We start from the raw sequence: 124165 nt of genomic DNA on the forward strand, positions 1-124165 counted from the left end.
TTCACAACAGCATTATTGATAATAGCCAAAAAGTAGAAACAAATATCCAACAGATGAATAAGGGGTTAAGTAAAATATGATATATTCACACAATAGAATATTATCTGGCAATAAAAAGTACTGATGATACATATATTCTACAGCATCTTATGTGCCTTTCAATTCTGTAGTTAATCCAAATACACTGCAATGCAGAGTGAAGCTGGATAGACTTGGACTCTCTTTCTTGCCCTGCCACTTATTCCATGAGTGACCAGCTAATCAACGAAGTCTCTCGGACTATACTACATACTGTGAAGGTGCAGTGCAGTAAGTGTTAAGCACATAAAGGCACTCAAATCATAGGTCTCTGTTACCTTTTTTCCTTAGAAGTTTCAGTGAAGAGAGGGGAGCATGATAGAGAACATTCTGAGTAATTTTTCTCTTTGCAAAGGAATTTATGATCTTGTAGCTTCTTCCATGAGCACAAGCTTAAGAAATAGGTAGGTGTGTATAATGTGTGTCAAATTGTGCAAGTCTGCTCCATATTTATCTCAACATTTGAGGGCACTTTTAAGTTACCCTTTAAGTGTGAAATTTGGGGGATGGAGTGTAAAAAGTAACCACAAGCACAAATATAAAACTAAAACATCAAGCAATTAAAGTGACCGTACAGTGCTCAATCATATTACAACTGCACGTGTAAAAAAGTCAAAATAATGGAAAAAATGTGGGAAGAGTTGGAAGGGAATAAGTCCAAGTAATCAGTAGGGTATAAGCTATACGAAGGTAAAGACTTGTATTTTAATCACTGTTCAATGTCTAGCACAGTGAAATGTACAAAGTAGATACACAACATTTTCTGGATTAATGAATGGGATAGGAGTTCCAAAATGAAAGCCCTAGAAAGAGAGAAATTTGAAAAAGAAAAAAAAAAGACCTACTTAATGGCACACTTTGACTACTGCTAATAAAGAGCAAAAAAAAAGTTGACAGAGGAAAAAATCAGATTGGCTTAAGAATTCTCACCTATTGTATAGCATCTAGGAGGCAGCAAAGCAATATTGTTAAGAAGAGGAGTTTGATGAGATATCACTTCACCTGTCAGAATGGCTGCATAAATCAAACAAGTGTTGGCAAGATTGTGGAGAAACGGGAGCCCTTGTGCACTGTTGCTGGGAATGTAAATTGGTGCAGTCACTATGGAAAACAGTCTGAAGATTCCTCAAAACATTAAAAACAAACCTAACATATAACCCAACAATGCTACTTCCGGGAATTTATCTGAAGAAATCCAAAATACTAATTTAAAAAGACATTTGCACTCCTCTGTTCATTGCAGCAGCATTTACAATAACCAAGATACAGAAACAACCTAAGTATGCTTCAATAGGTGATTGGATAAAGAAGATGTGATACAGATATACAATGGAATATTACTCGGCTATAAAAAAAATGCAGTCTTGCCATTTGCGACTACATAGACCTAGAGGGTATTATGCTAAGTGAAATCATACAGAGAAAGATAAATACCATATGATCTCATATGTGGAATCTAGTAAAAAAATAAAATAGAAACAAAACTCAGATACAGAGAAGAAATTGATGGTTGCCAGATGGGAGAGATGTTGAAGGGGGTGGTGAAAAAGGGGAAAGGATTAAGATGTACAAATTGCCAATTATAAAAAAGTCATGGGGATGTAAAATTCAGCATATGGAATATAGTTAATAATATTGTAATAACTATGTATGGTGCCAGATGGATACTAGACTTTATAAGGGGATCACTTCTTAAGTTAAATGTCTAACCACTATGCTGTACACCTAATATAATACTAATATGATATTGAATGTCAACTGTAATTGAAAAAAATTAATGAAAAGGAAAGAGTTCAGATGCTATGTGATGGGATTCTCTGAAAGTTTGTCATTTTCTTGGAAAATATTAAGGATATACTAGAGCAAAGAGAAAGATAGGATTTAAACAGGAAGACATGAGATAAAAGATAGGTGAGCACAAGTTTGTGAAATATACAAATTTAAATATTTGCTGACAAATAATTATACATGTTGTAATTTTTTAAGTATTTTGGAATAAAATAAATAAATATGAAAAAGGGATTCAGGGGAACCTGCTAGTAAAGCATACTAGCAGTGTTATCTACTTGGGTAAAGTCATAGGTACTGATTCTTGACATTGATTGTAATTTTAAGTATCGGTAACCCTTGCTACGCTGACTTGCACTATGTGACCTTAGTAGCTAAATAAATTAAAATTTCATGCAAACTCATTACAAGCAGTCCAGAACTTAGAAACCAAATAGGTTGAGATAATGTGGTATCCCTTGCTATCCAAACCTTGGAACTAAGTAGCTGCTTGTATATTTGTTGAAATATTTAGAACAGAAGAATACAGGTGGGACAAAAGTAGGTTTACAGTTTTGAGTACTCGAAACAGTTTATTCTTGTATTATTTAAATTTTTAAAAAATTTATTGATTTTAGAGAGAGAAACATCGATTTGTTGTTCCACTTATTTATGCATTCCTTGATTGATTCTTTTAAGATTTTTATTTTTTTTTTTTTTTAGTTTTAAATATATTTTTATTGATTTCAGAGAGAGGAAAGGAGAGGGAGGGAGAGATAGAAACATCAATGATGAGAGAGTCATTGATCGGCTGCCTAGCCCGCAACCCGGGCACATGCCCTGACCGGGAATCGAACCCCGATCGCCTGGATCCTAGGTCGAAACTCAACCCTTGAGCCTGGCCAGGCTTTTTTAAGATTTTTAAAAATTGATTTCTAGAGAGAGAGAGGAAGGGAGAGGGAAGAGAGAGAAACACTGATATGAGAGAACATCGATCTGCTGCCTCCTGCATGCCCCCCACCAGGGATCAAGCTCACAACCGGAGCCTGGGCCTGGGCCCTGATGGGGAATCGAACCGGAAACCTTTTGGTGCATGAGATGATGCACAACCAACTGAGCCACACTGGCCAGGGCTGTTGGTTGATTCTTGTATGTGCTCTGACCAGGGATCAAACCCACAACCTTGGTGCATCAGGACAACACTAACCAACTGAGCTACCTGTCCAGGGTGTATTATTATTTGTTAATTATTGTATTACTTTTCATATGAACAACTGTAAACCTACTTTTGCCAACCCCTGTATAAAAAACAACATACAACTTCTAGACAATGAAAGAAAGAGTCTGGGGGAGGAGAGGGGAAGTCTAAAAAATAATAATCCACTGAAGAGAGAAGCAAAAAGTTAACAAGGAGAGCCAGATTCCTTTCTTTTCGTTCATTCACAATGTAAGCCAAAAGCCTTTAGTCGAAACATCTGGGTAGGCCTCAGATCGCTGTGCAGCAGTGACCTGGCAAGCGGTGTCAAAGAAGCAAGGTGAGGCTGGGGCCTGCGTGGTGCGATGGGGTGGGCTTTGGGTGGCAGCAACAGATGAGTTACATGCATGATCAAGTAAGGAAACCTTGAGCATAAGGGGACACTGACACTGTAACAGGATGAGTGCACCTACCTGCCAGAGCTTTGTTGCTAAATACTGTTCTCCTAAAGCGAACCAGGGCTCTAGAGAAATGGCTGACGGCAGGACTTGGGCAGGGGTGGTACAGGGTGAGCCTGGAAGATCTTGCTGTGCCCAAAAGTAAGGAAGTCCTGAAAGAATGATGGAGACATGCCAAACGGGTGCAGAGAACATGCTGAAGACAATTTGTGCATCAAAAATAGCATTATAATCCATTGAATAAAGTAGGCATTCATGGGTCCACCCAGATTAAAATAAAAGAATAAGTAAGTGGGGGAAAGAGAAAACTCTAGGAGAGTACCAGCTGATGAATGTGGTCGGAACAATGGCATTAGAAAGTCATCACGTAGCAACGGGTGTGTGAAAGTTTGATCAGGAACAGGCTGTTTGCATGGTCTCAGCATCCTCCCTACAAAATGCTGACTACAAAAGGGAAAGGTCACTGCAATGCAGGAGCTGGGCTGAACCCGCTTTATTTTAGTGATTACAATTAGCATCACCATGGTAGGGACAGATCAAAATTGTGTAGCACCTAACACAATCCAGTATGAAAACACAGGGCACATCACACAAATCCAAATTGAGGTATATTCTTTGAAATAACTGGCCAGTAATCTTCAAACGTGTCAAGTCCTTGAAAGTCTAGGAGATACGTAGAACTGTTTCAGGTTGAAGGGCACTATGGAGACGTGACAACTAAGTGCAACATGTGATCCCAGGTAAGCCGCACCTGGACTCTGACCTACAAAAACTATTAGGTAATAAATGTGTGTTGTTTTAAACCACTAAGTGTGTGGTAATGTGTTACACAGTTCAGAGCATTAATACTTAGGTCATCTGACTCATGGTCATATATATGAAAATCCTAAACAAAAGATTAACATATAGAATCCAGCAATTCTTGAAAACCTACATCGTAAACAAGAGAGGTTTATCCGAGGAATTGAAGACTGGTTTAATATATGGCCATCATCAGTAATTAAGAATAAAGAAGAAAAAATCTCATGGTTATCTCAAAAGACAGAAAAACCTGATCACACTTGAGATCCACTCATGATTACAACTCTCAAAAAACAAAACTGTCTTTAGCAAGCTTTCTACTTGGTGGTGAATTATTCAAAACATTTCCTCTTCTTCCAGGAATGTGCCAAGGATACCTACCACCCCACTCCTATTCATTTTTTTTCTGAAGATGCTAGCTGGTTCAAAAGGGAAGAAATAATTCACACGGATTGGAAAGGAAAAATAAGACTGATATTTTTGTAGCTGATTTAAATGTGTTTGTAGAAAATTTAAAAACTATATAAAAATTAGACAAGTTTAGGAAGTTTTCTAGACACAAGATAAATACATGAATTGTGTTTTTACCTACTAGTATCAAACCTAAAATGAAATTTTAACAAGTTTCCATTGATTAGGAGAAACTGAAGGCCTTGGGAGAACTTCACTGACAGAAGGAGCAGGATGAGTCTGGCCGGGCGTGGCTCAGCAGTTCGATTCCCAGTCGGCACATGCCCCGGTTGGGGCTCTATCCCCTCGGGCGTGCAGGAGGCAGCCAATCAATAGCGACTCTCTCATCATTGATGTTTCTCTCTCTCTCTCCCCCTTTCCCTTCCTCTCAAAAAAAAAAAAAAAAAGGCAGGATGATAGGATTCAAGTCCTGCAGAACCACCCCTGAGGTGACTCCAAAAAACACCTTTGTAAACAGCTGCAAGAGTCAGCACCTCTAGTTGCCAGGACCCCTTGTCCAGGTGTCAAAGAATGACTGTTCTTAATGTCTGTGTAGCCTGAGCGTACATGTGTGTTTTAAAACCATTTGGACATAAATGGAGTGCACACTACAGGCAAACTCTCCAGCACCTTGATTTTTGGACTTACCAGTAATGTAGTCAGAGGTAAATCCATATTAACAAGTATGTCAACTACATTCTTGTTTTTTTAAGTTTTTTGTTTGAGATCATTTCAAACTGACCGAATAGTACAAAGAGCTCCAATATACCTTCACCCAGGTTCACCAACTGCTAACGTGGCTGTATTTGCTTCATACTTGTTTATCACTCCCCATTCCCTCCTTTCCTTAGGTGTGTCTGTGTCTGTCTCTGAGGATCCTGAACCATTTGAGAGCAGGCTGCATATATCATGACTCTAAATCCATCAGTGTGAATTTCCTAAGAACAAGGACATTCTCTTTCTTAAACAGTACAATTTTATAAAATTTATAAGATTCACTATTGGTATAAAACTATTCATATGTAATCCATATTCAGATTTCATCAATTGTATCAATAATGTCCTTTTATAGTATATTTTTTCCTGATCCAGAATCCCATCCAGGATTGGGTATTTGTCTTGTTTCTCTAGTTCTATTTGATCTGGAATAGTTATCAGCCTTCTTTATCTTTCCTGACACTGATATTTTTGAAGTCTTTTTTTTATTACCTCCTTCATTTTACTTGCTTCAGAGTTGAGAAAAGACAAATTGGATTGGCCTTAAAGCCAGTTTCTTTATCTACTCCCTACAGCAAGGATTTTTAACCAGTGTGCCACAAGAATTTTTTTTTTTTTTTAATGTATCTTTATTGATTTCAGGGAGAGGAAAGGAGGGGGAGAGAGAGAGATAGAAACATCAATGATGAGAGTCATTGATCGAGCCCGCAACCTGGGGCGTGTGTCCCGACCGGGAATCGAACCCCTATCGCCTGGATCCTAGGCTGATGCTCAACCGCTGAGCCATGCCCGGCCGGGCCACAAGAATTTTTAAAACATGCAATACCTGACTATTTTAGTCAGGGGCACTGACCTCTTTTCCCTTAGACTGTCAAATAAAAAAATGATAACAGCCAACAATAGTCATTCAGTGGGAAGGATCAAAATTATACCTATTCTTTTGTCAGATCGGCAAAAAATATATTATTTAATGTGTCGCAGAATTTTAGTAATTAGTGTGTGTGCCATGAGATGACAAAGGTTGAAAACTGCTGCCGTACAGGTTCTGAGTTAGTGGGAAGGAAGAACAGGGTGGAATCAGTTATGGAGCTTCGGAGGCTCCCTGTTCTAACAAGACCACTTCCTCGCCCAGGCTGCTTTCGTGCCACAGGGCTGCATACGTCCTCTGACCCCTTGCCACCTGCACAGAGCATTGGAGCGGGCGTGGGGGGTCCCTCTCTACTGAAGCGCTTTCTTGAGCAGTTCTCTATGAAGAAACTGAGCACTCAGGAGATCGTTGTGTACTGTGCTGTTTTTCAGCTTATAAATTCTATTATGATAAACCCTTTATATTTTCCCTTTGTGGCACTCATGGGATTATGTGTGTGTGTGCGCGCGTGTGTTTGTGCAGCCCCTCTGCACTATAATTGATGACCCAATCTATCCCAATGCTATTCATTTTTGGAAGCAGCAAAATCCAACTGCCTCCCTCCCCAGGGCAAGAAACAGTCCCTCCCGGTGGAGTGTGAGTCATGGGGAGGGTGGATGAATGGCCCTAGCGGGCAGCGCCACCATGGTGCCCACAACTCAGTGAGGGTAAATCTTCTCTGTGCGTATAATTTAACAAAAATACACAGGAGAAACTGAGTGATAGAGGAAGAGATGTTATATATTTAGTTCATTCTTTGAAACCTAATCTGCTAAAAGTTTTTAAGCAACTAAGTACCAGTATCTCATGGCAACGTACTAGAATACTGAAGATGAATGTAAAGGATTATGATGCGTAGAAAATCCAAGTTGGAATGTACCTGAAGTACAGATAAAAATCAGTTTGCAGCTACTGAAAGGTGGGGGAGGAACCTATAGATTGTTTATTACAGACAAAAAGAGCCAGGGTAGCAAGCTCGGAGAAATGAAGTTGAAAGGATTAGGTGTGGCTCCTGAATGGAAGTGAGAAGTCCAAGGTGGTTTCACTAAAATGACTTCACAGCGGCCCTATTCCACAGATGACTTCGGCATATACTATGTTCTGTGAGCCTCTGTCTACTACAGCTTTCTAGATTAGCTGAATGGGGGTGGGCGGGAAGGGGGAGGCCATGCGAAAGCAGTTACGGTATGTGCCACCTTTAGAAGGGTTTCCCCAGGCTTGACCCATTGGAGGTCCCCAAGAAGGAAGGGAAGATCTACTTAATATTTAGGCAATTGATATCCCTAAGGGTGACTGTCCAGAGCCTCCCACGACATCGGTAAATAAAAGTGAGAACGACCCTCCACATAACAGTGAGCCCTTTTCAGACTGGCAGCAGTGTAAGCAGAGGAACTGAAGCGAGGTAGCCATCTCACAGACACCCAGGTTTAAGTACCGTAGATGGAAAAGACAAACCAAAGAGGACAAAGATGCCGGGCTGCCTGGCACAACAGGCAAATTACAGAAGGAAGCTGTGTGGAGGGAGGAGGGCTCCTTTGAGCCCACAGATACCCTCCCCTGTGCAGGTCTGGCCGCTTAACATGGACGCTTTAATTCTATGGCTTGTTGTTAAGGATAGTCCAGATCAGTCTCTTCTTTAAAAATACCTTAGGTTACCACTTATTAACTATGTAGTCTGTGCCACATGCCTGCAATCATTTAATCTAATCCTCACAACAAACCTATAAGGTGAGTAGCAGGGCTCCTATTTCATAGATGAGGAACCCACATGAGAGTCCCAGACTGTGTAAGTAGTAAGTAGCAGATCAGGATGTAAAGTTAGCTCTATTTCTTACAGAGTCTATACCCTAACTCCCTTTCCCTCTGTGTATACATATGTGTGTTTTGATATGTATGTATATATATATAATATGCACATACATATGTGCTTTTAATATATGTATATAATATGCTCTCAATATGTATATATGTCATATATATGTATGTGTGTACACACATCCACTCTTAATATATGACATATAAATCCAAATAACTCTCTTTTTTAATTTATCTTTATTGTTGAAAGTATTTCAGATGTCCCATTTTTCCCCCCATTGATCCCCGCCACCTCACTCCCACCCCCTCCCAAGGCCTTCACCCCATTATTGTCTGTGTCTATGGGTTATGCATACGTACATATAACTTCTTTGGTTAATCTCTTCCCACCCTCCACCCTCCTACCCTCTTCCCTCTGAAATATGAAATTCTGTTGCATGCTTCAGTGTTTCCGGATCTATTTAACTTGTCAGATTCTTTTGTTCATTAGCTTCTTCTTAAAGGAGACTCTTCTACATTTCCTGTAGTGCTGGTCTGGTGGTGATGAACTCCTTTAGCTTTTTCTTATCTGTGAAGCTCTTTATCTGACCTTCAGTTCTAAATGATAGCTTTGCTGGGTAGAGCAATCTTGGTTGTAGTTCCATGTTTTTCATCACTTTAAATATTTCTTGCCACTCCCTTCTGGCCTGCAAAGTTTCTGTTGAGAAATCAGCTGACAGTCATATGGGTGCTCCCTTGTAGGTAACTAACTGCTTTCCTCTTGCTGCTTTTAAGATTCTCTCTTTGTCTTTAACCTTTGGCATTTTAATTAGGATGTCTTGGTGTGGATCTCTTTGGGTTTCTCTTGTTTGTGACTCTAAATGATTGGAATTGTAAGTCTATTTCTTTCCCCAGGTAGGGGAACTTTTCTGTCATTATTTTTTCAAATAGGTTTTCAATTTCTTACTCTTTTTCCTCTCCTTCTGGCACCCCAATAATAAGAATGTTGGGCCTCTCGAAGTTGTCCCAGAGGCTCCTTATGTTATCTTCATATTTCTGGATTCTTTTTTCTTATGTTCCAAATTGCTGATTTGATTCTCAGCGTCCTCTACTGTTGATTCCCTGTAAATTATTCTTTTTTTTTTTTTTTTAATATATCTTTATTGATTTCAGAGAGAGGAAAGGAGAGGGAGAGAGAGAGACAGGAACATCAATGATGAGAGAGTCATTGATTGGCTGCAGCCAGCAACCCGGGCATGTGCCCCGACTGGGAATCGAACCACAATCGCCTGGATCCTAGGTCGACGCTCAACCGCCGAGCCACGCCCGGCCGGGCAAATTATTCTTCATTTCAGTTTGTGTAGCCTTCATTTCAAATTGGTACTTTATTACGTCATCAATGATCTCACTAGTTTCCTTAACAGTCTTACTAAGATCCTTGAGCATCCTTATAACCATTATTCTGAACTCTGTGTCTAGCAGCTTGCTTGGTTCTATTTCATTTAGTTCCTTTTCTGGAGATTTCTTTTGTTTTTTCCTTTTTGACATGTTTCTTTGCCTCCACACTTTGGCTGCTTCCAGGTGTTTGTTTCAATGTATTAGGTAGAGCTGCTATGTCTCCTGGAATTTGTATGAGTGGCTTTGTGTAGTAGGTGTCCTGTAGGGTCCAGTGGCTCAGCCTCCCCAGTCACCTGAGCTGGGCCTTCTAAATGCTTCCCTGTGTGGGCTGTGTGCACTGTCCTGTTGTAGCTGAGCCTTGGTTGCTGTTGGCGTCCCTGGGAGGAACTGACCCCCAGGCCAATCAGCTGTGAGGACTAGCTGCAACTACAGCCAAAGAGCTGCTGTGCTGGAGACACCCCTATGGAGCAGGATTTACTTCAGTGGAGCTTTGTGTTCACCAAGTGTGCCCCTTGAGTGTGTCACTCGTGGATGTGGTAGGGTTGTAATCCATCGTGGTCGAGTCTGACCACCAGGTGCACTGTCTCTGGGGCCTCCCGGGAGGTGCAAAGGCCTGTGCCAGTGCCTTGCCCAGGGCCACCCAGCATGAGCTACACAGCAAACCTTAGTTGGCTGCTACTTGTGCTGGGCCTGGAGGTGTCCAGGAGAGGCCAAGCTATGAGCCAATGCAGGCTGCCGCTAGTGCCAGGCCTGGGGCCGCTTATCAAGCCGTATGGGGCCCACTGCTGCTTGTTTGAGAGATTTTAGGAAAGTCCTAAGCGTGAAGCTCGAGAGGCTATTTGCATAGAAAAGCCCCTGGAAATGGCCTGGATGAGCTGCAGGTGGGGAGGGGCGGGGCCTCCGGGAATCACGGGGCGGGGCCAAAGGTGAGAGTCAGGCGCTGGCGATTCAGGTGCTGGCTGTGTGCCGGGAGGACTCGCCAAAGGAGCCATGGCCTCCGCCAGCCCTTCTGCCTGGGAGGAAGCTGCCCCTCCAGCTCTCGCCCGGATCTCAGGCAGGTTAGTTCCTCCCCGAGTGTCCCAGGTCCTTTCAGGCCGCTGCCCGGCGCTGGGCTCAGAGGGAGCGTCCGAGTGAGTCCATGCGCGGGCCCTTTAGAGGAGCTGCTGGGGCTCCCACAGCCTCCCCGACCCTCAGGGACAGTCCCGTTGGTTTCACAGCCCGGAGTTGTGGGGCCGTCTCTTCCTGGCCCTGGAGCCCTGGGCTGGGGGCCTGCTGTGGGGCTGGGACCCCTCCCTCCTCCGGGAAACCTCCACCACCAAGATTCCCACCTGGGTTTCACTGCGGCACCGGGTGTGGGCCTGTGGCCGTGGCTCTGGGATTTAGCCCCCATTTGCCCGCGTCTGCGCCCCTCCTACCGGTCTTGGTGCTTCTTCAGTTCCCTGGTTGTGGGGCTTCTGTTCAGCCAGATTTCAGGGGGCTCTGAGTGACGGTGGTTCTGTATTTTAGTTGTGATTTTGATGTGGTTGCGGGAGGCGGCGGGTGCAGCTGTTACCTACGCCGCCGCCTTGTCCAACTCCAAATAACTCTTGGTAGACACATGGTAGGTAGGTAGGTAGGTAGGTAAGCGTCCCTTCTCTCTACATATCACTGCACATCCCTCAATATACTGCCATGGGCAAATGACTAAGCCCCTTAAACATGATACCTCATCTATAACACAGAATTTTAAAATAACTGTGCCTACTCTATAGAAATGTTGAAAGAATTAAATGGGAAAATACGTGTTGAGTACTTAACATAGTGCCAGGCTCAATTCATGATAGCTATTGCTATTATTAAATACTATATTATATCACTACTAATAATAAATTACTTGCCCCACAAAAAAGGGCAACATTTTGATATTTAGAGGGATAATTTTCATTTTTAGCCAAGCAATTCTAGGATTCTGAAAGGACAATATGTTCTGTCCTCCTGCTTTGGTTATAGGGAGACATTTTTGTCTGCTTATTTATCTGCAGGCACTGTTCAAAGAGTTCTGGACTAAGCAATGCAATTTTAGACTCCAAGTTTGAATACTTCTGTCCTTGTGAGGGAATTTATTTGACAGAAGCTTTTTTAAGATCTCTTCTTGCCCTGGCCGGGTGTCTCAGCTGGTTGGAGCATCAGCCTGTACACCAAAAGGCTGCAGGTTCAATTCCTGGTCTGGGCATACAGGAGGCAACCGGCCGATGTTTCTCTCTCACATTGATGTTTTTCCCTCACTCCCTCTCTCTCCAGAGGGAGTGACTTACCCTTATTGAGAGTAAGTCAATAAACTTACCTCAGGTGAGGATTAAAAAATAGGAGTTCATCTTTGAGTCATGAGGTCGAGAGAGACTTATTGTCATTTGTACGTATTTTGTTTCTTTCCACGTGGCACCAACAGTGCCGAGTGTGCAGATCACTGTGGCGCCTGTCCGGTTAACAGGGCTGACGAGAACCAGCCCCATTTTCAGGGTGTGACTGGCCTGCGGAACCTGGGCAACACGTGCTACATGAATGCCATCTTACAGTGTCTCTGCAGCATCTCGCCGCTGGTGGAATACTTTCTCTCCGGAAAGTACATCACCGCTCTTCAAAAGTAAGACTGTTTGTGTTCCCTGCAGTCCAGTCCCTTCTCCCTGCTCCCCCCAAGGCGAAGTTAGGGAAGGAACCTTCTGGAATCCCTACTAAGGGCTAAACAAGTCAGGAGAGGCTGCAGCGCCCCACATACCATTTCTAGGGTGAGTAAAGTGGGAAGGTCAACCAAGAAATTAATGAGGCTTCGTTTGTGGTCTAGTGGCCACATGCTTGAGTGTTTAGGTGCCCTCTTTCATTAAAGCAGCCAGAAACATTCCCCTTCCTTCTTCCCAGGGACTGCAGTAAGGTGGCCACCGCTTTTGCCTACGTGATGACAGACATGTGGCTTGGAGACTCAGACTGTGTGTCACCAGAAATATTTCGGTCAGCTCTTGGCAACCTCTACCCAGCGTTTATGAAAAAGACACAACAGGATGCTCAGGAATTCTTGATTTATGTCCTGAATGAACTTCATGAATCTCTGAAAAAGGTAAGTAGAATGAACAGCCTTGAAATAGGATAGACCTTCAGCCCCATCAGGAACTTTCATTTTTCATTTCTTTGTCCAGTCAATATTGCCTACTCTGTGCCAAGCACAGGTGCTAGCAGAACATTCAAATTAGTATTAGAATATGTCTGTATTTACCAAACTTAGCCAATCATCAGAATCACCTAGGAAGATTTTTTTCTTAGTACTATATTGATAATGTTTTATATTCTTTTGCTGATTAATACATTTAGTTGTAAGGCAAGAATTCCTGAGTTCTAACTTCTCTTTCTACATTTTTAAAAATTTATCTTTATTGTCGAAAGTATTACAGATGTCCCCTTTATTGACCCCCTTCACCCCGCTCAGCTCCCCCCCAGGCCTTCTCCACACTATTGTCTGTGTCCATGGGTTATGCATATATGCATATAAGTTCTTTGATTAATCTCTCCCCTCCACTTCTCACCCTATCCCCACCCCTGCCTTCTCTCTCAGATTCATCAGTCTGTTACATGCTTCTGTTTCTCTGGATCTCTTTTGTTCATCAGTTTATTTTATTCATTATATACCTAGGAAGATTTTCATGACAGCAATTCCAAGGCCCCCACTCCAGTGTTATTGAGTTAGAATGTCTGGAGCTGTCTTCTGGGAAAGACCAGTTGGTATTTCTAGTGATCAGAACATGTGGGAACCACTAAAATAGTTTCCTTTTCAAATTACATCTGCATGGACTATTTTTTAAAAGTGAAAATCACATTTTTTATGAAAATATATTATTCCTCATGAGATATATTGAACTTTACAACTTACAAACCCAAGAAACGATTAAGTTCAGTATTAGATTACAGGACAGGTCTATATACTGCAAAATTTCATCTTCATACCAAATGTGCCTAACCTGAGTTCTTCATTCAGTTAGGACATGCATGTAATAAAACATGAAATCACCACTTACTAAGAGTTTTTGCCTTTATTACAAGACTCACTGTCTTCGGCCTTGATCGGAAACCCACAATCCCCAAAGATATGTCCTTGACTTTAGGCGATGTCCTTGTGATGCCAGCTTATCTCATGGCTAACATCCAAGAAATACTTAGCATAAAAGATCACACTATAGCCATTGACCATTCTCATCTGCAGTCATCGGTTCCATTTTTCATTTTTACTCCTAATAATGTTGCTGAACAGCCCCCTGAGTCAGAGGGGGAGAACTCTCCCCTCCTCGGTTCTTGCCAGTCTCACAAGAAAGATTTCAGACAGCAGGGTTGAAGCAAAGCAAGTGAATTTATTAATGAAGCAAGGCAAACAAATTTATTAAAAACACACTTGGCATGTAGGACAAGCGGGCACCCAGCTAGTCTGAGCATGTGCCTGGTGGGGATTCAAGGGGTTTTATACCCTTCCCCCTATGGGTTTCAAAGCTCCCCTGTGGGATATCTTGGGTAACAGACTAGATTTCAAAGTCCCCTGCTACAATGTTGTGGCTTATCTTGGGATGTTTGTACATACATCTGGTCATCTTGTTTGGCAAGTCCTAAGACAGCTGACTTCTTTGTTTATTGGGTGAGATAAACTTTCCTGTTTTTCTCCCCCTTTCCCCATTCCTGCCTTAGCAGTTCCAGGGTAATTTAAGCTATGTATTCTCTGGTTAGGGAGGAGAGATATTAACCATTTTCTCTCAAGTGTCCTTTGTTGGGGACGACAAAGTTTTGTGATTCACAAGCTGGCTACAAGCTGCCTAAATTGTTTGGCCTTGTTTAATTTTTTTTCTCAGTTCCTCTATTCCATTTCCCCAGGAATTTTCCTAGCTTCTTATTATCCAACAACAATAAAATATTCATGGTAGGACTTTTTTAGCCAGAGGGGAGGGTAGTGGTCTGTAAAATCATGTAGGTCCTCACTGTCAGCCAGTCTGAAATAAAGAACGTTCTGGTTTCCAAGACCAAACTTGGAATTAGGGGCATTAAATTCCTGTCAGGGTAGCAGACCTGAGAAGCAGGGTATGATGAAAGAAGGAAGCCAAGGTGGAGTGGTGTGCACAGCTGCAAAGTGGAGCTCACTGGAGCTAATGCATCTTCCAAGTGTGTAAAGTCCCTGGCAAGTCAGGGCGTGCTCCCAGCCATGCTGCTCCTGAGTATGAGCTAGGTTCAAGTCAGGCTCGAGGCCAGTTAAATCAGGCTGCCTTAGAGATTTAAGATTTGCTCTTTTTAGGAAGTGTTTTCTCTGAATAGACACTTTTCCAAAGCGGATATACGGATGGCCAATAGACATATGAAAAGATGCTCAATGTCACTAATTATCAGAGAGATGCAAATGAAAACCACAATGAGATATCACCTCGCACCTGTCGCTTCATCAACAAGTCAACAAACGACATGTGCTGACAAGGGTGTGGAGAATAGCGAACCCTAGTGCACTGTTGGTGGGAATGCAGATCGGTGCAGCCACTATGGAAAACAGTATGAAGTTATCTCAAAAAATCAAAAATGGAGCTGCCTTATGACCCAGAAATTCCACTCCTAGGTTTATATCTGAAAGAAACCAAAACACTAATTCAAAAGAATATATGCACCCCTATGTTTATTGCAGCATTATTTACAGTAGCCAAGCTGTGGGACCAACCCAAATGCCCATCGATAAACAAGTGTATGAGAAAGCTGTGGCACATATATACAATGGAATATTACTCAGCTATAAAAAAGAGTGAAATCTTCCCATTTGCACAGCATGGATGAGCCTAGAGTGTATTATGCTAAGTGAAATAAGTAAGTCAGAGAAGGACAGACACCATGTAATTTCACTTATCTGTAGAATCTAAAGAACAAGATAAATGAACAAGCAAAATAGATAGACTCATAGATACAGAGAACAGACTAACGGTTGCCAGAGGAAAGGGGGGGTTGGAGGACAGGGTGAAAAAGGTGAAGAAACTGAGAAGTACAGACTGGCAGTTACAAAGTAGTCACGGGGGTATAAAGTCCAGCCTAGGGAATACAGTCAGTAATATTGTAATAATTATGTAAGGTGCCAGGTGGGTACTGGAAATATCAGGGGGAATACTTTGTGAAGTATATGATTGTCTAATCATTATTCTGTACACCTGAAACTAACACAAAATAATATTGAATGAATACTGTAATTTTTAAAAGTTTTTAAATTAAGAAATAAAAATAATTTAAAAAATAAAAATAAAAAGTGTTTTTGAACAAAAGGAGAAGTAGCTAGGAGCATAACCTGAAGGTACTGGCAGAGAGATAACTTCCTTGGTTTTACCTCTAGATGGGCCGGCATGGCTGAAAGCTTGTTGGACAGCTAAACTAGGAACTCTTCCCAGGGAAATTGCCTCCGGGACCCAAGGTCACATTAGCATTAGGCTGTCAACTTATGGAGCCATGGCTGTGTGTTTTACCAGGTCAGGGTATTGCCTTTCCTCAGCTTCACTGAAGGAGGGAAATAACTGAATTATCAGAAGTCACACATGCCCTGGCTGGGTAGCTCAGTTGGTTGGAGTGTGGTCCCCATGTGCCAAGGTTGCAGGTTCAATCTCTGGTCAGGGCATATGCAAGAAACAGCCAATGCTGCATAAATAAGTGAAACAGCAAACTGATGTCTCTCTCTCGCTCTCTCCCCCCCTTCATTTCTCTCTCTTGTATCAATACATTTAGAAAAAAGTTACAAATAATATATGCTTTTAAGAAGATTGCACTCTATTTATTGACTGAATCCACCATATGGTTTCTGGCAGCAATGTCTCATTCTGATAGAAAAAAAATCAAGTCATTCTATTTAAAAACTATGATAGCCACTAGCTGATTTCGGGCCAATTTGTTCCTTGATTTAGTGCCACCGAAGAAGATCCTGTGAGAAACGGCCTATCCCCAGATGCTGCAGGAAGACAGTTGCCAGTGAGTCCTCCATTGTCACCCGGCTGTTTGAGGGGCAGCTCAATTACAGCATCATGTGTTTGAAGTGTGAGAACTGCACCTACAGGAATGAAGTCTTCACGGTCCTCCCCCTCCCCATCCCATCAGAATGCAAGTGCTCTCTCCAGGTAGGGACTCTTACTCCTGCATTATCTGGTTCTCTCCCAGCCCTGGATTTTCTTAGGGCGGTTTCCTATATTTTCTAATCTGAAAGGGGCTGAGTTATAACTTTTAAAAGTTTGGAAGCCATGATGACAATATTTTATAAAAAAGCGACAGCCAGCCCGGCTGGGTGTGGCTCAGCAGTTGAGCGTCGACCTAGGATCCAGGCGATTGGGGTTCAATTCCCGGTCAGGGCACATGCCCAGGTTGCAGGCTCGATCAATGACTCTCTCATCATTGATGTTCTGTCTCTCTCTCCCTCTCCCTTCCTCTCTCTGGTATCAATAAAGATATATATTTAAAAAAAAAAAAAAAAGAAAGAAAAGCGACAGGCAGCCAAAAGTTACTGTAAATTCAGTTGTATTTCTATGTACTCAATAAAGCAGTCTTGTTGTAAAATTGAAAAGATAAATGAGGCTTATTTGAGCTATTATCATAGTTTGGTGCATATAAGGAATTTATACTTTCTTACAAAAATTTTATGGCCCTTTTCTACCTCAGAGGTCTGTAGGTCCATTTTGGGAACCAGATGAGCTCTTGTATTTTAGACAAAAGCTGGGGAATGTGCTGGGAAAATAGAATGGAATCTAGTGCCTTAGTTTACCTCTTGAATTTTCTTCACCATGATACCAAGAGTTAATGTGTAAACAGAGGGGGCTGGTGGTAGAAGGCAGGGAACAGTTTGGAGGCAGGGAGCAATGCGTGTCCTTGCAGAATGATACACATTAACCAGAATTGGAGAAAAGAATCTTACTACTTATTCAGAACTGGATCAAACTGCTAAAGATTGCTGGAAACGAATTCCAAAGACTCGGTGTGAGGTGCTTTCATTTCTACTGAAAACAGAATCTGTGCTCCTCCCCTTCTTGAGGTTAACTGTTTGCAGAGCTGGGGTACCTGGCTACACTGAGGAGTCTCCTGTGGGCGTGGGATCTCATCCCTCGGTTCTATTGGCTTTATTATGGGCCACCTTGAAACACTGAGATGTGGTCATTGTCCAGCCAGCCCCTCAAAACACTGAGACCTGGTCATTGTCCAATCACCAGGCCACTTTTGTGATAAGACAAACAATATAAAACAGCTGCCTGACCGGTTAGAGGAACCTTCACAGTCAATATTATTCTGAAGTAAATCAGAAACATTAACATGCTGATTAAGAGATTAGAAGGGAGGTGAGGACTTGGATCCTTTTCAGTGACTGAAGTGAGAAGGAAGCACCTGCTTTGCAGGTAGATTTTGCACCTCTCCAGGCTGCAGCTTGTGACACTGGCGTTTCCTGAGCCTGCTGACACTAAGAAGGGAAGCCAGAGTTACAGTTACGAAGCCCTTCCCAAGTTCTAGTGGAAACGGTCTGGGTTGCAGTTGACCCAGTTTGGTCACCCAAAGCTTTTTATCTCGACAGGACTGTCTCCAGTGTTTTTTCCAACAAGACACACTGACCTGGAACAACCAGATTCACTGTTCCTTCTGTGAAACTAAGCAAGAAGCGGCTGTGAGGGCCAGTATTTCCAAAGCACCCAAAATAATGATCTTTCACTTAAAAAGGTATGGATTTTGACATTTTGTGGGCAGATTTTTTTTGAAGAGCTTTATCAAGCAAGATATAATTCAATACCATGCAATATACCCATGTACAGGGTACAATTCAATGGTATCCAATATATTACATTATTATTATTATTTTTTAATTTGTGGTAAAATATATGTAACACAAAATTTGCCATTTTAACCATTTTAAGTGTTGGCATTAATTACATTCACAATGTTGTGATTGTTGCATCACCGCTATTTCCAAACCCTTTCATCACTTCAAAAACTGTGTACCCATTAAGCAATAACTCACCGTTCCTCATCCCCCTAGCCCCAGGTAACCTCTACTTTCTGTGTCTATAAACTTGCTTCTTTTAGGTACTTTGTGTAGGTAGAATCACACAGTGTTTATTCTTTCTGCTGGCCTATTTCACTTAGCATAATGTTTTCAAGGTTCATCCATGGGTAGCAGAAGTTCGTTCTTTTTTATGGCTGAATAATATTCCACTGCATGTATATCATATTTTGTTTACCTGTTCATCTGTTGATGTACACTTGGCATTCACTTTAAGTGCTTTTAAAAAATAAATTCCCTGACCCCACCATCGTGGATTCTGATTCCACAGGTCTGAGGTGAAGTCTAAGCATTCCTATTTTAATTTTAATATCCCCTACCAATTTTTATTATTTATGATTTATCTTTATTGTTGAAAGTATTACAGATATCCCCAGCTCATCTTCAGTTGCAGTTGATTATTCAGGATGGTTTTTGTATATTTTAGTTATAATTCCAGTTTGGTCCCAGGAGAGTGTCAGTGTAGTTTCCACTCAGTCCGCTACCATCTTTAATGTCTCCCCAATTTTTATTTTAAAACTTCCAAATCTACAATGAAGTTGAAAACTATATAATGAATACCCATATACCCTAAAATCTTCATTAGTTGGTGGAACTTTGCCACATTTTCTTTCTTTTCTCTGTCTCTCCTCCCTCCCCCCTTCCCTCCAAGATGCAAACACCGTGGCGTTTCATGCTCAAATACTCCACCACGTACCACCTGAGAACAGGCTCATTGTCCTACATAATCACAGCACCATTATCACTCCTAAGAAATTTGACAACAATTTTATATCACCCAAGATACAGTCCCTACCTAAATTCCCCCATCCCAAAAATGTCTTTTATAAGTTTTATCTAATTTAGGATCCAGTCAAGGGTCATACATTGCATTTGGTTATTTCTTTAAATCTAGAACAATCTTTCCCCTTTTTTATATATTTAACCATTTTTTCCTCATATTGAGCCTTTGCGGAGTCCATTGTTTAGATTATATCCTATTCTGGATTTAGCTCATTGGTGTTTCTCCATGGTTAGATTCAAGCTAAACTTTTTTTTTTTTTAAGCAAGAATCTCTCATAGGGGACGTGTGTACTTGTCATCACGTTGCCTCAGGAGGCACATCATACAGTTTATCCCACTATTGATGATGTCAGGTTTGATCCCTTAGGTAAGGTGGTGACTGCAAGCTCTCACCATTTCAAGGGGTAGTTTCTTGCTATAATTAGTATCACTCTGGACCTAGGGATACTTAAACCTAATGTGTTTCATATCCATTGCTGTTATCATTTTTCTTGATGTTCAAATTGTTTAAAATTGGCCAGTGGGAGCTGGTTCAAGCTCCTGTTACCTCATTAGTTAGTTTAGATTTAGTAAAGAATATTTACATGTACAACATTCATCCTTTGTAGATGCACAGTTCTATGAGTGTTTAAAGATGCACACAGCTACCCTAGCCAGTTTCACTCAATGGTTAGAGTGTCGGTCTGTGGACCAAAGGGTCCCAGGTCTGATTCTGGTCGGGGGCACATTCCTCAGTTGCAGGCTTGATTCCCAGGCCCGGTCAGGGCGAGTGCGGGAGGCAACCAATCCATGTGTCTCTCTCACATCAGTGTTTCTCTCTCTGTCTCTCTCTCTCTCTCTCCCCCCCTCTCTCTCCCTTCCACTCTCTCTGAAAAGCAATGAAAAAAATATTCTCCAATGAGGATTAAAAAACAAATTTAAAAAATTTTTTAAAAATGCACAGTCATGTAGCTATCACAGCCAACATATAGACTATTTCCATCACCCCAAAAAGCTTTCTCATGCTTCTTTGTAATCGATCCCTTCTCCACCCTTAGCCTCTGAGAACTTCTGGTCTTATTTCCATCCTTATGTATACCATATGCATCCTTTTGAGTTTCGCTTCTTTTACTTAGCCTGGTGTTTCTGAGATTAATTGATGTTGTGGTGTGTTGTAGGTTCCTTCCTTTTTGTTGCTGTGTAGTATTCACTTTTATGAATGTACCGCATTATTTATCCATTCACCAGATGATGAACATTTGGGTTGTTTCCAGTTTGAGGCAGGTGTGAATACAGCTGCTATAAACATTAGCATATAGATTTTATGTGGATACAAGTTTTCATTTCTTCTGGGTCATATGATAGTCCCTTAGTTTTTGCAAACAAGATTTCTTGCTTTCTGGCACAAGACTATCTCAGGCTCACCCAGAACTCACCCAAGGATAGTTTTTCCATTGATTTTTTTTTTTTTTTTTTTTTTTAGAGAGTGGGAGGAGGGAGGAGGAAAGAAAGAGAAACATCCATGTGAGAGAGACACATTGATTGGTTGCCTCCCTCATGAGCCCTGACTGAGGCAGGGAATCAAACCTGCAGCCCAGGCACATGCCCTTGACCAGGAATTGAGCACGAGCCCTTTGGTGCGTGGGCCGACACTCTAACCACTGAGAATGCCAGCCAGGGCCGAACCTAACTTATTTTTTAAGGAGCTCCAGGGTGATTCTGATAGGGGCTCAGCTTTGGAACTGCTGATGCAAATCAAGAATGTGGCAAGCATTTCATGAAATTTCGTCTTATTAAAGATATGTTAAAACCTCAGAGCTGGAAAGCTGGACACCTCCAAGACAATGTGTGCCGAAATCCAGGCAAGGGAAGCGGAGGCAGCGTGCTTAGAGTGAATGGCATTGCTGCAGTGAGGTCTCCAGGAGGTTTCAGTGTGATTTCTGGTGCCCTGGGGCTGCGGTTGGCTTATCCCTTTCTTCCTCTCACACTGGATTGACTCTGCACTGTCTCATACCCTCACTCAAGCTCCTGGCCCTCTCCAGGCTCAGTTTTGGCAAGGCCTGTGGACGTGGAGATTCTAAATGTATGTAGATAAGAAAAAAAATTTGTGTACAGATCTGCACTGAATAATCTTTCCAAGAAATTACAGTGGTACCTTGATTTTCAAATGTAATCCATTCTGGAAGACCGTTCGAGTTCTGAAACGTTTGAAAACCGAGGGATCAATAGCCAACAGCTGGGCCTCAGGATCTTGCCCTCAGCGGAAGCCGTGGGGCATGTTCCACTTCCGAGGCGTGTTGGACAATGGAAGCATTTACCCCGGGTTTACGGTGTTGGTAAACCCAAATGTTCGTCAGTGGAGACGTTGGAAAACCAAGGTACCGCTGTACTTTGAACCATACTTAGCACTGATCGAGGTATGTGGACTTCATTCATGAGTGGTTCACAGACTCATTCTCTATTTCACACATTTATTATCGCTCCAGGTTTGACATTCTGGGTACAATGAAAAGGAAGCTGAGAACAGATATTCATTACCCACTCACTAACTTGGACCTTACTCCTTACATTTGTCCAGTTTTCCGGAAACATCCTAAATATAACCTCTGTGCAGTGGTGGTGAGTAAAATATACAACTATTTAACACAAATTTAAAGAAAACTGTAGAATTACCTGCTTAAATGCCTATTCCCTGACTTCTATATGTTCTGTTTTAAAACAAAGTACAGAGCCTGGAAACTCCCTGCTTTGACCTTGAGCAGTGAAAGAATAAAATGTCCTGGTTGCTGCCTCCTCACTTTCCCTCCACTCAGTGGCTGTTTAAATCTAGGGACATCAGCAGATTGTGCTCTGGGGCAGCAGAAGTTGGTTTCAATAGCTTTATGCTGAATAATTGTGAGCCATTCTATGGCCAAAGCCCCCAAAAGCTAAGTATGTGATAGTTGCACACTCATTGTCTGTATGCATCTAGTCCTGTGTATACAACCCAGGGACCCCTTTGGCTCTATGTCAACTCTCATCATTGAGGATTCCCAGAAGAGGAGAAAGCATGGGGTATAATTCAGAAAAAATCATCTACTATACAGATAGTAGATAATAATAGCAATAGCTGTCATGTATTGAGCCTGGCACTATGTTAAGTACTTAACATGTATTTTCCCATTTAATTCTTTCAACAATTCTATGAAGTATGTACAATTATTTTTAAATCCTGTGTTATAGATGAAATATCTTGTGGTTTAGTCATTTGCTCATGGCAGTATATTAAGGGATGTGCAGTGGTATGTAGAGAGAAGGGACGCTTACCTACCTACCTACCTACCATCTGTCTGTCAAGAATTATTTGGGCCCGGCCAGAGTGACTCAGAGGTTGAGCGTCGACCTAGGATCCAGGAGATCATGGTTCAATTCCCAGTCAGGGCACATGCCTGGGTTGCGGGCTTGATTCCTAGTGGGGGACATGCAGAAGGCGGCCGATCAATGACTCTCTCATCATTGATGTTTTTACTTCTCTCTCTCTTTCCCTTCCTCTCTCTGAAGTCAATAAAGATATTAAAAAAAAGAAAAGAAGAATTATTTGGATTTATATATCACATATTAAGAGTGGGTGTATGGGCCCTGGTTGGGTATATCAGTTGGTTAGAGCACTGTCCCCTTGCATCAAAGTTGTGGGTTCAATCCCCAGTCAGGGCACATACAGGAGTAAACCAATGAATGCGTGAATGGGTGGAGCAACAGAGTAGTGTTTCTCTTTCTCTGTCTGTCTGTCTCTACCTTCCCCTCTTTCTCTAAAATCAATAAATTAAAAAAGAAGAATGTGTGTGTGTACATGCATACATATATATAGCATATAGACATTGAGACCATAATACATACACATACTGTATACATATATTGAGTACATACACATGTGTATATTATATATGTATACATACATATAAAAACACACATATATACATAGAGGGAAAGAAAGAGTATAAGAGCATATAGACTATAAAAAATAGATCTTAATTAAAATCCTGACTCTGCCACTTACTAGTTACATGACTGAGACTCTTATGCCAGTTTCTCATCTATAAAATAGTAGTACTGCTACTTGCCTTATAAGATTGTTGTGAGGAATAGATTAAATGATGCAGGCATATGGCATAAGTTACCCTCCCCAGAGATCAGGAAGACATTCACCTATATTATCATATAAAAGCTTAGTTTTACCTTAATACAGTTTTCAAAATTATACTTAAAATTGTCCATTTTTTACATTTTCAAATGTAGTGGTAAATGTCACTTTTTTTTCTTTCCAATTATTACATCTCTTATTTCTTTTTCTTGTCTTACTGCTCTGACTAGGACCCCCAGTATGTGTAGAATATATTGTGTTACTCCCGTCTAGACAGCAAAATTTCTGCTGAAAAGTCTGTTGATAGTCTTAGTCAATGGGGTACGGGAGTGGGTGGGCAGATTCCTTTGTAGTAACAAGTCGTTTTCTTCTTGTTGCTTTTAAGATTCTCTCCTTGTCTTTAATTTTTTACTTTTTAATTATAATGTATCTTGGCATGGGTCTCATTGGGTTTGTCTTATTTGGAACTTTCTGGGCTTCCTATATCTTTTTTAAAAGAAATATTTTAATGTCTATTTCCTTTCTCAAGTTAGGGAAGCTTTCAGCCATTATTTCTTCAAGTAAGTTTTCTGCCCCTTTTTCTCTTTCCCTTCTGGGACCCCTGTAATGCAAATGTTAGTCTGTTTGGTGGTGTTCCATAAATCCCTTAAGCTATCGTCATTCTTTTTAAATTCTTTTTTCTTTTTGCTACTCTGATTGGGTGAGTTCCATTGCTGTCCTTGAGTTCACTATCCTTTCTTTCATTTCATCTAGTCTGTTGAAGCCTTCTAGTGTATTTTTCAGTTCAGTTTTGTATTTTTCAGCTCTATGACTTCTCTTTGGTACTATCTTATATTTTTTATCTCTGTTGAGTAGCTCTCACTGTTCTTTTCCTGAGTTCAGTGACCGTCTTTTTGACCATTACTTTGAACTTTTTATCAGGTAAATTACTTATCTCCGTTTCATTAATGCTTTTTTCTGAGGTTTTATCATGTTCTTTCATTTGAAACATAGTCCTTTGTTTCTTCATTTTGCTTGACTCTCTGTGATGGTTTCTATGTATTAGATAAAACAACCACCTCTTAGCCCTGGTGGGGCTAAGATTTGGGTTCAATCCCTAGTCAGGGCACATAGAAGAATCAATCAAAGAATGCATAAATAAGTGAAACAACAAATCTATGTTTCTCTCCACCTAACCCCCTTCCTCTCCCTCTCTAAAATCAATAGGTAAAAATTAAAAAACAAAAAACAGCCACCTGTGTGAGTGGCCTTTTGTAGGAGATGAGCCTTATTATTCAGCTCTGCCCTAGTCTTGGTTGTCTTTCAAAGTTTTGTGATTGTCTGAGCAGGCTATTGTTTTTAATAGCTCCCAGTAGCTGAGGCTGTGACAAAACCTATCATTGTCTCAAAGGAGAAGAGCTCAGTCAGCACCAAGAGTTAGGCTGCGTGGAAGCCAGACCCTAAGGCAGCAGGTTTTAAAGTATGCAAGTCTATGCTTCCCAGTGAGAATGCAAGTGTCAGACTGCAAGTGGGAGACGCCAGTATGCTGTATAAGGCAGAGGGAAGGTGCAAAGATGGTGTCCACCAGCCTGTCTTCCCTGAGAGCACTTCTGTGGGCCCCTCACTGTGTGACAAACCAGAGCCTGTCCCTCGGGCTGAAGCTCCAAGACAAGCAACTAGACCTCTTTCACGGAAAGATGGGGTGTGTTTCACTCTACTATCTGTGCAGTGCCCTGGGGGTGGTAGCCTGTCGGGAACTCTCTCTCCAATTATCACAATCCCATGAGACCCAGGAACACAGCTCTCCTTGGCCACCTTGACCAAGCAGTCAAAGGAATCCCCTGGGCAGCAGCCACAAAAACCAGGGTACAAGGTACATGTAAAAGCTCCCCTCAGGTGATACTGGCCCTAGAGCATGGCCAAGGGGGAGGGAGAGATAGTGTCTCTCTCTGAGGTCTCTGGAAAGGATGACAATCAGCCCATAGTCATGTCTTCAATTAGAAGCCTGTCCCTCAGGCAGTTACGAGGATAAGCGAATAGGGCACTTTCACAGAAAGAGCTCCTGGGTCTGTTGCCTCTTGCTGTGTCTTGGGGGTGGTAGCAGTTTAAGAACTTTTTCTCTGTGGCTGAAGCCCTGTGAGAACCACAGGTGTAAGCCCCACGGGCCACCAGAGCCAGGCAATGTAGAAGTGTTCCCTGGCAGCGGCTGCCAAAAGGGAGCCCTAGAGGAGGGCATAAGCTCCTTTCTGGGAGATACTAGTGAGCTGGAGAAAGGCAGAGGGAGAGCACAGAGATGGCTTGCGGCAGCACATGTTCCCTGAGAGCCCCCCATAGGTCCCTAAGCAATGTGCCAAACCAGAGCCTCCCTCCCAGGCTGCAGCTCCTGGAAGCAAAGTGGCCTCTCTCGTGGAAAGACTCATTTACAACAAATGAGACAAGAACATACAATGGGGAAAGGAAAGTCTCTTCAATAAATGGTGCTGGGGAAACTGGACGGCCACATGCAAAAGAATGAAATAGAACTCTTACACGATATACAAAATTAACTCCAAGTGGACTAAGGACTTGAACATAAGACCTGAAACCATAAAATACATAGAAGAAAACATAGGCAGTAAGCTGCTTGACATCAGTCTTAGGGATGTTTTTGTGGATTAGACTCTAACAGCAATGGAAACAAAAGCAAAGATAAACAAGTGGCACCGCATCAAACTAGAAAGCTTCTGTACAGCAAAGGAAACCATCAGCAAAAGGAAAAGGCAACCTACTGAATGGGAAAAGATACTTGCAAATCATACATCTGATGGGGTTAATATACAAAATACAGAAGTCATACAACTCAAAATTGAAACCGCATTGAGGTATCACTTCACAGCTATTAACGTCTATCATCAAAAAGACAAGCACTCAGAAGCATGGGATAGGATGCCGAGAAAAGGGAGCTGGCGTGGACTGTTGGTGGGAGTGTAAGTTAGTGCAGCCACTATGGAAAGCGGTGCAGATATTCCTCTTAAAATCAAGAACTGCAGTATGGTTGTTATCCCACCTCTGGGTATTTATCCTAAGAATACGAAACACTGATTTAAAAAGATACACGCACCCCTGTGTTCACTGAAACTTCATTCGTGATGGCTGAGATATGGAAACAACCTAAGTGTCCACCGATGGATGAACAGCCGTGAAAAAAGATGAAATCTTGCCATATGTGACAACGTGGATGGATCCTAAGGGTGTAATGCTAAGGTAAATAAGTCGGACAGAGAAAAACAGATACTGAATGATCTCAGTTATATGTACACTATAAAAAACTCCACAAACAAGCAAAGAAAGAACCACAGAGGAAGACAACAGATTGGTGGTTACTAGAGGGGAAATGCTGGTGGAGGGGAGGGGGCAATGAGCAAGGGGTCCATTGTAGGGCGACAGATGGAAACCAGACTTTTGGTGGTGAGCGTGATGTAGTACACACAGGTGTCAAGTGATAATGTTGCACACCTGAAACTTATATGATGTTATAAACCAATGTTGGCTCAATAAAAACAAAAACTCCTTCCTTCCCGTCTGGGAGATACCCGCCCTCCGGAGCAGGGCAGAGGGAGGGCGCTGCCAGACGGCACCCACAGGCTGGGTGAAGCGCGGGGAGAAGAGGGAGGGTGAGGGCGAGGAGGTGGGGGAGGCGAGGTGGGGGAGGCCAGGTGGGGGAGGAGGTGGGGAGCAGGGAGATGCTGCGGCCCTGGCCCGCGGGCCCCAGGCCCCTCCACACCTGCTAAATCAGAGGCGTGCGCCTCAGGCCGACGCTTTAAAATTGGCCAATGACCCTCCTCACGGGCCAGCTGCCTGCGTAGCGAGCAGCAGGGCGGTGAGTCCGGGCTCGAGCTCCCCGGACCTTCGGCAGCCCTTCCTCACGGCCTTGTAAGCCTGTGGGTCTCGGGAATGTGACCTGGAGCCCTGTTGGGGTTTCCGTGTTTCCCGGGAGGAGGTGAGTTCAGATTCTCCTAAGTCACCATGTTGACTCTCCTTTTTAACTCTTGATTTTGAAGGAAATAATGAAGAGCGATGCTTGCTGTAAGCTTTGAGTAGCTACGCTTTATCAGGTTCTGAGTATTTCCTTCTGTTTTGGTTTTGCTAACAGTTTGTGTGCGAAAGTTTCGTAAAGGTGTTAACCTCTGTTAAATCCTGCCCCCCCCCTCCCCAAATAACATAGATGCTAGGGCTCTCTTGAACCCTTGTCAGCCTGTTAGTACGGTCAATTACATTTATAGTTTTTCTCATTTTATTACTCTTGCACTGCTGGGATAAATACAATTGAGTCATTACTTTTTACTGTAGATATCTGTATTTTGCTGGATTTGGTTTACTATATTTTAGTATTTTTACATCTTTCTTCTCCAGTGACAGTGATCTGTGCTTTTTTCCCTTGAATTGTCTTTGGTTGGTTGGGGTTATACTGACTTTATGAGCGAAAGGAGCTTTTTTTCCCCCCTTCTATAGAAATTTGTGTAGTTTGCTAATGAAAAGTTTCTTGAAGGACTGATAGAACTCACCTGTAAGCCCACGTGGGCCTGCTGTTGCCTTTGAGGGAAGACTTGCGGGGCAGGCAGACCTCCTTTCATTGCGCTTCGCTTTATTGTGCTTCACAGGTTTTGTGTTTTTAGAAACTAAAGGCAGACCCTCCTCCACCAGCAGAAAAAGATTATGACTTGCTTTGTTGCAAGACTTAGACGTTGTTGTTGAGGTTTGGAACCAAACCTACAAGATCTCTGAGGCATGCCTGTCCTGATGTAATTACTTTAATATTTGTAGGTCTGTTTAGGCTTTTTATTTTCTTCTTCCGTCAGTTTTGTTAAGTTATAATTTTCCGATTATTTCTTGGTTTTTATCAATGTTTTCAGTTTGCTGGCAAAACTTTTTCAGGGTATTAAAAATGTTTATAAATTTTGCACCTTATTTCATTTCTGATTTTATTTACATACCATTCATTGCCTTGTCTTTTTTGGGCGGTCACTTATTATTAATGTCCATATTATGTATTTAAGACTTTTCAAAGGACTAACTCATCTTTTTTTTTTTTAGTATATCTTTATTGATTTCAGAGAGAGGAGAGAGGGAAAGAGAGAGATAGAAACATCAATAATGAGAGAGTCATTGATCGTCTGCCTCCTGCTCGCCCCCAACTGGAGTTCGAGCCCGCAACCTGAGCATGTGCCCTGACCGGGAATCGGACGCCGATCGCCTGGATCCTAGGTGGATGCTCAACTGCTGAGCCACGCCCGGCCGGGCCTAACTTGTCTTTTTCATCTTCCTTATTGCCTCTTTGTTTTTTGCTTTATTAGTTCTCATTACTTCTTTCCCCCTACTTTCTTTAGGTTTAATTCCTTGTATTTTAAATGGGATGCTTAGTTTACTAACATTCAGCCTGTCTTTTAAATGTAAGCATTAAAAACTATATTCTCTAGACACCACTTTCACTGCCTACCACCTTTTAAGTTATAGAGCATGTCAAACATACATAACATACAGGGGACAGCACAGTAAACTCTCATGCATCCATCAACCAGCTTTATAGACGAGCTGTCAGCTCACCTGTACCACTGACCCTAGTCCCCTCCCTGCACCATATTATTTTAAAGACAATCACAGACATCACTGAAGCCCATGTTTTGATATAGTATTTTTATTACTGTGTATTTCTACGTTTTTATAACTTACATTATGATTTCTTATTTGTCGTAAAAAGTTACTTAGAAGTGTTGTGTTTTTTATTAATTTCTGAAAGTATAGGAATTTGGAGGAGGTATATCTTTTTGTATCGACGGCTAATTTTATTGTATTGTGTTCAAAGATTATGATCTGTATGAAAGTAATTCTTTTACATTTGTTGAGACTTGTGTATTTCTATCTATTAGGAGCCAGGTTGAAGTTAAGCTTCTATTATTCAAAACTATCTCTATACTGGGTTTTTTTTTTTTTCATCTGTTTGGCTAATTGATAGTTGAAAGAAATGTGTTGATATATTGTTTTCTTGGTTTTGAAGTGAATAATCAAAAATGACACTGTAAATTTTTAGTAGCTACACTTTATCAGGTTATGGATACTTCCTTCTGTTCTAGTTTGCTAGCAGTTTTTGTGCATGTCTGTAAACGTGTCGAATTTTATTAAATCTTCTTTTGAGATGCTATGAGTCCCCTGAATCCTTTTTAATGTTAGTATGGTCAATTATATTTATAGGTTTTCTAATTTTACTACCCTTGCATTGCTGGGATGAATACCATTTGGTCGTTATTTATTATCTTAACATAAATATATATAATACTATATAATATAATAAATATATGTAACTGCATAGAAAGAGTGTATACCATTATGATGCTAGACTTGTCAACATTTCCCTAAAGTTCTCAATGTTTTTAAACAAAATTTTAAACAAATTTGTTTAAACTGCATAGCAGTTTAGAATTACAAACTTTTTGGTGTATTAAACCCTTTTTTATTATACAGTGACTCTATCATTTATAATGCTTTTTGTCTTTAAGTTCATTTTAATTGATGCTTTTATAGCTTTCCCAGCTTTCTTTTGGTAGTATCTACCTACTGTACCTTTTCTATCCCTTTAAATTCAACCTTCCTGAGTTCTGAATGATAGTGTAGAATATAGAACTGGATTTTTAGCTGTCAATCTCTGTAGTAAGTTAAGTACATTTCCATATATTTCAACTGGTAATGAATTTGGATTTGTTTCTGGTGTCATCTTGTGTGCTTTAAATTAATCTGATTTCTCTACTCATGTCCTTTTTTTCTTGCCTACTACTAACTTGATGGTGTTTTTTTTTAATCCTCACCTGAGGATATTTTTTCCATTGCTTTTCAGAGAGAGTGGAAGGGAGAGGGGGAGGAGGGGGGCGGGAGAGAGAGAGAGAGAGAAACACCGATGTGAGAGAGACACATCGATTGGTTGCCTCCCGCACGTGCCCAGGGCCAGGGATCGAGCCTGCAACGGAGATATGTGCCCTTGGCAGAAATTGAACCCGGGACCCTTCAGTCCGCAGGCCAATGCTCTAATCGCAGAGCCAGACCAGCTAGGGCTAAATTGATGGTTTTCTTTAGTTTATTTTCCTTTTACAACTTTTGAGATTACACATTTTATTTAGATTCTTTTGCAATTACTCAGCTTCCATACTTGATTTAAAGCCTTAATTAAGATCATATAAGTGAAATTTTGTGGTATTAGTGTTTCTGTCTGACTTATTTCATTGAGCAGAATACCCTCTAGATCTGTCCATGTTGTAGCAAATAGCAGGATTTCATTCTTTTTTATTACTAACATTCCATTGTGATATATATGTGTGTGTATATATATATATCACATATACATATATAAAAAATTTTCTTTATCCACACATCTATTATGGATAGGTTGCTTCCAAATCTTGGTAATTGTAAATAATGCTTTATTGAACATAGGGGTGATATATCTTTTAAGCTTTCCCTCTGCCATCTTGGATATCACATACATCTTTTCAAATTAGTGTTTTTTATATCTCCAGGTAAATATCCAGGAGTAGAATTGCTGGGGCATATGGCAGCTCTACTTTTAGTTTTCTGAGGAATCTCCATGCTGTTTTCCATAGTGGCTGCACCAATTTACACACCTACAAATGGTGCACAAGGGTTCCCCGTTCTCCACATCCTCGCCAGGACTTGATATTTGTTGGCTTTTTCATAATAGCCATTCTGACTGGTGTGAGGTGGTGTTTCATTGTAGTTTTGATTTGCATTTCCCTGATGATTAGTGATGTTGAGCATCTTTTCATGTCTGTTGGCCATCTGTTTATTCTTTCGAGAAATGTCTCTTCATGTTTTCTGCCCATTGTTTTTTACGAGATTGTTTATTTTTTTGTTATTGAGTTGTATGAATTTCCTATATGTTTTGGATATCAACCCCTTATTGGGTGTATCATTTACAAGTATCTTCTCCCATTCAGTAGGTTGTTATTTTCCTTTTGTTGATTGATTCCTCCATTGTGCAGAAGCTTTTTAGTTTGATGAAGTCTCATTTGTTTATTTTTGCTTTTGTTTCCCTTGCTCAAAAGACATGATGTCAAATAGATCACTACCTATGTTTTCTTCTAGGAGTTTTATGGTTTCAGGTCTTACATTTAAGTTTTTTATCCATTTTGAGTTTATTTTTGTATATGGTGTAAGAGAGTGGCCCAGTTTTAAACTTTTCTTTTGTTTTTGCACACCACTTGTTAAAGAGACTGTTGCCCCGGCCAGCATGGCTCAGTTGGCTGGCGTGTCGTCCTATATATATATATACCAAAAGGTTGCGGGTTAGATTCCTGATCAGGGCACATACCTAGGATGTCAGTTCGATCCCTGGTTGGGGTACATATGGAAGGCAACCGATCAATGCTCCCTCTCACATCTATGTTTCTCTCTCTCTCCCTCTCCCTCCCTCCCTCTCCCCCTCTTCCTCTCTTTTCCCCTCCTTCTAAAATCAATAAGCATATCTTCAGGTGAGGATTTAAAAAAAAGCAAGACTGTCATTTCCCCATCATATATTCTTGCCTTGTTTGTCATAGATTAACTGACCATATAAGCAACGGTTTATTTATGGGCTTTCTATTCTGTTCCATTGATCTGTGTGTTTTAATGCTGGTACTATACTGTTTTATAATAACTTTGTAATATAGTTTGAAATCGGAGAGTACGATACCTCCAACCTTTTTTTTTTCCAAGAATGCTTTGGCTATTTGTGATCTGTTGTGGTTTCATATAAATTTTAGAATTATTTTTTCTAGTTCTGAGAAGAATGTCATTGGTATTTTGATAGGGATTGCACTGAATCTGTAGATAGCTTTATGTAGGATGGACATTTTAACACTACTAATCCTTCCAGTCTATTAGCACAATGTGTTCTTCGTTTATTTGTGTCCTCTTCAGTTTTGTTAATCGGTGTCTTACAGTTTTCAGAGCTCAGGTCTTTCACCTCCTTGGTTAAATTTATTCTGGGTATTTTATTATTTTTGATGCAATTATAAATGGGATTGTTTTCTTAATTTCTCCTTCTTGGTCATCATTAATGTACAGAAATGAGACAGATTTCTGTATATTCATTTTGTACCCTGCTACTTTACTGAATTCATTTATTCTATTATTTTTTGTTGGATTCTTTAGGGTTTTCTATATATAGTATCATGACATCTGCAAATAGTGATGGTTTTACTTCTTCCTTTCCAATTTGGATGACTTTCCCTTTTCTTGTCTGATTGCTGTGATTAGGATTTCCAATACTATATTGAGTGATAGTGTGACAGTGAGCATTTTTATCTTGTTTCTTATCAGAGGAATAGCGTTCAGCTTTTCACCATTAAGTATGTTAGCTGTGGGCTTGTCATATATGGCCTTTATCATTTTGTGGTAAGTTCCTTCTATGCCCATTTTGTTGAGAGTTTTTATTAAAAATGGATGTTGAGTTTTATCAAATGCCTTTTCTGCATCTATTGAGATGATCATGTGTTTAATCCTTGGTTTTGTTGATGTGGTATGTCACATGTTTTGTGGATATTGTACCATTCTTGCATCCCTGGTATAAAACTCACTTGATCATGGTGTATAATCTTTTTAATGTATGGTTGAATTCAGTTTGCTAGTATTTTGTTGAGGATTTTTGCATCTATGTTCATGAGGGATATTGGCCTATAATTTTCTTTTTTTGTTGTATCTTTCTCTGGTTTGGGTATCAAGGTAATGCTGGCTTTATAGGATGAATTTGGAACTGTTTCCCTCTCTATAATTTTTTTGGAAGAGTTTGAGAAGGGTAGGTATTAATTCTTCTTTGAATGTTTGGTAGAATTCACCTATGAAGTCATCTGGTCCTGGTCTTTTGTTTAAAATTACTTCTTCAATTTCATTGCTAGTAATAGATCTGTTCAGATTTTCTGTTTCTTCCTGGTTTAGTTTTAGAAGGTTGTGTCTTTCTAGGAATTTGCCAGTTTCCTCCAGGATGTCTAATTTGTTGGCTTATAATAGCTCATAGTATTATTCAATGATCATTTGTATTTCTGTGGAGTCAGTTGTAATCTCTCTTTTATTTCTGATTTTATTTACTTGGTCTCTCTACTTCTTCTTGCTGAGTCTGGCTAGAGATTTGTTGATTTTATTTATTCTTTCAAAGAACTAGCTCTTCGTCCCTAGCCAGGTAGCTCAGTTGGTTAGAGCACTGTCCTGATGTGCCAAGGTCATGGGTTCGACCTGTCAGGGCACATACAAAGAAGCAACCAATGAATGCATAAATAAGTGAGTGGAACAACAAATCGATGTTTCTCTCTCTCTCTCAAAAATCAAATAATTTTTTTTTTTTTTAAAAGAACCAGCTATTAGTTTCATTGACCTTTCTTTTTATTAGTTTCAATTTTGTTTGTATCTGCCCTTTTCTTTATTATATTCTTTTTTCCACTGACTTTGGGCTTTGTTTGTTCTTCTTTTTCTAGTTCCTTTATGCGTAAAGTTAGATTTTTTAGTTGGGGTTTTTCTTGTTCCTTGAGATAGGCCTGTATAGCTACGGACTTCCCTCTTACAACTTTTGTTGCATCCCGTAAATTTTAGAAAGTTGTATTTTCATTTGTATCAAGTAGTTTTAAAATTTCTGTTTGATTTCCTCTTTGATCCAATGGTGGTTTAGTAGCGTGCTGTTGAATTTCCACATATTTGTGTGTTTTCCAGTTCTTCTTGTAGTTGATTTCTAGTTTCATGCCATTGTGGTTAGAAAATATGCTTGATATAATTTTCATACTCTTGAATTCATTGAGGCTTGTTTTTGTGACTTAATATGAGGTCTATCCTGGAAAATGTTCCATGTGCACTTGAGAAAAATGTATACTGCAGTTTGGGGGTGAAATGTTCTAGAAATATCTGTAAAGCTGATCTGGTCTAACGTGATATTTAAGGTCATTATTCCCATATTAATTTTCAGTCTGGATGACCTATCCATTGAGGTAAGAGGAGTATTAAAGTTCCCAACTATTGTTGTATTACTATAAATTTCTGCTGCTATGTCCATTAGGTGCTTCTATGTTAGGTGCATAGATATTTATAATATTACATTCTCTTCTTGGATATGTGTTGTCCTACATTGTCTCTTTATATTTTTGTTTAAAAGTATATTTTCGCTGATGTTAGTATTTCAATACCTTCTTTCTCTTCATTTCTATTTGAATGGAATGTTGTTTTCCATCCCTTCACTTTGTTTGTGCCTTTCTTTTTTTTCTAGGTAAGCCCAGACGGAAAAATTTTAATATGGATTTCAATGTTATGTAAATCATTTGATCCACCATTTTTTTGCATTAAAAATTCTGATCTTCAAAGCAAGGAAAAACATTCTTCCACCAGACTTTTTATAATTAGCTGAACAGTTTTAAATATAACTTAGTTTCACCACCTACTTAGCTTCATTACCATTGTGCTCTGTGTATGGTCCATTTTCCTGGGACTTTTATAAACACAGACAGAGAATTGAATCAGTTTACAAACTTAATTCATTCTAATTAGGACTCTAAGGAACTTGAAGACATGACTGAGCTCAGCATTCCTGGAGCCATTTTTGGGGGGTCATAAGGAAGGGATTTTGGAGTCATGTTCTGCATGGCCACCTCAGTCATCTTGCTTCTCTTGAGCTTGCTCATCAATGTCCCCACTCCATGCCCCAGTCACCAAAGACATTTGTTGTTGTTTTTCTTTCCTATTTATTTTTATTTTTGTTTTTTTATCTTTATTGTTGAAAGTATTACAGATGTCCCCCTTTTCCCCCCATTGATCCCCTCCATCCTGCATCCATCCCACCCCCAGTCCTTCCCCATACCAATGTCTGTGTCCATGGCTTATGTTTGTAAACATGTAAGTTCTTTGATTAATCTCTCCCCTCCCTACCCACTCCCCCATCCCCACCTTCCCTCTGAGATCCCTCAGTCTGTTCCATGCTTCTAAGTCTCTGGATTTATTTTGTTCATCAGTTTATTTTGTTTATCACATTCCACATATGAGTGAGATCATGTGATATTTGTCTTTTTCTGACTGGCTTAGTTCACTTAGCATAATATTCTCCAGTTCCATCCATACTGTCCCAAAGGGTAAGATATCCTTTTTTACAGCTGCATAGTATTCCATGGTGTAAATGTACCACAGCTTTTTTATCCACTCATCTGCTGATGGGCACTTGGGCTGTTTCCACATCTTAGCTATTGTAAATAACACTGCTATGAATATAGGGGTGCATAAGTTCTTTCCAATTGGGTTTCGGGTTTCTTAGGATATATTCCTAGAAGTGGGATCACTGGGTCAAATGGTAGTTCAATTTTTAATTTTTGAGGAAACTCCATACTGCTTTCCATAGTGACTGCATCAGTCTGCATTCCCACCAGCAATGTACTACGGTTCCCTTTCCTCCACACCCTCGGCAGCACATGTTGCTTGTTGACTTGTTGATGGAGCCATTCTGACAGGTGTGAAGTGATACCTCATTGTGGTTTTAATTTGCATCTCTCTGATGATTAGTGACTTTGAGCATTTTTTCATATGTCTCTTGGCCATCTGTGTGTCCTCTTTGGAGAAGTGTCTATTTAGGTCCTTTGCCCATTTTTAAATTGGATTGTCTTCCTTTTGTTAAGTTTTATAAGTTCCTTATATATTTTGGATATTAACCCTTTATCAGATGTGTCATTGGCAAATATGTTCTCCCATACAGTGGGCTCCCTTTCCATTTTGTTGATGGTTTCTTTTGCTGTACAGAAGCTTTTTATTTTGATGTAGTCCCATTCTTTATTTTCTCCTTTGTTTCTCTTGCCCTAGGAGATGTATCAGAAAACATATTGCTACGAGAGATGTCTGAGATTTTGCTGCCTACATTTTCTTCTATGATTTTTATGGATTTGCATCTTACATTTAAGTCTTTTATCCATTCTGAGTTTATATGGTGAAAGTTGGTATTTTTTTTTTTTTTTTTAGTTTCTTTTTCTGAGAGTACATTATTGGTGTATAAAAATGCCATCGATTTCTGGGTGTTAATTTTGTGTACCCTGCTATCTTGCCGAATTCATTTATTAAACCTAGTAGTTTTTTGGTGGAGTCTTTAGGATTTTCTATGTACAATAGCATGTTATCTGCAAATACTGACAGTTTTACTTCTTCCTTGCCAGTTTGGATGCTTTTTATGTTTTCACCTTGTCTGATCACTGTGGCTAGGACTTCCAGGACTATGTTGAATAAGAGTGGTGAAAGTGGACATCCGTCTTGTTCCTGTTCTTAGGGAAATGGTTTAGTTTTTGCCCATTGAGTATGATGTTGGCTGTAGGTTTGTCACATATGGCCTTCATTATGTTGAGGTATGAGCCCTCTATTCCCACTTCGCTGAGAATTTTTATCAAAAATGGGCGTTGGATTTTATTCATTGCTTTTTCTGCATCTATTGATATGATCATGTGTTTTTGTCTTTTAATTTGTTTATGTGATGTATCACGTTTATTGATTTGCGAATATTGTACCAACCTTGCATCCCTGGAATAAATCCCACTTGGTCATGGTGTATGATCTTTTTAATATATTGCTGGATCCGATTTGTTAATATTTTGTTGAGGATCTTAACATCTATGTTCATTAGGGGTATTGGCCTGTAGTTGTCTTTCTTTGTAGTGTCTTTACCTGATTTTGGAATTGGACTAATTCTGGCCTCATAAAAAGAGCTTGGAAGTGTTCTTTCCTCTTGGATTTTTTGGAATGGTTTGAGGAGGGTAGGTGTTAGTTTTTCTTTGAATGTTTGGTAAAACTCCCCTGTGAAGCCATCCGGGCCAGGGCTTTTGTGTGCTAGGAGCCCTTTGATTACTGCTTCAAGTTCATCATCAGTTATTGGCCTATTCAGGTTTCCTGGCTCTTCCTGATTGAATTTTGGCAGGTTGTATTTTTCTAGGAATTTGTCCATTTCCTCCAGGTTGTCCAGCTTGGTGGTGTATAGTTGTTTATAGTATTTTCTTACAATCCTTTGTATTTCTGTTGGGTCAGTTGTTACTTCACCTCTTTCATTTCTGATTTTGTTTGAGTCCCCTCTCTGTTTCTTGATGAGTCTGGCTAAAGGTTCATCAAACTTGTTTATCTTTTCAGAGAACCAGTTCTTGGTTTCATTGATCTTTTGTATTGTTTTTTTAGTCTCTATGACATTTATTTCTGCTTTGATCTTTATTATTTCCTTCCTTCTACTTACTCTGGGCTTTTCTTGTTCTCGTTCTAAGTTTTTAAGTTGTAGGGTTAGAGAATCTATTAGAAGTTTTTCTTGTTTCTTGAGGTAGGCTTGTAGTGCTCTGAACTTCCCTCTCAGGACCGCTTTCATTGTGTCCCATAGATTTGGAGTCATTGTGTGATCATTTTCATTTGTTTCCAGGAAGATTTTGATTTCTTTCTTAATCTCTTTGGTAACCTATTCATTGTTTAAAAACATGCTATTTAGCCTTCATGTGTTTGAATGGTTTTGAGTGTTTTTACTGTAGTTGATTTCTAATTTCATGCCATTGTGGTCCGAGAAGATGCTTGATATTATTTCAGTCTTCTTGAACTTGTAGAGACTTGTTTGTGTCCTAACATGTGGTCTATCAAGTCCTGTGTGCACTTGAGAAGAATATATTCTGAAGCTTTGGGGTGGACTGTTCTGTAATTGTCAATTAAATCCATCTGATCTAGTGTGTCATTGAGGGTCACTGTGTCCTTGTTCATTTTTTGTCTGGAAGACCTATCCAGTGAAGTCAGTGGTGTGTTAAAGTCCCCTAGTATGACTGCATTGCTGTTGATCTCTCCCTGAAAGTCCTCTAGAAGTTGTTTTTTTTAAATAAATTTAGGCGCTCTTATATTGCGTGCATATGTTTATCAGGGTTATATCCTCTTGTTGTATCAATCCCTTTAGTATTATGTAATGACCTTTCTTGTCTCTCATTATGGTCTTCATTTTGAAGTCTCTTTTGTCTGATATGAGTATCGTTAGCCCAGCTTTTTTTCATTTCCATTTGCATGGAAATTTTCCCCCCCAATCCCTTCACTCTCATCCTGTGAGAGTCTTTTGTTCTGAGATGGGTCTTTTGTAGACAGCATATATTTGGGTCATGTTTTCTTATCCATTCAGCCACCCTATGTCTTTTTATTGGGGCATTTAATCCATTTATATTTAAGGTTATTATTGATAGATACCTATCTATTGTCATTTTAATTCTTTATGCCTATGTTTCACTCTCTCTATTTCTACTTCTAATTACAGCAGTCCCTTTAACATTTCCTGCAGTGCTGGTTTGGTAGTGATAAACTCCTTCAGCCTTTTTTGTCTGGGAAGCTGTTCATTTCACTGTCTACCTTGAATGATGGTCTTGCTGGATAGAGTAGTCTTGGTTTCAGATCCTTGTTTTGCATTACCCTGAATACTTCCTGCCATTCCCTTCTGGCCTGTAGATTCTGATGAGAAGTCAGCTGACAGCCTTATGGGAGCTCCTTTGTAGGTAACAGATTGCTTTTTTCTAGCTTCCTTTAAGATTCTCTCTCTGTCTTGAATTCTTGGCATTTTAATTATGATGTGTCTGGGCGTGGGCCTCTTTGGATTCTTCTTGCTTGGGACTCTGTGCCTCCTGAACTTGTGTGACTTTTTCCTTGACCAGGTTAGGGAAGTTTTCTGTCACTTTCTTCAAACAGGTTCTCTAACCCTTGCTTACTTTCAACCTCTTCTGGCATTCCTATAATGTGAATATTGTTACATTTCATGTTGTCCCACAGTTCCCTTAGACTGTCCTCCTGTTTTTAAATTGTTTTTTATTTTTAAATCTCTGATTGAGGGATTTTTTCTACCCTGTCTTCTGATTTGCTGATCTGATCCTCAGCTTCCTCTAATCTGCTGTTTATTCCTTTCAATGTATTCTTTATTTCTGCTATGTCATTCTTTATTTGCTTTCTAGTTTCCATATCTTTTTTCATGCTGTTCAGCATCCTTACAATCGGTATTCTGAACTCTATATCTGATAGATTGCTTATCTCCATTTCATTTAGCTCTTTTTTGGAGACTTTTCTTGTTCTTTCATTTGGGACTTGTTTTTTTGTCTCCCCATTTTGCCTGTTTGGGTTTGTTTCTATGTATTAGGTAGATATTCTAGGACTTTCAGTCTTTTTGGAGGGTCTCTGGTGCAGGCCAGTGTCAGACATTGTTTGTGACTGGCCTTGAGTACCATGTTTGGAGCTATCAATAACCCTCAGCTTGAGGTCTTCTCTGCTGGGACCAAGATGCACACCAAAGTCTGCTTTTCCAAGGCCTGGGTCCAGAAACAGATCAGGCAAAGACTTAAAGCACTCTGAGGTCTGCCTCTGCCTTGCAGACTGATTAATCTGATTCTCTTAATGAGCCTCAGGCTGTAGAAACTCCACAGGGCAGGGTGAGAGATTTTCCTGCAGGATGGGGCAGTTGCTCCCCACTCAGGCAAAAGCAGCAAATTGTCTTCCTGAGAAAGGTGTCCTCTGCATTATGGGGAAATGACTGGACAGAGGAATCCGGATGGATTCTGATCTCAATCTCCAAAGCCCACATCCCTAGATTTTCCTCACACAGCTCCAGTCCATTCTGCCCTCCTCCTGCTGGAGCCCAAGGTGAGTGGCTGCACATGAAACTTTGTGCATTGGCTCTTTAAGAGGGCCCCTGTAGTTCTAGCAGTCTCTCCCTTGCAGACAGAAACCCTGCTGCTTTTCACAGCCGGATGTTATGTGGGCACCTTTCTCAATTCTGGTGCTCTTGGCTGGGAAGCCCAGCCTGGGGTTTAGGCCCCAGAGTCCTCAGTGCGAACCCCCCACAGCTGAGATATCCCTCCTGACTTTCAGCTGCTGCCTATGGGAGCCCAGCCAGCCCTCTTGTGCCTCTGCACTTCCTACCAGTCTCTATGCAGTTCCACTTTTTCTCCTTTGTTTTGAGGGTGCTCTGGAGTTCACCTTCAGTTGATTATTCAGGAGGGTTTTTCTGTATTTTAGTTGTAATTCCACTGTGGTCCCAGAAGAGTGCCAGCGTAGTTTCCACTCAGTCATCTGCTATCTTTCCCTCGTGTTTGTGTCTTTGAATCTAAAGTTAGTCTCTTGCCCTGGCCAGTTCAGTGTTGTCCCATGCATCAAAAGGTGGCTGGTTTGATTCCTGGTCAGGAATGTGCTGTGGTTGCAGGCTTGATCCCTGGTAGAGGGTGTGCAGGAGGCAGCAGATTGATGTTTTGCTCTCACATCAATATTTCTCTTTCCCTCTCCTCTCCTCTCTCTAAAAATCAATAAAAACATATTTTTTAAAAAGTCTCTTGTAGGCAGTATGTAGATGAGTCTTGTTTTTTTCTGTTCTGCCAGCCTATATCTTTTTTTTTTTTTTTTTTAAGACTTATGGATTTTATTTTTATTTTTTCTTCTTTTTAAAAAAATTTTCAATTACAGTTGACATACATTATTAAATTAGTTTCAGGTACACAGCATAGTGATTAAATATTTCTATAAATTACAAAGTAGTCAACCCAATAAGTCCAATATTCATCTGATATCATGCATAGCTATTACAATATTATTGACTATATTCCCTATGCTGTATATTACATCCTTATAACTATTTTTATAATTGGCAATTTGTACTTCTTAATCCCTTTCATCTTTTTCACCCATGTCCCCAACCCCGCTCTTATTTGGTGACCACCAATTTGTTCTCTGTATTTATGAGTTTGTTTTGTTTGTTCTATTATTTTTAGGTCCCACATATAATAAGCGAGATCATATGATATTTGTCTTTCTGTGTCTGAATTATTTCACCTAGCATAATACCCTCTAGGTTCATCCATGATGTCACAAATAGTAAATTTCATTCTTTTAAAAAAAATATGTTTTTTATTGATTTTGGAGTAAGAGGGAGGGAGGGGGAGAAAGAGAGAGAGAGAGAGAAATATCGATGTGAGAGAGAAACATCGATCGGTTGTCTCCTGTACACCCCCTGACTGGGGATAGAAACCAAAACCTGAGTATGTGCACTGACCAGGAATTGAACCTACCACCTTTTAGTGTATAGGACCATGCTCCAACCAACTGAGCCATACTGGCCAGGGCTGTAAATTTCATTCTATGGCTGAGTAATATTCCATTCATATATCAATGAACACTTAGACTGCTTTCATATCTTGTCTATTGCAATCAACATAGGGGTTCATATATCTTTTCAAATTAGTGTTTTGGATTTTTGGATTTCCTGGAATAAGTACCCAGAAGTGGAATTGATGGGTCATGTGGTATTTCTACTTCTAATTTTTTAAGAAACGTTTATGTTGTTTTCTATAGTGGTTGCACCAATTTACAATCCCACCAATAGTGCACAAGGGTTCCCTTTTCTCCACAATCTCACCAACAGTTGTTGTTTGTTGATTTATTGATGATAGTGATTTTGACAGATGTGAGATGATATCTCGTGTGGCTTTAATTTGAATATCCCTGATGAATACTGATATTGGGTCTCTTTTCATATGTCTGTAGGCCACTGTATGTAGTTTCTGGAAAAATATCTACTAGGTCATCTGCCCATTTTTAAATTGGATTGTTTGGGGTTTTTTAGTATTAGTTTGTATGAGTTCTTTATGTATTTTGGATATTAAGCCCTTATCAGATGTATCATTGGCAAATATCTTCCCCTATTTTGTAGATTGTTGATGGTTTCCTTCACTGAGCAAAAACTGTTTGGTTTCATGTAATTCCATTTGTTTATTTTTTATTTTGTTTCTCTTGTCTGGGGAGCAATATCAAAAAAATATTAATAGCAGTGATGTCAAAAGTTTACTCCCTATGTTTTGTTCTAGGAGATTTTTGGCTTCAGGTCTTACATTTATGTCTTTAATCCATTTTGAGTTTATTTTTGTATATGGTATAACAGTAATCTAGTTTCACTTTTTTTGCATGTGGTTGTCCTTTTCCAATGCTACTTGTCTTTATCCCATTGTATATTCTTGCCTCCTTTATCATAGATTAATTGACCATATAAGGATGGGCTTATTTCTGGGCTACTTTTATGTGTCTGTTTTTATGCCGGTACTATGCTATTTTTATGACTATAATATAGTTTGATATCAGGGAGCATGATACCTCCAACCATTTTCTTTTTTCTGAATTGCTTTGGCTATTCATGGTCTTTTGTGGTTCCATATAATTGCTAAGAGTACTTGTTCTAGTTCTATGGAAAATGCCATTGGTATTTCATGGGGATTGCATTGAACCTATAGATTCCTTTGGGTAGTATGGACATTTAACAATGTTAATTCTTTCTATTCTTTGTTTTCTTTTCAATATATCTTTATTGATTTCAGAGAGAGGAAGAGAGAGGGAGAGAGAGAGAGACACATCAATGATGAGAGAGTCGTCATTGATTGGCTGCCTCCTGCACACCCCCAACCGGGGATAGAGTCCACAACCCAGGCATGTGCCCTGACTAGGAATCGAACTGCAGTCTCCTGGATCCTAGGTCGCTGCTCAACCACTGAGCCACACCCGGCTGGGAAATTCTTTCTCTTCTTAAGCATGGTATATTCTTCCATTATTTGTATCTTCTTCAATTTCTTTCTTCAGTGTTTTTTAGTTTTCCAAGTATAGGTCTTTCACCTGCTTGGTTAAATTTATTTGTATTTTATCCTTCTTAATGCAATTGTAAGTGGGATTACTTTCTTAATTCTTTCTGATAGTTCATTATTGGAGTATGAAAATGCAACTGATTTTTGAAGGTTATTTTTGTATCCTGGTACTTTGCTAAATTCATTTATTTTAATAGTTTCTTGGTGGAATCTTTATGGTTCTCTATATAGAATCATGGCATCTGAAAATGACAGTTTCATTTTTCTTTCCCAATTCAGATGCCTTTTCTTTCTTTTTCTTGTCTGATTGCTGTGGCTGGGATTTCCAATACTATGCTGAATAAAAGAGGTGAAAGTGAACATCGTTGTCTTGTTCCTGGTCTTAAAGAAAAAGCTCTAAGCTTTTCACCATTGAGTATGATGTTAGCTGTTGGTTTGTCATATAGCCTTTATTATGATGAAGTACTATATCCCCACTTTGCTTAGAGTTTTTATCATAAATAGGTTTTAGATATTGTCAAATACTTTTCCTGCATCTATTGATATGATCATATGACTATTATCCTTCATTGTGTTTATGTGGTATATCACACTGATTTGCGGACACTGAATCAGCCTTGCATCCAGGAAATAAATACCACTTGATCTCGGTGTATGATCTTTTTAAAGTATTGCTGAATTCAGTTTGCTAATATTTTGTCAAGGATTTCTGCATCAGTATTCAACAGGGATATTGGCCTATAATTTTATTTTGTTGTAGTGTGCTTCTTTGGTTTTGGTATCAGGGTAATGCTGGCCTTGTAAAATGAGTTTGGGAGCCTTCTCTCCTCTTCAATTTTTTTGATATAGTTTAAGAAGGATGGGTATTAATTCTTCTTTGAATGTTTGGTAAAATTCAGCTGTGAAGCTATCTGGGCCAGGGCTTTTGTTTGTTGGGAGTTTTTGGATTATTGATTCAATTTCATTAGCAGTTTTTCGTCTGTTCAGATTTTCTGTTTCTTCTTGTTTCAGCCTTGGAAGATTGTATGTTTTTTGTAATTTATCCATTTCTTCCAGGTTGTCCAATTTGTTGGCATATAACTGTAGTATTTCCTTAAAATCCTTTGTATTTCTGTGGTGTCAGTTGTCACTTCACTTTTATTTCTGATTTTATGTATTTGGTTCTCTCTCTTTTCTTCTCGATGAGTCTGACTAAAAGTTTGTCAATTTTCTTTTCAAAAACCAGCTCTTGGTTTCATTGATCTTCCCTGTTTCTATTTCATTTCTTTCGGCTCTGATCTTTATTATTTCCTTCCTTCTACTCACTTTGAGCTTTGTTTGTTCTTTTTCTAGTTTCTTTTGGTGTAAGGCAGCAATTTTCAACCTTTTGCATCTCATGGCACACATAAACTAATTACTAAAATTCTGTGGCACACAAATTTATTTTTTGCTGATCTGACAAAAGTAGGTATAATTTTGATTGATTTACCAAAAAAAAAAATAAAAAATAGTAATTACCTACCCTTTTTGCTCCAAAGTGACATTTTAAAAAATCAGGTGCCTATCCTTGTATATAAGGATTTCTGGTACCAAGAATTAACCAATCAGACACAACCTTATTATGCAACATGACCAAAAAGATGAAACTATTATATGACCTATATATTTATGGTTCAAGACAGGGAATTCACACCAGGTGGATATTGTTGTTTGGGCCTTTGTCATTTTTTATTTGACAATCTAAGGGAAAAAGATGTCAGTGCCCCCTGACAAATAGTCAGGTATTGCACTTTAAAAATTCTTGTCGCACACCAGTTGAAAATCACTGGTGTAAGGTTAGATTTTTTTGGTTTCTTGTGATAGGCCTATATTGTTATATTGCTATAAATTTCCCTCTTAAAACTGCTTTGGCTGTGTCCCAGCTTTTGGATCATTGTGCTTTCATTTTCATTTGTCTCAAGGTACCTTTTGATTTCTTCTTTGATCTCATTGTTAACCTGTTTATTGATTAGTAGCATGTTATTTAGCCTCCACGTATTTTTTTAGTTTTCTTCTGTAGTTGATTTCTAGTTTCATACCATTGTGTTCAGAGAAGATGCTTCGTATGATTTCAGTATTCCAAAATTTATTGAGACTCATTTTGTGGCCTAAAATGTGGTTTATCCTGGTAAATGTTTCATGTGCTACTTTGGGGTGAAATGTCCTAAAAATATCAATTAAGTTCATCTGGTCTAATGTGTCATTTAAGGCCAGTTTTCTTGTTGATCTTCTGTCTAAGTGATTTATCCATTGATATCAATGGAGATATCAATTAAAGTCCCCTACTACAACTAAATTTCTCTCTCTCCCTTTAGGTCCATCAATACTTGTTTTATATGTTTTAGGTGCTCCTATGATGGGTGCATAGATGTTTATAAGAATTATGTCCTTTTGTTGGATTGATCCCTTTATTATGATAAAATGCCCTTCTTTGTCTCCTGTTACAGCCCTTGTTTTATTTTTTTAATTATTAAAAAAATATATCTTTACTGATTTCAGAGAGAGGAAAGGAGAGGGAGGGAGAGAAAGAGAGAGAGAGAGAGAGAGAAACATCAATGATGAGTTACTGATCGAGCCCACAACATGGGCATGTGCCCTGACCAGGAATCAAACCCCGATTGCCTGGATCCTAGGTCGGCGCTCAACCACTGAGCCATGCCCGGCCGGGCGCAGCCCTTGTTTTAAAATCTATTTTTCTGATGTAAGTATTGGTACCCCAGCTTTCATTTCCATTGCATAAAATATATTTTCCATCCCTTTACTTTTAGTCTGTCTTTCAATCTGAAGTCTCTTGTAGACAGCATATGTATGGCTCTTATTTGTTTTTAATCCATTCATCCACCCTGTGTCTTTTGATTGGAGCATTTATCCATTTACATTTAAAGTAATTATGGATAGGTATGTAGTTATTGCCATTTTATTGTTTTCTATTTTTATAATTCTTCTCTGTTCCTTAATTTCTTGGTCTCGTCTTTTGTATGTTGAATACTTTCTATAGTGTTGTTTGGATTCCTTTATTTCTTGTATATCTCATGTAGATTTTTGGTTTGTGGTTACCATGTGTTTCCTGTACCAAGGTATGTATATAGCACTATATTTTAAGGTGATGGTTGCTTAAGTCTGAACACATTCTAAAATTACTACAATTTTTACTCGCTCCCTGTCCCCCATGCTTTATTTTTTACCTCTTTTTGTGTGTGTGTGTATGCCTTGATTTATTGTTGTAGTTGCACGATAGTCCTACTTTTGTTTTTTAACCTTTATACTAGCTATATAGTTGGTTCATCCATTGCTTTTGTTATGCTTGTCCTTGTGAGAATTTTTTCTTTCCTGTATTTTCTTATTAATATTTTTTATCTTTTCTTCTTAAAGAAGTTCCTTTAACATTTCTTATAGTATTAGTTTAGTGGTGATGAACTCCTTTAGCTTTTGTTTAGGAAATTCTTTATTTCTCCTTCAGTTCTAAATGGTAGCCTTGCTGTGTAGTGTAATTTTGGTTGTAGGTCTTTGCCTTTCATCACTTTGAATATTTCATGCCAATCCCTCTGACCTGCAAAATTTCTGTTGAGAAATCAGCTGACAGTCTCATGGGATCTCCCTTGCATGACTAACTATTTTTCTCTTGCTACTTTTAAGATTCTCTCTTTAAACTTTGGCATTTTAATTATGATGTGTCTTAGTGTAGGCTTCTTTGGGTTCATCTTATTTGGAAATCTCTGTGCTTCCTGGACTTACGTGTTTATTTCCTTCACAAGGTTAGGAAATTTTTCCATCATTACTCCTTCAAATAGGTTTTCAATCCCTTGTTCTTGCTTCTTCTTCTGGTACCACTATAATGCAAGTGTTACTATGCTTGATGTTGTCCCAAAGGTTTCTTAAACTATCCTCATTTTTTTAAAAATGTTTTTATTGATTTCAGAGAGCGGGAGAGGGAGAGACATAGAGATAGAAACATCAATGATGAGAATCATTGATCAGCTTTCTCCTGCTTGCCCCCTACTGGGGATCTAGCTTGCAACCCCAGGCATATGCCCTGACTGGGAATCAAACTGAGATCTCCTGGTTCATAGGTCAACGCTCAACCACTGAGCCTCGCTGGCCGGGCAAACTACTCATTTTTAAAAATTCTTTTACTGTCTTGCTCTTCCAATTAGGTGTTTTCTGTTACTTTGTCTTCCAGATGAGTGATTCAGTCCTCTGCTGTATCTGCTGTTGATTCCCTGTAATACATTCTTCATTTCAGTTATTGTATTCATTTCTGAGTTGTTCTTTTTTATAGTTTTCATCTCTTTTATAAGTTCTCACTGAGTTAATCTATTTTTTCCCCTGAGTTCATTGAGCATCCTTATAACCAGTGTTTTGAACTCTGTATCTGGTAGATTGCTTGTCTCCATTTTAGTTCTTTTTCTGAACTTTTTTCCAGTTCTTTCATTTGGTATATGTTTGTCTCCTCATTTTAGCTGCCTCCCTGTGTTTGTTTCTATGTATTAGGTAGAGGTGCTGTGTCTTCCAGTGTTGGCAAAGTGGCCTTTTGTAGTTGGTGTCCTCTGAGGACCAGTGGCACAGTCTCCTAGTTCACCCAAGCTGGGTGCTCCAGGGGTGTCCCTTGTGTGAGTTGTCTGTGTTCTCCTGTTGTGCCAACAGCAATAGCAGCTTAACTACATCAGTGGGAGGGACTGATTCTCAGGCTAACCCCATGGAGCTGGAGTTGCTTTAGTGGGGCTGTGGTCCATTCTTCAGGTGTGTCATTTGTGGATCTGGTTGGTTGGTACTTGGGTGTGGTCTGAAGCTGACCCCACTGGGTATGTTGGTTCCGGAGCCTCTCAGGAGGGGCTCCAGTGCAGGCCAATTTCAGCCACCATTTGTGCCCAGCTTGGGGCCACCTGATGGAGGCTACAGTTGGTTGCCACTTATGCTGGACTTGGAGGTGCTTAGGGAAGGCTATACTTCGAACCAAGGCCTGCTGCTACTATTGCTGGGCTTGGGATCCTTTGGTGGGCACCATAATGTGAGCTGAGGCTAGCTGCTACTTGTGCCGGGCTTGTGGCCACTTAAAGCTACAGTTTAAGTCAATACTGGCCTCATCTTATGGGGCCACCTGATGGCAGTTACAATGAAAATCGTTGCTTGTGCTGGGGTTAAGCCACTTAGCAAGAGGTACAGGGCACACCTAGGTCAGCCACGGCTTGTTTGGGGTTTGTGGACCTTTGAGAGAGTTTAGGAAAGTCCACAGTGTGAGCCAAGACAGGCTCTTCATGTGGGGAAGCTGCTTAAAGCACCTCATGCTGGCATACAAATTGGATGTGGTGGGATCTCACGGAATCACCAGGGTGGGGCAAACAGTGTTAGCCAGGTTAATGGAGAGCTGGGTGGGGATCAACAAAGGAAAAATGGCATGTGCCAGCTCTTCTGTTCCCTGAGAGAGCTCTCCTGACTCCTGCCCCTCCAGCCCTGGCTCTGAAGCTAGTCAATTTGGTTTCTCCTTTTATGTCCCTGGCAATTTTCGAATTGCCACCCCACACTGGAGCAAAGAGCGAGTGAGTCTGTGAGCTAGCAAGTCCATGCATGGTGCCTCCAGAAGCCCTTTATCTCATTCAGATGCACTCCCCACTGGTTTGCACAGCCAGATGTTATGGGGACTCCTCATCCTGGCATGATGCCCTTGGTTTGGAAGCCTGGTGTGGGGCTGAGACCCCTTCTTGGGGGGACTTCCACAGCTGAGATATCCTTCTGGATTCTTAATTGCCGCACTATGCTTGTGGGACCTGCATGTACTGTGTCATCACCCCTCCTACCAGTCCTGACATGGCTTCTTTATATTCTCTGTAATAGGAATACTGTACAGCTAGTCTTCAGATGGTTCTCAATGATGGTTATTTAATTTAGTTGTACTTTTGATGTGGTCATGGGAGGAGGCAAGCACAGGGGTTACATACTCCACCATCTTGACTAGAAGTCCAACCTGTCTTCTGATTGGAGCACTTAGTCCATTTATATTTATTGATAGGTATGTGCTTAATGCCATTTTATTAATTTTTTGTGGTGGTTTTTGTTGTTCTCTGTTGCTTTGTTCTTCTCTTGATCTCTTTCCTTTTATTTGCTGTTTTTCGTTAGCATTTTGTTTGGGTTCTTTTCTCTTTAGTTTTTGGTATATTTTTTGTAGGTTTTTGATTTGTGGTAACAAAGAGGTTCATATACATAGATCCATCTATAGCTATAGCAGTCTACTAATTGATAGGCATTTAAGTTCAAATGCATTCTTAAAGCACTACATCTTTACTCTCCCTTCACACTTTGTTCTTGACATCATGTTTTATATCTTTGTTTTGTGTATTCCCTACTTATTGTATAGTTAATTTTGATACTTTTGTCTTTTAACTTTCATAATAGTTTAAGTGGTTGATCAATGTTCATTATATATTTGCCTTAAGAGTGAGATTTTTTCTCCTTTCCTGTATTTTCTCATTTATGGTTATGGCCTTTTCTTCTTCATAAAGAAAGCATTTAAAAAAAAAATTAAAAAAAAAAAAAAAAAAAAATATATATATATATATACACACACACACACACACCTTTACTGATTTCAGAGAGAGGAAGGGAGAGTAAGATAGGAACATCAATGATGGGAGAGTCATTGACCAGCTGCCTCCTGCACACCCGCTACTGGGGATCAAGCCTGCAACCCAGGCATATGCCCTGACAGGATCGAACCAGCAGCCTCGTGGCACAACGCTCAATCCACTGAGCCACACCAGCTGGGCAGACTTGTTTCCATTGTTTGTTGGAAACAGACTTGTTGCCTTCAGGATGTGTCTTAACTTTTGCCATTTAAATTACAGTATGTCTTGCTGTGGGCCTTTTGGGTTCATCTTGTTTGTAACTCTGAACCCTAGACCTGGATAGGAAAGTTTTCAGCCATTATTTCTTCAAATATACTTTCTGCCCTTTTCTCTCTTCTCTTTCTGAAATCCCTATAATGCAAATGTTATAGTGCTTGATGTTATCTCAGTAGTCCTTAATGGTATATTCAATTTTTAAAATTCTTTTTTCATTTTGCTGTCCTGATTTGATTTCCACATTTTTTTCTTCCAGATTGCTAATCTATCCTCTATTAACTAACCTGTTGTTGATTCCTTGTAATATATTTGAAAATTTATTTATTGGGGAGGGAGGGAGAAAGACATCAGTTTATTGTTCCACTTATTTATGCATTCATTGGTCGATTCTTGTATGGGCTCTGACGGGATCAGACCCACAACCTTGGCGCATTGGGACAATGCTCTAAGCAACTAAGCTACCCAGGCAGGACCCTTCTAATATATTTTTCATTTTGGTTATTTTCTTCATCTCTGACTGGTTCTTCATTACATTTTCTAATTCCTTGTTGAAGTTCTGAGTACCTCTATTCTACTGTCAAGGTTTTTGAACATCCTTATAACCATTTCTTTGAATTCTTTTTCAGACACATTATTTATCTCCATTCCACTATGGTTTTTTCCTAAGGTTTTTTCTTCATTTGGGGCATATTCTTCTGTCTCCCCATTTTGTTTGACTTTCTGTGTTTCTTCCTATGAGTTAGATGAAGTAGATATGTCTCCCAGTCTTGAAAAAGTGGCTTCTGTGTTGACTGTGTGCTGGATGACTTTGGTAGGCCAGCTGTAATCAAGGTGGGCATACGCAGTGCCTAGTATGCCTCCTAACCAGAAGGAATGGGTTCCAGGCATGGCAGTCTGGTGTACACACACATGCGGTAGCTCATTATTGTTCTGGCTGTCCACAGCCAGAATGGAATTCAGGTGTGGCAGCCTTATGTGTGTGCCTTTCCTTGCCCTTCTGATCTGGGTAGGGTGCCTGCTGTGCATGACCTGCCCTGATGCTCTGTCTGTTGCCCAAGCCAGGTCTGACCAGGGTTTCCCTGAGTATGATGTGGCAGCACCCTACTACTTCCACTTTCTCTGGACAGGGCAGCTCTTTGTGCACTTTGCTCCTCTTGCGCTTTCTCTGGGCATGTCAGTCCTGCATGTGCTCACAGCAGCACCCCATTGGTTCCATACTTTCTCTGGATGGGGCAGCCCTGTGTGTGCACTGCAGTACTCTGCCAGTTCAGCACTTCCTCCGATGGGACATCCCTATGTAGTCATGCAGCAATGCTACCCAATCCCTGCATTTTCTCTGGAAGGGCAGCTCTGCACGCAGGTACTGTAGCACTTTGCTAGTTCTGCACTATGGCACCTTGCTTTTCCTGCTGGAGTGGCTGGGGATGTGCTATAGCAGTGCTTCAGGTCAACCAGAGCACCTGGCTAGAACTCCCATCCTCTATCCAAGCATAGGGGAAATGTAAACAATGGCACTCACTGGTTTCTCTGGTTCTGTAGAGTTCCCTCAGCTCCAGAGAGCTCTTGAGGTTCCCCTACCTTCTCTTTCTGTTCACTCGTTTGTCCTGCAGAAGCTGTTCAATTGGCCCTCAGTTGTCTCTTAGGAGGAATGGCTGTAAATATAGGTGTACGTTCTGTGTGTTCTTGGGAGGTGGCGAGCTCAGCACCTTCTTATGCAACCATTTTGGCCTAGCCTCTAAACTTTTAATTTGAAATGGTACATTTTCAACATCGCTGGGGTTTTATATGTGGGTTATCTTGTGCAGCCTGAATTATGGTGCATCAATCCAGAAAGTAAGACTGTTTCTGCATGACACCCCAAAAATACTTCTCACATGAGATTCACGGGACTCTGAAACCACACAGGGTGTGTGGTAACAAATTCCTAGGAATGGCTTTTATTCTCTGCACCCATAGCCTAAGATAAGACAAGCTCTAAAGAATGGGATTTTTATTGAGGGTGAATCTCTTTTAAGAGCCCTGGCTAGGTGTTTGGACCTCAATTCAACTCACCTTGTTGGAACCTAAGACTTTATCTCCTGTCCTTGTGTGACCTTTAAAACTGAAGCACCTTGGTTAGAGTGACCAGGAATAATCTTTACTCTGAGGCAGTCACAGGATCAACCCTACATCATGCTCCTCTGGTTCTGGCCCCTGGGGCTGACTCTTACTAAACAATCTTTAAAGTCAACCATATAGTTCAAAGGGTGTTTACCATGCTTTATCCAGCATTCCTTATAATTTTATAACTAAGGTTCTCAGCTAGCTAATTATCTCCTATATTTGCCGAAACTCTGGAAATACTTCATTGTCTTTTTTTTTTTTTAATATATCTTTATTGATTTCAGAGAGAGGAAAGGAGAGGGGGAGAGAGATAGAAACATCAATGATGAGAGAACCATTGATCAAGCCCACAACCTGGGCATGTGCCCTGACCGGGAATCAAACCCTGATTGCGTGGATCCTAGGTCAACGCTCAACTGCTGAGCCATGCCCAGCTGGCTTCATTGTCTTCTGTGTCTTTTTTTTTCTTCCATTGAGTCATCAAAACTGAACATAATACTCCAGTTCTGTTCTGTCTAATCACTTCAGAACATTACTTCATCGTCTGGGCACTACTTATCCACCAGATGATTTGTTTTCTCAATCAAATTACATCACACTATTATGGGCACCATTTTATAAATAAGGAAACTGAAGCATGTCAGCTTAAGGTCACATATTGAGGACCAAGACTAGATCTTTTAATTGTCAGTTTTGGAATATTTCTCTAACGTGTCAGGGGAGAGGAGAAGATAAAGGTCTAAAGGGAACATTTAGTAAGGACTTCCTACGGGGTAGCTCTATAATATGAAATACCTAACAGTTAAGACTAGGTCTTATTACCCCATTTTAATAGATGGGGGAATTAAAGCTCAGAAAGGTTAAATAACTTCCTTACGGTCCTTCCTTAGTATTAGAGCTAAATTCACAGTCAAAATTGACTACAAAAAAACCACTTCCTTCAGCACCAGGCATCAGCAACTTCCTCTGTAAAAGGCCTGACAGTAAATATTTTAGGCTTTGCAGGCCATATGGTCTTTCTCCCAACTATTTTAACTGTTGTAGTATAAAAGCAGCCAATGAAAAACATAAAAGAATGAGCATGGCTGTGTTCCCATTAAACTTTACTTAAGGACATTGAAATCTGAATTTCATAAAATATTCACGTCACAAAATATTAGTCTTTTTATTTTTTCAACCATATAAAAATATAAAGTGCATTCTTAACAGGCCATACAAAAATGGGTTGCAGGCTGGATCTGGCCAATGGACAAAATGGTTTGTCAACCCCAGCTGTACACTATATCACCTTCTCTCCAATGTCTTTGTTTCAAACACTCCTTTAACTAGGTTATCAAAGACAAGGGACAAAGATAAAGGAACAGGTTCTTTTTGGACCCTTGTGGTTTAGGGGATTGTTGCTGCACAATCCCTTCACACTGTATGGCAGCACTATGCAGCTGAAGCTCAGTAAGTATTAACTGATATGATAATACTTGACTAATATTTATTTCATTCACAGATTCTGTTAAGTAGTCAATGGGTACAATATATAAGTAGTTCAATGAAATGAAAAACACTGTAAGCCCTGGCCAGGCAGCTCAGTTAGAGCGTGGTCCCAATAGACTAAGATTGCAAGTCTGATCCCCAGTCAGGGCACATACAAGAATCAACCAATGAATGCATAAATAAGTGGAACAACAAATCAATGTTTCTCTCTCTCTCCTTAAAAAAAAAAAAATTAATTTAAAAAAATCTATTTTTAAAAAAACATCCAAAACAGAAAAACAATATAGAAGTCAGGCTATATGTATGATTCAACTGAACAAAATTATTTCCTTTTAATTTAGTATAAGGGACAATTATGAAAAATATTTCTTGGCCTTACCTTTTTTGTCCCAATAGAGTATTTGCATGTGAATACTAAGTCTGACATTCCTTCCTCCCCTAGAACCACTTTGGTGATCTGGATGGTGGCCACTACACTGCTTTCTGCAAGAACTCAGTGACCCAAGCCTGGTTTAGCTTTGATGATACACGAGTCAGTGAGATTCCTGATACTTCAGTTCAAACTGCTACAGCATATCTCCTGTTCTATAGCTGCCAGCCCTTTTCTATACCTATAGAAAAATGCAAGAGCTAGGAAAATGGTGTTTCCTGAAAGTTGCAGAACAAGCAATCAGACACTGGTACTTAAGTTTTGCCTTGTTATTAAATTCTTGCAACTTACTTTCATCACTGACATTTTTCTTTCTGGCATATTATGCAACCTTATATAAGGTAAGTCTATAGCCAAGAAAGATATATATATATCTCCAACAAATTATTTTCCAAAGACACTTAATGGAACAAAAATAACTTTTGTTCTAGTGGCTCTGTGAACTTAAGAATGTGATTGGCAGATATTTAATTGATCAGATAATGTAGCCAAAAAACCGATGTCTCTTAGACTAACTGCTGAACATGAAAAGCTGTCAACTTCACAATTCAAAACTCAATTTTTTCATCATCTCCTTGGGAGTCCACTGCTTTCAGAAGCACCTTTAGAATCTTTTTATATGGAGTGTTTTAACTGACTTCATGCATAGCAACAGTCCCTGAGGTAATTCACTTTGCAGTCATGCCTGACTTCTACTCCTCTTGATAGAATGAGTCTGGGTATTATATTTTACTATGACTCCCAACTCTGAGAATCATAAGTGCTATATACAGTTCTGGGTCAAGTTGAAGAGTGGAATTGAGTCCTGATGCTAACAGGGTAAGTGAACTAAATTTTAAGTCAATATAGTGAGATAAAGAGTGTGTGTATGTATAAAATCTATAGTTCTGCTGTCCTATATTTGATAATACAAAATTAAAGACAGAACACTTACAGGGTTTTAAATTATTTTTCTCATTAAGATTTTAATGTAGGTGTAAATGAAAAATTCTCATTTTAAAAAGTTAGAGAAAAGTTTCCATTTATTTTTTTTTAGAATAAAGATTTTAAGTACACAAATGCAGCCCAAAGCCAAAAGAAAAATAGCTTTGCCCTGTCATTTCCCTAAGAAAGCACTGCAGTTACTCAGAAAAGGCCAAAAGAAAAAAAGCAATCCCTTGAGTTCTAGATTCCACGAAAAGACCACGTGATACTATGTACATCGATTTGATGTGCAAGTGTGCAATAAATATATACATATACATTCCTATCTGCTTTGTATCATTCTAGAGTATTCATAGGTCAAGCTGAGACTTAGAAATGTGAAAAAGGCCGTAAGAGTGAAAATGAAAATAACAGATACAATGGTTTTTAGACCGGTAGAATAATGCTTAGCTAGTTAATTATTTTAATTTTGGAACAAACTAAAAAAGTTATTATGAAGTAAATGGTACCGCTAAGAAGTGCTTACTGCAATACTTGTTACATGTTATTAGCCGGTTTTTTGATAATAGCACTGACCTGAAGTATATGGTGATAGTAACAGCTCTTGCTGTCTTAGAAGTCCTCTAAATGGCCAGGTATAGCTGTCCAGTAACTTTATAAGCATTTCAAGAGTTGTGTTGCTCGGCTTTTTAAAAGATAACTAGTTTATAACCTACTTCTTCTCATGTGGCTATATCAGTCACTCGTGATCCCAGGGAAGTATAAAAGAGGATATAAGCAGCTGAAGATTTCACAGAAGAAACGGAGATATCAGAAACTTCATGATCATCAAACTTAAACCACCGCTGTCTTGCTGCATTTTTACAATAGGCAGTATAGTGGCCTCCATCCAGCCCACCATAGTGATTCTGCGCCAAACAAAAGAGAAAATCAATTCAAATTGAATTATTTTAAATGTCAATAATTTCAAAGCTTTATGTTGTTCTACTTTCCTATGAGATAAGAAACCACTTGAAACATTATTTTTAGTTTGCTCTGAAAGAAAATGTATTTAGTTCAATGACATACTTACTGAAACAGAAAACAAGTTGTATTTCTTCAAATGGTTTTTTGGACCAATAACATACTGTGACAAGTCAAGATTTTCTAAGGGAAAGTCCACAGATGTCTGCAGTTTTTGCTTCCACCTGCCATCATAGGAAAACCTGCAAAGCCAAACATTACAGCAATTACATGACAGATGAAAGACATTAAACTGAACCCTAACTCATTTATTTAACAATCTAGATTTCAAGTCAGGACCACAAAATCCATTTCAATCACACATTCAGAATTTTAGTAGTGGAGGAACCTGTTAAAGACATTTGGGACACTTGGTTTCATTTCCATTTTACTTTACAAGTGAGGAAACTGAGGCGCATAGATATTAAATGGCTTATCCATGGTCAAACAGCTCAGAGTGGCAGAGGTAGGGCTACACCTTGATCCCTAGGCTAGTGGATTGTTAGATGCATCCTCCATAAAGGTAAACAGTTCTGAAAACCCACATTTATAATGCTAATCACTACTAAAGTACCAAGGAAAGACTGAGGAGAGCTGCTCTAGATTTAAGCTTGTACTTTTGGAGAAACTAGAGCCAGAAACTAGAACATTATCTTGGCATACTCTGCGCCTTTAATTACCAAAATACTGGTTTTTTGGTTGGTGTAATACAGTTATTTCAGAATTATTTTTTTAAAAACTGAATTCTGAACCATTTATAGTCTTAGATATTCTCCAAGAGTAATATGCAGCATTAAAAATTTTAACAGAACAAATGTGTAATTATTTGTGTTGTGTTTATCTATACCTCCAGTCCTCAAGAAGAAAAGGACAACTGATATAACCAGTTTTGTTGGGAAATTTACACAAGAGGAATTTGAACAATGTTAAAATTAACATAACTGCCTAAGAATCTCCAATAATAAAAGATGAAAGAAAAAAATGAAATAGAAATGCTTTCTTTGAAACAAAAATTAAAGCTCTCCATAAAAAGATGAAATTTCCTTCTAAAAAGTTTTTCAAAAAAATGGCTCAAAGTTACCACTCCACAGATGGATTACATAAAGACAAAAGAACCAGAGCAGAAGACCCAAGACATATTTTACAACTCTTCCACTATTCCTTCTACTACTATAGGCCAGATCTTTTTCACTGGCTGGAAAAATGTGGACAAAGCTATGCCTGCACTCAACAATGCCATCCTTAAAATTTTACCTTTAAAAATCATGTATTTCATTTTTGGCACACGATTAAATGTCTTTTATGTTTAGTTTACTGTTTTAATGATCAATCTGCTAATACGTTAGACCTATACTATATAACATTTTAATGTATTTTCACTTATGTTCTGCAATGATTTAAAGTTTTTATCTTGAAATGCAATAATTTAGTTTTACTGGTTTTTAAAGACAGAATTACATGAAAGAGTGGTGGTGTCATTTTGCTCTGTTACTGCAAACACTAAGGTGAACTAGAGTGTCTCATCATTTCTGCTTTATTTCCCTGAAGATATCCTAAAATCTTCCTTGATTATGCATCCTTAGCAGGCAGTACAACAAAGTGACTCAGAATAAAGGACTTAGAATTCCTTCATCTAAACTACTTAAACAGGTAGAAAAAGTTGTGCTCTTTACCGTTTCAGATGCACTAAAAGCACAGGTGGCAATTTCCAGATTTCTATCTTTTTTAGAGAATCCCTCCGAGCTCTGCAATGACTGCAGTAAAACCTGTTGTTATCTGTGAGTTTTTCTTCTTTGGAAAATAACCTAAGGCAATCCTGGAGGGCAAAAAATAGCAGTAGATACTCATTAATTCATTTCTTCAACACAGTATCATTGAACATCTATTCGGTAAGTTACTCTGCCTGGCATGAAGGACACAACAGTAAACTAGAACAGTTCCTGCCCTCATAGTTCATGATCTGGTGAGGAGTGAAGAGGAGAGAGCCTAACCTGACGACAGTGTAGCGAGGGCTGCTGTGGTCACAGGAAGAAGTACTGCACCTCCTGAGCGCACACACATCTACCTACATGGGAGCTTGGGGAACTCCTACTGGAAGAAATGACATCCTCAAGGAAGCTAACTCTAGAGATCAATAAACGATCTAAATCACATTGCTGTTGTGTGGAAAACAGGATATTTATTTGATATCCCTATGTAAAGCAAGTTCTTACAAAGAATTTAGACCTAAACTAAAATCAACACATAATTTTCCAAATTAACTTTAAAAACTTCTTCAGAATACAAACTTTAAAAAAAACTATCAGCTCTAAAAGAATATTTAATAAGAAAATCTTTTAAAAATAAAACTTTTTTTGAGAAAATTTTTTTCTAATCTACATAAGCCTAATTAAAACAATTTGTGAGTTTTACCTATAAAATGTTTGTGGGGGTAAGAAACAGAAATTGCTGGAGAATATCTCTATATGCATATAAACAGCATTTTTATTCAACAAAGCCTTTTCTCTCAAACATAAACTTACCTGTAATGTACATTTACTAGTGGACGCTAGTGGCAGAGACAAGTACATGAAGGCCTCAAATGTCCTAGACTTTTTGTGACAGGTGAGGCACTGTACTGTGGATTTGAACTGACCCTGGAAAAGTGCAACAATAATGGATTCATTGAGCTGCTTGTGTTTCTGCCAAGCACGTTCTGCTGCTCTGAAGTCATCAAGATTATCATTATTTTCTTCTTTATGTCGCTTCCGGTTATCAGCCTGGAAATAAGATTATTTAAACTCTATTAATATCTCAAAGTAAGCATTAAAAAATAAAATGAAAGAATATAGTAAATACATTTTGCAGATTTAGAAATACTGGATTCTTTTCATAAAGGAGTTCAAATCTCATTAAGTACTATAAAAAATTCTAAAAAAATTCAAGCCAGAAAACTCTCCCGAAAAACCAAAAACCCACTGTATCAAAAGGGTTCGACTTGCTGAAACTATTTAATAAATTTTTATTTAAAATGCTCAGAAGTTTGGTTTTAAAAAAAGAAGACATGGTACATGTAGCTGGGAGTTGGGGCTACAACCAGACAGATGTTCTTTTGTTGTCCTAGTCTCAGGGACGAACTCTTTCTATACACGCACATTCATATTCTCTCACACACACAATATACATATACACACACACTATATATGTATGTATATGTGTGTATATATATGTATATAGGGTGTCCCCAAAATAATGTATACATAAACTTTGAATAATTATAAAGGCAGTGTTTATTAAAAGTTCATTTTCAAAATTAAGCTATCAGCTGTTAAAGTGTGTATACATTTTTGGGGGATACCCTGTATACAGAAGACAGTTTGGTGCTAAAAAGAAGCCATGGTATTTAAACAGATTGGTCATTTATGTAGAGATAAATGCTTCAGTAACAATCTTCACATGAGTCATTTGTGGTTACATGAAGTAGTTCTTGTTTTAGAAAAAAGTAAGAATATAATAGTATATACAGAACATAAATACATATAACATGCAATAATATAGAGTATATAAATGTAATAAGGGTGTTCAGGCTGTCTGTAGCTAACCTTTTATAAAATCATGTTTATAATTTTCCTTTTACATACACGTAGGTCACAAACACAGTATGTCTAACAACTATTTTAACATCTATAAATTTCTCACAATAATACAACCCGATAACAGTTTAGTGAGTAAATACAAATTGTATATACTTCTTTTCAAATACTAGAGCTACCAGATGAATGTGTTTTATAGTTCCATGCCTTAGTACAAAGTCACTAGACCTGAACAAACTAGCACTTAACAATCACCAACTATAATTTTTGAAAACTATTTTAAAATATGTTTTTATTGCTTTGAAGGAGAGGAAGAAAAAGAAACATCAATGGGCTGCCTCCTGCACGCCCCCTACTGGGGATCGAGCCCGAAACCGGGGCATGTGCCCTGACCAGAAATCGAATTGTGACCTCCTGGGGCATGGGATGAGGCTCACTAATTGAGCCACACTGGCTGGGAAATCACCAACTATAATTTTAAATTGCTATAAAAATGATTACAGTGTTGCAAACCTAAAGAGCCTTTGCAACTTAGAAAAATAAAAATTCTTACTTTATTTAGATCTTCATGGAGACCGTCCATCAGGAACAGAAGCAGTTCTTGTGAATCTTGCTGGCTGTATCCTGCAAACTGGTCATTGATCTTCCCAATGGTGATTTTAAAGTCTTTTGGACTGATATACCTGTACTGTCCTGTCCACAGTGCTTTCATGATTATGCCAAATTCTTCCGCCACTTCACCTTTATGCCCCAACAAATTTGACCTTGGCAAATAAAGTTACAAAAAAGCAATAAAGTCAAGGTACAGTGGGATCTTGATGTCAACATTAAGCTATTAACAAACTATGACCCTACACTAAAATACTATTCACAGGTTTATTACCAAATACCCATCTATTCTTACTTTGATTATACCCCTCCAACTGGCTTCGTTTTGGCTGCCAGCCCTGCACTGCCTCTCCTTCCTCATCAACAGGTTCCAGTTTATGGCCTTGAGGTTCTTGCCTCTGGCACTGCTCCTTTCCTGTCTGTCCTTTACTTATCAGAGGAGGCTTTTCTCTACATTTTTCTAAAAAGTAAAGGTATTTTCCCCTTTCCTAATCTGACTTCTCTGGAAGGAGTTGGGTAAGGTTACATTACTCTTTTAATATTATATTGCAAAAAGTAAGAAATTTCTTTACCTGTTAATGTCTTCCTGATAACAGTTTCGGTTGAAATAATCAGCCAAATGTGGAGCATTACATAGGCACTGCAGTATTGAGTTCATGTAACAAGTATTTCCTAAATTACGAAGTCCAGTGAGAGCTGGTCCAGATCCTCCAAACACAGGATTGAGGTTCCGAATCTGAGATGCAGAAAGCCTTGTGATCTCAGCTTTAGGGTAGCACATTGGTCTGAGGAAGAAAAAGCATACAAGATGTCTTAGAATGAACAGCAAGTGAAGATAAGGTTTAAATTACAAATGGCAACAAACCCCAGCATGTGTACCATAGTACACGGTAATCTTGTAAAGTGTTAACAAGTTAGCTCATAAGGTACTAGGTCTTTGAGAACATTTACCATCTAGGCGATACATATTCTGTGAGCCTCCCATGAAATAAATACCTTTAACCTTTTGTGGGTCCAGGGTTCTTACAGACATCCTGAGATAGATTCTCTGGCTTCTCATGAACAGGTAGAGTCTTCTAGTAAAGAAGGATCTTTCAAAAACTCCTTTAAAATGATCCTGGGAAGTTTAGTATTACCAAATGTAGAACTCAACAGAATGCCAAGAAAGGAATCACATACACACACATGCACACAGATGAGCAAAAGTAGGCTTACAGTTGTTCATATGGAAAATAAAATAATAATAAAGAATAAACGCTGTGTTTCATGTACTCACAACTGTAGCCTACTTTCTCCACCCTGTATATTACTGTGGAGTAGAACAACGGAGGGAAAGGTTATTTGGGTACTATTCCCTAAAGTTGAGAGCTGTGCAGACAAATATGGTAACCATTAGCCAGGGGTGCCTATTTAAATTAAAAAAACCCAAAAATACAAAACATTTCTATCATCATAGATATAGAAAATTTATATCAACATGCATACTGGACAGCACTGGACTAGCGAGTATCTCCAAGATACTGTTATTTAGGATACAGTATTTGATTTATATGTGGAACTTCTAGAACTACTATAGCATTAAGGAAACTCTTAACTGGTAGGTCTCTTATTATTGATCCTAATCAATACTTCCACCTGGAAAGGAATACTGAGAACACAATGAACTATTTCAATTGCTTTTCTTTACATGTGCTCAGATGTTGGCACTCATATACTCTTTCTCTGTTCAGTATATATAAAAATACATAAAGTGCATATGTAATAGTCTTTAAAACTGTCCAATTAACAAACTTTATTAAGAATGATGATGTAAGAAGGAATTAAATCTCACCAGTTTTAATGGTGAGCCCTAAAATCTGTAACTAGATATACAGATTTAAGAAGAAAAGTCTCCAAGTAAGTCCCCAATTGGCAGGGTAAGTTCTCACGGGGAAAATATATCAACTACATTTTTGGGAAGTATTACCAAAGGGACCAAAAAGATAGACAGTTGGAATTCCTTAGCAATTAAGAGGCATATATTATGAACAGGAAAACAAAGCTATTTATTTATACTTCCATCTATTCCCCTCCCCCAAAGGCTAAATATTAGAAGTGGTAAGTGGGCCTAAATTTTATCTCCTCACAACCCTATCAATCATAAGCCAGGAACATCAGAGTATTCAAAAGGGTATAAAGCCAGGAACATATCTAATGAGATGCTGTTTGGGGACACTTACAAGAACCTATGGATCACTATTTGAATACAGAATAGCAGAAATGCAATGAAGGAAAAGGGAAGAGAGTAAACACAAGGACCTGACACCCAGCAGAACGCTTGTTATTTTAATACTATGTAAGTTTGCTCCCATATTACTGGCTGACTTAAAAAAGAGTTTAGAATTTGAGAGCTGCAACAAGGCAAACTCAACAAGCGCATAAATTATAGTCCTTCTAGGTAGCCTATAGCATGGTGTTTAAAATGTAAATGTAACCCTGGCTGGTTCAGTGGTTAGTGTGTCAGCCCGTGGACCAAAGGGTCTCGGGTTTGAGCCCTGGTCAAGGGCACGTACCTTGATTGCAGGTTCCCTGCCCCCAGTTGGGGGGTGCCTGCAGGAGGCAACCAATCAGTGTGTCTCTCAGGTTAATGCTTCTCTCTCTCCCCCTCCCTCTTCCTCTCTCCCTTCCATTCTTTCCAGAAATCAATGGAAAAAATATCCTCTGGTAAGGATAAAAATATATATGTGTGTGTGTGTGTATATGTATAATAATGTATATACCTTTATATCTACATTAATACTTAACGATAGTCTTCTCTGACATATTTTAGTTAGCACTTGGGAGAAAAACCAAGGACATTTTAATCTAGTAATTTCCTTTTCCCTCTATGGTAAATAACAACAGCTGGTATGGCCATCCACAGAAATTTCTGACTCCCTGACATAAATAAGCTAGTAGTTTTCAATATAGCAGATTATTCTAGCTTTAGGAGTTAGGATAAACTTACTTGTTTTCCCGATTAACTGCTGGAGTTACTGTTGGCTTTCTCTTCTCTTCCTCTTGGATGGCCTGGGTTATATCTGGGGAGGAGTAGGAGCGCTTCAGTTTGGACGGCTCCCTATCCTGCTCAGCAGGAACCTGTGGCTTGACTTTATGTGTTGGAGGAGTAGAAGGAGGTGCAGATGAAGGAGCCATTTCCGGTGGATACATATGAACAGAGTTGGTAGGTGAATGATAATAACGAAAAGTTCCAGTGATTGGGTCAAGAAACTTAATTGGAAAGGAAAAAACAAACAAAAAACAGGTCAAAAAACAGTGACCACTACATGAACAAAAAAATCATTCAAAAGTATTCCACTGCTAAATTTGCTTTTGGATTAAAATAATTTGAATAAAGTGGTGATACTTCTATAATCAAACTTCCAAAAAAACTTTAGGTTTTAAAGTAATACCTTATTTCTAAACAACAAATGTCAGGAATGTTCATATATTATAGTGAGCATCTTAGATTGGATACTCAGAAATCTAACCCTGCTGTAATTAGGGAGATGAGCTAGATCCTCTATAATAAACAGAATTGAATACATTACAGAAGACGTACATTAGAATAAACAAAAAAACCTTTTTTTAAAGAATACAATGACCATGTTATTTATTTTTGAGCTAATTCTGAGTTTTACCTTGGCCCAGCCTGAAGGCAGTCCTGGTACGATCCTCCCCATCTCTTCACTTCGTGCTCTTGTCAAAGGCTCTCGAGACTAGTTTATTTAAAAAAGAAAAAGAAAATCTGATGTTTCAATTAAAATTTGTCATATACAAACTTAAGCTACTTGTACCAGAGAACCAAAAAGCCTTACGTTGGCTACCCTTTCCATATATACATATATATATGTGTGTGTGTGTGTGTATATATACACACACACACACATATATATCAATCAGTTGCCTCCTGAATGCACCCAGACCAGAGATTGAACCCGCAACCCAGGTATGTGCCTGTACTGGGAATCAGACCAGTGACCCCTCAGTGCATGGGACAATGCTCAACCAAGTGAATAATTGTTTCACAACTCTGAACTGAAATCACTGAACTGTACACTAAACTTGATGAATGTTATGGTATGCATACTAAAATAAAGCTCTTTTTTAAAAAAAACAAAGGCAAAGATGTCTCATAAAAGGCCTAAATATTTAAAAAATTGTGATGAAATATAAAATTTACCATCTTAACCATATTTAAGTGTACCGTTAAGTGGTATAAGTATATTCACACTGTAGCATAACCAATCTCCAGAACTCTCTTCATCTTGCAAAACTGAAACTCCACCCATTTAAACAAGTGCCCACTCCCCCCATCCCCGGATCTCTGACAATCACCACTCTAATTCCTATCTCCATGAATTTGACTATTCTAGGTACCTATATAAATGGAACCATAGTTTGTCCTTTAGTGACTGGCTTTTTAACTTAGCATAATGTCAAGATTTATCTATATTGTAGCATATGTCAGAATTTCCTTCCTTTTTAAGGCTGAGTAATATTCCAATACCACATTTGTTTATACATTTATCTGTTGATGAATACTTGGGTTGCTTCCATCTTTTAAATACTGTGAATAATACTGCTATGAAAATGGATGTATAAATATCTCTCTGAGGCCCCGCTTTCAAGTCTTTTGGGTATATATCCAAAAATAGAGTTGCTGGATTATATAGTAAGGCCTAAGGTATTTTTTAAGTTCATGAAATGAATAGAATATACTGATATACTTTAAGTAGAAAGACAGCATATAATCATGTAAAAACAAATACACATAAGCTACCAGAGGTACCAAAGATTCCCTTAAGTAGATCTTAAGATGGAGAATGAATGATAGGTTAATGATAAACACATGATATATTATAATCCATGTTTTTCTCCCACCCAAGGAACTATTACTTACTTTATTTCTTTCGGTGTCTTCTGTATTCTCTTTAAAAATTCCAGTCTTTAGAATTCCACTTTCTGGCTGTCCTTTAATCTTAACAGGCTGTAAAATTATTAAAATTTCAGAAGTGAAAAAACACTTGAATTTCCCCCCAATATACACCTATCACTAGCAAATACAAGCAAATCCATCAGACTAAAAATGTAAAAGGAGAAAAAAACTGAGGCCTCTCAAAAGTTTATGCAATTTTGTCAAAGCAGATTCTTTTAAATTAAAGGTGGTGCAGCCCATGTGGCATTTCCTAGTACTAAAGATAAAGAACTAAAAAACTCTGATGAATCGGTAGGGTAAAAACACTGATGCAAGTCAGAGTGGGCTGTGAAGCACTGATTCATAATACATGGCTAAGTACAAGATGCTGGTCATTAGTATAACTCACCAAGGCCTCTTTTGAACATTAAATAAATATACTTTTATTTAAATCTCATATGATTTTGGTTACCTTGAAAGTGGCATGTTCCCCCTCAAAACAGTAATAATAATGTATTAAAAAGAAGAGATTATAAAATTTTATACAGAGTAATAATCAAAAAATGCAAAATCCCATTTTATCTCCTCTTGGAATCTATCATAGTAGTTTCTTTTAAAAATTCACTTTAATTTTATAATTCACTTAAAAAATAACTACAGTAAAGTAAAAAGTTAAAAATGTGTTATAATTTTAATAAAATTTATTCCAGGATAAATTACATATTTTGCTTACTTTTAAAAGCATACAATGAATGAATGCAATCTTAACTTTTTTCAATATGTTTTAAGAAATATCAAACACTATATATGTGGTAATCTCAAGGATATTTAGATCTGTAGGGATATCTGGCACCTATACTAAATGACCCCATAAATATGAATGCTTTAAGTTCTTATGACTGCCTACCTCTAAGTAGCAAGATAGAAAGGAAGTCACTTTGGAATCTCACTGCATATGTGATCTTAGGCAAATTACTTAACCTCTGAGCTTCAATTTCATTTGTAAATTGAATACCTCAAGGAGAATTATCATTCTGAGGAATAAGTAAGATAATGTAGGATAAACACTGGCATATAGTAGCTACTCAATGAATAATCATAAGTTCTGATTCTCTTATGAATAAAGTATTAGTATATGGGCTTCATTTCTCTAACTTCAGGTGTTTAGAAAGGTTTTGTATGGCAGCTATATTTTTGATAGCTAAGGTTACAAGAATTTCCTGGATAAGTGAGGCATTAATATGAATTGTTAATTTTGGTATATGCCTGAACTGCTGCCAGAAAAGTTTAGAAACAATCTGCAAATATGGTATTTTACCTTCTATCAAGTCATTTTTACACTACCAAAAATGTATTTCCATTTAAATGTACATAAAAAGGGCTGTAACTACTCCTGCAATTATAGAAACTTATTTCGTATTCAAAAGGGAAAGGGACTGTTAATTGCATAACAGAGAAAAAATTTTGACCAAAAAAGTCCCCAACAGTTATGGAAATCAATTTTGGGGGATAGCCCAGGGCAGAGAAAGGCAACATTAATAGCATTATTGCCAGTAATCTTGATTACATGAAGCAACAAACAAAATGGCAGAGCTGACCAAAAAAACACAGAAAACCATTGTACACAAAAACAAATGTTAGGCCATTTAGATGTCACTGATTTTGGACATATTCTGAACAGATACAAACTCTATCATATAAATATTGGGCACCTAATTCCTCTATACAGAAAGGAAGAGCGTATTTCATTCTAGTCTTTTGATATTCATACATCGAAAAAGAATGTAGATATTCATTTCAATTACTAAAAATATGTTGCATTTCACAGACACATAGAGCAATTCCATTCCCAACCAACCAAAGGAGAGTAGGTGAGCAAATGTACATGGATAGGACAAATCTATCACCCTCTAGAAAACTACTTAGAATACCTGCCCTGTTTATGGAATGCTCCTGGTATCATCTTTTTATGTACATTTTATTTTACTTAGTTGGCAATTTATACTGTTTCTGCTTACCTTGCTTGAACTTGAGTCTCCTGCCACAGAGGCATGGGGAACATCTCCCACTGACTTTTTCTGTACCTCGGGGGTTGGACACTTTTTCCCCCTATCTTCCACAGATTTCTTGGCATCAGTAGTTTCATGTTCACTTTTACTTTGTCTTTTTACTCCTGTTATTTCTCTGCCCCTTTTTGCTGAGGTTTCTTTATCCTCTTTCTTGGCCTGTTCACTTTCTCTCTTTTCCAGTTCTTCTGCCTTTTGTTGCTTCTCTGTGATTTCATTTTCTTCAGCTTCTTGGCTCTTTCTGGCTTTCTGTTCCTGTTCTTCTCTCCTCAGTTTCTCTTTCTGTTCCTCTTGTTGTCTTTCTCGAAGTTCTCTTTCTTGTTTGTTTTTCTCCATTAAAAGAGCAGTTTCTGCATGAATACGAGCTTTTTCTTCATCTGTTAACATGGCAGTTGGAGGGGGAAGTACTGGCTTTGTGGACCGATCAGGAACAACTTTTCCATTCTGAGGAAACTGTTGCTCATGATCTGTACTTTCAGATTTTATTCTATGATCTTCAGGCAATCTGACTGCTGGTTTTTTAGTACGATCAATCTATAGCGACAAAAACAGAACAAAACACTTTTGTAAAAATCCAGGAACTCAGTTCTTGAAATCAAGTTGTGATAAAAGAACCATCACTTTGTGGAGACATCTGCCAGAATATCTATTTGTCAAGGTTTCTCATAGGGCACTGGCACTTATTCTCTCCTGATTCCACACATTCAGTACACCCTGATGTGTTCTGTATATGGAAGAGTTGATTCTCAAACATAAAACCTAGACCTGGGTATACCTAGACTTAAGTTCCATTTCCACATATTCAATTGCCTACTCATTAACTTTATGAGTATCATATATAACACAAACCTAATATGACCAAAATTAAATTCCATGATTTCCCCCACAACCATGGTTATCTCATGGCAGTAGCTCAAACTAGAAAACTGAGTCTTGTATCTTCTCCCACACCCTTCTGCAGTCTGATGATTTTCCTCCATTTGTCCCTCCATCTCCACTAGCAACAACTAAGTCCATGCCAACATTCTCTCTACATAGCTTCCAAATAGTTGCCTCATCCCTTTCTCTTGCCTCCCTTCTATTTCTCCACTTTTGGCCAGAATAATCTATGTTCTTCACCTACTTAAAAACCTATTTTAAATAGCCACTCACTGTACCCAGATTACACATAAAATCCTTACCATGGTGGTCTCACCTCTGCCTATCTCTCCAATCTTGTCTCTCACCATTCAATACACCAGCCATACATTCCTTTTTGCCCCATTTTTATTGAATGTATTGGGGTGACACTGGTTAATAAAATTATACGCTTCAGGTGTATAATTCTACAATACGTCATCTGTATATTGTATTGTATATTCACCACCCCAAGTCAAGCCTCCCTCCATCACCATCTATCCCGCCCTTTACCCTCTTCTACCTCCCCCTCACTCCCTTTCTCTCTGGAAATCACCATACTGCTGTCTGAGGGTTTTTTTTCTTTGCTTAATCCCTTCACCTTTTTCACCCAGTCCCCCAATCCCACTCCCCTGTGTCCACCCAGGCCTGTTTCTATTCTGTTAGTTTATTTTGTTCATTAGGTTCCACATATAAGTGAGATCATGTGGTACTTGTCTTCCTCTGACTGGCTTATTTCACTTAGTATAATAATCTCCAGGTCCATCTATGCTGTTGCAAATGGCAAGATTTTTTTTTCCAGCTGAGCAATACTCCATGGTGTAAATGTACCACAGCTTTTTTATCCACTCATCTGATAGGCACATGGATTGTTTCCAGATCTTGGCGATTGTAAATAATACTGCAATGAACATAGGGGTGCATATATTCTTTCGAATTAGTGTTTTAGGTTTCTTAGGATATATTCCCAGAAGTGGAAGTGCTGGGTCAAAAGGCAGTTCTATTTTTTTTTGAGGAAACTCCATACTGTTTTCTATAGTGGCTGCACCAGTCTGCATTCCTGCCAACAGTGCACTAGGTTCCCTTTTCTTCACATCCTCGCCAACACTTGTTATTTGTTGATTTATTGATGGCAGCCATTCTGACAGGTGTGAGATGATATCTCATTGTGCTTTTCATTTGCATCTCTGATGATCAGTGACATTCAGCATTTTTTCATATGTCTACTGGCCATCTGTATGTCCTCTTTGGAGAAGTGTCTATTCAGGTCCTTTGCCCATTTTTAAATTGGGTGGTTTGTCTTCCTGGTGTTGAGTTGTAGTTCTTTACATATTTTGGACCCGTATCAGATGTATCACTGGCAAATATGTTCTCCTGTGCCGTCGGTTGCCTTTCATTTTGATGGTTTCTTTTGCTGCGCAAATGCTTTTTAGTTTGATGTAGTCCCATTTGTTTATTTTTTTCCTTTGTTTCCCTTGCCTGAGATGTACTGGCAAAAAAAATTGCTACGAGAGATGTCTGAGATTTTACTGCTTATGTTTTCTTCTAGGATTTTTATGGTTTTTCTACTTAAATTTAAGTCTTTTATCCATTTTGAGTTTATTCTTGAATATGGTGTAAGTTGGTAGTCTAGATTCAGTTTTTTGCATGTACTTGTCCGATTTTCCTAACACTACTTATTGAAGAGGTTGTCTTTACTCCATTGTATGCTCTTGCCTCCTTTGTCAAATATTAATTGACCATAAAGGTGTGGGTTTATTTCTGGGCTCTCTGTTCTGTTTCGTTGATCTATATGCCTGTTCCTCAAAGATGCTATGCTCCTTCTCAACTCAAGCCTTTGTATCAGCTGTCTAGATAATTCCCACCAACATTAAATCTTGGTGTAAATATCTCTCCCTTAGAAAAGACTTTGCTGAACCTTAAAACTAGTCAAGTACCCTGATATATACCCTCCTAATACCCTATTCTTTCCCCTAAGAGTAGTTACTGGAATTCTGATTAAATAACTATAATTATTTAAAATCTTCTTCCCTCCTATAAGTTCCAGAAGGGTAGAGACTATGCTGGACACGTAATAAATATATTGCTGTGAGAATGAATAAAATATTCCTAAAACATAAGATCCTAAATATAAGTAGAGTAGTAAACTACCTAAATTCCTAATTTAATGAGTTAAATGTTTATTACCTCAATTTAACTGCATACTACCCCTACAAAAGTGTTAGAAGCAATGCTAGCATAATTTTTTCAGAGGACAGTTTACTGAAACAAAAATGAGAACTTACAAGAATAGCTGCAAGTAACAACCTGCATAGTGTTCTTATAAAATGAATTGTATGTTTTTCCACTAGAAAACAATACCATAGGAAGAAATCAGTGAAGAAAAATATCATTCCTTTGTTTCTCACTTCTCTTTTTGCCCCCTCACTTAAAAAAAAAAAAAAATCTGCCTGGCCGGGCGTGGCTCAGATGTTGAGCATCGACCTAGGATCCAGGCGATCAGGGTTCGATTCCCGGTCAGGGCACATGCCCGAGTTGTGGCCTGCAGCTGATCAATGACTCTCTCATCATTGATGTTTCTCTCTCTCTCTCTCTCTCTCTCCTTTCCTCTCTGTGAAATCAATAAAAATGTATTTAAAAAAAAAAAAAAAATCTGTTCTCCCCTCTTGTTTTCTACATTTGCGAATGAAGTGGAAGGATCACTGTGAAGATGAGGTTAACTATAGGCTGGATAGACACCAAAATAGATGTTTCCATATAAATCTTGGTAATTTAATCAATTTTTCCCTCAACTTAAAAGCATAACTATGATAGTGTTACTTTCAGGTTTAAAATTCTTTAAATGATTTCCTTGTGTCTATAGGATAAGATTCCAATCTGATCCAAGTCTCTCTTGATGACTCTTGTCCATCTTTCCAATCTTACCTACTATCCGGTCACCTTTCTCCAACGAAGAGCTGGGTCCAAGCATGTCAAAACTACTCATTGGTCCCAGAGTACACTTTGAGCCTTCAGTCATAGAATTTTCTGTTTTCCATCCTGAAACCTTACTAAACTCTTAAAGCCCAGATAAAAACTCCCGATACCCTCAGTCAGAATTTCTTTCCTTGCTCTGTGTTCCAGTGACTATTAGAACAATTATGAAATTCTGCCTTATGCTATGGCTGATGTCGTACAAGTCCCTCCTTCTAAACATGAGACACAATCCATAGCTTAATCATATGTATAAACTTTCATGTTGTGTTTCATTCAGAAAATCTTAAAATATATTGATAAACTGTGCATATCTCAAAGTCACAAAGGAACAGGGTTCAAATAACAGGGTTCAAATAACACTGAAAAAGTTGAATAACACAAACTTTAAAATTTTTCTTAAATTTACATTTTAAGTTGTTTAATCAAATACTATTTAATCTTAAGATTTAACCTGAAATGTTAAAAGATTTTAAAAACATGAATAAATGAACCACCTCATTTTATAAGTAAAAAACCCCACTAAGTTTTCTATTCATAGCTTGCTCCACAAATCAAATGTTATCCACTTCAAATGTGAAATACTGTTTTAAAACATATCTGAGGAAATGAATGCTAAAAATCTCACTGGGAAATGCATAGGGGAGAATGAGTTAACCTTTCCTTACATAAAATCTAATGAAGAGAAAAACGCTACAAATTTTTATTATAACATCTTGGTTATTTAAAAAATTTTAGATCAGTATTGTTAAAACATGCCTATTATTTATGTGCCAGATTCTAAGGAGATGGAACTAAAGCACTGTTTCAAAACCAAAATACTGACATTACATATTTATCATCTGTAAGTCAAACTATTTGGGAATCTACTATGGGTTAAATAATAATATAAAACACAAAAACAAAAAAATCAAACCAGAAAACTTGAAAGTATTGTTCAAGTTCACTATAGTATTAATATAATTTTTTATTAATATTGCCTGTAGTAAATGGCCCACCAGCTGGGTTTAAAAATCCTTCCAATTATCTATTTTAATGCTGCTATGACAACAGAACTGAACTATAATGAAAATATTTTATAGCAAAAAAGGTACCAAAACAGATTCTTCTCATTGATATTTTTCTTTCTAAAATATTAAAGGTTATGTATAAAACTTCATTTTTATTCTATATATTTAATGTAATACTAAAAGAAGAGAGACAACCCTGGCCAGTGCAGCTCAGTTGGCTGAGTACTGTCCTGTGCACCAAGAGGTCACCGGTTTGATTCTCAGTCAGGGCACATGGCCAGGTTGTGGGCTTGATCCCACCCAGTAAGGGGTGTGCAGGAGGCAGCCTATCAATGTTACCCTCTCACACAGATTGTTTCTCTCTCCTCCTTTCTCTCTAAAATCAATAACAACATTTATTAAAAAAAAAAAAAAAAAGACAATAAAGTTAAAAGAAAATCAAGAACATACCTGTGGAAAATTCTTTACAATAGGCACTGGATGAATTATGGGTGAAACATCAGACTTAAAAGTAGCAATTGGTTCAACTGGAGTTGAGAAAGTCAATGGTCTCATTCTCTCATCTTGATCATTTATCAATTCTATATTTTCATCTACTTCTACAGGAGGAGGTGGCATCTGTGCAGTAGGTTTAGAAGGAACTGGTTCTTCCAGTGAAGGATAAGTAAAATCCACTAAAATCCCCAAAAGAATAATAATAAATTGAAAGAACAGCAAACCCCATAAATAGTACTGACATAGCTCATGCACGTTATATCTGATAGTTAAATGTAAACTAAATGATGTGACAACAGTCTTAAAAAATTAAACATTAGCCCTGGCCGGTGTGGCTCAGTTGGTTGGGCATTGTCTGGTGCACCAGAAGGTTGCTGGTTCGATTCCCTGTGAAGAGCAGATACCCAGGTTGTGGGCTTGATCCCTGGTATTGTGCGTGCAGGAGGCAGCCAATTGATGTTACCCTTTCACATCAGTGTTTTTCTCTCTCTCTCTAAAAATCTATAAATTATTCTTTAAAAAAAAAAAGAATTAAACATTAACTTTCAGGTTATGGACATCTTCTATTTTGTTTTATGCCCGAAAATAAGTTGCTACCTAACAGAACAAAAGCACACACAACCAAGAACATTACTTTGAGAACATTATTAAAATTTATTTTACTGAAGGAACTGTAAACAAAAATTTTCACATACATACATGAGATAGACACCTCTTCATTCTTGCCTCGTGGTGGTGGAGTGACTTTAGCATTTGTTGTGTACTGGGGATAACAAAGGAGCCAGTTTTCATAGCCTCCTTCTAAAACCAAAGGCTCATTGCGCAGGACAGTTTTACTTTCCCACTATAAAATAAGGAAATAGTGTTTTTAATATGGTAGCTAAAAACACAACATTTTAAAATTGCTCTCTTGAAGATTCACCTAAATGATAAAAAACATGAGCGCTGAATTAAAAATTCAACATTAAATGAAATGAATGGGTAGACCAGGTTTTTAAAACCACACAAGTAAATCAATGATCTTAGAAGAAAAATAAATCTATATGCAATAAGAACCATCCATAACCTCACTGCTCAGAGATACCACATTAACACTTAACAGTTCTTAGTTTTCTACGAAGATACAGACTTTTTACACTTTATTATTACAAAACAATGAAGCTTTTATGATGCTGCTTTTCTCTTACGACTATCTTTTATTAATAAAGAGCTACATATCATTTGTAATGACCAGCTAATATTCTATTTCATAAACACATGTACACACAAAAACACACACATCAAAACTGAATCCATCATTTGAACACTTACTATTATTTTTCCCACTTGATTATAAACAATGTTGAGATAAACACTGAAAATCCTTCCTTATACATGCACACATCCAATCAACTCCATTAGGGAATATCCCCAGAAGTGGAGTTGCCGAGCCAAGGCACAAGAACATCTTAATACACACTGCTAATCTTTGAAATGATCTTAAAAAAAAATTGTCTTTTTGTAGGATAATTTCTAGGAGTAGAACTATTGGTTTCAAGTTTGGTAGATGATGCCAAATTGCCCTTCAAAAGGACAATACCAATTTATATACTTACCAACAGTGTATGAGAATGCCCATTATAAATCTTTACAATTTTTCCAAACTGGTGAGCATAAATGGTATCTTCTTTTAGTTAGCATTTATTAGTGAAACTGAACATCTTTTAACATATTTATTGGCCATTTATATTATATGATTTAATCTCATCCTTTGCCCATTTTTCTAGAATTGACTATTTTCTTAAGTAAACAGCAAATGTACTCTGAATATTTAGGAAAATAGGTCTTTGTCATATGTTACAAAAATCTGATTTTTACCTCCTTTGATTTTTTTAACACAGCTATATTGACCTTCCTTAATGGTATCTTGATTTAGGATCAACAAAATAAAAATACCTACCAATTATTTTTCCTAATAGTTCATTGTTTCAATCAACATATTTATTTTTGACTCATCTGGAGTCTAATGTTGTCTAAGATATAAGGTACAGATACGCTTCCTTTTACTTACTGGTTAGCCTGCTGTCCCTAAACTATTCATTTCAATCCATCTTTTCCTCACTGATTTGTTATGTCACTTTTATCATACACTAAATTTTCAAATATCTTAGGTCAAACTTTATGGAATTGCTCCTTTTGTAGGTCAAAACTAGTTAAATATTGGCAGTTTCATATATCAACCTATCTTTGGGTATATTTCTAGATTCCCTATTTTAAAGCATGAACTGTTTCAAGGCTTTTAAGAATGCCCTCCTGGAAGGCAAGGTTCCATCAACTGACCCCTCCTACCAGCAGACTGAGTTTTATTCTTACCACATTCTCACCAGCACTCAGTGCTATCATTTAATAATTTAACGAATTAAACAGTATTTTTATCTTGGTTCATTTGATCAGTGAAAATGTCATTCATTATTTCAATTTGCACTTCTCTGATTAGTAGTAAAGCTGACCATTTTTATGTTTGTATCACTTACATCTCCTCTTCTGTTTATTTCTATCTGTGTCTACTGCTTATTTTACCATTTTATCTTAAGTAATTTTCTTATTCATTTGTAAAAACTTCAGATTTTAGGCAGCCTAAAATCACTACTATATTTGTTGCAGTTATCTTTCTGTTAGTCTCTGTCTTCTTACAGTTTTTCATACCTAAGTTTTTATTTTATGAAGTTAAATCTATCAATCTTTTGTTCCTTAGTAACTATCTTCCTTTGTCTTTGTTTCATAATCTAATTCTTAAAACAAAAAAATAACACCTTTTTCAGACAATTTCTATCTCTGAAAATTCTAATATTCTATTTTATATAGAAAAGTTCACTGTTATTTGGTATTTCAAAATTAGTGTTCTAAATCTAAATTTAAAAAAAAAATCTAAAACCAAAGCATAATGGATCTTCTTTTCCTTAAGATAAACTAGTCAACATACCTTTCTAACAACCAGAGGCGGCTTGCAATTATCGTAAACCAACAAGGAAACTTGCTAACCTTGAAAAGTGCATCTTTCAGACTCCGCAGAGTTGTTCCAAGTTGTAAATCTTTTGTAGAACTAAACCAGTCAAGAAGTACCACATAATCCACATTCCCCCTCTTCTTCCATTTGTCTTTTGAGTCATCTGGGAGGTTTGCTTCAATCCAACTAGCAGTGACTCTGAAATGTATTAACATTTGTATTGGGGCAAAAGTAGAGGAGAGGTCCTTATATTCTAATATAAGACACCGAGTTTTGTCCTACAGTCTGTATCACACCACGGCAAACTTTAAGACAGATAGATTCCTTTCTAAGGTCAGACTGTGTATTAAGATATTAAATACCCTAAAATATTTAACATCACAAATGCGTAATATTGGAATATATTTTAGTATTAGAGACTAAAAGAAGCAGACTCAATTCTGACCCTTTACCAAAAAAGGGGACCAAAACTGAAAACAGAGGAGCCCATCTGAGTATCTCTCTCAGCCAAGTATAGACAACTGGGGGATCATCTAGGTAACATTATTTATATTTTAGTTCTCTTATACCGATACAGATAGTTAATAGTTAACCAAATATTCAAATATTTACTTAACAAACACACACAGCATTTACTATGTGACAGGTACTATTTTAATTGCTTTGTTCTGAATCTCACTGACTCCTCACAACAGTACTATAAAGTAGGCATTGTTATCCTCATTTTGTAGATGGGGAAACCGAGGCACAAAGAGATTAAGTAAACTGCCCAAGGTTACAGCTGCAAAGTGAAGCCAGAATTCAAACTCAGGCAATTTGGTTCATGTCCAAACTCTTTGCTGCTCTGTTGTGTGTGTATGGTATTATCAACTCTACAATAAGGCATGCTGTTCACTTCCTCTTTTCCTCACAGAAAAGCTGAAGTTCTTCCTGAAGTCCTTACAATGGGCCTGCCACATGGTCCCTCCTCCAAATCCTATTATCTCAATGTCCTCATCGCTAAAAGTACTTAGCCCCTTCACTCCACTCCTGGCACTGGCTTCCTTGTAACTTCTGGTATGCTCCTACCTATGGGAGCTGTCAACCTCTGTCTAAAACCCTCTTTGGTCAGTTAACTCCATCAGTCATTCCCTTCATCCCCTCAAGATCTGCTCACTAGCAACTTCTCCATGAAGCCTTCCTGGAATAAAATTTTAACACCCACCCCAACATACAAGCTTGACACACCCATCTCTAAAGCACTTATCAACAGTAAACATATATTTTAAGTTTTACTGTCTCACCTACCTTGTCTCCCTGTTAATAAAATATAAGCTCCATGAAGCAAAGATTTGTCTGTTCAACTGGATTAGTTCCAGTACTGAGAACCAGAGTAACCCAGCCCACAGTAAGTGCTAAGTAAATATCTGCTGAATAATTGAATGAGTAAAACAGATTTGCTCCTCCAGGTAAGAAACTCCAATAGTACTCCTAACAAAGAAGCTAGGCATTTCAATATTTAACTGATAATACTAGTAAGCGAGGCAGAACTGATGAAACTTTTATTCATAAGTAAAACTAAAGGGTTTAGATTAAAAAAAAAATCCTGTATATAATAATGTTTACTGTACCTATTAGAATATAAAGAAAAAAAGAATATAAAATTTTGCCTCATAATAATTCTTACTTGATATACTGAAATCAGAAGGATGCTTAGTCAACAAAGAATGAGAAAAATTGAAATGTGATGTTCTTAATGACTATTTCTAACTGCAGGGATATACTTGACTAAACACTCTTTATATAAAAACTCAAGATTAGTATTCTGCAGAAAACACTTTGCAAAACAACAGTATCAACCAGTGTTTCCCAAAGTTCACTCTTTCATGTATCATTTCACACACTGCTACAACTTTGCTTTACCCTGTCTATGATTTAATATTTTAATTATTAGTTAATTTAATTGAAAGTGGTCCTTAAAGAAATTTAACAGGAAAATGTATATTCCTATATACATGTAAAAATAGCATCATATCCAATAAAAGAAAATCCTAAAAGTAAATAATTCTAAAAATAGATCAATAAATTATGCTATATTCACCCAATACATCACTATACAGCAATAAGAATAAATATATTGCAACTGCACACAATAATATAGATGACTCTCAAAAACATTAGGTTGAGTACAAAAGCCTGACATAAAAGACTATAGATTGTATGATTCCATTTATATAAACTACAAAACAGAAAAAAAATGAATCTATTAGAAGTTGGTTGTTTCCTGGGCAGATGGGGATATGGGTAGTAACTGACAGGTGGCATATGAGGGGTTTCTGGAGTGATGATAATGTTGTTTCTTGGTCCAGATACTAACTAAATGAACACATTGTTTCTGAAAATTCACTGGGCTAAATACTTACATAAGCAGTATGAATACTACACTGTTTAACATTTAAAAATAGACAATGAAAAAATACAATAATCACCATCAGGTAGCTGTAGACACTGTTGCCTACAGAAAGCTCTGAGGCCTGCTCTCTGGTAAGAAAGAGAGATTAACAAATATTAAAAAGTAATGCTAGCACCAAACTTAGAAAGACTGAAACAGAAATTAAAAGGGAATACTTTTCTTTGTATACAATTCATTGCTCTTTAATCTTCAACCTAAACTCACCTTGAGTTTCACAGTAGTCCAAATCTCAGATTTTGGGAAACAAGTCAATAAAAACCATCAACTTTCTGTTAGTACAGAGTAGACTACCCAAAGATTAATTATAACTTTCTCTTTGCAAATCCTGGGAATATATTCACACCTATTTGATTAGACTAAGCACTCAAATCTCATGTTTAAATAGTGTACTTACTAACCTGTTTAATGGTTCAGGGTAGAGGAATGATAGAGGGAATGGCAGAAGACACCTAGTTTTATGAAGTAAATCATCAAGCTAAACTATTCAATTAAAAAAAATCAGATAAATAAATAGCTAGATAGATACACAGATTAGACAGATAGATAGCATATTTACAATGCATGATGTTCTTCAGGTCAAACATTTAACAACATCTGCAATGTACCAAATATCATGCTTTTTCTTACCTAACTGAAAAAATATATCTTCTTAATGTTAATTTAGTCCTGGAATGGACCATAGATTTTACCTAATCCAATTCCATAAACTAAGACCCAGAGAGGTTATATAAAAATATAACACTCAAAATAGTGAAAATAGCCCTGGATCTAGACTAACTGTCACTGTTGTGATAGTTTCTAATATATATCAATGCATGTAACTTTAATTTTATAGATTAAAAGCCTTCTTATCAAAAAAGAAAATATTTTTTAGTTACAAAAATTTAGTCTTTGCAAATGTAAGCCACTGTGCTAAATGTGTGTGTATAAAATTTCTCATTTAAACTTCTCAAAACCTCTAAGATAGGGACTTTTATTACCTCCATTTTACAGATGGAAACATGGGCTTACTAGGTTAGGTCTCTACCCAGAAGTACTATAGCTAATAAAAGACATTTGTAATCTCACTATAGTCTTACTGTAGAGCCTTTACTCTCTCTAAATCACTTAGTTATACTGCTGCTTCTTCAAAAAAGTATCTGTGTACTCTTTTGCTACAGATAACAGTATGGGAAATTTCAAATTAAAAAAAAAACAATTAATTCACAATTTACTCCATTTGGTACATATGCTTCAAAAGCTCATACATAATAGCATGAGAAATTAGTCAACAAACACCTGGGAGGAGAGAGCACACAAGGGCAGCTTCATTTCTCTTCTAAGACTCCCAATGCCACAGATAGGAGAAAACAGCCTGACTGGAATGTCTTTTACAGTACTCTTCAGAAAGGGTAAGGTGTGCCATTAGGAGCAAAAAATGAAAAAGTCAATGGGAAAAGAAAACACTATTATATCACATTTAGATTGAATGCTAATTAGTAATATTTACTACTATCCACAGTTTATCATTTTATCTCAATACACAATGACCCACCCTGGACTGATGGCTTCTTCAGGAACACTGAGAGAATCTGAAATATGGGAACCCTGATAATCCTGCATTCTTCGAGCATCCATTATAATCAAGCTGATGTTTTCGTCCATCATCATTGTGTATAGTTCCTTTGCCGTGACTGATCCTTGGAATCAAGAAAAAATAATATTAATGACAAGTAACACCCAGTTCTTTGTGCTATGGTATCACTAAACACAAGACAAGCATAGTTTTTTTCTAGAAGAGTAAAGTGTGCTGGGTGTCACATACTTGCTGTTCCATCACACTATTTATTACCTTTTAAACTAACATTAAATATAACATGTTTTTGACTTATCAGGAAACTAATTCAATGTTCTGTCTAAAAGACTTAAATATTAAAACTTGCTGTTGAGTTTACAATTATTTCTGATGCTGACTCTGTTACTAGTTTAAAATAAAGGAAATTAATGTGTGTATCTCAGAAATATATTCTCTTTTAAACAATTAAGCCACTTAAAAAAAAAAGTAAACCAGAAGAAACATCTATGGCTCAAAAATTCTTGAAAGGGTCTAAATTCTTTAATGGAGTTTTATGGGGGCTATTTTAGATTTTCAAGTATTCCCAGAGCAACAAGCCAAAAACTTACTTGTGTTCTACTAGCCACCTGTTTTTACTGGAACACAGCTATACTCATTTGTTCACATATTGTCTATGGCTGCTTTCACACTACAATAGCAAAGACCACAGGGCCCCCCAAGCCTAAAATATTTACTATCTAACTCTTTAATTTTTAGCCAAAGTAAATATTCCCTGTTACTATTTTCCTCTTCCAGCTTCTACCATCTAAAGTAAAAGATCAAAAAGCACTACAAGGTGCCTGGCTGGCATGGCTCTGGTTAAGTGTCAACCTATGAACCAGGAGGTCAAGGTTCGATTCTGTCAGGACACATGCCCAGGCTGAGGGCTCGATTCCCAGTAGGGGGCGTGCAGGAGGCAGCTGATCAATGACTCTCTCTCATCATTGATATTTCTATCTCTCTCCCTCTTCTTTCCTCTCTCTGAAATCAATAAAAACATTAAAACGAAAAAAAAAAGCCTTACAAGGGAGCTTAATATGTCAAGAACTATTTTTTTGGCAGTGAGCTGTGAGAAGAATGTAGTCACATTCTCTCCTAAGCTAAAATATCCAGTTGCGCCCTGGCTGGTGTGGCCAGTTCATTGGAGTGTCATCCCTTACACCCAAAGGTGGCGGGTTCGACTGCAGGTCAGGGTGCACACTGAAGGGAATTGATGTATCTCTTTCACATCTATGTCTCTCTCTCTCTCTCTTTTCTCCTTTCTCTAAAATCAATAAAAAGCATATCCTCAGGTGAGGGGGGGAAATCCAACTGCTAATAACCATCCTACTTCCCTTTCTAACCATCAAGATAATTTTGACAATAAAACAGTCTAAACAGGTTGAGAACAAACCACTGAGAAGGGTAATATCAAAGCAGGATGAACTACAAAGGAAAATACAGGTAAAAACAAATCTTAGAATGAACTGGTAATAGCTTTTAGGAAGGTACCTTAACTAGGTTTATTTTTTATTGTTGTATGGCAATATTTTAAATAACTTATTTTAATGATACACACAATTAACATTTAAGTTAAGCCTTTTCTGAGATGAAAACTTAGGGCAACTAACTAAGTCCTATTCTTTAGGTCATATATTTGTGACTAGAACATCCATACCACCTGTGGATAATATCAAAATTACTGGTTTAGATTATTTAAGGAAGTAAAGAAGACTTTTAAATAATTAAGTCTTCAACTGAGAGTCGTAAGTAGTAATAGCTAACACTTATATAAAGTTTACTATGCATTCTATGAGTTTCACATGTATTAACTCATTCAATCCTCATCAATAATCCTACAAAATAGGTACTATTATTATCCCCACTTTAAAAAGGGGAAATTAAGTTAAAGAGGTTAATTACATGTTTGAGTCACATGGAAATTCAGATAAGGAGCCAAAGTTCAAACCCAGGCAGTCTCAATTCTGAGAGTCCATGCTCTTGTTTTATTTTTAATCCTTACCAGAGAATATTTTTTTCATTGCTTTTCAGACAGAGTGGAAGTGTGTGTGTGTGTGGGGGGGACGACACATCGATGTGAGACACACATCATTTAGTTGCCTCCTGTACTTGTACCACCGGGGCCAGAGATCGAGCCTGCAACTGAGGTACATGCTCTTGGCTGGAATCGAACCTGGGACCCTTCAGTTTGCAGGCCAGACTCTAACCAATGAGCAGAAATGACTAGAGTGTGTCCATGCTCTTAACCACTAATGCTACACTACCTTGAAAAGAAAACAATGACAAATACAAACTGTGGTTTTGATAGTTTCAATTACCTATCATAAATATAACCCACAATATATAAATTCAGGATACATTTTCAGTATATTTGTACAGGCTAGGAAAAATAACATAGCTTACATACAGATGAGATGCAATGTTAGAATCTCACTGTATAAAATCTGAAGCTAATTCTGATTAAAAGATCTGAGTAATAACCTAAAAGAACTCCCTCTTTCTGTACACACTTACCTTTCTCTGTGGTCTCATTTTTTTCACTATTTTCACCATTTATCTATTTCATAGAAAAAAAAAAAGTTTCAAGTTTAATAGAAACAAAAATTTTCAGAGGAACAAAAAGTTCAACTTTAATACTTCACTGAAACTGAAAGGCTAGGAAATGAAGGGCTTAGGGTACTGGCATTTATAAAAATACAGATGAACAGTAATGGCATTACCAAGTAGCTCTGGCAGTAGTTAACAGGTGAAATAACTAGCAGCATAACTGAATCATTTGACATTTCATCAAAATTTTCTTCAGTTATTGGCTAAATATATTAAAAGCACAGATTGTTACAGAAATGTATTGTTTAATTTAATGACAGAGTATTTCTTACAGCGAAGTAAAAATTGGGTTATTACCTGGCATGAAATATTCTAAGTGATAAAAGGGAAAACCTATAATCAAATCCTAGAAATAATCTACCCAGCAAGCTTATCATTCAAAATTGAAGGAGAGATAGTTTCCAAGACAAGCATAAACAAAATGAGTTCACCATTAAACCAGCAATACAAGAAATGTTAAAGAGACTTCTTTAAGCGGAAAAGAAATGGCCAATAGTAAAAATTTTAAAATATCAGAAAGAAAAAAACTCGATAAGGCAAACATTTAGTAAAAGTAGGGATCAACCACATATAAAGCTAATATGAAGGTTAAAAGACAAAGTAGTAAGATCATGTGCAACTATAATAATTAAGGGATACATGCACACACTCTCACACAAAAGGTGTAAAATATGTCAAAAACATAAACATTGGGGGTTAGTAAGAATGTAGGGCTTTCCAAATAGTATATGATTCCACTCAGATGAGGTACCTAGAGTAAGTCAAATGCGCAGGCACAGAAAATAGAATGGTGGATGCCAGGAAATAGGGGGAAGGGGGAAGGAGTGTGGGGAGTTACTGATTAATGGATACAGTTTGTTTTGCAAGATAAAAGGTGTTCTGGAGATGGATGGTGGTGATTGTTGCACGACAATGTGAATGTACTCAATACCACTGAACTGTGTACTTAAAAAATGGTTACGGTGTTCAATTTTATGTGTATTTACCACAATAAAAATTAAAAAAAAAAAAGTGGGGCCCCTACCCTCCCAGTCTCTGGGAGGGTGGGAGCCTAACTTCCATAACTGACAATCAATAAACACAGGTGGCCTCTCACATTGATGAACCTCCCACACTAACATACTCTTAATACTTTTCCAGTAGCTAATTAGCATTTAAAAATCTACCTACATCTTGTTTAAGCATTGCTGAGTTCAATCTCTTTCCCATATTACAATATTCATGAATAGTCTTCATTAACAGTTTTTAAAAAGAGCTTTTAAAATGCAACTGTAAGCAACCATCACCTTAAAATAGACTGCAATAAAAACAGTTTGTTAAATATGAGTCTCATGGTAACCACAAACCAAAAACCTGTAACAGAACCAACTGAAGCTAGAATATTTGATTCAATTTCTGATAAAAACACATCAAATTTTACCCTCACTGCATAAAAGAACGTTGTAGTGATATCTCAATTCTTCTTAAGCAAATCATCTGAGAAGAGTCTTTTTTCCTCACAGAATAAATTTTAAATACCTTTTGGGTTTTGTCTTTGGAATCCAATACATTTTCCAAAGAACTTTTAGCTGATGTGCCACCATCCCCTCTTCCCGCTTCCTGTCTTTTCTGTTTTTGCAGTTGCTCTTCCTCCTGCCTGTCCTTTTCTTCAAGTTTTTTCCGAACTTCAGCTTCTTCATATCTAGTTGAAAAAAGAAGTAAAGATGTCTTTTATTGCAATGATTATGAAAAGTAAAGGAGTTCCAGTTACATGATACTAGTACCCTGCCTTGGGTACGTACTTTCTCCCTCCAAATGAAATTCAATGCTACCTTTGGTCATTACAAGTCACAACTTATAAATCTGCCCTCTTTAGATTTATATCCAATCACCCAAAAATCTTGAAAAGAAACTCTATACTCTCAAATTGAAATTGTTTAATGCTTTTGTTGCTCTTTCCCTCCCACTAATCTCAACCTTTTAATGATTCAAATCTGCTGCAATTTCCTTTTGAAAGGAATTACAATCCTAAAATTAACTATAAGCCTCATTCACTTATAAAGTGATTCAAAATATTAAAAAAGTATAGACAACAAATAAGTGAAAGGACCTAAAGCCCCAAAAAAGAGGATATAAAAATAACATGATTACTGTAATAGTATGATTAGGGAAAATCTAGGTAAACCCAAAAGAAGTCAGTTAATAATGATGGGCAATCCAAAGATTAGGAGAAATTCTATTCTACTTAACTGTGTAAAGGAGAAAGAGAATAGTGATTCTAAATGATATCATCCACCTTAACATATTCTAGACCCAAGATTAGTAATTTCTAGAAAGGATGAAGTTCGGAATATAGTAGTTAAAAAAGATAATTTTTAAGTAAAGGTTATGATATATGTAACTATAACAGTTAATTGATCCAAGTATGAAAACCATTAAGAAAAAACACCGAACTAAAAATAGTTCCCTTTTTATTTTGTTATTTAAGGAATGAGTAAAAATGAAACATACTATTTTTTATTTTTCATTATAAGTCTGGTAAACCAGTCATGGCAAATACCAGAATTAGACTTTTTTAAAAACATGTATAACTTCTGAAACCAGACAAATAAAAACTATAGTAAATAATTTATTCCCATAAGACCAGTGTCCGGTAGCACATTACAACATGGAGCATGGGAAGAATTGTATTTTTCTGAAGATCCTGTTAAAAACTTAGAAAAAAAATGGGACCTGAGCTCTAAACTACTACACCAATGCTTACCTTAATAATCTATCATTCTAAGCATTTTAAAAACTTCAGCAAAGAATATTAATGGTAATACATGAACATAAGTTATACAGCAAAAGATTTTAACTTTTGTGTCCCATTAACACAGGACTTATTTTTAGGAATTGGGATTTATAAGCATGATCAACATAAACAGACAAATGATACATACTATTCTTTTTATCTTCTAAATTTACATTCTTTTAAAGATTTGAAAATAATAATGTCTGTACCTGAGTTTAAGGCTTTCAGAAAGTCTTTCAGCTTCTTCGATAGCTTTTTTGATGTTTGCAGGTCCAAGCATTGAATGAACATAGTCCTGAAATTATAGGAAAACCATCTTATACTGTTAGTACTAGCTACTGTACACAGTTCTAATGCTAAAAACATTAAAATCACAGTACTTAAAACAGGAAAGTTTAGATGAAAACATTATTATGATTGAATAAAGTATTTTTTTAACTTTTAACCTACATAAATGTGCAACTTATTCTCTAAATGTTTCAAATGTACCTTGTCATACCATTAGTATGGTAAAAAAAATTCCAGTAGGTGATAGTTTTATTTATTTGTAAGGCACCTTTTAAGAAGTGTAAATACTATTCTTTTTTGTTTATAAATGAGTGGCAAAAAGCAAAAGCTTTCAAGAGCATATTTTGCTATTGTAAGTAGGTTACCTAGTTTTATTTTTCTCTAGTCTCAGAAGCAGTAAAACAAATTGTGTGTCAATCTACAGCATGGGATTTGTTTTCTTTTGTTTTAAACTGAGATGTTTTGCTTCCATCTTTTTTATACAATAGCTACCTGCCTTCCAACACTTCAGACATAAAACAAGTTTTACATTTGAGGAAACCTTGAATAACTAAAAATCAAACTATAGAAAATAAACCATTAGAGAAACAAGATGGCGGCGTAGATAACAGCTGCACCCGCCGCCTCCCGCAACCAAATCAAACTTACAACTAAAATACAGAACCACCATCACTCAGAACCTCCTGATATCTGGCTGAACAGAAGCCCCACAACCAGGGAACTGAAGAAGCATCGAGACCGGGAGGAGGGGCGGAGACGAGGGCGGATCCAGGCTGAATCACAGAGACGCAGCCGCGGGCCCACACACGGTGCTGCGGTTTAAACCTGGGAGGGAATCTCGGCGGTGGGGGTTTCCCGGAGGAGTGAGGGGTCCCAGCCCCACAGCAGGCCCCCAGCCTAGGGCTCCAGGGTTGGGAAAAGACGTCCCCACAACTCCAGGCTGTGAAACCAGCGGGGACTGTCGCTGAGGGTCTCGGAGGCTACGGGAGCCCCAGCAGCTCCTCTTAAAGGGCCCACGCAGGGTCTCACTGAGATGCGCTCCCTCTGAGCCCAGCGCCGGGCAGCAGCCTGAAAGGACCTGGGACACTCCGGGAGGAACTAACCTGCCTGAAATCCGGGCGAGAGGTGGAGGGGCGGCTTTCTCCCGGCCAGAAGAGCTGGTAGAGGCCATGCTCCTTCCGCGAGTCCTCCCCACACACAGCCAGCAGGCAGGCGCCACATCTGAATCCCCAGCACCCGACTCACACCTTTGGCCCCTCCCCACCTGCAAGCTCATCCAGGCTATTTCCAGGGGCTTTTCTCTGCAAGTGGCCTCTCGAGCCTCATGCTTAGGACTTTCCTAAAATCTCTCAAACAAGCAGCAGAGGGCCCCATACGGCTTGATAAGTGGCCACAAGCCTGGCACTAGCGGCAGCCTGCATTGGCTCATAGCTTGGCCTCTCCTGGACACCTCCAAGCCCAGCACAAGTAGCAGCCAACTAAGGTTTGCTGTGTAGCTCATGCTGGGTGGCCCTGGGCAAGGCACTGGCACAGGCTGACTTTGCACCTCCCAGGAGGCCCCAAAGACAGTGCACCTGGTGGTCAGACTCCGCCACGATGGATTACAACCCTACCACATCCACGAGGCGCACTTGGTGAACACCAAAGCCCCACTGAAGTAAAACCTGCTCCATAGGGGTGTTTCCAGCACAGCAGTTCTTTGGCTGTAGTTGCAGCTGGTTCTCACAGCTGATCGGTCTGAGGGTCAGATCCTCCCAGTGAAACCAACAGCAACCAAGGCTCAACTACAACAGGACAGTGCACACAGCCCACACAGGGGAGCACCTAGAAGGCCCAGCTCAGGTGACTGGGGAGGCTGAGTCACTGGACCCTACAGGACACCTACTACACAAAGCCACTCTACAAATTCCAGGAAACATAGCAGCTCTACCCAATATATAGAAACAAATACCAGGCAGCTGCCAAAATGCAGAGGCAAAGAAACATGTCACAAAGGAATGAACAGAAGAAAATCTCTAGAAAAGGGACTAAATGAAATAGATCCAAGCAAGCTAACAGATACAGAGTTCAGAATTATGGTTATAAGGATGCTCAAGGATATTAGTAAGAATATGATGAAAATAATTGAGAAAATCGATGACAATAAAGTACCAATTTGAAATGAAGACTACATGAACTGAAATGAAGAATAATTTACAGGGAATCAACAGTAGAGTAGAGGACACTGAGAATCAAATCAGCAATTTGGAACATGAGGAAACAAAAAACACCCAACCAGAAGAGCAAAAAGAAAAAAGAATCCAGAAATATGAAGACAGCATAAGGAGCCTGTGGGACAACTTCAAGAGGCCCAACATTCGTATTATTGGGGTGCCAAAAAGAGAGGAAAGAGAGCAAGAAATTGAAAACCTATTTGAAAAAATAATGACAGAAAAGTTCCCCTACCTGGGGAAAGAAATAGACTTACAAGTCCAGGAAGCACAGAGGGTCCCAAACAAGAGGAACCCAAAGAGGCCCACTGCAAGACACATCATCATTAAAATGCCAAAGGTTAAAGACAAAGAGAGAATCTTAAAAGCAGCAAGAGAAAAGCAGTTAGTTACCTACAAGGGAGCACCCATACGACTGTCAGCTGAATTCTCAACAGAAACCTTGCAGGCCAGAAGGGAGTGGCAAGAAATATTCAAAGTGATGAAAAACATGGAACTACAACCAAGATTACTCTACACAGCAAAGCTATCATTTAGAATTGAAGGTCAGATAAAGAGCTTCTCAGGCAAGGAAAAGCTAAAGGAGTTCATCACCACCACACCAGCACTACAGGAAATGTTGAAGGGTCTTCTTTAAGAAGAAGCTAATGAACAAAAGAATCTGAAGAACTAAATAGATCTGGAGACACTGACGCATGTAACAGACGATCATATTTCAGAGGGAAGAGGGTAGGGGGGTGGAGGGTGGGAAGAGATTAACCAAAGAAGTTATATGCATATATGCATAACCCATGGACACAGACAATGACGGGGAGAAGGCCTGGGCAGGGGGTGGGAGCAAGGTGGAGGGGGTCAATTGGGGGGGAAAATGGGACACCTGTAATACTTTCAACAATAAAGATAAATTAAAAAAAAAGAAATGATCAACAATATAACTGACCTTTAAAAAAACACAAAATTGCCGTGACTCAGTTGGTTAGAGCATTGACCCATATGCCAAAAGGTGGCAGGTTCTATTACTGGTCAGGGCACATACCCAGGTTGCGGGCTCAATTCCAGTCAGAGGCAACCTATCAATGTTTCTCTCTCTCTCTCTCTCCCTCTCTCTGTCTCTCCTCCTTCCTCCCTTTTAAAAACCCACAAAATTTTGGCATACAATTTACTAATAAGCATAATGAGCTTTAAAAAATCATTTCTGTAAGAGACCACTCATTACATCCTGCAATCAGAGATATTTTCAAATCAAGGTTAGTCCAACATGATAGTAGTACAGTTAGACTCAGCTAACTAATTATTGGATCTAATTTGCCACAACTTGTCAGTATGACTGCAGATAGAGCCTACTAGCACAGTTCCTCACAAATGATACAGTAATCAAAAGCAAGCAAGCAAAGGGAAGGAAGGAAAGAGGGGAGGGGAGGGAGGGGAGGGAGGGAGGGAGGGAGGACAGAAGTAAAAAATATGCATCTTTGGCTTAGAGAGAGAGTCACCAAAAGCTTTGGGTGGAAAAAATCTGTTGGTAACAGCTATCATATATCTATGTAGCCTAAAAGTAGCTCATGTTTTGGTTGAGTTTATTCTTCTAGATTAAAGACGAAATAAAGAGGGCCATTCACTATGCAATTTCAATAAACATATACGGTTGTTCAATATTGATTGTGTCAACTGAAAATTACAGTGGAAACTATACTTACTTCAGTTACCACATGTCCTGGTGACTAATACTTTTTTTTTTTAATCCTCATCCGAGGATATGTTTTTAAATTGATTTTACAGAGAAACATCTATGTGACAGGGAAACATAGATAGGTTGCCTCTTGTATGAGCCCCAACCAGGGATTGAACCTGCAACCTAGGTACATGACCTTACTGGTAATTGAACTGGCAACATTTGGGGTATGGGATGACATTCCAACCGAGTCACCCGGCCAGGCTGATATAATATTTTTTAATAGAAAATAAAATCTAATCATTACTATAAGGTTTCTCTGATAAAAACAAATTACAAAGTAAAACCAAAAACCACCATGACTTGTTTAATTAATTTTTTAAAAAATGTTTTTACTTTATTGATTTCAGAGAGAGGAGGGAGAAGAAGAGACATAGAAACATCAATGATGAGAGGAAATCACTGATTGGCTGCTTCCTGCATGCCTCCTACTGGGGATTGAGCCTGAAACCTGGGCAAGCGTTCTGACCAGGAACTGAACCGTGACCTCCAGGTCCATGGGTGCTCAACTACTGAGCCACGCCGGCCAACCAAAGTTTCCTATTCTTAAACATACAGATTCAAGAAACTCTCATGATTTCCCAAACAAAAAGGTTTACCAATAATATTTAGGACTAATTATCAAGAATGCCACGGAGATTTACAGATATCATTCTAATATTATCTAGACTTTGCCATACTAATATTTTCAATATACTTGCCTTCCTCCCTTTTCAGATGGCCCTGAAAAAATTATCCACAAACTAATTTTTAAATGAGTAAACAATAAATGTAATGTGTTCTCTACTAGTGAGCTTGCTAAATTAACAAGTTTTATCTAAATCTTAAATATTCCCTAGTATAAAGTAAGAGTGAAAGATAAAGTTTCTGAAGACTGCTGACAACACATTCTGTCCCTACCTGCTTTAAAAGGTCAAAACCAAAAAATATTTAGTTAATGCCCAAAAAATATTTAGTTAATGGCCAGTGTGGCTCTTTGGAGTGTCGTCCCATGCATGGGAAGGTCTCAGGTTCAATTCCTGGTCTGGGCACATACCTAGGTATGGGTTTGATCCCCAGTCGGGTCTCAAAATTAATTTCTCCCTCTCTAAAATTAATTAAAAAAAATATTTAGTTAGTAAATCTAACATTTCATATACTTGAAGTACATTGGAGAGGTTGGGCTAAATAAAATAAAACACAAACAGGTCTAAGACAGAAGCAGATGTGGTACCCTAGACAGCAAATGAAAATAGTCTTTATATTGAAAACCAGGAACTGAATATGAAGTAACAGGGGCTTCCTAACCTGAACTGCCACTTTCAACTATATACTCCCTTTGGAAATGCCATAGTCTGTGGAAATGGAAAAAAATCTCATCAATTATAACTTACTCCCAACCTTCTCAGGTTTAAAAATAAAAAAGTATCCACAAAAATACTCCCAATCTTGTCAAAGAAAAAAAGTAACTACTGCCCTAGCCAGTATGGCTCAGTGGTTGGGACGTCAGCCCACAGACTGAAGGGTACCGGGTTCGATTCTGGCCGAGGACACATACCTCAGTTGCAGGCTCGATCTCTGGCCCCTGGTCAGGGTGCGTGTGGGAGGCAACTAACTGATGTGTCTCTCTCACACTGATGTTTTTCTCTCTCTCTTCCTTTCACTCTCTCTGAAAAGCAATGGAAAAAATATCCTCAGGTGAAGATTCAAAAAAAAGAGAAAGAGAAGGAAAAATGTAACTACCAACTTGGAAAAATTTAGCAAAAAATTAAAAAGTACATAAAAAACTGGCCCTACGACAAAACAGCAAACACCAAAACTACCAATTACCCAAACCTGCAAAGTTTTGAAAAATATTTACACTTCTTTTTAAGCAGTTCCACATTAAGAGATACTATGAAAATCACCAAAGAGCATGCAAAACTTGTTTAAATTTGGGCAGGCCTCCATCTCTCTCTGCAGTTAGGTATGACCAAGAATGTTCCAGGGGCAGGACCAATCAGCCACCGGCAGGCAGGAGGATGAAGCTCTAACTACAGGGGGCCACCCTTCCCAAGCTAGCCCTAAACTCCACAACTCCTACTAGCACAGCCTTACTGGGAAGAAACACCAGCAATGATTTAACACCATTAAGTAAAACAATGAGGTTATCCCTTAACCAACAACCAAAAAAAATTACATCAATCACACTACTGTGGAGAAAAATAAGGCTGTTTCAATGAATAAAAGAACTCTTTTTAACTTCTATAAATGAATTTAAACCAGGCAAAGGAAACTCCACCACCAGTGAACAAAATAAAAATCTCATTATTAATTCAAGAATGGCTTCTCTACCAGGTAAGAAATCTATAGGCAGTATTTTGCTACTATTTATTGTCTGATAGCAAGATAGTTCCTAAGTAAAGGTGGAACCACCAACACAAAATTTTTCCCATTTCTTTAGTCTCCATGTTCTTTGCCTGTTTCTGGTGCATTTCAACTGCAACCATTTTCCCTAGCAACACTTATCTAGTCATCCATTCTCTTTTTTGATTTACACCACACTTCCCTTTCCTCCCTCCCTGTCCATGGCTTCGGCAGAGTGGAAGAAAGGCACCTGCTCAAAGGATTAAAAGCAAAATAATATATAAAAATGGAAGCAATCAGCATTAATTTTACAAACTGAGATCTTTAATATAGAGAAATGTCAGTGATATATTAAAACGTGTCACATTAAAACAAGTGACTAAACCTTAAATCTTGAGAAAGTACAATCTCAGTCATATTTTCTTATTCAATGCATGAGTAAATGGAATAGTTCTATTTGATCTGGCAATTATCATAACAGAAAACTGACTATGAGTCTGTATGTTCCTATAAACTTGTACTAGTCCAAGGCAAATTAAGAATGTGTATATAGTGTGTGTGTGTATCCACATATGTACACAGATGTTTGCAAATAATGAAACAAAATCTTCAGTTTGCTTTTTCTGTCTTCATAGGAGTTTGAGCTTGATGCTAATAATGTTACCTAAATTTCAGTACAGTTAAAACTTTTAGAGGAAATAACTCCATTGTGCAAAAATAACTTGGCAAATAAAAATGCAGAAATAAAAGGTACCTGCTGTTGCTTGAAATCAGGCTTTTTTTTAATAAGATTATAAACTGTCACATATTTCATGTACAGTACGTAGGCCCTTTCCTCATCACGATCTAATCTGCTTTCTTCTGCTGTCTTGAAGATCTTCAGGGCACTCTGTACATAACTTAAAATTAGAGAAAAAACAACAACATTTGACATCTGGGAAAAAAGTCATACATAAAGTCCACAGAGAATCTCAATACAATAAATTTCAGAATTTAGGCTGCACTATTTCAGAATTGACACAAAATTAGATGTAAGTTTCGATGCAATCTGAAAATTCCCCTTATGCTACAAGTAAATACTTCTGTTTCATAACAGTTGTTTATATAACACAAACTGTTCAAAATGCATTCTGAGTCCAGTTTTAAAAGATCTGCTACAACAGATAATCCTGAGGCAAGTGGTCCTCAGACAGCCACATAATAGCCATACTCTATAATTAAAGAATGTACCATTTGTATTGAAGTAGGGAAGCTAAAATCTTTATTATTTTAATGTTAAAATGAGTATCTTCCATTCTCCTCACTCCTTTCTAACCATTATGTAAAATTCCTTCCACTTGAAAATCCAAGAAATTAAGGAAAGGAAAGGGGACATGAGTTCAATCTTTTTATTTGGTTATGGTTTTCTACAAAATGGCTGAACTACACCCTGATTTACTGGTCCTGGAAGAAAAAGAGACTTAAAGTCCAAAATTATGTCACCTTACAATTCCATTTCAGTAAAATAACTTGAGATTCCGTGGCATTAATTCTAAGGACATTTTCCTGGTTTAAGTCTTTAGAAAGCAAATAAATAAAACAGGTGTTTCTGCAAGAGGAATTTATTTACTGAGGACTAAAGTTTTGGCAACCAAGTTATAGTGCCAATTAATGCCTATATACAATATGCTTTATCAATAACTTATTTATAGAAAGCAGTGCATCCAAGATTGAGGCATGGATTAATGATAAAGGTGGTCAGGCCAAGGAATAGACCACCACAAAAGGAACAGGGACAAAATGGTATTTAGGACCAAAGATGGTCCTATACAAGGACCATTTCAGTCAGTGTGTGTGCTCTGCCTCATGTGGCATCATAGTCCTAGTACAGAGGTAAATCAAACCAAAGAGAGTAAGGAGATTCTCTAGAAATGTTCAGGAGTAAGTTCATTTGGGATCATACGAGTCATTTTTTAGAGCCTCCTATTTATCTCCAGCCATGGAACACATATTTTCCAGATTTCTAAAATCTGCTTGCCCAAGTCTGGTTTATTGCTGACTAGACCCATCTTTTCTTTCTTTTTCTTAATTGATTTTTTTTTTTAAAGAGGGGGGGAGAGAGAGGAAGGGGGGCGAGAGAGACAGAGAGGAAGGGGAGAGAGGGAGAAAGTGACAGGGAGGGAGAGACATCAATGTGTTAATCCACTTATTTATGCATTCAGTGGTTGATTCTTTTTTTTTTTTCTTTTCTCTCACCCAAGGATATTTTTTCCATTGCTTTTCAGAGAAAGTGGAAGGGAGAATGAAACATTGATGTGAGAGAGACACATTGATTGGTTGCCTCCTACACGCACCCTGACCAGGGCAGGGGATCAAGCCTGCAGCCGAGATACGTGTGCCCTTGACCAGAATTGAACCCCAAACCCTCCAGTCCGTGCGGGCCAATGCTCCAACCACTGAGCAAAACCAGCCAGGGTAGTGGTTGATTCTTGTATGTGCCCTGACCAGGGATCAAACCTGCAACCTTAGAGTACTGGGACAATGTACTCATCAACTGAGCTACCCGGCCAGGGCCTACCTTTCTTTCTGGAACTCTTTTTTCCAACTCTGTATCATATAAAATAGACCATTAGCTTAAAAGTTCACGTCAAATTAATACTTTGATGAATATTGGATAAAAATATATCTCCTCTTTTATCAAAGAAAGACTATGCTAAGACCATCTCATATGTGAAATACACAAGGATAAAAATCTTAAATTATGAAGTATTTTTATACTATTTTAGGAAAAGATATTAACCGTGGCTGAATGAGTTTTGTAGAGTCCTTACAGTCTTTACCTCTTAAACTTAGGATCTGGTATATTTTCTAGAAAATAGATAATATGCATATTAGAAGATTATATATGTACTCTGCCAAGATAAAGTTAAACACTTCTCTAAGGAGGCCTTACTTTATTTCTGAGATGATGCCACTGTTTAAACAAACTTTACTGCTCACCTACCTCATTTAAGAACATAGAAATGAACTAAAAGTTAATATATGACTTAGTCAAACCAGCAATGGATACATACTTCTTAATGCTTGTTTTATCTGGTTTAATTTCTGTCTTCTTATTGAGGTCTTTTAGTGAAGAACTGAGGTAGAGTTCCTTTGGAACTGAAGCCACGGCAGGCATGATGAGTAATCCTTCCTTTTCCGCTTTCACAATGGATGGTGTACTTCATTAAAAGTAGGTCTTTTCTGAAACAAAATGAACACAAATAATTCCACTCGTTTTCCTCACTAACACTAAAATGAGTAGTTAAAAAAATTAAAACTGCTAACCTGTATCCTTTGCTAGCAGTTAATTTTAAATTATCTTGAATATATCTATTTTGGGAGTTCAAGATATACAGGGTATCAATAAACAATTTAATTTTCAAATTTCCATTTACTAAATGAATTAGTTTGTATCGTTTTACTTTAAGTATTAGGAATCTTTCCTGTCAAAGGAACTAACAGAATAAACAGGACTTCTATATTTTTCTTCTGTTAAATCTACATTAATGTATACATCAAAAACAGAAGTTTAATTTAGAAATATTTCTCTTTCTCATTGATATCTATTTATAAAAGAAAACAAGCAAGGGGGGTAGGTGATAGGTGGGCAGGGTCACTTTATCTGGAGCTGAGGATATATGAACATATTTTCTGGTACAATATACCCAAGAACTTTGGTTTACTCTGTAAAGGTCTTTGATGTTTCATGACATTCTTCACTTCCTTATCTGCTTTGGTAAATTCTAACTAGGGAGATGGAGGTGGTAGTAAACAAAATAAATAAAAACAAGAGGCTAGGTATGTACGAATTAAGTTGTGTGTGCGTATGTACATGTGCAGGGATGCATGCAGATGGGGTAGATCAGGGGAGCACATCAAATGGGGAGTCTTGGCAAGATCGTATAATGAAACAAAAACTTCAGGAATTTAATTAAATGTATACAAGGTCTTTAGCTGTGAAGAACTAATTACAGTTTGGATAATTAACCACATTAATACATTTAAAGATTACGACTCTTTTTCTGTTACTTATTTCCACCATCTTAATGCTCTTCATTCTATCAGTTCACTATTATTAAATGAGTGGGCATCAATGAACACCTAATTCTAAAAAGCTGAGTAAGGTACAACTTAAGGGAGAAAAGGCTTCTGTCCATCTATGTGAGACTCCAAAAGCACCCCTATCTGCTTTGATTCTTAGCTACATTTTATATTAAATAGTAATACTTTCTAACTTCTTGATACTCATCCCTTCTAAACATGTGCCACTGACTTAGCAAACCTAGCTGTCTGTATCTTTCTGAAAGTCACATTTTTATAATTCTCAATTTTTTCCATTTATATTTGCTCTATGTATCTATAAACATGTTTAACCGAACACTTTAATTAGTATAGATCTATGCGTTTAAAAACAATGAGCTCATATATATTTTCTACACCTTTCCCTCCATTCTGCATCTTTTTTTTTATTTAATATATCTCTGTTGATTTCAGAGAGAGGAAGGGAGAGGGGGAGAGAGAAACAGAGACATCAATGATGAGAAAATCAATGATCGGCTGCCTCCTGCACACCCCCTACTGGGGATCAAGCCCAAAACCTCGGTATGTGCCCTGACAGGGAATCGAACCACAATCTCCTGGATCGTAGGTTGATGCTCAACCGTTGAGACGCGCCAGCCATGCTGTGTTGTGTCTAAATCTAAAATAACAGAGGAGAAAGCCTCTGGACCACACCATCACTGCCAAAGGGATTAATTAACGTTAAAGATGTCCTTCTAGATATCTAATTCATCACCAAAACAGCTAAGAGCATCTATTAAGAATAAAGTATAATAGAGATCCCTTGGATTTCCTCATACTTTTAGAGACAACAGCATCATATGAGTATCTGACCTTGCAAACAAACACTATGCTATGTGTTAAAGATATAATTTATAACACATGGTCCCTGACCTCCCATGATACACAGTTGAGCCAGAAAACACCCTACCCTCCCACTCCCAAAATCTCCTTACCTCCTGCCTATCCTCCCAATGCTGAATAAAAAAGGAATACATATTACATGACATCATTTATGTATAAAGTTCAAAAACAAACTACACCGAACAATATATTGCTTAAGGATATAAAAGACATAAGCCTATAAAGAGAAACAGGAAATTACAAATATAAAATTATATTTCTGAAGCGGCAGAAGTATAATCAGAGGCCTACACAAGTGGTACTAGGCAGGTTTTATTTCTCAAGTTGGGTGGTACACTGACAGGTGATCACAGGTGATCATTTTATTATCATGCTTTATAGAATATAAAAGAATTATATAATGTACTTAACGTATCTTTAAAGAAAGCAATTATGAGTATAACAATGCAAGTATGAATAAAAATAAGCAACTGTATATAAATATGAAAAGAATACCCACACAGATGTAAAAATTAGAAAGTTATAGGTGAAACAAGCAAACACAAAATAAATGTTTGCTAAACACCGATTAAAAAACACATATTTGGAATATCAGAAGAGCCTGATTTTATATATATATAACCTTGTGGGGTACAGCTTCCATCAGTGGTTTGAGTGGAGGCAAGAGCACGAGCATTAAGTAATAAAGAAATGGAAGTAGATTGTAGATAACTTTTAAAAAATTGGCAATGGGAGAGAGAATGATGGGATTGAAAGGAATAGTATTCTAGAAATATGATTTCTGAAACAAAAGCAGCAGTTGAGGACTAATACTTTTGACTAAGAGAAAACCAGGTCAAGAAACTAACTTTTGGGGGAGGTGCTTAAGGAAACCTGAGACCTTAGTGATACCACAAGACATGACTGTGGCAGAGGGCAGGGCATGCTGGAGTCTGGACTAGTAATGAGAACAGTAATGAGTTATCCCTGACTTTTCTGCTCCCAACTAGCTTAGCTAGGGTCTTACGCTTAACTCAGCCACAGAAAGCCAACATTTGTTCCCCTGACATAGGCCAGCTCTTGAAATATAATTCCCAAAAAGCCCAATCACTTTGTACTGGTGAAACTGCCAAGTGTACTAAATAAGAACTAAAGTCAGAGGTAAGCAGAGTAATCAAGTAACAGTCTGATAGCATCTTTTTTTTCCAATTCTATTCTCTATCTGGGTCATAAGTACTACTGGTCTAAGCATAGAATATATGTCCAAAAAGTCAGGAAGAGCCTGACCAGTGCTGCTCAGCTGGCTGGAGCACTGTTCCCATACCGAGAGGTTGTGGGTTTGATTCCTGGTCAGGGCACATGCCTAGGCTGCAGGTTCAATCCCTGGTCAGGGCATGTAAGGGAGGCAGCTGACCCATGTTTCTCTCTCACGTGTCTGTCTGTCTGTGTGTGTCTCTCTCTCCCCCTCTCCCTCTCTCTCTCTCTCAAATCAAACATATCCTTGGGTTAGGATTTAAAAAAAAAAGTCAGGTGGAGTCTATTTTGTTGATTCACGACAATTAGGCTTCTTAGCTGGGAAAAGAAAGCCACTGATTTGAACCTTCCAAACAGGAGGTCTAAAATATGTTCTCAGCTACATCTGTTTCTCATGATTACCTTTAAAGCTTCAATCTTTAAAAGATAAAGATTATAAACACTATATATGCTACCTAAGCAACTTAAAATCATAAATCATTAGCTATTTCAAAGTTAAATTCAATCATTCCCAGATATTCTGCTGTATGGAAGACACTGTTTCTAGGAACTCAAAAATCAGATGTGATCTACTTCTTTATAAAGTTTAAAAAACTAATGTGACAGAGAAAACTGTAAGCAGTGATAATACAACATAGTATGAGATCAAACTATAAAGAGTTACAAATAACGTACAATAGGAGAAATTAAGAAGGAAGATTAAGTATGACTAGAGGGATACTGGGAGGCATCATGGGGAGAGAGAGCATTTATGTGAGTCTTGGTAGGAGAAGGTTTTTGATAGAGATGAAGAACAGTATGAGGAAAAAGTCAAGAAAGTAAAGAACATCTTTAGGAACTAGTCAGCACAGAAAATGAACAAGGATCTACTGGGCACTAAAGCCTGAAAAAAACAGTCTAGGAACAGAAAATGGAAGGCCTGGAAAGTCACAATAAAGCATTTATTTTTTTATTTTCTAAAAGTGACGGACAGCCATAGTAGCGTTCTAAGAACGGAGTTATGTGTCCAAACTGACAGTAGTCCAAAGCTTTAAAAGACTGTAGAAAAAGAACACACCAGTTACCTATCAGAATGATCCTACGGAAAGATGATGAGGGTTGGAACTAGGGCAACAGAGATGGAATAAAGGAGGCAGATACAAGACACTGCCAAGGTAGAATGACAGGACTTGGCAAATGATTAGACACATGGAGGGAAAGTACAGGGATAAGATTATGATGACATCAAAGTTTTTAGTGAGAAAAAAGAGAACTCATGGACATGGACAAGTGTGGTGACTGTGGAGAGGGCGGTGGAAGAGGGCATAGAGGGGATAAATGGTGGTGGAAAATAAAATGCAAAAAAAGAGTATCTTTTCAGGGAAAAAAAAAAGTCTTTATTGATTTTAGAGGGAGAGGGAGAGAAAAAAACATTGGTGAGAGAGAGAAACACTGAACAGCTGCCTTCTGCACAACCCCTACTGGGGATCGAGCCTGCAACCCAGGCATGTGCCCTGACCAGGAATTGAACCAGCGATCTCTGGGTGCATGGGACAATGCCCAACCAACTGAGCCACACCAGCCAGGGCTAGATTATACTTTTCTAGAGTTACCTTTTCTGTCCTTATTTGATTCTTGAAAACAGCTGAAATAAGTAACAAGTTTCTCTGATAATGTCATCAAAGGCCCACAGTGGTTTCCACATCCATTCACAAAATTATGTAAGTTATACTGTCCAATAAGATGCCTGGTGTTGCTCCAGCCAGGTGGCTCACTGGAGCGTTGTCCCATATATAAAAAAAGGTTGTGGGTTTGATTCCTGGTCAGGGCACATACCTAGGTTGTGGGATCGACCCCTGGTCAGGCACGTATGGAAGGCAACTGATTGATGTTTCTCTCTCACATGGAGGTTTATTTCTCTTCCCCTCCCTTCCTCTCTAAAATCAATAAAAACATATCCCTGGGTGGGAATTAAAAAAAAAAAAAGATTCTTGGTGTTAAAAATACTTACAGCATTGCCTTAATTGCTATTTCAGCCTCCACAATCACATAGATTTCTGCAGAAGTAAAGAATAAGGTAAAGGGTTTTGTGACGGCATGGACTGACCTAGAGTTTATTATGTTAAGTAAAATAAGCCGGTCATAGATAGACTAATACCATATGATTTCACTTACATGTGGAATCTAATGAACAAAATAAACAAACTAAATAAAAAGACTCATAGATACACAGAACAGACTGACAGCTGTCAGAGGGGAGAGGGGCTTGGGGGGACTGGGTTAAAAAGGTAGAGGGATTAAACAATAACAAAAACAAGACACAGACAACAGTATGGTGATTAGTAGAGGGAAACGGGTGCGGGAACATGGAAGGTGGTAAAGGAGGGATAAATGATGACAGAAGGAGACTTGAGTTTGGGTGGTGAACACACAATCCAATATACAGATGACATATTATAGAACTGTACACTTGAAACCTATGTAATTTTATTAATCAATGTCACCCCAATAAATTCAATAGAAAAAATAATAAAAAAGAACAAGGTAAAGGGTATTTTCCCCTACTAATCAAATGACAAAGCATAGAAGGATATATAGCCAACTTAAATCTATATGAAATTTAACATGTTAAATTTTTTGTCATTCTGCTGCATTATGCCATTAAAGAAATTTCAAAATAGACTGACAGAAAATAAATCAAAACCAGAATGGCTGAGTGAATTCACAAATGCCGTATTTTGGTCGCAATGGTAAAAACAAGGAAAAGAGCAGCAGCAGCTTGTTATTGTTGCAACAAACTAAATTTAACATATAACCCATCACAACTATGTTATACTTCAAAAAGGACTGTTAAGTAAAAAACAAAACAAAACTAAGTATATGTAAGAAAAATTAAAGTTCTTTAAAAAAAATTTTTTTTCTTAAGACTATAAACTTTATATAAAGATTAAGAATTCCAGCTTTTGTCAAATAGCAATGCTCCAAAAGTAAATTTCAGGCAATGCTGAAAATTAGTTAACAAATGGGGAGAAAATGGAAGGCACAGATATCCATCTCTTTTTGACATCCTCTGATCCTTCCAAAGAGAAAGAGTGGAGATTAGGTGGCTTAAATCACAGAGTGAAGACTGAAAAATTTTAAAAGTGAAGACTGAGGTGTGTGGTCATTCAAACTGATCCTGATATCTTCACCAGAGTTTACTGCCAGCCACTGCGGATGTCCCTGGCAATGATGGAAGGAAAATAAAGTCTGTCTTCATTGGCCACTGGTCATCTCGCTTCACCTCTGCCTTTCAGACAGCAACAGTATTCATTATATCTTCTGTCTTAAATTTCATATAATCTATTCTATACTCATTCTAGTTAAAATGCCATAGATAAGTGAATATTGATGAAATAATCTGTTTTTTAAAGCAATTCTAAAGTATTAAGAAGGCTTACCGCTTTCAAGAAATATCACTGCTAAAACTTCTGGTATTTTATGAGAGTCTATTATGTGTCTAACACTGTGCTAAATGCTTGAGAGCAGTGTTTTTAAAATCCTTTAGATGGCCACAATCAGCTTTTAAAAACATAAAACTGAAGATAAAATGTGAGAGATGTTACACACAGTAAAATACTATTTCATGAAACTTTACTTTTGGTTATGTGCATGTATGTATGCTTATATAGAACACTGGGTTGAAATGTAAAATGTATTTCTTGGCCCTGGTCAGGTAGTTCAGTTGGTTAGAACATCATCCCAATGTGTCAAGGTTGAGGGTTTAATCCCAGGTCAGGGCACATAAAAGAATCAACCAATGAATGCATAAGTAAGTGGAAAAACAAATTGCTGTCTCTTCCTCTCTTCCTCTCTAAAATCAATAATTTTTTAAAAGAAATGTAAAATATATTTCTTAGTACAATACGTTACAACTGAAAAAGTATAAAAGTTCTGCAAAGCAATGCTACTCTAAGTGTGGTCCACAGGCCAGTGCAGGTTGGGAAATGTTTTGTTACTAGTCTGTGATAAAATACAAAGCTTGTGACAGAATGTAAATCAATTAAACACACTGAACTTTTCATAGTAGTGACTTTCTCTATGAAGAAAGCAGTACACTGATTATATTCTAGCACAAGTTGCAAGCCTATAACAGGAACAAGCTACTTTGAGTAGTACTGCTCTAGGGGAAAAAGAGAGTACCATTATAGGGCTTCAGATCACAAATATCTTAGTCTAGATACCAAAACCAAACCAATACTCATTAAATAATAAGCCAATAATTAATTGTTACACTATATATTAATATGTGACTCTAGTACCTGGAAAGTCAAAAGATGGGGAAATTCTATGTAGCTTGGGGGGTGGGGGGACTTCTTCCAACCCAGAGTGCACTCTCCTCTCTCTTGTGCTGGTCCCTCATCTTTCAAGGACCAACTTAAGTTCTACCTCTTCCATCCTTGATGGTCCCAGTTCTTGGAGTTCATTTCTTGGTCTAAATGCTTTAGTACTTGTATATACATCATTCCTTTAGTACAGTATTTGGACCAAATGACAATTATGACTATGCTTTAAGATCCTCATACCTCATAAGCATGCAGTGCTCATGATGATGTGATAAGAGAGACAGAAACTGGCCCTAAGGAAAGGATATAACTATGAACAGAGAAAGACTGGCACTCCAGAAAAGGGAACCAATAAGAACAGCACAAAATGAGGAATTAGTATGGGAAGGCAATGAGAAAAATAAAGAATGCTGTAGGGATTACTGGGAAATGATCAATTCAATCAAGGGATTACACAGATATGTCTTTACATGTCATTACTCGATCTGTAGCATCTGTCTCAGTAGTCCTTACAGTAAACACTTAACTGTTGGCTAATGATAAATTATATTAGGTAAGGAGATGGAGGACTTTTGAAGCCATCCAGAACTGCTTATATTTAATTCAGCAGGCAGTAAGAAGCCAGCTCTTCAAGGAAAAAATATCTCAGGGTGGATCAAAGTGGGGATGTGGATCAAAATGGGGATGTGCAAGATGGATTTGAAGGAAACAGGAACAAGGGAATGATACTTGGGGAAAGAATAACTAGCAGGCCTCTGTACCGGTGTGGCTCAGTTGGTTGGGTGTCATCTTGTGCACCAGAAGGTCAATAGTTTGACTCCCAGGCAGGGCACAAGCCTGTGCTGCAGGCTCAATCCCCAGTAGGGGGCATGCAGGAGGCAGCCAATCAATGTTTCTATCTGACATGGATGTTTTTTTCTCTCTCTCTCCCTCCTCTCTAAAATCAATAAAAACATATTAAAAAAGAAAAAAAAGAACACAAAAAGGCAGAAACATGCTAATAACAGACTGACTGAAACAGAATACTTTTCTTATGTACACACACACACACACACACACACACACACACACACTTTCTGCCCTGAGAAATGTGAAGAATGATAGTGCTGTTGACAAAAAGTTGTAGTTTAAAAAAACTGAGTTTACAGCAGTGTTTGGACTGGATAAAACGTTGTTCTTGGGAGGCTGCCCTGTGCATTGTAGGATGTTTAGCAGCATCCGTGGCCTCTAGTGTGCAAGTAATATCCACTCCCCTCCTCCCCCAGTTGTGACAACCAAAAATGTCTCTAGACATTGCCAAATGTCCCCTGGGGGAGCGAAATTATTCCCAAATAAGAACCACGAATTTACAGGCATTTTGAACATGCTGAGTGTACGCAAAAGGTACAATGATCTAAAGAAAGATGCCTTGGTGGAGATGTAAATATGTAACTATAGCTAAGATCTACAGAGGGACTAGACATTAAGGCATTAATGTTAATTCTGACAATCCCTATTGTTTGGGAGATAAAGTATTGACACTGAAGTGACACATTCTCTAGTATATGATTTTTTTCTGTGCTAAAAAATGATAGATTTATTGAAAGTATTTTTTTAAAACTATAAACAAAAGCTCTGTACATAGGACTGTGACCATGTCCACTATTCCTGGGTCAGCATCCCAGGAAAAGTAAAAACCACAGACATACACACCCCACATTCACACATACACATTCACTTAAGCACACACATACACACTCAAGAGTCAACCAAGGACGAGAAATACCAAGGGTTGCTGCACATACAAATGCCACCTTATTCCTGAGGCACACATGTTCTCCCAAGGCCATGGCTCATTACAACACACATTATAAGCACTTTGCATGATTCACTCACTGGGTCTGTCTTTTGTGGGAAGGAGAGGAGGAATTCGTCAAGGTCTCCTTCCCTGGGTGAGGAAGTGGGGAGTGAGTAAGGGTGGAGTGAAACAAGAGCAGAGAAAAGGGCTGGGAAGTTATTAAAGATCTGAGTCCCAAGCCCCCTCACTCCCCCAGCCCCTGATTTGCCATGCCCCTGCCTTGTAAGCCACCCATAAGACCCAGATGTCTCCAGGAGAAAGCCCAGAAAGGTGACTTCTACTTCCACCTTGGCACACCAAATTGGGGCAAGACAGCAATGGGGGTTAGAGGTTAGGGGGTTCTCAAAAAATGTTAGCAAATCATCCCCTGAATAATCTAGGATATGATTTTAAATAATCCCATTTTTTCACTTTCATGTAAATTTTTAAACTTTTTAAGTTTTTAAAACACAGACATCATTTGTACTAGTAACTAAGATTTGGAACTAGAATCACCAAGGAAATGAAATTTTGTTTCTTTGAATCTAACAAGGTATTTAAAGGGCTCAGAACTTGGGGGAAGGGGGACTATATAAACTGGCTTCAATGTGGTATTTAGTATACTTACATCTATTCAAGGTACAGTGATGGGAGCTACAGGGGATACAAAGAATATACCTAACAAAGTTTCTACCTCTTAAGATGAAAGATAAGTACACAATGGTAATACAAAGCTAAATACCATAATACAGGCACTACCAAACCAGGCCAAAATCTATTGGTTTTATTGAGGAGGACCATTCCTAGAAAAAACAGAAGGGTAACTTTTCCAGAGCAGGTGTCTATCTACATTTATAACCTCAACCTATTTTCTATCTCCTCTCCCTCTTTAATCGCCTTAATTTTTTTTAACAGACGCAAAATAGATGAGTAGGGGTGAAATCAGAATTTCTGAGTATGGGATTTGCAAAGACATATTTTTATAAAGCTCCTCAGGTGAATTCTAATGTGCAGGTAAGACAGAGAACCATAGAAGAATAGATATAAGCATGTTACTAGAAGCTCTGAAATAATATGAAGATGACAATTAGTTTCCATCTGAAATCAACATCTAAAGTCATATGATTCCCAATCTACCAAAATTATGTAAAATCATTTTCATTTGTAAAAATTTTGTAATTGAGAAATTAAAATAAAACCCCCAGGATTTCTAAATCCTTAACTTTTTCAGGACTGTTTAAGAATTGGCATTATAATGTGTAAAAATTTCATTTCACTATATTGGAAAGACATGCAGGTTCACGTCATTATTGGTATGATTCAGAGAATTTAGTATTAAGAAAAAATAAACTGTAAGGTGTTAGAAGAGACAGAGTTTAGCTATTTTAACACTGTATTCACTATATATGAGTACTGTTTTACTTGAATTAATATGGTTATAAATATAGACTTCCAAGTAATATAGTATTTCATTATTTACTAATAAAAATTTGTATTATGAAAGTACTGTAGGTCTTAGTCTCACTTTCCATTTATTATCATATGACTTTGAGCAAATTCCTTAAACCCTCTCAACACCACCATGGCGATTCCTCAGTTTACTTTCATCTGCAAAATGGGAATGATTCATCTGCTTCTATAAAGTTCTCATAGGTATCAAATCTAAAAATATATACAGAAAAATGGCCTGAAGTTGTAATATGGCATAAAGATATAAAGCATTATGATTAAAGAAATTGGAAGTGTACCTTATTCTGCAACTACTAGTAAATCCAAACATTAGTCTAATACAACTTTGTCAACAAAATTATGATAGGCTAAAGATGGCCACAAATGCCCTGGCCCATTTGGCTCAGTGATTAGAGCATCAGCCCATAGACTCAAGGCTCCCGGGGTTCCATTCCTGCCAAGGGCATGTACCTCAGCTGTTTCTTTCCCACCTTCCCCTCCCCCCCACCAAAAACAAAGGAAAAATATCCTTGGGTGACAATTAAAAAAAAAAAAAAAAAAAGATGGCCAGAAATTATTTGACATTCTTTCCTTCAAAAAATGGGGACCTATAATCCAATGGGGGAAGGGCTCTGACTGCTATAACTAAGAGAGAATGTTGGAAGTAAGGCTGTACCAATTTCTGGGTCCAGGCTTTTTTTTTAAATTCTCACCAGAGGGTATTTTTTTCCATTGCTTTTTAGATAGAGACGGAGACACAGAGAGAGACAGACAGACACATCGATGGGGGAGGAGTGCTGGGGATGGAGCCTGCAACCAAGGTACCAGAACTTGGCCTGAACTGAACCTGGGACCCTTCAGTCTGTGGGCCGAGGCTCTATCCACTGAACCAAACCAGCTAGGGCTCTGGGTCCAGGCTTTAAGAGGTGGTTTTCACTTTCTGTCTCTTCAAACCCTTGCTCTTGGAACTCAGTCTCCATACTGTGAGAAGTCCAAGCCACACAGAAAGTCTACATGCTGGCACTCCAGTTGACATCTCCAGCTGAACTCCCAGCCAACATCAACACTCATCCATGCAAATAAGCCATCTTGGATGTCCGGTCCAGTTGAGCTTTCATATGACTCTAACCCTCGCTGCTTATCTGACCAGAAGTGCACGAAACCCCAACAGAGAACCAACCAGCTGAGTCCAGTCAGCCCAGAGAAACAAAGGAAAATAAATTGTAGTATTAAGCCATTTTGTTTTGAAATGATTTTTTATAGAGCAATAGGTAACTGGAACAATAACCAAAATTTTAAAAAATTATTTCTTATTTCTAATATTAGCAAGTCACTTAATGGACACTTTTTTCCTTTCATGTCCACAAAAATAAGTATATTTTCATGTATAAAAAAGTTCATAATAAAATATAAAGCTAGAAATTTTATGGGGAAAAATCTGATATACTGGATTTATTTTCCAACTGTCCTTACAAAAGCCTTTTTGGTCCTTTCTCATTATGTTCACATTAATAAACAAATGACCATAATGATTAATAAAATTCAAGTAAATATATAAAAAATTAAGGCTAGAAAGACAGTTTAAAATATTTTTCTGTCAGTTTTTCTCATGCGTTGTTTTTCTTAAAGAATACATACCTAAGTGCAATCAATTTACGTCATTATTGACAGGTGGTTGTTGTTTAATATTATAAGGTTCTTACTATCTAATTTTAAAGATGCACCTAATGTGTCACGAGAAAAATGCACATTTAAGGTAGTCAAATCAATATAATAAAGACATAGCACAACCTACATCACCTTTCATATAAACTGGCCCAGTACTGTGGAGTCATAAGAAAATATCTAAATCCATCACGAAAGACATTCAACAATGAACCTTAAACAGAATCTGTTGAAATGCAAAATCTGCTTACACAGCAAAGCCACTGAGCAAGCCTTGAACAGGAACACATCCTTAACAAAATCACCTGACATTTTCAACAGCTGCAGCAGGAAATATACAAAACTAAGGATGCTTGCAGATTCAGAAAGAGTAACATCCTTTAGCGCAGCATCCCTTTCATCTAAAACTCACAAAGCTAAGAGATATTAAATTCCTTTGGCTTCTGCAACACCTCTCAGGTAAATACTCTGTTAGTGATTAAGTGACTTGCTTCAAGGTCACAGAATGAACTGGTGGCACAAAATAAACCCAGAAGTATGGTGTGCAGCTTTATGCATAAATGAACATCATTGCGATTCGGGGCTCTGATAATTTCCAAGGTGGAGTGGAGGTGAAATTCACTTGTCCTACAATTCTAGGAGACAGGCCAAATTTCAAGAAAGAAAAGCTTTTATTTGGGGGAAGTCACAGTTTCAACTCTGATGAGCTTTTATAGGTTCTTTAAACGCATACTTGGACTTCACTAAAAGCAAGTTTGGGAACGGGGAGGGACTGCGAAACACACCCAGGGGTTGTAGTAAGGCCTGGGATTGTAGCTCGTTAGCAAAAATTGAGAAAACGGAAGCAAGAGGTAGTAGGTCAAATTCGGGTCTGAGTGTACAAGAAGGAGTAGGAATGGTCAAGGCCACCTTGTAGGACCGGAAAACCTGAATCCACACGAAACTCGCTGGGCAACCATAGGTGGGCAGCGAGAAAAACTCGAGGCTGGGCCCTTCCCGCAAAAGCCGATTCTAAGTTCGGGGTTGTCCCACCCCCTTCCGTGGTCAGGGCTTGTCTCCCGAGTGACCAGCACTGGAGGGAAGGAAAGGGGGTTCACTGCAGACGGCTTTCCCCGAACAAATGCCAGGACCCAGACCCGCACTCACCTCGGCGCCAGGCGCGCTTCACTAACGCCGGCCTCCTCGCCCAAGGCCCATCTCTCACCACCCTCAGCAAGAAACAGCCTTCGCCATCCCGACGAAGCCAGCCCAGTTCTTCCCCCTTTCCCGATTTGCACTGCGTTGAGATGCGTCGCGCCTCTGACGTCACGGGCGCGGGGCTGCGCGCGCGCGCGCGCGCGCGCGGTTAAGACAGCTCGTTCCTCTCCAGCCCCGCCCCTGCAGGGAGGTGCGGGCGGGAGGCGCGGGGAGGCTGAGGAGCGTGTTTGCGGTGGGCGGCGGCCGCGGAGCCGGGCTGCGCTGACTCTGGCGAGCGCTCAGCGGCGCCTGATCCATTGAGCCCGGCTTTATTCCGGCGTCGCTCGGTCGCCCTGGTGTTCCTAGCGTCCTGGGCCTCGTCGTGGAAGAAGGAGGACTCTTAGCTACGCATCTTCCTCCTCAGCTCGGAAAAAGAATGTGAATCTCACAAAATCTGGCGACAAGTTTAATATTCTCCGAAGCCGAGCCTCTGGTCAAAGAAGAACCGACAGGATCCTAAAGCACATTATAGCCACACACACGTGATGCCCGTTAAAGGCCCAGATTTACAAAAGACGAGAGAGGTCTGAACTTTCCTCTGGAGGTGGTGACCTCTGTACTCTCGTAAAGGAAATGATTGGATGCTCCGGTTTTATAAGTCAAGTTCCTTGGGTGGAGTCGCCGTCCCGGCCAGGGACAGTCTAGGTGTCTCGCGGATGGGCACGCGGAAGGTGAGGTCTAGTGAACGCGTTAAGGGAAAAGTGCGCGCCAGATGGGTGTTCAGTGAAGTTGCCACGGAGAAATGAAAGCACCAAGTACAACCGGTCTTCACGTATAGCAGTCTTTCAATAAATGTTGATTTACTTTCCATCACAATGAAATTCCTGCAAAAATATAGAAGCTCTTTTGCTACCTAAGCTACACACTGTTTCCCAAAAGATTTTAAGACTGATACAATATGAAATGTACTGTACTTCCTGGAACTGCAAACCAGAAGCCTTCGCAAATTTTTCATAACTACAGGGGGGAAATGCATCTATCTTTTGAGGGTGCATCTTAGAGAAGAAGGAAGCTGGTGGGGGATTTTCGTTGTTTGTTGTTTTTACTTCCGAGCACCTTGATGAATTTGAATATTCGAAGAAAACCCCAGAGCTGAGTTTGGGAGTAGCAACCAAACAAAAATAGGAAGAATTTGGAGTTCTTTGAACACAATCTCAGAGACAGGATGGCAAGGAGTGGGAGGTGAGAAAGAGAGAAGCCATAACAATGAAATAACCAATGAAAAGGATCTCCTATGGTAGGGTGGCAGAAAGGTTTTAGTAAATAGTGCTCTTTAACATTTACCTGAAGTTATTTTTGTTGCTCTGATGTAATCGCCACAATCCCTCCATCCCAATAAGTGAAATTACCCCACTTCCCTAAAGCATCACCCAGGTATGCTAAAACACAAATCATTTACTTGAGGTGCTTTTGTTGTTGTTTTGTTTTGTTTTATGAAGAAGTTTCACATGTGCGTCAACAGGTTCAGAAGAGAAACCAGGCATAAAATGACAAGATGATTCCCAAACAACTAAGGTGGTGAAAACAGAAAAACACACACACAAAACTGTTCCTAGGAAATTCAAAGAAATCTGGGGACTGGCTTTGGATTTTTCAAAATTAGTGGAATAAAAGTTTTTAAGGAGCAGGTTACCTAGATGAAACTATGCTTATTGAATTGCACCATAAACCCTAGCTCTTTTTCTTTTAAATTTTTTTAATTGTTTATTGATTTTTTTTTTTTTTTTAGAGAGATTGGAGGAGAGAGAGAGAGATTTTGTTGTTCCACTTATTTATGCACTCATTGGTTGCTTCTTGTATGTGCCCTGACCAGGGATTGGGCCCACAACCTTGGCTCACTACGACAACACTCTAACCAACTGAACTACCCAGCCAGGGCAACCCTAGCTTGTTTGCAAATGTGTATTGTGACAAACCAGGCAGTGGTATCTATGGTACCTGTAATCTAATGGTCACTAGCTGTGTAGAAGGCATGGCCTGTATTAGGTCATAGCTTTAATTCTTGTGCAATCCAGCATAAGCACTAGTCCAAAACTTACTGAACCTGGTTCATCCTCTATCCGTTCAACAGATATTTACTGAATGCATGTTCTATACCATGTTTTAGACTTGGAATATAAAGTTCCTCCTTAACATAGAGCTGACGTACATTCTAGTGGAGGAGACAAATAATAAGCAAATACATCTATGTTATGTGAGGTGTTGTTTAGTGCTGAGAAGGAAAATAAAACAGGACAAAGGGCCAGCAAAGACAGTGGTATTTTTGATGGGATAGTCAGGGAAAGCTCTCTGACAAAGTGACATTTCCACAGAGCCTTTAGGTGAAGAGAGAGAGCAAGCTGCAGAAATGTGGGAGAAGAGCATCCAGGCAATGGGAACAGCACAGGGGAGTGTGCTGGAGAAACAGCAAGAAGGATAGTGATCCCACTTTTAGGAATATATCCTAAGAATCCTGAAACACCAATCAGAGAGAATATATGCACTCCTATGTTCATAGCAGCACTATTTACAATAGCTAAGATCTGGAAACAGCCCAAGTGCCCATCAATAGATGAGTGGATAAAAAAGCTGTGGTACAGTTACACAATGGAATACTATGCAGCTGTAAAAAGGAAGGATCTCTTACCCTATGACACAGCATGTCAGGGACCTGGAGAGTATTATGCAAAGCAAAATAAGCCAGTCAGAGAAAGACAAGTATCACATGATCTCACTTATATGTGGAATCTAATGAACAAAATAAACTGGCGAACAAAATAGATCCAGAGACATGGAAGCATGGAACAGACTGAAGAATCTCAGAGGGAAGGGAGTGAGTGGGAAGAGATTAACCAAGAACCTATATGCATATATGCATAGCCCTCAGACACAGACGATAGTGCAAAGAAGGCCTAGGAGGTGGGAGTGGCATGGAGGAGGTCAGTGAGGGGGAAAGGAGGGGCTATATCTGTAATATTTTCAACAATAAAGATAAATATTTTTTAAAAAAGGCTCTATGGCTGACATAGAGTGAGTGGGATCATGATAGGAAATAATCTCAGAGGGGTGGGAGGGCATGGAACACAGATTATAGAGGCCTTGTAGGTCAATAAAACATGTTTAACCCAAAATAATGCAAGAAGTGAATCACATGCTAATATTTAAAAAAAATTTTTTTTGTTAATTCTTACCCGAGGATATTTTTTCCATTGATTTTTAGAGAGAGCGATGGAGGAAAAAGAAACATCAATGTGAGAGAGACACATCGATTAATTGCCCCCCACACACCCCAACCCAGACTGGGGATCAAACCTGCAACCCAGGTATGTGCCCTTGACCAGGAATCAAACCCAAGACCCTTCCATGCCAGGCCGATGCTCTAACCACTGAGCTACACAGGCCAGAGCCTGTGTATTATTTTCTATTCATCTGGTTTTTATTTCTTAACATCCTAATGATTACCAGATTGGGCCAATTGCATGGCCTATCAAACACTTCATTTCTAGGGGATACATCACCAGAGAAGGGATGGCAAGTCTTGGCTCTTCTGCATATCAGCTTCAAAGGTTAGGCATTCACCACTCTTTGCTCTTCACTGAGACTCTGTCAACCATTGGTTTATCTTAAATTGAAAAAATCTGTATCACCACTTAGGGGGATTCAAATTCCATTTTTTATGTAAGCTTATACTTCTATCTAATTGGCCTAAATTTACCTCAATAAAGTTTTAGAGATGCACTCTCATTCTATGATTTAAAATTTTAGTGAACTATGCTCACCTTTTTCATCCCTTTCTGATTTTATGGACTTGGGTCTTCTCTACTTTCTGCCTTTGTTTATTAATCTAAACTGGAGAGTTTATAACCTGGTTTTTATGTTCTTCAGTGGTTCCTCATTCCAGTTGTTACTTCGTCTTCTGGATTTCCCCTGTTTCTATTAGATTATCCTCACAGATACTACTCAAATAATACTCAGAATACAATGTTAGAAGTGCTGCACATACTTTTATCTTTTTAGAAATATGTTTTTATTGATTTTAGAGAGAGAGGAAAGGAGAGGGAAAGAGAGAAACATCAATAATGAGAGAGAATCATCAATTGGCTGCCTCCTGCACGCCAGAGATCAAATGGCAACCTGGGCATGTGCCCTGATGGGGAATCAAACCGGTGACCTTTTGGTGTGCAGGATGACACAACCAACTGAGCCACATTGGCCAGTGCTCACATACTTTTATCTTAACAAGAGCAAGTTTTCAGTTTGTTGACCCTATCACAAAATTTTCACCTATTTGACAGGTCATCAAAGGTTTGTGTAAACTTCTTAAGAATTCCCTCTGCAATTTTGTCATACTAACATTAAATGGCAAAAAAGAGACTCTAGTCAATAGCCATAGGAACTTTTGAACTATGAGAATATTAAATTGAGATCATGGAATCAACAAATATGCTTAAGCTGTTTCTACATATTTACACACACACAAGGGAAACTATCAAATTGTAGCTATGATGATATTTTAAGGAAGCATCTAATTTAAAAAGATACTTCTTTAAGTATAAATTCCAAAATATCCTTCTGCAATTTATTCCCATTTATATAACTCCTAACTATCTAAAGTAATATAATGTCATCTGTGGGAATGGGAGTGCAATTTTTGATGGTATTCTTATTACAAATCATAGGTAAATTATTAAATAATATATGCCCAGTAGTTTTCAGACTTAGATATTATCGAGCAATACGCGGCTTGAATAAACACAGTAACACAGTGCAGTCTCCACACAAAACTTTATAGACTCAGGGCTAGCCAAATTCACAGGATCCCCAGCTGTTCGCCCACCCGTGGAGCCTTGTGCCTGGGCCTGGATGCACTTGGAAATGTTCCGGAAGAGGAATCCTGACTCCCTGCCACCTTACATACTAATGGACAAGTAGAGCGGGAGCAGGGATCACCCTGAAGGCTTGAAAAGCTTTGAGCTCTTGTATGTGGGTTACAACTTTATTGCTTTAAAAACCAGCTTTCTGACACCAGTTGTCTGGGAGTTTCCCTTATCCACCCTGGTTTCTGCCTGAAGCCTGAAGCCTGAACCTCCCTGTGGAGCCAGCCTGTTGCTAGGCTGCAGGAAGAGAACAAGCATGCTGGGTGATCCAGCAGAAAGACGAGTGTGTCTTTTAACTGTGCATAAGAACCAAGTTCTAGTTTCCATTCAGTGGGTAAGAGGAGGGAGCCACCAATTTGTATTTCAAGATGTCCATGGTGACTCTGATGCTGGCCATCATGGACTCCACCTGAAGAAATGTTACTTCACCCAGTCACGAGAAAACATTCTTTCCAATCAGAGTTTATTTTTAAAATAGCTGTCTGTGAGAAATCTTGAGGAAGATTTTTGAAATTTTAACTAGATGGTGAGATTCTTTATGCAGCTACTAGGGAGTTTATAATCTAGACCCTGAAATATTTTAAAATTCTAAGTCCATCAGTATGTCCTTCTATATTCTGCCTACTGCAGAGGTACAATGCCCAAGCGACTTTTTAAAAATACTGCTTTTATTTTATTTTTTTTAAATGTGTTATTGATTTTAGAGAGAGGAAGGGAGAGGGAGAGAGAAACACCCATCAGTTGCCTCCCGAACACCCTTACTGGGGACGGAACCTGAAACCTGGGATGTGCCCTGACTGGGAATTGAACTGGTGACCCTTCAGTGCATAGGACTACGCTCAAACAATTGAGCCACACTGGGCAGGGCTGCCCAAGCCATTTTTAACAACCTTTTCTGTGGTAGAGATGTGTGAAAGTGGGGTGCTGTTCTGGTTGATGTTTCTTTGGTGGCCAGCTATTCTATTATAGCTTTATTACAGAGGTGTGAGTATATTACACATACAGATATGTAGACAGTATGAATGTGCATCCTCTCAGTGGGTCATATTAATCTATGAAGACGGTAAGTACCTCAGTGATTATGCAGTACTCTATAGAGAAGTGACAATATTTCAGAATACAGTAGAGTGTCTTTGTGTAGTATATTCATGGATAAAAATGGAATGACCGGATGAGCCTATTTAAATGCCTGTGTTTAGGAGTGTGATGATTTGGGATAAAAAATGTATAAGTAGATTTCCCCCCACTGCTTCATGATTGGACTATATGGAGTAGATCAAGTGATCCATATTTTTCTTCTGTTTAGGATAGATGTGCATAATGTCATTGCAAATGACATAGATGATTTTCATTATGCCAATTCATGTTTCAATATGGGCAAACACAAGACTTTCATGTTATCTTTTTTTAAAAATATACCTTTATTGATTTCAGAGAGAGGAAGGGAGAGGGGGAGAGAGAGACAGAAACATCAATGATGAGAGAGTCATTGATTGGCTGCCTTCTGCACGTCCCCGACTGGGGATCGAGCACGCAACCCCAGCATGTGCCCTGACCGGGAATTGAACCCCGATGACCTGGATCCTAGGTCAATGCTCAACCGCTGAGCCACACCCTGCCAGGCAATATTATCTTGAATATGAAAGAAATCACATGTTTATGATACAAAGGATTTAACTAATGCCTGGCATATATTAGGTGCTCAATAAATATGTTACTTGACTGCAAAGGTGGCTGGCATCCAGGAGGGAAAATTTGAGGGTTTAACACCCTTCAATGCACTCCATCAGCACCCTCATTCTTTAATGGGGTCAGTTAACATTTTTATCTTCTTTCTTTTCTTTCTTTCTTTCTTTCTTTCTTTCTTTCTTTCTTTCTTTCTTTCTTTCTTTCTTTCTTTCTTTCTTCTTTCCTTTCTTTCCTTTCCTTTCTTTTCCTTTCTTTCTTTTCTCTTTTCTCTTTTCTTTTCTTTCTTTTCTTTTCTTTTCTTCTTTTTTTTTTTTTTTTTTTTTTTTTTTTTTTTTTTTTTTTGGTAAAGTGCTATGTAAAAGCAACTTCCAGCCTGGCCTTCCAACCTGATTGGCTCTAGCACCCTTCTTATACACAAACTGTGGAACTGCTAATGGCTCTCTGACTCACATGTGTTGCCCTTGAAATAATCTTGCTTTCTTTCCACAACTTGTTTTCTACAATTATTTTGTTCATCCATTTAGTAGCAAGACTAGGCAGGCAAACATATAAAGTCATTTTTAATTCCTATGTCTCCAAATTTCTTCCTCTGCTTTATCTTCCTTAGCCTTTCTCTAGCATCTGCTGTGATTCTCTTGCTTTCTGCAAGTTCACACTCTTGGTTCCTCTCCCACTTCATGGACAGTTCCTTCTCAGTCTCCTACAAAGACATCACTTTCTTCACTCACCCCATTCCTAAGAAGCACCCTCCCCCCAGCTACTGTTCACTGCTGCTTAATTCTAGGTGACTAATGGGAATTAATTAGGAGTGCACTGGAGTATGGGGAGAAAGAGCTTTCCAGATTGAGGAAACATCATATTTGAAGTCCCTGAGGTAGGAAGGAGGTGTAGGGTGTTTGGGGGAACTGATAGGAGCCGAGGGGCTGGAGAGTGGGTAGGAGCCAGACATTTGGGACCATGTAGACTAGGGATGGAGAATCTTTTTTCTGCCAAGAACCATTTGGATATTTATAACATCATTTGTGGGCCATACAAAATTATCAACTTAAAAATTAGCTATGTAAAAAGCTCCTAGATTTATTGAATTTCGAGTCCTGCCTGCAGTTGCCTTGGCAGGGCCAAACCAAATGATTTCCTGGACTTTTCCCACCTCTAACACATAGGATTTAGGATTTTGTTTTTACCCTAAAAGCCATGAAAAGCCTCAGGATTTTCAGCAAAGGGATGACAGGGTTTCATTTGCTTTTATAAGGGTAACTCTTCCTGCTGTGGGAGAAAATAGTTTAAAGGCAGGTAAGAGAAAATGTGGACAGATAAGGGGGGCTGGGAATGCTACTGCTGAAGTTTATAACTTGAGCCATTGAGTGGATGCTCGAGTCATTCATTATGATGGGGACACTAGAAGAGAATCAGGTTAGGGGAGGAAAGGAGAGGAGAAGACTCAGTATTGAACATATGGATTTAAAGTGGCTAGGAGACCTCCAAGTGGAGATAGATATTTAAAGAAATTAGATATATGGGTCAAGGCTTAGAAATCAAATGTGACTTTAGTCTCTCTTAATTTCAAAGAGTCAAGGTGAAAAAGGAAATTCTCATTCAAGTAGACAACTTCAGTTAGTGATAGAACAGTCATCAGCAAATAGATACACTTAGTAAGAGAGGAAAAACTTTCCTAGAGCTATTGACTGAAATACAAGGGACAATTAGTTTAGAAAGACTATATTTCAAGCAAGTGCTTCAGAAAGTAGCAATTTAACCTTTGATAATTGTCAAATGGAGAGTTTCTGTGTCTGGTTAAGAAATACTTTTCTGCTGCAGGTCAGAACTATCAACCAAGAATTACTAATCTTTTGAAAACTGAAAACTCTCACAGGCTTAAATTTTAAGTGGGTGCTTAGGGTAAAGATAGTACTTTCTGGAGTTGGAAAGGCCTCTATTAATCTGGGGTAAGCATTCCACGTTAAATTAGCTGAGGCTTGTATTTGCTACATAGCTTTAAAGTCAATTTTTTAGAGACTCTTCAAGCATTAACCAAGTCTTTTAGAGACTTTGAGAACAAAGCTTCAATTATGATGAAAGCTATGGATTCACATTTTAACAAAGAACAGCCTATATAAAATATTGTGTCCATGAAGGTGTCACAAAAGATAATTTCTCAAACACCCCCAAAACTTGAGTAGTACCATGAAGACCCACGTACCCATCCCCCAGCTTCAACTACCATTAATTGTCTGCTTGAAAACAGACATATTGAAAAAATAATTTTTTATTTTACTGTATAATATTATTTTATAATTCCCTAATTTATTTAAGTGTACACTGGATATTTACATTTCTGATTTAACAATATTATAAAAAGCACTGAGTATAAAAGCACATACTCTATACATTTGTAAATGTTACTGTACATCCATGATAAACTCCTTAAAATAAATTTTCAAAAGTGACATTTCTAGAACAAATGGCATGGTAAATCCCAAGCTCTTTTATACCTGTTACTAAGCTGCCTTTTAGAGAGGCTGAACTAGCTAATACTCCCACCAGCTGTGTATGAATTTAGTTGCTCCAAATCCCTGCCAACACATTTTCTGTTCATTCTATCCATTTTGATAGGTAAAATGATGTTGTGTTTTGTTGTTGTTGTTTTTAAAATATATCTTTATTGATTTCAGAGAGAGGAAAGGAGAGGGAGAGAGAGATAGAAACATCAATGATGAGAGAGTCATTGATCAGCTACCTCTTGCACCCCCCCTGCTGAGGATCGAGCCTGCAACCCGGGCATGTGCCCTGACCAGGAATCGAACCGCGACCCCCTGGATCCTAGGCTGATGTTCAACTGCTGAGCCATGCCCGACTGGGCGTGGTTAGTGTTTTTTTGTGTCTCTTTTACGACATTTTTGCCTATTCTGAGATCATAAATGTATTCTGTTTTCTTTTAGAGCTCTTTATTATTTTTTTAAAAATTTCTCCCATCTGCTTATATTACTGAAGTAAAGGGGTTTGTTCACCTGCATACATCAAAGCCCAATCAAATGTGAACAGGAGTTTGCAGCCAAGAAAGCAAAACTTTATTTTTAAGAAAATGGTGCCAAACCTGGAGTCACAGGTGAGGCTGTGCTCAAAGACCTGGCTTCTCTTCTAGAGGCTTTATTGCCTTACTCCTGACTTTTAAAATGTCTGAGTTGGGAAAGTTTTGAAAATCAACATCTATCCAAATTGAAGAGCTATTAAAAAGAGCCAGTCACAGTGTACTGTGATATCAAATCTGAAGTAGTTGAGTAAGCAGCTCTCTGCAGCAGAACACTACGAAAGCAATTACACAACTCTCACTTTACTTCAGCAAAGTGTCTCTTACTAAGTAGGCCATGTTGCAAGCCAGTCAGAATATGGTTTAATTGCAAAGGGACTGAAATAAAATATTGAGATCATCTAAAGTAGAATCTGAGACTCTTTCTCTCTTATGCCTGGAAATTTTGTATTGTGTCAGGGAGTATTTTGTATCTTTCCCCCCACTAATCCTCTGATACCATGACCTTGCTGCATCCTACCCCTTCTGCTTTCACTTTCAGTTTTTGGTCTCCTCCTTCCTCTTCCCTTTCGAGTCACACGTGAGTTTAGCCTCCCCAGTTCATGATACAGTAAAAACCCTCAACCTCTTTCCTCACACGCTCTTTCTCTTCATTGTTAAAGTTCACAAAAAAGGAGTCACAGTTGCTACCGCCACGTCCTCACTTCCCATTTCCCCTTAACCACTTGCCCGACCTTATCTGTTGTTTTTGCCAGTCTATGGAAATTACTCTCTTGGAGAGTCTCAAAATTAGTGTGAATTTTTTCACTTTCCCTGAGCTTTATCTTTTATGTTTATATCTGTTAAGGGCACACCATTCTCTCAGACACTCAGGCTGCCAATAACTATATACCCATGTCTATAAAACTACTTCCACTTGGCCTCTCCCTTCCATTCCTCCTGCCATTTCCTACATGATCTCATGACCTCTTACCTGGCCATTTTAATGGTCTTCTAATTGCCCTCCTTGCTCCTTGTGTGCCCTTATCCAAACTATCCTGTACAAAACCAGAATAATCCTCTTAATTCAAAGTTCTAACCTTGTCATGTCCCACTTTGAAGACAGTTTTTCCCATTGTCTTTAATCCCACCACAAACTGGATTCAATTCATTTATTATTTTTGCTCACCCATACTATAGTAAAAACTATTTCACTTCATGCTTTCTTCTGATTTCTTTACCTTTGTTGATGCAGTTCTAGATTCCCATTCTGAATGTCTAAATTTGTCCCATTTTTTCAAGATGAAAGGTCAGCTCCTTAATGAATACACTTTCCTATCTTCTCTGTCTGGTAAACTCCTCTTCAGCCTTCAAGAACCAGCTCAAACATCATTTCTTCTTTACACTGCCTGTAAACTGAGTTAATTACTTGTTAAAAAAATGATTTGAGAGAGAGAGGGAGAGAGAAACATCAACTGGTTGCCTACTGTATGCACCCAGACCAGGGATCAAAACCACAGCCTGGGCCTGTGCCCTGACTGGGAATCAAACCTGCGATCATTCAGTGCACGGGATGACTCTTAACCAAGACACACCAGCCAGGGATGAGTTCATTACTCTTAATCTCTGCTTCTGAAGCACATTGAAAATAACCACTACAAAACAGGCCCTACCACACAATACTGCAATCATTTTTTTTCAGTGACTTCTCCTTAGTTACTAAGCTCCTCAAGAGCAAGTACAATATAATTTTAATCTTATCCTCAGTGTCTAGCCTAATACCTTACACAGACACATCTATGACAAATTTTTTTCAAATTTACCTTTATTGTTGAAAGTATTACAGATGTCCCATTTTTTCCCCATTGACCCCCCCACCCCCACCCCAAGGCGTTCACCACATTATTGCGTTTCCATGGGTTATGCATATAAGTTTTTTGGTTACTCTTATGATAAATTTATATTGACTGAATGAGTGAAACCACTTTTGATCAGCTGGAAGTAGTTTTTCTTTATTAAATCGCTATGGCATTTTCTTTATATACCTCATGTCCTATCACTTTCTACAATGTGTAATTGTTATTTATGTAAATATCTTATATTCTCTGATAGGTGATTATTACCTAAAGGCCAGAGACTCCACCTTGTCATAAACGAGGACCTTGTGGAGCCTAGTAAGAGGGACCTTTACCTACCAACATCACTGGTCAATTTGACTTGGCCCTTGATCAGGGCGTACTATGACACACCTCAAGAGCACAATGTTCCAAAACTAAAATGCTAGAGACAGGCCAAGGCAAGCTACTGAGAGACCTGACTTGTTCCTGCCTTCAGAAAGTTGCAGTGCAGGTTTCCATAAATAAGTACTGCTGCTCGGCAAAGTTGTTCACTTGTTTATTCGTTAATTTGTAAACCACTTTGTGGAAAATAAAGAGGATGTGTCTATGGCAGTTACTCTATACCAGGGGTTTTCACATGCTGTATCTCTAAATCACCATAACATTATGAGATGAGCATTATTATTCTAAATTGACAAATGAGGAAAACAAGGCTCAGAATGCTCTAGTGGCTCATTCGATAGCATGGAGCTGGTGAGTGACAGAACAAGGATTTGAAAACAGGTATGTGAGACTCTTAAGCACAAGCTCTTTTCCACCTCATCCTGCAATATAAATATACTCAGAAGGTTTCTTGAGAAATGACTGGAGAAACCCTTGAACCTAGGGGAAGCGTAACCTGCCAGGATTAGGGGTCAGGCTTGTATTGAGGAAGTCCTTGAGGAACACAGATACACTTGCCAAGTTCTATCTTGAGCACCAGGGAAACACTTGCTTCCCAGTAGACTTAGGGGTTAGGGAGTGTTTCCAGAAAGGCTAGAGGAAAGATGATAGTTATGGTTGTGGGAAAAGGGAACGGAAACTACAGGATTTGTAGCTGGGAATCAGAAACATTCAGACAGACTAGAAATCAAGTGAAACACTCTAGTGGGATGCATATCGGAGGGGACACATTTGGATCTTAAGTACAGTGTGTGCATGGCCCTAGACATGCTTGGTTTAGTTCCACTAACATTTAAAGTGTGCTGGGTAGCCCTAAGCAGTCTTGCTCAGTGATTGGAGCATTAGCCCTCTGACTGGAGGATCTCAGGTTCGATTCCCAGGCAAGGGCACGTACCTCTGCTGCAGGCTCGATCCTGGCCCTGGTTGGGGCAAGTGCAGGAGGCAACCAATCAATGTGTCTCTCTCACATCGGTATTTCTCTCTCCCCCACTCTCTCTGAAAAGCAATGGAAAAAATATCCTTGTGTGAGGATAAAACATAAATAAATAAATAATAAATAAATAAGTGACGTGTGCTAGGCACCAGAACAGGTGCTAAGTACACAAGGAAACAAATGGTTCCTGTCTTTGAGAGACTAACAACCTGGCATGGGGCAGACTACTGATAAAAACAGGGTGCCAGGGAAGAGTCTTTTCTAGAAGCTTACTGAAAACCAGGAGTGATTCCATCCCCAGAAGTAGGATAGAAGGGAAACTGTAGGTTATCAACACCGGGCAGGCCAAAGGTTCTCTGTTTACCTAACACTGGCCTTGATCATCAGTAGTCTTGTCCACCTACTACCTACATATGAGTGGCAAAATGCATGCCACCCACTGCTTAGGCCCTTCCCTAAGACGAATAATTAAAGTAAACTTAAATATGGCTTTGCATAGGCAGTGAGTGAATTAGGGCTTTTACTGCCTTTATTTCAGTGCTTAGAACAAAGATTAAAACGCCTACCTTTACTTCCAGTATTCCAATCGACAGCTTGGAGACCTAACAGTGTGCCTGGCATTTAGTGAACAATCAATAAATTGTTGACTAAATGAACAAAGCAGTTATGACCCAACACTGTGTGAAGTGCTATGGGATATACAGAGGAATACCTTTAAAGATGTAAACATTTATGAGGAGAAATTGACACATGAACTAATGAGCAAACAAGGTGAGACATGAGTGAGTCAGTCAAAAGTGAGATCAGCATGGTCCAGAGTAGACAGCACCTGTCATGAGACTGAAGAGGAGCACTCATCACCACCTGTATTCCAGTTCTGCAACACACTAGCTCCTGCAGAACATTTCTCCCTTATATGCCTTCTTTTTCTCACTTTTAAAATGAGGAAACTGTTTTAGGTGATCTCTGAAGGCCTTCCCAACTCTTAATTTTTATATTTCTATTCATAGATGGGGAAAGCCTTTATATATATATTAAAATATATTTTAATATTTTATTTATATTCTAGTATATATTAAAAATGTATGTCAAGTAAATATGACATATTTAATCCATATTGTTTAAATAACAAAGCAATATCAAAAAATTACACTGAAAAGTCCTGTTCCCATCATTGTCCCCATGGGCTTAACTATGTGTTACCACTTTTATTAGGACCCTTCACAGGTTTCCTTATACAAATATAAGCAGATACACACGTCTCTTCTCTCCTAGTTCAAAGCACACTATATACACTTTCTGCACCTCCCCAGTAATGATGTAAGTTGACATTAAGCTGATATTTCCACCAGTGATTAGATCCTTATTCTCCGTGGTGCGCTTCATTCGTGGGCATTTTGTGCTATGTTTGTGTCCTCTCCAAATTTGTATGTTGAAACCTAGTTCCCAATGCGCTGGTATTTGGAGGCATTTAGGTCATGAAGGTAGATTAGTGCCCTTACTGAGGCTTTACAGTCTAACATCTAGCAGATGCTAGTTCCCCCTTTCCCCTTACCGTTCTTCTTTGCCAGGGTTTTCTGGCCATTTTTGCTCATTTATTTTTCCCAAATGAGCATTAGCATCAACGTGGCTAGCTCCCCTCTCTCATTTCCTTTGCTCTCCAAAAATCCTTGTATTTTTGACATGTTAAGTAAACAACATTTTTATGATGTTGAATTTCTTAGCCAAGTACAAGGTATGGTATGGTTTTTATTTGTTCCTAATTTTGTGACTTTCAAAACTGTTTTAAAATTTGAAGGTAGAATTTGAATTTGTTCACGTTTGATAGATTTGGAGAGACAGAAGATTGGTGTGAATACATTTCTTGGAGGGAGAATAATCTATGAGGCGGGTATAACCATTGATACTCTTGGGCAGTAAAGAAACTAACTTGGTAAGAAGAGAAAAAAGCTACAGTGCCTTTTAGTCAGGAACTAGGCCAGGTGTTTCAAATACTATCATCCTTGACTGCAGGGCTGCCCGAACCTAGGGCTGGACAGGGCCAGGTTAAGGATGAGCCTAGATGTCTACCTAGGTACCTTACAGGACATGCACAGAAGGGTTTCAAGATGATTGGGGAAGATCACAGCAATAGTCAGGCAGGATAGTCCTGGGGCAGGGAGGAAAGGTTAAATTCAAAAAGGGCAGCAAGACTTAGTAATCTGAAAGAAAAGTGATAAAGACTTGACGTTGGAGTACTTGTTTGTGGAGATAAAAGTATAAACACAATTTTTCCAGAGAGGACAAGCAATTTGGACTAAAGAATGAAGAAAATTTGGTTTTGCAGACTCTGCTGCTGCTATTACTCAGCCAAGGTCAATCTGTTCTTGGACACATTGCCCTCTGTAGCAAGCCCTTGGTCATGCCTGCTTCTAGCTGTTAACAAAGCTCCCAACAGCCAGAAAACTTTCATGCTCTGAACACTGGGGGGGGAGATTTGGTTATAAACATTCCTACTTTGTTTTTCTGGAGTTTATGTGCCAGGGTGGTTACTTCACACACCATAACAGCACCGGCAGCAAGTCCAGTGGGCAGAAATGTGATGATGAGCTTTATTCTGAAGGTGGAAGAGTACCTGAATATTTTGGAAGTCATGGAGCACATAGATCTAGGAATGGCAGGACCACGAAGCTCTCCATTGCCAACTGCAGACAACTCTAATAAACTTGTGTTTTTTTAAAAAATATGTCTTTATTGATTTCAGAGAGAGGAAGGGAGAGGGAGAGAGATAGAAATATCAATAATGAGAGTCACTGATCGGCTGCCTCCTGCATGCCCCCCCCCCCCCCCCCCACTGGGGATCAAGCCAGCAACCCAGGCATGCACCTTGACTGGGAATCAAACTGTGATCTCCTGGATCCTAGGTCAATGCTCAACTGCTGAGCCACGCCCAGCCAGGTCAACTTGTGTTTTATCTTCACCTCCAGACCATTCCTTCTGCTGCTCAGGAGAGCACCCCACCACCCTCATCTCCTAACTATATCCTATAACCTTTGTGCTCTCACTACAGTTCTCCAGGTCAACCTGCATTGCAAAGTTTATGATCAAGAAACAAAAAATAAATAAAATGAAGAAAGTTTTGAGCCTGGACTATTGGAGAAGGGTGGTACCTTGAAGGGGAAAAGCAAAATGAATTTCATTTGAAGTTTAAGAAGGAGAGGGATACCTATACACATGTGTGTGCAGACGGCAGAAAAATCAGTTCCTAGTACATGTGAAAACCTAAAAACCTAAACTTAAACCAATGTTTAAGTTGGGCTTAATGTTTTA

At 38.5% G+C, this 124165-nt stretch overlaps 2 protein-coding genes across 6 annotated transcripts; one reads left to right on the forward strand and one right to left on the reverse strand.

Annotated features, from left to right (window-relative positions):
- The first annotated feature begins 7423 nt into the window (after positions 1 to 7423).
- USP50 (ubiquitin specific peptidase 50) lies at positions 7424 to 54200 on the forward strand. Its single transcript, XM_016210149.2, has 7 exons — positions 7424 to 7476; positions 11994 to 12188; positions 12461 to 12656; positions 16495 to 16704; positions 18141 to 18283; positions 21872 to 22004; positions 54009 to 54200. Exons 1-7 carry the CDS (start codon positions 7424 to 7426, stop codon positions 54198 to 54200), a joined length of 1122 nt encoding a protein of 373 aa, XP_016065635.1.
- A 790-nt stretch (positions 54201 to 54990) lies between these two features.
- Positions 54991 to 108098, reverse strand: USP8 (ubiquitin specific peptidase 8). Of its 5 annotated transcripts, XM_016210150.2 has the most exons (21): positions 108002 to 108089; positions 99612 to 99657; positions 94498 to 94666; positions 92199 to 92343; positions 85102 to 85187; positions 83638 to 83800; positions 82027 to 82069; positions 79453 to 79597; positions 75502 to 75664; positions 73180 to 73324; positions 72436 to 72659; positions 67058 to 67639; positions 65025 to 65111; positions 63763 to 63840; positions 63090 to 63352; positions 60676 to 60888; positions 60048 to 60258; positions 58445 to 58681; positions 57596 to 57738; positions 55993 to 56125; positions 54991 to 55828 (listed from the first exon to the last, which is right to left on the reverse strand). In XM_016210150.2, exons 3-21 carry the CDS (start codon positions 94599 to 94601, stop codon positions 55643 to 55645), a joined length of 3351 nt encoding a protein of 1116 aa, XP_016065636.1. In that variant the 5' UTR covers positions 94602 to 94666; positions 99612 to 99657; positions 108002 to 108089; the 3' UTR covers positions 54991 to 55642. The 5 variants fall into 5 exon arrangements, with proteins under 5 accessions (XP_016065636.1, XP_087677592.1, XP_087677595.1 ...); XM_087821466.1 differs by lacking the exon at positions 99612 to 99657 and having other exon boundaries at positions 108002 to 108098; XM_087821469.1 differs by lacking the exon at positions 67058 to 67639 and having other exon boundaries at positions 108002 to 108087.
- Between the last annotated feature and the right edge of the window lie 16067 nt (positions 108099 to 124165).

The sequence above is a fragment of the Miniopterus natalensis genome, chromosome 1 (assembly GCF_054644295.1).
Source record: "Miniopterus natalensis isolate mMinNat1 chromosome 1, mMinNat1.hap1, whole genome shotgun sequence".
Taxonomy (NCBI): Eukaryota; Metazoa; Chordata; class Mammalia; order Chiroptera; family Miniopteridae; genus Miniopterus; species Miniopterus natalensis.

What these genes read in the sequence shown, in the direction of transcription:
- USP50 (XM_016210149.2), top strand. Translation starts at nt 7,424, where the DNA reads ATGACTTCACAGCGGCCCTATTCCACAGATGACTTCGGCATATACTAT. An exon ending in TTCATGAATCTCTGAAAAAG is followed by an intron (nt 12,657 to 16,494) that starts GTAAGTAGAATG and finishes TCCTTGATTTAG; the next exon opens with TGCCACCGAAGAAGATCCTG. An exon ending in ATAACCTCTGTGCAGTGGTG is followed by an intron (nt 22,005 to 54,008) that starts GTGAGTAAAATA and finishes TTCCTCCCCTAG; the next exon opens with AACCACTTTGGTGATCTGGA.
- USP8 (XM_087821466.1), bottom strand. Translation starts at nt 94,601, where the DNA reads ATGCCTGCCGTGGCTTCAGTTCCAAAGGAACTCTACCTCAGTTCTTCA. An exon ending in AAGACACCGAAAGAAATAAA is followed by an intron (nt 63,841 to 65,024) that starts GTAAGTAATAGT and finishes TAAATAAACTAG; the next exon opens with TCTCGAGAGCCTTTGACAAG. An exon ending in TATCAGGAAGACATTAACAG is followed by an intron (nt 60,259 to 60,675) that starts GTAAAGAAATTT and finishes TTATTTGCCAAG; the next exon opens with GTCAAATTTGTTGGGGCATA.